We start from the raw sequence: 121,896 nt of genomic DNA, 5'->3' as shown, positions 1-121,896 counted from the left end.
ACATATCTTGCACTGCTCATCTCATATGTATATACTGCATTCTATTCTATAATATTCTACTGTATCTTAGTCCATGCCGCTCTGTCATTGCTTGTCCATATATGTATATTTTCTTAAAATCCATTCCTTACTAGTTTTGTGTGTATTAGGTATATGTTGTGAAATTGTTAGATATTACTGCACTGTCGGAGCTAGAAGCACAAGCATTTCGCTACACCCGCTATAACATCTGCTAAACACGTGTATGTGACAAATACAATTTGATTTGATTTATAAGGAAATCAGTCAATTTAAAGAAATGCATTAGGCCCTAATCTAGGGATTTCACATGACTAGGCAGGGGTGCAGCCATGGGTGGGCCTGGGACGGCATAGTCCCACCCACTTGAGAGGCAGGCCCACCCACTGGGGAGCCAGGCCCAGCCAATCAGAATTAATTTTTCCCCACAAAAGGGTATTATTACAGACAGAAAAGGTGAAGAAGCCCAATGTGGAGGTCCTGGGCTGGCGTGGTTACACGTGGCCTGCGGTTGTGAGGCCGGTTGGACGTACTGCCACATTCTCTAAAACGACGTTGGAGGCGGCTTATGGTAGAGAAATTAACATTCAATTCTCTGTTAACAGCTCTGGTGGACATTCCTGCTGTCAGCATGTCAATTGAATGCTCCCTCAAAACTTGACACATCTGTGGCATTGTGTTGTGTGACAAAACTGCACGTTTTAGAGTGGCCTTTTATTGTCTCCAGCACAAGGTGCACCTGTGTATTGATCATGCTGTTTAATCAGATTCTTGATATGCCACACCTGTCAGGTGGATCGATTATCTTGACAAAGGAAAAATGCTCACTAACAGGGATGTAAACAAATTTGTGCACAAAATTTTAGAGAAATAAGCTTTTTGTGCGTATGGAACATTTCTGGGATCTTTTATGTCAGCTCATGAAACATGGGATCAACACTTTACATGTTGCGTTTATATTTTTGTTCAGTATATGACAGATTAATCATATATCCTTGATAATCCCTGTATACTTCAACATGTTGATGATATTTTGACATGGCATTTTGACCATCCACATAGCTGTTGTAGCTTGTGTTTTTCAAAACAGCTTGAAGCCTTGAATTATGTTATGTTGAGCAGTAATCGAAGGCAAGCAACAGGGGGCAACATTTGATCAGGGTTCATCATCTTTCCTTTTGGTAGTCATAAAGGTTAAATTGCTGAAATGTGCGACGTATAAGTGTCATGTCTCTTGAAAATACTGTAAATGTTGTGGTATCGTATGCAAAGGATTTCAAATACCAGCTTTAATTTTTTCTATAGTGTTCATATAAAGTGGAAGAACTACATTCATTTTACTTCATTACAGTAATAGCCTATTGTACTAATATATTCTCACTGAGAATGGATCCAGTGACATTTACTTTGGTTTGTTTATTGATAAAATGAGCTGGTTATGTATGCCCTTTCAACTGACATTTAAAGAGGTTAGACAACCAACACAACCCAAATTCCCAAGGATATGTGCAGCATAACATTTAACTTAATCAAATTAAAAGAAAAAGTGTGGGTGGTCGAAATGCTTAAGATTTTAGAAACTCAAAAATTAAGCCATGAGGACACAGCATTTATGCATATGGAACATTCTCCAGCTGCTAGAAACATTGAAATACATATTTGAACTCTCCAATACACTACAATTACTACGACACCTCCCACCCACTGACCAATGCCAACTCCACTGACCAATGCCAACTCATCCAGTCCAGTGACCTCTGACGTAGATCATTTAGTCTTCATCACCTTCCACTTAGTCAAAGTCTCTAAACATTAGAGTCTTGTGGTTGTTTTGATCGAAAATAGTTAGTTTAGGGGCCTGAGTGTAGGGTGGAGTCTATGGCATTTCAACAGCATGGCTTTGGATCTAGGGATTTGGTCTGCTTCAGACACTGCAATGGGTATCTTTTTGGTAAAGCATAACCTACATTAAAACTCTAAAAAGGTTTTTCATGCACAGTGTAGTTGGTTGAATTTAAGTGTCAACCTGATTGCCACTTTCTCTCATGAAGGTTTTCAGTCACTAATGAGCGTTTTGAGATTAATTTTGGTTGAAACTGTGCAGGGGACAAATATTTTAACTACTGTTACATTTTCCATACACATTGGGGTAGTAAAGGTAAATGTGTGCTTGTTCTATATCTAACCATTTATGTAACAACAAAAAACAATCTAGAGTTAGACAAGTTAAAATAGGCCACTACTGAATATAGTAGCCTTCACAGATATTCTCAATCAAACATGTCATAAAGTGAGGCTATATAAATAATAATATGCCATTTAGCAGACGCTTTTTTCCAGAGACTTACAGTCATGCGTGCATAATTATTTTTTTTTGTGTATGGGTGGTCCCGCGGATCGAACCCACTACTCTGGCGTTACAAGCGCCGTGCTCTACCAGCTGAGCTACAGAGCACCACCATATACGTGTGAGTGTATCTTTCAACCAATAAATCAATCAATGAAGACCTGTGTGTGTGTGTCAGTCTCTCTGTCTGTCTAATGGATGAATTTAAAGGTTATCCCGCTCATTTCACAAAGTCTGGACTCGGGAGTGACAGCAGCAACATGTGGAGCGTTCGATGAGACGTCACAGGCTCCCCGGGTATAAAGACCTGCGAGAGCGACACTTTCACTTGTGGACCACTGGCGAAGTCTCCCTCTAGTGACGATACGGAGAATTTCTATTTCTACAATAAATCATTTTGTCCCAAGTTTTACTCCGGAGAGGGACAGTTTTTACTGTACTGGTCTCTTGGAATTGAAAAGGTAAGCTTTTCTCTTCAGATCTTTTTCCTCCTGAACTTATTAATGGCTATTCCCAAAACGACTTTGATTGCTTTACTTTATTAGTAATTAACTGTAATGTTATGAACTATGTTCTTGATTTATTATTATAATTTGTAATTGAGTTGGAGTATTGATATTTTGAAGCCTGCCACTACTTGCGTAGACAGTGCAGATACCAGGGAATTGTCAATTGCTTGGAACCCCATTTCAGCCAATCAGATTGCAGATTTCTCCGAACCCATTTTATAGATCTCTATATTTGCGTTTTCAGATAATCTAACTGATGTAAAGATAGGCTACATGCTTTTGATGAATTTGGTGATGGGAATGTAGCCTAATATTTCACAGGCACATTTTCATTTTGTTTCATGTCTTATCTGATGCAAGGTGCATGCGGCCTATGATGTATCATCTGACTCAGGTGACAGGTTGAATTGCAATGGTAGGCTACTGTTGTAGTAGGCTATCTGAGTAGCTGATGACTGGAGCTACACTACCAGTCAAAAGTTTGGACACACTTACTCATTCAAGGGTTTTTCTTTATTTTTACTATTTTCTACATTATACAATAGTAGTGAAGACATCAAAACCATGAAATAACACATATGGAAGCATGTAGTATCCAAAAAAGTGTTAAACAAATCAAAATGTACTTTATATTTGAGTTTCTTCAAAGTAGCCACCTTTGCCTTGATGACAGCTTTGCACACTCTTGGCATTCTCTCAACCAGCTTCATGAGGTAGTCACCTGGAATGCATTTCAATTAACAGGTGTGCCTTCTTAAAAGTTAATTTGTGGAATTTTGTTCCTTCTTAATGCGTTTGAGCCAATCAGTTGTGTTGTGACAAGGTAGGGGTGGTATACAGAAGATAGCCCTATTTGGTGAAAGACCAAGTCCATATTATGGCAAGAACAGCTCAAATAAGCAAAGAGAAATGACAGTCCATCATTACTTTAAGACATGAAGGTCAGTCAATATGGAACATTTCAAGAACTTTGAAAGTTTCTTAAAGTGCAGTTGCAAAAACCGTGAAGCGCTGTTATGAAACTGGCACTCATGAGGACCGCCACAGGAAAGGAAGACCCAGAGTTACCTCTGCTGCAGAGGATAAGTTCATTAGAGTTACCAGCCTCAGAAATTGCAGCCCAAATAAATGCATCTCAACATCAAGAGTTCAGAATGGAGTGCGTGAATCAGTTCTTCATGGTCGAATTGCTGCAAAGAAACCACTAATAAAGGACACCAATAAGAATAAGAGAATTTCTTGGGCTAAGAAACACGAGCAATGGACATTAGACTAGTGGAAATGTGTCCTTTGGTCTGGAGTCCAAATTTGAGATTTTTGGTTCCAACCGCCGTGTCTTTGTGAGACGCAGTGTGGGTGAACGGATGATCTCCGCATGTGTAGTTCCCACCGTGAAGCATGGAGGAGGAGGTGTTATGGTGTGGGGGTGCTTTGCTGGTGAAACTGTCTGTGATTTATTTAGAATTCAAGCACACTTAACCAGTATGGCTACCACAGCACTCTGCAGCGATACGCCATCCCATCTGGTTTGGGCTTAGTGGGACTATCATTTGTTTTTCAACAGGACAATGACCCAACACACCTCCAGGCTGTGTAAGGGCTATTTGACCAAGAAGGAGAGTGATGGAGTGCTGCATCAGATGACCTGGCCTCCACAATCACCTGACCTCAACCCAATTGAGATGGTATGGGATGAGTTGGACCGCAGAGTGAAGGAAAAGCAGCCAACAAGTGCTCAGCATATGTGGGAACTCCTTCAAGACAGTTGGAAAAGCATTCCAGGTGAAGCTGGTTGAGATAATGCCAAGAGTGTGCAAAGCTGTCATCAAGGCAAAGGGTGGCTACTTTGAAGAATCTCAAATATAAAATATATTTTGATTTGTTTAACACATTTTTGGTTACTACATGATTCCATGTGTGTTATTTCATAGTTTTGATGTCTTCACTATTATTCTACAATGTAGAAAATAGTAAAAATAAAGAAAAACCCTTGAATGAGAAGGTGTGTCCAAACATTTGACTGGTACTGTCTTTTTCTTTATATTATTCCTATTCTGGAGCAATTATAGTCAGTGCATAGGCTATATTTAACGGGGAAAACAATGAAGTATGTAATCCCCTGTTGGGTGCTGGAAATTATAGGCTATGTAACAATAGCCTATTTTTGACTTTGAGTTAGCCTGATACTGACTAGCTTGCTACTCAGTATTACATGATGGCTTGCTTTAAGGTTATTGGTGGCTCCTCACTGAGCGGGAAACCTATGCTTGCCCAATGGCAATGGCAGTGATGACCTGACCTCATACTGTGTAGCTCAGTTGGTAGAGCATGGCGCTTGCAACGCCAGGGTTGTGGGTTTGATTCCCACGGGGGGCCAGTATGAAAAAAATAAATAATAATGTATGCACTCACTAACTGTAAATCGCTCTGAATAAGAGCGTCTGCTAAATGACTAATAAAATAAAAATAATAAATAAAAATGGGAGACACCTGAGACAGTTAAAGAACATAAAAGTTACGTTTTCTTGTGTATTGCTCATCACGTACAGTACTTTGACCTTCATGGTAATCTCTCGTGGACAGATTCTGTAGCTGACCAAATTACGTGAGCTTTTACTTCTGGTTTAACTGAGATTACCCTCATGGTAATGGTATTATGTTGTCCTTAAAGTGGGCCTTTCTGAATAAGCATGTCTTGTACCCCCAGAATCTGTATGCTGCAACTGTTGGTGAGGCAGAAAATAAATGTTACAAATTCAACTGTTGCTGAGCAGAAAATGGCAGACATGCTACAAATATAAATGCCATATATCTGATTATGCCTGTGTGGCCGTGCATCCAAGCTGGTTTTGTTAAGAAGCACATTACACATTGGTAAGAAAAATAAACAGTAGTATGCCTTTCTACAACCATGGCCAATGTGTCTTGCAGCTGAAATTATTACATATCCAAAATCTAAAGAATGCTGTTCTGTAAACTGAATAAGCAACATTTTCTGGCAGTGTAGGGACTAAATTTGACCTTAGGAGTCGAGTGGATACAGATGGAGAAATATAGGACCTAAAATGCAAGATATCCCTGCATGATATTTCAGGGACCAAGTGAACATGGTTCACTGATGGATTTGTTCTTCAAAAGTTGACAGCAAAACCTACTTGATTTCATAAAGTGTATTGTCATTCCTAGTGAATTCACTCAACAACATGAAGAGTGCCTCACGAGAATATGTATGAAGTCATGGGGAAAATCGGTTTGAATTATAAGCACTGCATTGTCGGTTTATCTGTGTTTTCAATGTAGGTCCTCCATGTAGCCCATTGTACTGTGCCAAGTCCCAGAGGAATTGCAGCAATCTGCAATCAATTTAGGACTAAAAGCCAGCTCTCCCCTAGAACACTACTGTTCAATTGACAATGGGTTTTGCTGCATCAATTCCCAGAGATCTCTTTATGCTCTCAGTCACTCTCACTCACTCACTCACTCACTCACACACACACACACACACACACACACACACACACACACACACACACACACACACACACACACACACACATACACACACACACACACACACACACACACACACACACACACACACACACACACACAGCATTAATGTTGTTCATTACATCCTTGATAGAATCAATTAGCGTTCACGTATTCACAACAGTGCCCCAGTGCGGTTTAGCTACCTTCATGTTTATCCATCCACATTGAGTTGAGTGAAAGGAGAATGCTGAATAAAGACATGTGTTAATAAGATGATGTGATTGATTGTAATTGGAGTGGTTGCACTGACCGCACCAGTGATTCCCAAATGTTCCGTGAGGCTCCAAGGAATTCAGGTTCAAGGCTTGCCGCCATGCCATGCATGTGTAAATCATCTGTGTAATGACTGATGCGTTTCACTAGGAGAGGCCCTTGGGGAATTTATAGCTCCTGATTTTGTTGTGCCTGCCTGGATGGACACAGCAAGGAAAGAAAAATAGTCTGCTCTATGCTTAGACCTGTCTCAGAGGGAAGTTTCTTATGCATAGCATTATGAACATGCTTTTAATGTATTATGAAAAAGGTATTCATAGGAGATGTTACAGTTAGTTCTCATTGAATGGGGAGCATCTCAATGGGAGTATCTCAGCTTCTTCTCCTCATCTCCTCTCAATATTATGGGTGCCTACAAGGAATGCAATTTCACCAGTTCAGGCCTTTCACATCAGTGTAAATGAAGGGAAGAAGACAAGAAGAGTTTGACTGGTTACAACATCACTCAAACACAACATTATTTCTTAAGCCATAATGGAGGCCCATGCATAACTGTGACCATCTTGAGGCCATCTTGCCACATTCAACCAATGTTATGGAGCCTGAACAAAATGCATATTTGTTCATAACAGATGAATGCTGAGATGTTAACGCTTTTACCATTGACCTGTCTAGCTTTCTTTTATTGATGGCTTTTGGCACAAGATGTGTAAGCTCAGAGAAAACAGGAAACCTCAGTCGATGGACACATTTTTACATTTCTATGTGTGATGAGGAATTTCCACAAGCTATGGTAGGGAACATGTGGATTTGGTACATAGGAAAACACACAGATGGCCATCGGTTGAAAAGCACCATTATACCACAACCACTACACATCTGGAGGGAAATCTCAGTGTTCCCCACTATTTAGCCAGCCAACTATCCAACACCCTCACACTCACTGGAGAAACCTATCAGCTGCTCCCACCATTGGAACCGGATGGCTATTTGGAGCGTATTACATCATGCAATGCAAGCAAACAGACGCATGTGGCTGTGGAGAGAGAGGTGGCATGGCGGTATGTCATGTATACTGTGCCAGTGAAGTGAGGATTGATCAACAGTGAGTGTGCATAATCACTAGCATTGTTCATTGTCCTTGCAAAACAGGACTAAGGTGGAAAGTTTTATAATCAAGTGCAAAGATTAGGATGTCAGTTAGAAGACAATTGGTTAAGACAGGAGATGCATCTACAAAGGAAATTTGCGATCAGAATTTTAACACCCACAGTGTTAAATGTAACACTTACTTCTAAATTAAACTAACACTTACTGTTAAACTAACACTTTTCAAAGTGCTGATAAACTGACATCCCCAGAGTGCTGGGTCCCTAACACCGTGGGCGTTGCAAATTCCAACTTAAATTAACACTTTATTAGAGCTGATGCTGTTACACTTTCTCAGTGTTAGGGAATAACACATGTAGTGTTACAGTATATATATATTTTTGTGTGTGTGTGTGTGTGGGGGAGGGGTTGCTTTAACACTGTAGGGTGTAAAGCCTTATTTGCATATTTCCCAGGGTGTCTTTCGAGTGAACATTAGAGTTACCCACCCATTACTGTGTTTGTTAGTTACAGAGACATTGGTTGTTGTATACATTAATTTTCAGCCCTGAAGCCTTCACCAAGTGACAGCCTAAGCGTCTGCTAAATGGCATATTAAAAGTCGGATGTTTACATACACCTTAGCCAAATACATTTAAACTCAGTTTTTCACAATTCCTGACATTTAATCCTAGTAAAAATTCCCTGTCTTAGGTCAGTTAGGATCACCACTTTATTTTAAGAATGTGAAACGTCAGAATAATAGTAGACATAATTATTTATTTCAGCTTTTATTTATTTCATCACATTCCCAGTGGGTCAGAAGTTTACATACACTCAATTAGTATTTGGTACCATTGCCTTTCAATTGTTTAACTTGGGTCAAACGTTTTGGGTAGCCTTCCACAAGCTTCCCACAATAAGTTGGCCCATTCCTGACTGAGCTGGTGTAACTGAGTCAGGTTTGTAGGCCTCCTTGCTCGCACACGCTTTTTCAGTTCTGCCCACACATTTTCTATAGGATTGAGGTCAGGGCTTTGTGATGGCCACTCCAATACCTTGACTTTGTTGTCCTTAAGCCATTTTGCCACAACTTTGGAAGTATGCTTGGGGTCATTGTCCATTTGGAAGACCAATTTGCGACCAAGCTTTAACTACTGGACTGTCTGGCTGAGGAATGAAAATGAGTACAAGGCTCTCACTGACCCTGGTGTCCCCCTCTCCCTGATAGAGAAGCCCCAGAAGGTGGGAGTGTTTGCTGACTGATGTTGCTTCAATATATCCACATAATTTTTCTTCCTCATGAGGTCTTCAATTTTGTGAAGTGCACCAGTCCCTTCTGCAGCAAAGCACCCCCACAGCATGATGCTGCCTCCCCCGTGCTTCACAGTTGGGATGGTGTTCTTTTCGGCTTGCAAGCGCCCCCCTTTTCTCTCCAAACATAACGATTTACATTATGGCCAAACAGTTCTATTTTTGTTTCATCAGACCAGAGGACATTTCTCCAAAAAGTACGATCTTTGTCCCCATGTGCAGTTGCAAACCGTAGTCTGGCTTTTTTATGGCGGTTTTGGAGCAGAGGCTTCTTTTTTGCTGAGCGAACTTTCAGGTTATGTCGATATAGGACTCGTTTTACTGTGGATATAGATACTTTTGTACCTGTTTCCTCCCTACCTGGGATTGATTTGCACCAAAGTACGTTCATCTCTAGGAGACAGAACGCGTCTCCTTCCTGAGCGGTATGACGGCTGTGTGGTCCCATTGTGATGAAAGGAGTCAGGTGCAGGAGGGTAATCATCGAATACAGAGTTTATTCCTTCATTGACACACAAATGCGCTCAACGAAACAGGCACAGGGGAAAATCTACTCTCGAAACAAAATGTACGAGTAGCTCCACCAAGCTATACTACTCTCGCAACTAACAATCACCCACAAGGACAAGGGGGCAGAGGGAACACTTATACACGGACTAATGAGGAGATTAGAACCAGGTGTGTGTGATTGACAAGACAAAACAAATGTGATGATGATTGGGGCGGCAGTGCTTAGTAAGCCAGTGACGACGAACGCCGAAGCCTGCCTGAACAAGGAGTGGAGGCAGCCTCGGCCGAAGTCGTGACAGTACCCCCCCCCCCCCCCCCCCTTGACGCACAGCTCCAGCAGCGCGCCGACCCCGGCCTTGGGGATGGCCAGGAGGATGTGGAGCAGGGCACGCCGGATGGCGACGGTGGAAATCCCGCAACAGGGAGGGATCGAGGATATCCCTCACCTGGACCCAGCACCATTCCTCCGGACCATACCCCTCCCACTCCACGAGGTACTGAAGGCCCCCCACCCGACGTCTCGAATCCAGGATGGAGCGGACAGAGTACGCCGGGTCCCCTCGATGTCCAGAGGAGGTGGAGGAACCTCCCGTACCTCAGACTCCTGGAGCGGACCAACCACCACCGGCCTGAGGAGAGACACATGAAACGAGGGGTTAATACGGTAATCAGGGGGAAGTAATAACTTATACGTGACCTCGTTGATTCTCCTCAGGACTTTGAACCGCCCCACAAACCGCGGGCTCAGCTTCCGGCAGGGCAGGCGGAGGGGCAGATTCCGGGTCGAGAGCCAGACCTGATTCCCCGGTACGAAGACCGGGGCCTCACTGCGGTGACGGTCAGCGTTGGCCTTCTGATGATGCACGGCGTGCTGGAGGTGAACGTGGGCAGCGTCCCACGTCTCCTCCGTGCGCCAAAACCTGTCATCCACCGCAGGAGCCTCTGTCTGGCTCTGGTGCCACGTGCCAGAACCAGTTAGTAACCTAAAACACATTGGAATGGTGTTAGGTTAGTAGAGGAGTGGCGGAGAGAGTTCTGGGCATATTCTGCCCATGGCAAGAACACCAACCACTCCCCCGGCCGGTGCTGGCAGTAGGACCGCAGGAACCTAACCACATCCTGATTTACCCGTTCCACCTGTCCATTTGACTCGGGGTGGAACCCAGAGGTCAGGCTGACCGAGACCCCCAGACGTTCCGTGAATGCCTTCCAAACCTTGGACGTGAACTGGGGACCTCGGTCGGACACTATATCCTCTGGCACCCCGTAGTGCCGGAAGACGTGAGTAAACAGGGCCTCCGCAGTCTGCAGGGCCGTGGGGAGACCGGGCAGAGGAAGGAGGCGGCAGGACTTGGAGAAGTGGTCCACAATGAACAGGATGGTGGTGTGACCTTGGGAGAGGGGAAGATCAGTCAAAAAATCAATACTAAGGTGAGACCATGGTCATTGTGGAACTGGTAAAGGTTGTAGCTTACCCGCTGGGAGGTGCCTAGGTGCCTTAGTCTGGGCACACACCGAGCAGGAGGAGACGTACACCCTCACGTCCTTAGCCAAGGTAGGCCACCAGTACTTTCCAATCAAGCAGCACACTGTACGACCGATACCTGGGTGACCAGAGGAGAGTGATGTGTGCCCAGAAGATCAGACGATCACGGATAAGAGCAGGCACGTACTGCAGCCCAGCTGGACACTGCGGTGGAGATGGATCTGTGCGTAATGCCTACTCTATATCCGCGTCCATCACCCATACTACCGGCGCCACAATGCAGGAGGCCGGGAGTATGGGGGTGTTGTCTCTGGGCCTCTCCTGTGTCATACAGCCGGGACAGTGCGTCTGCCTTCACGTTCTTCGTACCCGGAATGTATGACAGTGTAAAATCAAACCGGGTGAAGAATAGGGCCCACCTGGCCTGGCGAGGATTCAGCCTCCTCGCTGCCCTGATGTACTCCAGGTTACGGTGGTCCGTCCAGACGAGGAAAGGGTGTTTTGCCCCTTCAAGCCAATGCCTCCACACGGTCAAAGCTCGGACAACAGCCAACAGCTCCCGATCACCAACGTCGTAGTTCTGCTCCGCCGGGCTGAGCTTCTTAGAGAAGAAGGCACAGGGGCGGAGCTTGGGTGGCGTGCCCGAGCGTTGGGACAGGACAGCGCCTATCCCTGCCTCGGACGCATCCACCTCCACTACGAACGGTAGTGATGGATCGGGGTGGGCCAGTACCGGATCTGAGGTGAACAGACCCCGCAGTCTCCTGAAGGCCAGGTCAGCCCCAGCAGACCAGCGGAGCCGGGACGGCCCACCCTTCAACAGGGATGTAATGGGAGCTGCAACCTTGCCAAAGCCCCGGATAAACCTCCGATAGTAGTTGGCAAAGCCAAGGAAGCGCTGCATCTCCTTAACCGTGGTTGGAGTCGGCCAATTACTCACGGCTGAAATGCGATCTCCCTCCATCTCCACACCTGAGGTGGTAATGCGGTATCCGAGGAAGGAGACAGACTGCTGGAAAAACATACACTTCTCTACCCTGGCAACAAAATGTACGAGTAGCTCCACCGAGCTATACTACTCTCACAACTAACAATCACCCACAAGGACAAGGGGGCAGAGGGAACACTTATACACAGACTAATGAGGGGATTAGAACCAGGTGTGTGTGATTGACAAGACAAGACAAATGTGATGATGATTGGGGCGGCAGTGGTTAGTAAGCCGGTGATGACGAACGCCGAAGCCTGCCCGAACAAGGAGGGGAGGCAGCCTCAGCCGAAGTCGTGACACCCATGGTGTTTATACTTGCGTACTATTGTTTGTACAGATGAACGTGGTACCTTCAGGCGTTTGGAAATTGCTCCCAAGAATGAACCAGACTTGTGGAGGTCTACAATTATTTTTCTAAAGTCTTGGCTGATTTCTTTTGATTTTCCCATGATGTCAAGCAAAGAGGCACTGGGTTTGAAGGTAGGCCTTGAAATATATCCACAGGTACACCTCCAATTGACTCAAATTATGTCAATTATGAAAAATGTATGCACTCACTAAACTGTAAGTCGCTCTGGATAAGAGAGTCTGCTAAATGACTAAAATGTAAATGTAAATGTATTTAGCCCAGCAGAAGCTTCTAAAGCCATGACATCATTTTCTGGAATTTTCCAAGCTGTTTAAAGGCACAGTCAACTTAGTGTATGTAAACTTCTGACCCACTGGAATTGTGATACAGTGAATTATAAGTGAAATAATCTGTCTGTAAACAATTGTTGGAAAAATTACTTGTGTCATGCACAAAGTAGATGTCCTAACTGACTTGCCAAAATGATAGTTTGTTAACAAGAAATTTGTGGAGTGCTTGAAAAACGAGTTTTAATGACTCCAATCTTTAGTTATGGCCTAGTACCCCACCACCACCACCACCACCACCACCACCACCATTGTGGCCTGAGAATTTATATCAGACCTGCAAATCACAATATGCTGGTATTCATATTAGAATCCAGCCATAGGGAGGATATTCCACAAGTATAACTTTTATCACCCACAATTTGCATTCAGAATGACTGCTATGGTGATGAGCTTAGCATAAAAGACTACCTAAACCATCTAAATTGGAACAACCATCTCAGTAACGGGAGCAATAATTCCAACCACTTATAGATTGTATTAGTTTAGAAAAGTTATTTATCTTAGATCAATGAATCAATCAATGTGCATACAGAAACATATATATATTAAAACAAACTGTTCTAAAAATCTACCTACAACAAAGCATGGTGGGAAATATGATAAGGAGGCCCCTCCCACGTCTTTTTCATTCCAAGAGGATTCATGTAAATTAACTCAACACAGTTGAGTAACAACAACACTTCATTTTTTCACTGCAGGTGTCGTCAATTTCAGTCCCACTGGTGTTAACCCCACTAGAATCAACACTCAGATATAACACTCACAACACTTTTTACCTCAACACCGAGATTTTAACACCCACAAATTTGCTGTGTAGGACATAAAGCCAGGGAGATTATTAAGTATTCTTGGTGATGGATGTGACGTCGCTTCTCAGTGATTCATTCATAAACAGGCCACAATGTATTGATATGTTTTGTTTTTATGCCTGATTTACAGTTATGGTGCTCTGTTTATCACTGATGGATGATTTGCAGGTTTAGTGGAACCATCACTGTAGAAAATGGAGGGAAACACTGCACACAGATGATTTACGAGGGAATTCTGTTCCCATGTCCCTGGGAATGTCCTGAGTGCCCTCTCCTAGGACCTGCAGTTACAGCCAGGCTGTAACATTTTACTACCTGTACTACCATTTTACAAGAACGCTTGGAGAAGCAGTGAATGGAGGCCAGCATTGGACACATTTGCCTCTTTCCTCCTCTACTCAGCTTTACCCCTGTGCCTGATACTTGAACTCAGGCCAATCCTTCACCTCAAAATAACTTACCGTCTTGACAGCCTGAGAGCTACATATCGCTGTGACTCAGAACCCCCATGTTAACAAACATGTTATTTTACTTGGTCTCAAGGCTGTTTGCTGAAATACATGGCTCAATACTATGACTTGAAGCAGAACAACTCAATGCTTGTTTGATCAGACTTAAAAAAGAAGAGAATGTCTATTGACATTCAAATGACATCGTAGTGGAGAGGGATTTGAAGTGGAGGGAGGGAGGAAGCATTCTGGCCACGACTGACATCCGCCGCATAGAGAGACGTGTGTCTGTATGCCGTCCCGCCCCTGTCCTCAAACCGCCTGCCAACACACTGCAGCATGCCATGTTTATTTTCGTGTTGTGTTCTCTAGCGTTCTGCCTACATTGTTATTGTCTTTGGCCGAGGCCTGTGGTAGGTGGGGCAATGTTTTTAGGCTAAATGAAAGTGTGCTGGCCCCCACAAAAAAACAGACCACACGTCTTATGGCATAATGCAAAATGTCTCCCTTACCAATAACATTTTTTAAGGGTCGGGGAAGAAAAAAACAGAGATTTTAGGGGGAGAGGGAGAGATGTTCTTGTTTTCAGCCCATGGGCGTACAAGTACAATTTCCTGACGCATGCTGTTTTACTCATGTCCTTTTTATGTACATTATTTAGAGTTTGCCTGGTTGCTCATCTGACGCATGTGTCCCACACATTGCATGAAACAAAACGGAGCTGAGAAGCATAACATGCTCTCTTGTAAAAAGAGACAGCACTCTCTTGGTAGAACAGGCATATGAATGAGTGGGTGTACCGCAGGCTCATTCGAGACAGTAATGGTGTTAGGCATTTCAGTGACAGTCCAATTAAATTCATAGGCTACTATACGTTGTGAATGCTGTTTTATGTTTTGACAGCATATAGTGGGTTTTTACATACACTGTATGATTACCGTTGGAAAATGTGACATATTCAGGTCTGAAATGAGAGAGAGTTGACATGAAATCTCAAAACAGCTTCAACACCTGCATATATAAAACTGCTGTTCGTTCTTGACGTTTCACATCCCCCTGACATTCTCTGATCCGAAATCCAATCTTTTAATTGACATACTATAAATGATAAACATGCATTTCTTAACTGTGAAAGTATTCATTTCAGACTGTGTAGACTGGACTGGGACACCTCTTAAAGAACAATGGTGTGGACGTTAAGGTCACTGACTATGCTGCTGTTCCTGGCATATCTACAGGCAATAGAGGAGGAGGATATCCGAGCTGGTATGTACAGTATGTCTACATATGGTATGGTATGTCTGTTCTGTTCCCACGGGGGGCCAGTATGGAAAATAAATAAATAAATAAAAAATAAAAAAATACAACAAAAAAATGAATAATGTATGAACTCACTGTACTGTACTAACTGTAAGTCGCTCTGGATAAGAGTGTCTGCTAAATGACTAAAATGTAATGTAAATGTAAATGTAGAAAACATGCAGGTTAAACCTTACATCTCAAATTACAAAGGACATGTTTGGAGCTAAATATGGAAAGCCTTGACATTGTACATGATCATATCTTCTTTTTGAGGTGTGTGTGTGTGTGTGTGCACATACATGCATGTATCTATGACTGTGTGTGTGTGTGTGTGTGTATGTGTGTGTACACCTGTGACCACCCCTCCCAGGCATCACCAGCGGCTTTGACATCAGCTCCCACTACTCACAGGTCAGACTTATAACCAATATGGGTAACACTGCACCTTAAGTTGCCCCAGTACAGTGTTACCGTAATATGTCACCGAAAGTGACATACAGTGGGGAAAAAAAGTATTTAGTCAGCCACCAATTGTGCAAGTTCTCCCACTTAAAAAGATGAGAGAGGCCTGTAATTTTCATCATAGGTACACGTCAATGTTTGAGGTTGTGGACAGGTGTCTTTTATACTGATAACAAGTTCAAACAGGTGCCATTAATACAGGTAACGAGTGGAGGACAGAGGAGCCTCTTAAAGAAGAAGTTACAGGTCTGTGAGAGCCAGAAATCTTGCTTGTTTGTAGGTGACCAAATACTTATTTTCCACCATAATTTGCAAATAAATTCATTAAAAATCCTACAATGTGATTTTCTGGATTTTTTTTATTCTCAATTTGTCTGTCACATTCCAAACTCCACTATGGCCAAGACCAAAGAGCTGTCAAAGGACACCAGAAACAAAATTGTAGACCTGCACCAGGCTGGGAAGACTGAATCTGCAATAGGTAAGCAGCTTGGTTTGAAGAAATCAACTGTGGGAGCAATTATTAGGAAATCGAAGACATACAAGACCACTGATAATCTCCCTCGATCTGGGGCTCTCACCCCGTGGGGTCAAAATGATCACAAGAACGGTGAGCAAAAATCCCAGAACCACACGGGGGGACCTAGTGAATGACCTGCAGAGAGCTGGGACCAAAGTAACAAAGCCTACCATCAGTAACACACTATGCCGCCAGGGACTCAAATCCTGCAGTGCCAGATGTGTCCCCCTGCTTAAGCCAGTACATGTCCAGGCCCGTCTGAAGTTTGCTAGAGTGCATTTGGATGATCCAGAAGAGGTTTGGGAGAATGTCATATGGTCAGATGAAACCAAAATATAACTTTTTGGTAAAAACTCAACTCGTCGTGTTTGGAGGACAAAGAATGCTGAGTTGCATCCAAAGAACACCATACCTACTGTGAAGCATGGGGGTGGAAACATCATGCTTTGGGGCTGTTTTTCTGCAAAGGGACCAGGACGACTGATCCGTGTAAAGGAAAGAATGAATGGGGCCATGTATCGTGAGATTTTGAGTGAAAACCTCCTTCCATCAGCAAGGGCATTGAAGATGAAACGTGGCTGGGTCTTTCAGCATGACAATGATCCCAAACACACCGCCCGGGCAACGAAGGAGTGGCTTCGTAAGAAGCATTTCAAGGTCCTGGAGTGGCCTAGCCAGTCTCCAGATCTCAACCCCATAGAAAATCTTTGGAGGGAGTTGAAAGTTCCTCCATGCAGAGGAGATCTGCATGGAGGAATGGGCCAAAATACCAGCAACAGTGTGTGAAAACCTTGTGAAGACTTACAGAAAACGTTTGACCTGTGTCATTGCCAACAAAGGGTATATAACAAAGTATTGAGAAACTTTTGTTATTGACCAAATACTTATTTTCCACCATAATTTGCAAATAAATTCATAAAAAATCCTACAATGTGATTTTCTGGATTTTCTTTCCTCATTTTGTCTGTCATAGTTGACGTGTACCTATGATGAAAATTACAGGCCTCTCTCATCTTTTTAAGTGGGAGAACTTGCACAATTGGTGGCTGACTAAATACTTTTTTCCCCCACTGTACATGCCAGCATAGTTGACATATAACTACAATGGTTAAATGGAACTGTTGCGACATATTCTATAATATGGTTATTATTATTATATTCTAATGAGACCATGTTGAACTAGGTTGCTGTGGTGCAGTACAGCGACACCCCTCGTCTGGAGATCCCCCTGGGGAAGCACCACAGTGGCCCGGACCTCATCCAGGCCATCGAGGGCATCAGCTATCTGGGCGGGAACACCCAGACGGGCCGAGCCATCAAGTTCGCAGTGGATCACGTGTTCCCGTCCTCGCAGCGCGCCAGCACTGTCAAGAACCGCATTGCGGTGGTTGTGACGGACGGGAAGTCCCAGGACGACGTGGTGGACGCTAGCGTGGAGGCGCAGGCGCAAGGCGTCATTGTGTTTGCCGTGGGAGTGGGCACCGAGATCACCACCTCAGAGCTGGTTTCCATTGCCAACAAGCCGGCGGGGACCTACGTGCTGTATGCCGAGGACTACGCCAACATAGACCGAATCCGAGACTCCATGGAGCAGAGGCTGTGTGAGGGTGAGTGAGTGTAAGGCAGGAGGTGTACTGCTACCTGGAGGTGTGCTAGGATAGAGTTCCCCAGTGGGTTTAGGACCCATGGGTGGGTCACTGCTATTCCTTTTCCTTGATTTCATTCACTTTTTCTTTCACCTTGACTTCGTTCACGTTTTGGATTGGAAGAGTACAGAAAGCATTAATTGGGTCACAGCTCAAAGAGAACATTTGGGGTACCACTGAGCTAACGCGGTGCCCCCATCTCCTATGCCTATTTATGAGGCAGGAGGGTTGCCCTGAAAGCAGGCCGCACTCCGCTCACGCCCTATGAAGGGGGAAGCCGCAGGCACTGGAGCCAAACCAGGGACATGTGGCAGTGGCAAGAAAGGGCTTTAAGAAAATAGTGACAGGAAACAGATGTGATATGCTGACTATTGCCAACCACACTGCAGCTGGAGGCATTGTTTGACCATAAATTGCAGGGAAATTTGTCAACAACAGTTATGAAGCCATAGGAGCCCATTCACTACGTGCAAAGAAAAGCTAGTCAAAATGTGTTAATTATAATGTTTGGTATGCATGTTCAAATACGACAATAAAGATCAATTCAATCTAGATAGTATCTACGGTAGATATGCCACAACACACTGAAATGTATGTGATGTCATTTCTTGTCCAAAGAGTCAGTGTGTCCTACGCGTATCCCGGTGGCTTCCAGGGATGAGAAGGGCTTTGAGTTGATGCTGGGCATGAAGATCCACCAGAAGGCCAAGAAGATCCAAGGATCTCTGGTGTCTGAGGCAGCCTTCTCCCTGACCACCTCAACAGACATCACAGAGAACACAAGGTGGGTCTCCCCTTCAACCTCCACACCAACCATGGTCCTCAATTCCTTTGCTGAGCTATTGTGAACTCATACTTATCTCATATTATTGTTATCGATCAATAATGACAAACCTCCTGGCATTGACAACTTAGATGGAAAACTACTGAGGATGGTACATGGCTCTTTTGCCACTTCTACAGTTGAAGTCAGAAGTTTACATACACTTAGGTTGGAGTCATTAAAACTCATTTTTCAACCACTCCACAAATATCTTGTTAACAAACTATCCTTTTGGCAAGTCGGTTAGGACATCTACTTTGTGCATGACACAAGTAATTTTTCCAACAATTGTTTACAGACAGATTATTTAACTTATAATTCACGATATCACAATTCCAGTGGGTCAGAAGTTTACATACACTAAGTTGACTGTGCCTTTAAACAGCTTGGAAAATTCCAGAAAATGATGTCACGGCTTTAGAAGCTTCTGATAGGCTAATTGACATCATTTGAGTCAATTGGAGGTGTACCTTTACATTTACAAGAGCGACTTACAGGAGCAATTAGGGTTAAGTGCCTTGCTCAAGGGCACATTTACGTCATTTAGCAGACGCTCTTATCCAGAGCGACTCACAAATTGGTGCATTCACCCTATAGCCAGTGGGATAACCACTTTACAATTTTTTTTTTTTGGGGGGGGGGGGGGGGGGGGGGTAGAAGGATTACTTTATCCTATCCCAGGTATTCCTTAAAGAGGTGGGGTTTCAAATGTCTCCGGAAGGTGGTGAGTGACTCCGCTGTCCTGGCGTCGTGAGGGAGCTTGTTCCACCATTGGGGTGCCAGAGCAGCGAACAGTTTTGACTGGGCTGAGCGGGAACTATGCTTCCGCAGAGGAAGGGGAGCCAGCAGGCCAGAGGTGGATGAACGCAATGCCCTCGTTTGGGTGTAGGGACTGATCAGAGCCCGAAGGTACAGAGGTGCCGTTCCCCTCACTGCTCCATAGGCAAGCACCATGGTCTTGTAACGGATGCGAGCTTCAACTGGAAGCCAGTGGAGTGTGCGGAGGAGGGGGGTGACGTGAGAGAACTTGGGAAGGTTGAACACCAGACGGGCTGCGGCGTTCTGGATGAGTTGTAGGGGTTTAATGGCACAGGCAGGGAGGCCAGCCAACAGCGAGTTGCAGTAATCCAGACGGGAGATGACAAGTGCCTGGATTAGGACCTGTGCCGCTTCCTGTGTAAGGCAGGGTCGTACTCTCCGAATGTTGTAGAGCATGAACCTGCAGGAGCGGGTCACCGCCTTGATGTTAGCGGAGAACGACAGGGTGTTGTCCAGGGTCACGCCAAGGCTCTTCGCACTCTGGGAGGAGGACACAACGGAGTTGTCAACCGTGATGGCGAGATCATGGAACGGGCAGTCCTTCCCCGGGAGGAAGAGCAGCTCCATCTTGCCAGGGTTCAGCTTGAGGTGGTGATCCGTCATCCATACTGATATGTCTGCCAGACATGCAGAGATGCGATTCGCCACCTGGTTATCAGAAGGGGGAAAGGAGAAGATTAGTTGTGTATCGTCAGCGTAGCAATGATAGGAGAGGCCATGTGAGGATATGACAGAGCCAAGTGACTTGGTGTATAGGGAGAAAAGGAGAGGGCCTAGAACTGAGCCCTGGGGGACACCAGTGGTGAGAGCACGTGGTGCGGAGACAGCTTCTCGCCACGCCACTTGGTAGGAGCGACCGGTCAGGTAGGACGCAATCCAGGAGTGAGCCGCGCCGGAGATGCCCAGCTCGGAGAGGGTGGAGAGGAGGATCTGATGGTTCACAGTATCAAAGGCAGCAGACAGGTCTAGAAGGACAAGAGCAGAGGAGAGAGAGTTAGCTTTAGCAGTGCGGAGAGCCTCCGTGACACAGAGAAGAGCAGTCTCAGTTGAATGACCAGTCCTGAAACCTGACTGGTTTGGATCAAGAAGGTCATTCTGAGAGAGATAGCAAGAGAGTTGGCTAAAGACGGCACGCTCAATAGTTTTGGAAAGAAAAGAAAGAAGGGATACTGGTCTGTAGTTGTTGACATCAGTGGGATCGAGTGTTGGTTTTTTGAGAAGGGGAGCAACTCTCGCTCTCTTGAAGACGGAAGGGACATGGCCAGCGGTCAAGGATGAGTTGATCAGCGAGGTGAGGTAGGGGAGAAGGTCACCGGAGATGGTCTGGAGAAGAGAGGAGGGGATGGGGTCAAGCGGGCAGGTTGTTGGGCGGCCTGCAGTCACAAGTCGCAGGATTTTATCTGGAGAGAGAGGGGAGAAAGAAGTCAAAGCATAGGGTAGGGCAGTGTGAGTAGGACCAGCAGTGTCATTAGACTTAACAAACGAGGATCGGATGTCGTCAACCTTCTTTTCAAAGTGGTTGACAAAGTCATCCACAGAGAGAGAGGGGGGGGGGGGGGGGGATTCAGGAGGGAGGAAAATGTGGCAAAGAGCTTCCTAGGGTTAGAGGCAGATGCTTGGAATTTAGAGTGGTAGAAAGTGGCCTTAGCAGCAGAAACAGATGAAGAAAATGTAAAGAGGAGGGAGTGAAAAGATGGATGTACCTGTGGATGTATTTCAAGGACTTCCTTCAAACTCAGTGTCTCTTTGCTTGATATCATGGGAACATCAAAAGAAATCAGCCAAGACCTCAGAAAAAAAACGTGTAGACCTCCACAAGTCTGGTTCATCCTTGGGAGCAATTTCCAAATGCCTGAAGGTACCACGTTCATCTGTACATACAATAGTACGCAAGTATAAACACCATGGGATCATGCAGCCATCATACCACTCAGGAAGGAGACGTGTTCCGTCTCCTAGAGATGAACGTACTTTGGTGCAAAAAGTGCAAATCAATCCCAGAACAACAGCAAAGACCTTGTGAAGATGCTGGAAGAAACAGGTACAAAAGTATCTATATCCACAGTAAAATGAGTCCTATTTCAACATAACCTGAAAGGCCGCTCAACAAGGAAGAAGCCACTGCTCCAAAACTGCCATAAAAAAGCCAGACTACGGTTTGCAACTGCACATGGGGACAAAGATTGTACTTTTTGGAGAAATGTCCTCTGGTCTGATGAAACAAAAATAGAACTGTTTGGCCATAATGACCATCGTTATGTTTGGAGGAAAAAGGGGGATGCTTGCAAGCCGAGAACACCATCCCAACTGTGAAGCATGGGGGTGGCAGCATCATGCTGTGGGGGTGCTTTGCTGCAGGAGGGACTGGTGCACTTCACAAAATAGATGGCATCATGAGGAAGGAAAATTATGTGGATATATTGAAGTAACATCTCAAGACATCAGTCAGGAAGTTAAAGCTTGGTTGCAAATCGGTCTTCCAAATTGACAATGACCCCAAGCATACTTCCAAAGTTGTGGCAAAATGGCTTAAGGACAACAAAGTCAAGGTATTGGAGTGGCCATCACAAAGCCCTAACCTCAATCCTATAGAAAATGTGTGGGCAGAACTGAAAAGGCGTGTGCGAGCAAGGAGGCCTACAAACCTGACTCAGTTACACCAGCTCTGTCAGGAGGAATGGGCCAAAATTCACCCAACTTATTGTGGGAAGCTTGTGGTCAAGGTATTGGAGTGGCCATCACAAAGCCCTGACCTCAATCCTATAGAAAATGTGTGGGCAGAACTGAAAAGGCGTGTGCGAGCAAGGAGGCCTACAAACCTGACTCAGTTACACCAGCTCTGTCAGGAGGAATGGGCCAAAATTCACCCAACTTATTGTGGGAAGCTTGTGGAAGGCTACCCAAAACAGTTGACCCAAGTTAAACAATTTAAAGGCAACGCTACCAAATACTAATTGAGTGTATGTAAACTTCTGACCCACTGGGAATGTGATGAATGAAATAAAAGCTGAAATAAATCATTCTCTCTACTATTATTGTGACATTTCACATTCTTAAAATAAAGTGGTGATCCTAACTGACCTAAGACAGGGAATTCTTACTAGGATTAAATGTCAGGAATTGTGAAAAACTGAGTTTAAGTGTATTTGGCTAAGGTGTATGTAAACTTACGACTTCAACTGTATATGCCATATCTTTAATCTGAGCCTAGAGCAAAGTGTTTGTCCTCAGGCCTGGTGGGAAGCCAAAGTCATTCCGCTACCCAAGAATGGTAAAGTGGCCTTTACTGGTTCTAACAGCGGACCTATCAGCTAGCTGCGAGCTCTTAGCAAAAATGGCTTTTCTTTCGAAAACAAGGACATTTCTATGTGACCCCAAACTTTTGAATGGTAGTGTACATTCAGTAATCTTGCTCTGATTTGTCATCCTAAGGGTCCCAGAGATAAAATGTAGCATAGTTTTGTTTGATAAAATCAACTGGATTCTACAGTCTGAACCCCTGCTGTCTCTGTCTCCACACCCACCCCGCCCGGCCTTCTAGATGTGAGAAAGTTAGTGTATAAGCTAATGATCCATCATGAATGACATTCCTGGGAGTGTGTAAACTGACATTTTGTTTTACTATATCATTTTTGTATGTTCTCTATACTTATGTACTTGAAAATTTATCGATTGACCAATTCGGCACATTTGGGCAGACTTGATACAAAGTAGTCCAGCAATGCAACGCTTCACTGGATCAATCTGAAACTTTTCACATACGCTGCTGCCATCTAGTGGCCAAAATCTAAATTGCGCCTAAACTGCAATATTATATTATGGCCTTTCTCTTGCATTTCAAAGATGATGGAACAAATAGAAAACGCATGTTTTTTTGTTTGTATTATCTTTTACCAGATCTAATGTGTTATATTATCCTATATCAATTAAACTTTTTCACAAACTTCATAGTGTTTCCTTTCAAATGGTATCAAGAATATGCATATCCTTGCTTCAGGTCCTGAGCTACAGGCAGTTAGATTTGGGTATGTCATTGTAGGCGAAAATGGAAAAAAAGGGTCCGATCCTTAAGAGGTTAAGCTGCAGCTGGCCCAGAACAGAGTGGCACGTCTTGCTCGCCATTTTAATCAGAGGGCCAATATCAATAATATGCATGCTAAGAGTTAAGGAAAGACTGACTGCATCGCTTCTTGTTTTAAAAGAAACATTAAATGTCTTGGAAATTCCAAATTGTTTGCGTAGTCAATTTACACACAGCACTGACACACACACTTAACCCACCAGACATGCCACCAAGGGTCTTTTCATAGTCCCCAGCTCAATAACAAATTAAAGGAAATGTACAGTATTATACAGAGCCATGATTGTATGGAACTCCCTTCCATCTCATATAACGCAAGTGAACAGCAAACCTGGTTTCAAAAAACAAATAAACACCACACGGCACAACGCCTCTCCCCCATGTGACCTACTTGTTGTGTGTATGTACTGACATGTATGTGTAACTGATAGATGCAAACACACACACACTACATGTTAATGTTTTTAAATGTATGATAATTGTAAAGTATTTTGTTTGTAATGTCTTTTTCGTAAATTCGGACCCCAGTAAGACTAGCTGTTGCTATTGGCTAATGGGGGATCCGAATAAAATCAACAAAGAATTATAGTAATAATAATAATATCGACTCAGTTATGAGGTATTGTTATTTCTGCCAAAGAGGCAACTGACTGTGACAAGTGAAAGGTATTCACAAGCTTGAATTCGAAATCTGGTTAACGTCTACACCTGGGTGAGTCACTTCGACTACCTTCAGCCTCAGACACTAGAAGCAAGGGAGAGTTTGAAAACATTCCAATTATTTTTTCAGCCAGTGGCACTTCAAACCTATTTGACACATGTTTGTGGGTCGTAAAAAGCACACAACATCATCGCCAATAGTGGAATATTCTAAATATTTTCTTGGCAGCCTGAAGGAAAACAGTGAAAGGTGAACAAGCATTCATAGCACCTAAAATAAACCTTAAATTGTAGGTGTTTTATGTGTGAGCAATTATATTCTGGTAGCTATATATTTTTTATAATGTCAACAGTGAAGTACCACATCTTAGAAAACATTTGCTAAACATCTTAATGTATTTGTTTTTGCTTATTACTCATAACTAGGGCCAATAATGTTTCTTGACCATATGAACTGACCAGGAAAATCTCTGGACCCATAGTTTTTCCTAGACTTGTCACATGATAATACAACTTTCTGTACTCATCATACCTTGCAGGCTTATGATTTCCTCTCATCTTTAAAAGGTTACTTACAAGTTACCATAGAGACGTTTACAAGTACTGTATTCATGATTCAGTTATCTATTCGTTATTTGACTCTTTTCTCAGGGAGATCTTCCCTGAGGGTCTGCCTCCGTCCTATGTGTTTGTGGCCACGGTCCGTCTCAAGGGTTCAGCCAAAAGGGACAAGTTTGACCTGTTGAGGATCCTTTCTAAAGATGGCGTCACACAGGCAGCAGTGACACTGAACGGAGTGGACAAGAGTGTCACCTTCACAACCACCAGCACCACCAACGAGGAGCAGCTGGTCACCTTTAATGTGCAGGGTATTGGGGTTGGTATCTTTGTGTACTTGTGTAAATTTTTGTTTACTTGTATACTTATTTGCACATGAACAATGTAGACCTCTACCACTGTCATGAAATATGTTTTTTAAAGAGCATGCTATATACCACACACAGGAGGTTGGTGGCACCTTAATTAGGGAGGACAGGCTCGTGGTAATGACTGGAGCGGAATCATTGGAGTGGTATCAAATACATCAAACACATACAGTTGAAGTCGGAATTTTACATACACTTAGGTTGGAGTCATTAAAACTCGTTTTTCAACCACTCCACAAATGTCTTGTTAACAAACTATAGTTTTGGCAAGTCGGTTAGGACATCTACTTTGTGCATGACACAAGTAATTTTTCCAACAATTGTTTACAGAGAGATTATTTAACTTAGAATTCACTGTATCACAATTCCAGTGGGTCAGAAGTTTACATACACTAAGTTGACTGTGCCTTTAAACAGCTTGGAAAATTCCTGAAAATGATGTAATGGCTTTAGAAGCTTCTGATAGGATAATTGACATCATTTGAGTCAATTGGAGGTGTACCTGTGGATGTATTTCAAGGCCTACCTTCAAACTCAGTGCCTCTTTGCTTGACATCATGGGAAAATCAAAAGAAATCATCCAAGACCTCAGAAAAAAAACTGTAGACCTCCACAAGTCTGGTTCATCCTTGGGAGCAATTTCCAAACGCCTGAAGGTACCACGTTCATCTGTACAAACAATAGTACACAAGTATAAACACCATGGGACCACACAGCCGTCATACCGCTCAGGAAGGAGATGCATTCTGTCTCCTAGAGATGAATGTACTTTGGTGCGAAAAGTGCAAATCAATCCCAGAACAACAGCAAAGGACCTTGTGAAGATGCTGGAAGAAACAGGTACAAAAGTATCTATATCCACAGTAAAACAAGTCCTATATCGACATAACCTGAAAGGCCGCTCAGCAAGGAAGAAGCCACTGCTCCAAAACCGCCATAAAAAAGCCAGACTACGGTTTGCAACTGCACATGGGGACAAAGATGGTACTTTTTGGAGAAATGTCCCCTGTTCTGATGAAACAAAAATAGAACTGTTTGGCCATAATGACCATCGTTATGTTTGGAGAAAAAAGGGGGATGCTTGCAAGTCAAAGAACACCATCCCATCCGTGAAGCACGGGGGTGGCAGCATCATGCTGTGGGGGTGCTTTGCTGCAGGAGGGACTGGTGCACTTCACAAAATAGATGGCATCATGAGGAAGGAAAATTATGTGGATATATTGAAGCAACATTGAAGACATCAGTCAGGAAGTTAAAGCTTGGTCGCAAATGGGTCTTCCAAATGGACAATGACCCCAAGCATACTTCCAAAGTTGTGGCAAAATGGCTTAAGGACAACAAAGTCAAGGTATTGGAGTGGCCATCACAAAGCCCTGACCTCAATCATATAGAAAATTTGTGGGCAGAACTGAAAAAGCGTGTGCGAGCAAGGAGGCCTACAAACCTGACTCAGTTACACCAGCTCTGTCAGGAGGAATGGGCCAAAATTCACCCAACTTATTGTGGGAAGCTTGTGGAAGGCTACCCGAAACATTTGACCCAAGTTAAACAATTTAAAGGCAATGCTACCAAATACTAATTGAGTGTATGTAAAATTCTGACCCACTGGGAATGTGATGAAAGAAATAAAAGCTGAAAGAAATAATTCTCTCCACTACTATTCTGACATTTCACATTCTTAATATAAAGTGGTAATCCTAATTGACCTAAGACAGGGAATTTCTACTAGGATTAAATTGTGAAAAACTGAGTTTTTAAATGTATTTGGCTAAGGCATATGTAAACTTCCAACTTCAACTGTAGTTTCCAGGTGTTTGATGCCCTTCCATTTGCTCCGTTCCGGCCTTTATTATGAGCCGTTCTCCTCTCAGCGGCCTCCACTGATACCACAGTATACTGAAAACACAATATCAGACTTTTCAAAGCCAGGACTTATTCCTGGTCAGGTGACATTATCAGGAAACACACCTGATCCTAACTGTGATCTTGTACGTTGTGATGGTAGGCATACATTCTGCTGGTGTTGGAATGTAGTCTGGCAATGATCATGAACATCACCCTCCCATTTCTGATACTTTCAGTGGACTGGATTGCAGTTTAGACTCCAACGCGTTCTCCATTCAGAACAACATGCAACCTCACAACGTTAATTCATGTGGACGCCATGGCTAAAGGCCACGGAACAGTTGATTTTCTGTTTTCCTTTTGGCAGCTTTGTGTTCAAAGAGAGTGTGCAGCGGAAAAGCGGGATGGTGCCATAAGTACCTCCATGGCACTGCTCACCACTCTGATTGGTAGCATTGGCAACCTGTCTAGAAGCCTGGGTGCCACAAGTACTCCCACTCCTAGATTTAGCTGAATGGTCATTATAACTAAGAGTACACTTTGACATTTACACTGGCATTGTGGACACAGATAGGTATGGATGCAACCGCAAGTGAATTAGAGCCCTATGGTATTATGGACGTCACATCCACTCAGTGTCCCTACCGTTCTGATTGACCCTTTTGGGCCACCATCCGTTACAGAGCCTCTTTGATGAAGGCTGGCACCAGCTGAAGCTGCTCGTGTGGCCCCGGCAAGTCACCGGTTTCCTGGACGACGAGCAGATCCAGGAAGTGGCGCTACTGGAACCGGTGGAGCCAATCTACATCAACGGCAAGACGCAGGTCGCCAAGAAGTTCGGGGCGGAGACCACAGTCCCTGTGAGTAGAAGGAACAGTGTTTGTTCTAGGGCAAATTGGCAAGGGATGTGACTATAGGCTTACTACTGATCCAGTATAATTACTTAGGTTGGCACTGTATATTTACTGGGGCCTTACGTGGGGCGTGTATGGCTCTCACAAAGCATTTGACGAAAGCATTTAGCAGATGTGGTTTTCTATGTTGGACTAAAGTGAAATAGGACCATTGCATTTGGATGAACAATGGGTGAAATTGTTGGATGTAGTCTCTTTCATGATTTCTGTGTTTTCCTTTCTTTTTTAAACCCTTTTTTTAGGTGGAGATACAGAAACTGCGCCTTTATTGTGACCCTCATCAAAGCGAGAGAGAGACAGCCTGTGAAATATACTCTGTGGTGAGGCACACATTCCATTGTGGGGAAAATCGGTTAACTTCCCCAACCCCTCTCAACCCCTTACACATTTAATGTTATTATGACAAATGGAGAAAATGTGATAGCATCTTGACAAAGAAGTTGTAAAGTGTAGTTTGAAGTGCAGTTTACATAAACTGTGTATATGGGTATAGTGGAATATATATTTTTCTCTCTTTTTTCTTTCACAGGATGATGAGAGGGTAAGTGAGAGCTTGTTTTCTCTGCTCTTTTTAACCATTTATTGTCTGCATCAGAGTGTCACTGACTTCAGTGTGTATCTGTCCCAGTGTCCCCTGGACCGTGAGCCCACAGTGGAGGAAGTGGAGTGTGACTGTGCTAATGGCAGCTCAGGACCACCTGGACTTCCTGGACCTATGGTACAGTACAGCATCACCCACTCTGGTGTTACCCTCTCCCACACACATACAGTATCCCAAAACCCACACTCTCTCTGCCCCTCTCTCCATCTCATTCTGTCTGTCTCGGTCTGCTTCCTGGGCTTCGTTGTAAAAGAAATGGACATCTGATAGATTGGTTAGTCTCCTCCCCTCAGGTAGCTTTGACACCGGAGCTTAAAACGTTTCAGTGACAGGCCCTGCAACCACATCCTGTGTGATTTATTACATTGAGTCCATTTTAGAAGTGTGTGTCGGCAGGAATCACTGTAGATCATCAATCATTAGATAGACCATCCGTTATTAATGCAGTATTTATTTGGACAATCTTTCATTCAAAACAATACAAGTTAAAAAAGAAAGGGAGCAATCACTCCAACAATGTTTTTTTTCCTGATTCTCCTGAGTATATGCCACTTGTGTAACATGATCAATCACACATTCACATTTGTTGAAAAGCCCGTAACATATTTTAATGCCTTTGTGACTGGCTGTACAGGGTCTCCAAGGTGAGATAGGAAGAGCAGGGCCACCCGGCCCTGACGGTAAGCCTGTGAGTACACATCAATGTCTCATATCATCGTCATATTGCATGATAACAACAGTATCCATCTCCCATCACACCTACCTCCTACAGATGTTGGGAGAAGTTTTGGGGGACTTTTTAACATATAATTTGACATAACGGAAGAGAGAATCACAGATAGCCTTCCCACTTAGGCAACACATAGACTACATTATACTGACCCTATGATTGCTTGTTTTCCTCCATGCTTGCCTTTTGTTTTTGACTATGGAAACCAGGGTGAGCCTGGTAGGTCTGGAGAACCTGGGTTTCCTGGCGAGAGGGTGAGCTTTCTAGACAGTCTAACACTCTGTTTACTGTAACACTTTTAACACTCAGGAATAATGTATTATTAAATATGAATAGTACCATTTTTAAAGCAAACTGTTATGGTTGTTAAGCTAACAGTTAGCATATCCATTCAGTTTAATGTGGACTGTGCAGGAATCAAACCCACCACAATAGTAGCCAGTATTACCAACACCATGGCAGCAACCACTGCTCTGACGAAGGCCAAGAGGCCACCACCTAAACTTAAATAAAATAAATTATACTAGCAAGAGCAGTGTGCGGCTGTCTCTTTTTTTTAGCAACCACTGCAGTGCCATTAATATATGTTTAATAGCATGATACATCTATTAAATCTGAGAGACATACAATAGAAGTGTTTGTTTCTTCTTTCTTCCTGACCCACACAGGGTGAATTGGGCCCACTAGGACCCAGCGGGGCTCCGGGTCTGACGGGTGGTAAAGTAAGCTCCCCTCCTTTGTGTGGATGTGCATGGTTTGGATTGATATATTAGGGTTTGAGTTTTGCATAACACTCTAACATGCTCCAACTCTGTGTCCATGAAGGGCGAGAGAGGGGATCCAGGACTGCCGGGGAAACCGGGCCCGCCAGGACCAAAGGTGAGACTCCCAACCCGACTTCCACCAACTGTGCCAGGGGACGAGAGGAGCCAACCAGCCCACACCACCAACACCACAGCCCTGTCTGAAGCACCACAATGGTGCTCTGTATACCAGTCATGTTCTGTCTGTTCTGGACTAGTGTTTTAAGAGGGTTTAAACATATGGTCAGGTTCAATGGAAACAACACAGTCTAACTGCGTTGAAGTGCAGGCCCTTTGAGACCAGATGGGGAGGAAATGGAGGGATTTATTTTCACATGTAGCATATCAAAACCTTCAGAAAATGGACAGAGAAAAAAAGAGTCAACACTGTAAAGCACTACAGAGGCCAAGAGTAGTTAGATTTTTCATCAATGCCTCTCTGTGCGTTGTTAAAATATTGTATTTTGTATTCTAGGGTCCTGCCACCTCACAATTAAACCTTGGCTCTGTTGGAATGCCAGGGAAAATGGTAAGGGTTTGGGCCTTGGTTTCCAGACCTTTTCCTGACAATAGAGCTCTAATATTTGATGAAGTGAAACTGTGCCTGTAACAACATGTCTTCGCCATTGTCCATATAGGGACTTCCAGGTGAGAGGGGAGAAGCCGGACCTCCGGGAGAGATTGGACCAATGGTACGATCTGGTTTTGGTTCTTTGTTTATCTATGATCATCATCTGACCAATATGGTCGTTTGTCATATTCTTTGGCAGTCTGTCAGTTTCGGAACCTGGCTTCTTAGTTTGATCTTGTTAAAAGCTCCCATGTCTACGTAGCTGCTGATAAAATAGTATGTGTTGCCAGCTTCTACACCCTAGATGACTACAATGATTCTAATTTAAGTCCTTCACAAAAAACTGCAAACCTTCAACTCAATGCCCATTACTAACAGGTGAGGGCTTCCAGTGTACGTCTCATCTCATAAGATGCTCAAACTGACAGAACTAATAACTACCAGGCACTGCATGTAGTTCAGTTGGTAGAGCATGGCGCTTGCAACGCCAGGGTTGTGGGTTCGATTCCCACGGGGGGCCAGTATGAAAAATGTGTGCACTCACTAACTGTAAGTCGCTCTGGATAAGAGCGTCTGCTAAATGACTAAAATGTAAAATGTAGATACAAGTTTAAGTGGGCTAGCAAACTGTCATCCAAGTCTCAGTAATTCTAATTATCTCACTGCAGTGATTATGATATATAACTGACTGCATAACCCACAACAGGTCTTTGACTTGAATCCTCATTTGGGCTTTCATTTAGCCTGGGAATCCAAACTAAATCCACACTACATTTGTGAAACAGTTTAGATTCCCAGGTTAGCCATTATTACCTTCATAGTGGAGACATCACAGTTATTTGGTAATTCTCTAAGATTAGGAGAAAGTGTAGGCTACAGCGGAGTGGGTTTGCTGCTTCCTCAGTCCTCTCTGTATGTCTATACACCAGACAGCCTGTTTGAAGTCGGAGTGGAGGGGCTAATTTCTGTAATTGTGTTTGATTTGGGACGTGAAGAGGGGGAATTTGGCATTGACCTGTTCTACTCCATTTTGTTCTAAAGAGGTCTTTATTTTCCTTACAGGGGGGACCGGGAGTGCAGGGCAGAGCTGGACCGATCGGGCCGGTGGGACCAAAGGTGAGTCCTTTCCTAAACTTCCTGCTCCATTAACAATGAGAGGATCGTAACTTGATTTTTGTTTATAGAGGCATAGGCAGTAATGAAAGGAAGCTAGACTCATTCTGTTTCTAATTAGTTAACAGTGTAGTTACTGTGTAATTACATGAAACAACATGCTATCCAAGCAACTACATTGACGACATTGTGCTTTATCTATGATGTACAGTGTGAAAATATGAGGTACAGTAGGATAATATAGGAACATAATGTACTCTGCACCAGCTGCCAAATGAATCATATTCTAATGCCTTCTTTGGCCTTAGATGGATGGCTGGGCATGCTGCTACTTTGATTGAAGTTCAATCCCATCAATCCTCTCTTGGCATCTTTTGATTCAATTAAGCGAAGGACACAGGATTGACCACATCTGAAGCACGTCAAGTTGTGAAATAAGTTAAATATAACACTGTGAATTTGCAAACAAGAAAGCATGAAGGCTAGCTGTGCAGATTCGCTTTCGACCCTTCTAGGAAATTAAGTTATGTGCATGTTATACCAATTGAATTCCAGCCACAAAGCAATTTGGCAGTTTTCCTGTTATTATAATGCATTTGCGACCCAAGAAGCACTTGAACTGTAATTGCAACAGGCCCATCGGTCTCTGTGTGTGGGTTGAGCACTGCCTCAGTAATAACAAGAGGTTGTGTTCACACTTTGAGTTTCTAATGTGAACCACATGCACAGTGCTACTGCACAGTTCCATTGACACAAAACAGAATTGCAGTCCAGTCATGTAGTTAAACACGTCCTATTAGACCAAAACGAGGCCTTTCATCAGAACTACAGGACCAAAACACAGTGGTTAAAGACCATGTCAGGGATGCGTTTCATCCTGAAAAGCACCTTGAAAAGAAGTGTCTGATAGGGTCATGTCACCTGAATCGGCTTCATCTGTTCAAGCGCTCATCATACTGTTTAGGGATTCATTGGATTCATTATACTGTACATTCATCTATCTGGACTGGTACATGTGGGGACCAGTTGTAAACCATGTAAACCACAACATGATCCTGTATCCATCATCTCTGATCTGCTTACTTAGTACAGTCAAGTGGTGAAGAATTTATAACCAACAAGCTAGAAGCCTGTGATTGCACTGGTCCTGGGACCAAGCGAACGTTCACGTGTGGTACTTTCTCAGATACCGCAAGGAAAATAAATAAAGTGCATTTCCCTTGATACTGTTGCAGGAAGCATTGCACAGCCTAATGATTTACAGGAATCAACCTATCTGTATACACAGACGGACAGACAGGGCTATTCTCATACAGTTGACTTAAACATGGAAATTCAACTCTGTTTATTGGATTAGTGAGTCCTGACAAAGATTGTGTTTGGATGGAATAGTCAGAAAGAGTGTTTTCCCCTCTACCTTTCAGCCTGATTGTAATAGTTGGGAAATTAATGAATCACAAGACAGTGCAGATTCAGTGAGACAAATCTATTTAATGTTAGTTGTGCTACCGTATCTTATATAGTCAGCTTTTCTAATGAAAGAGAGAGCCATTGTTGAACTGGGTTGTACAGATTGATTAATTCACTTGTTGAACAGATTCAACCCATCTGGACACGATCAGTGCACAATCTTGACTTGCAGTAAGTCATCACATTGAAATGATAATTTTGTGATCATGGAAGTCAGTGTAATTATTTATGTATAACAGTGTGTGTAATTTGTTGTGACACATGGTGGAAAACTATTGTAACAAACCAAATGCGTGATTCAAGCACTTAGTGTTGCTTTACACTGAGATCCACTGGTGAATTTGAAACACTGATGGTGCATATAGAATAGCGTGTGTGCGTGTCTTTCCAGTCTCAGGCAGTTTGAATGAAACATGCACTCACCCCCGTTGACAGTTCAGGTGGCTGGGTCCTGGGTCCTGTCTTGGGGGTGTTTCACATTACTGGCAGAGGGCCACCCCCCACTCAGCGCCCGGTCCATGCCAAGCTATAGGCCTGTACCTATACTCACAACCTCCTGTTAACAACATGTCTAACTGCGGCACTGTAACATACTGCATGCCTGTGAGGTCATGGCTTCACCATTAGCCTGGCTTTTATCCAAAGACCTGCTCGCTCACTGACAGAGAGCACGCATACCTTCTAAATGAATGTATAAAGTCAATATCGATGTATATACAATAAGTATAAATACAACCATTATTAGACATTTATTAGAGAGGTTATGTTTTTAAGAACCTCCATGGGTTATTCATTTGACTATTAGCCCAAATCTATATTTTCTGATGATATTAGGGATTTGACTGAAATTGGACTGAAATTATACCCAATCCTGAAATTGTACTACAATTATACCCACAAGAGGGAAGTGAAATCAATCACCACAAAAATGGAATGAATAGGATATATCCACGAAAACATACACTTTCAGATGAGGAGTCTGCTTGGGTTGCATTATGTGATATGTCTCATGATGGCTGGCTCGTTCTCAAGGTTTTTCCTCGAGTGAGAATGTTATGAATCATGCAGGACAAGGTGACATTTTTTCACTCCAACCATTTTTCCAGTAGACGCACAAACCTAGCAAAAATATTAGTTCTGGTAGCACACATTGGGAGTGTGTTTGCTGTGTGTTACACTGTGTTGTGTTCTTTTGGTAAAGAGCAAGACTTTTTCTCAAACTTTGACAAGGCCATTTTCTTCTCTGCAGTCAAAATATACCAAGGTGGGTGAGTTAGCTATACAGTATCCTGGAGGCAGGGTGTGTATTGATTTAGGTTATGGTGTGATTATCATTGAGGTAAGAGACAGAAGAGACACTAGCAGGGCCAGGTGAGATCAAGGGACACTGGTGCCACAGCATTGGAGCATCACGCAAACTGACTTGACTGGACAACATTTATATTTTACATTTTAGTCATTTAGCAGACGCTCTTATCCAGAGCGACTTACAGTTAGTGAATACATTTTTTTTTTTTATACTGGCCCCCCGTGGGAATCGAACCCACAACCCTGGCGTTGCAAACGCCATGCTCTATCAACTGAGCTACATCCCTGCCGGCCATTCCCTCCCCTACCCTGGACAACGCTGGGCCAATTGTGCGCCGCCCATGAGTCTCCCGGTCGCGGCCGGCTGCGACAGAGCCTGGATTCGAACCAGGATCTCTAGTGGCACAGTTAGCACTGCGATGCAGTGCCTTAGACCACTGCGCCACTCAGGAGCCAACCTGTCGTTATGCCTAATTCCATAACACATCTTTGTTGAAGGGTACCTAGGCGTTGGCAAAGGATGTGTTAGTCTTCACCTGATAGCAAAACTAAATGTATGCCAATGTGACAACTTGGTTTTGAACCTGGGTTGTCTTTGTGCTTTAACAGCGTGTTAACCCTCTGAGCGAAAGCCTCTGCATCCCATCTGGGAGTTAAAACAAGACCTCAGGCAAGGTTACTAATCGAACAATCATGGTTCACTGAACTACCGCTGCTACACCAACATACCTCAGGAGGACTACAGTAGAAGACATTCATGCTATTAGCTTAGTTTTTACTATCTTCTCCTTTTTATTGGAGGTTTTCGCTAGACCAATGTTTACAGAGGGCACCTCTAAACCTAGCTTCAGCGGACAGTCATACAACTTCCCCTTATCGACCAGGATGGCAGATTTACTCCCTCTTTTGTCCCATCCCTTCTCAATTGAGAGTCTGAATTCCAGCAAACAGTTTACCCTGCTGCATTGAAGTGCCCTAGCCTGGGCACCAGTATGTTTAGCTAACATTCCATTCCTTGAACACCATGTCACAGGGGTGTAATGCACCTAAAAAATCTGTGGGGGAACAAAGTACGTGAGGATGGCTTGGGGGTGGAGATTTTTGCATTTTTTAAACACCTGAAACAGCTTTTTCCTACAATGTAGAGACATAATCATTATGAAAACAAATATGTTTATTTTTCTGCATATCTAAGGATACCTCTTGAGCTGCCTGTATCCTCCTGACTGGTGGTTATAAAAAAATGAACTTAATATGCATCTCTGCTAAAATCTGGGTAAAAGATTGAAATGAATGAGTCTTATTCACTACACTTAGTAATTGCTTGCTTCTCTACCAACCTTGCCAGCAGGCATGCCAGCTAAGATAGTTAGACAAGCTAGCTACTCTAACAAGCTTGGCACACCTGTATTTGGGGAGTTTCTCCCATTCTTCTCTGCAGATGCTCTCAAGCTCTGTCAGGTTGGATGGGGACTGTCGCTGCACAGATATTTTCAGGTCTCTCCAGAGATGTTCGATCGGGTTCAAGTCCAGGCTCTGGCTGGGACACTCAAGGACATTCAGAGACTTGTCCTGAAGCCACTCCTGTGTTGTCTTGGCTGTGTGGTTAGGGTCGTTGTCCTGTTGGAAGATGAACCTTCGCCCCAGTCTGAGGTCCTGAGCACTCTGGAGCAGGTTTTCATCAAGGATCTCTCTGTACTTTGCTCCGTTCATCTTTCCCTTGATCCTGACTAGTCTCCCAGTCCATGCCGTTGAAAAACATCCCCACAGCGTGATGCTGCCACCACCATGTTTCACCGTAGGGATGGTGCCAGGTTTCCTCCAGATGTGACGCTTGGCATTCAGGCCAAATTGTTCAATCTTAATCAAATCAGATAACTTGTTTCTCATGGTCTGAGAGTCCTTTAGGTGCCTTTTGGCAATCTCCAAGCAGGCTGTCATGTGCCTTTTATTGAGGAGTGGCTTCCGTCTGGCCACTCTACCATAAAGGCCTGATTGGTGGAGTGCTGCAGAGATGGTTGTCCCTCTGGAAAGTTCTCCCATCTCCACAGAGGAACTCTGGAGCTCTGTCAGAGTGAACATCGGGTTCATGGTCACCTCCCTGACCAAGGCCCTTCTCCCCCTGTTGCTCAGTTTGGCCGGGCAATCCTGTCTCGGAGCTTTATGGACAATTCCTTCGACCTCATGGCTTGGTTTTTGTTCTGACATGCACTGTCAACTGTGGGACCTTATATAGACAGGTGTGTTCCTTTCCAAATCATGTCTAATCAATTGAATTTACCACAGGTGGACTCCAATCAAGTTGTAGAAACATCTCAAGGATGATCAATGGAAACAGGATGAACTTGAGCTCAATTTCGAGTCTCATAGCAAAGGGTCTGAATACTTATGTAAATAAGGTATTTCTGTTTTGTATTTTTTTTTTTATCTGCAAAAAAAACGAAAAACCTGTTTTCGCTTTGTCGTTATGGTATTGTGTGTAAATTGATGAGGGATAAAAAAAAAATCAATTTTAGAATAAGGCTGTAACGTAACAAAATGTGGAAAATATCAAGGGGTCTGAATACTTTCCGAATACACTCTATTTACATCTATCTCTCCATCTGGTCACAGCAGAAAGGGACTCCTCTCTCTCACTCCCCTCTTTATCTTCTTCCATCTCATTCAAAACATTTTGGCAGTGTATCACAAATATACCTCAAATCCCTGAGAAAGATGACCTTGCATGCCTATAGGGATTAGAGGACAGTAAAAATATCACAATGCCACAGAAGCAGTAAAACATAGATTCCAGGCCAAATCCTTCGGCCAATTTCTTTCATCCAACTGGCTCATTAGATAAGGGTGTGTGATTAGCTGTTGTGACGTGGCCTGTCAGTTTTATTTGTGAGGTTTTTGCCCTAGGAAAACGCATGCACACACACACACACGCACATACGCATGCACACACAATTAGACAAGCAAATTTAAAACTTGACACTATCCACACTTTCACAGACATATAAAACTCAAATTTGCTATAAAGATCGTTGATATACACTGAGTTGTCCTTTAAACAATACTGAAACCCGGGCTGCCTTTTCCAATTAATGTCAATGAGGCCTATACCGTAGACATATAAGACTTTACAGAAGTATAGACCGGGGCAATTCCTCCCACAAAAACAATTTCATAGTTGGGGATAAAATATACAATTACACTATCCCTGGTCTAATTCCAACAGTGTCTTATTGAGGCCCTCATGTCGAAGCCATTGAGCATGTTTTTTTGTACTTATATGTATGCATGCTCAATGCCTAAAGGCAGACTTGAGTACTTCATGAAGGATTGTCTGTCTGTGTGCACGTATTGGATGAATCTGTTAGGGTCCTTAAAGGGATACTTCAGGATTTTGGCAATTAAGCCCTTTTATCTACTTAACCAGAGTCGGATGAACTCGTGGTTACCATTTTTATGTCTCTGCGTGCAGTATGAAGGAAGTTGCTAACTAGCTTTAGCGCAATTGCTAATTAGTGTTAGCACAATGACTGGAAGTCTATGGTAACTGCTACCATGCTAGTTAGCATTGGCTCACAAAACTACAGTACCTCTAACTTCCTTCATACTGGATGCAGAGACATAAAAATAGTATCCATGAGTTCATCTCACTCTGGGGAAGTAGATAAAGGGCTTCATAATCCAAAATTCTGAAGTATCCCTTTAACCAGGGGATGAATCTGTTACGGTCTTTAACCAGGGGATGAATCTGTTAGGGTCTTTAACCAGAGGATGTGTAGTGTAGTAGATGGGTAATACATGTGTGTATGTCTACTCTCAGCACCACACACACACACACACACACACACACACACACCATCACTGGCTCAAGATTCCTTCCTCCGCTGCTTCAGTAACCCACACGTACAATAACAAGACCCTGGATTTGACCCTTGAATTAAACCAGTTAGCAGAATGTAAGCCAAACTGTAGCCCACTCTGTTTTAGGCTAAGCCTCCCTACAGGACTAGTGCAAATTAGATTAGCCCTCGAGGAAGCTCAGTAGCACTACAATGGGATTCTGACGTCATTCAGGGAAAAGGTGCCTCTCAAATGAAATTCTATTGTTCATTGTTGATAACTGAAGGAGGACATTCTATGATCATTGCTTTGAATGCATTTACAGATGTTTATGTATCTATGAGTTTGTTATGTGGAACCATGAGCTCTTACTAATGCTCTTGGCAGGCAATGGAGGGCATTATAACTATACATGGATGGCCTATATACAGTGAGGGAAAAAAGTATTTGATCCCCTGCTGATTTTGTATGTTTGCCCACTGACAAAGAAATAATCAGTCTATAATTTTAATGGTAGGTTTATTTGAACAGTGAGAGACAGAATAACAACAAAAAAATCCAGAGAAGCGCATGTCAAAAATGTTATAAATTGATTTGCATTTTAATGAGGGAAATAAGTATTTGACCCCCTCTCAATCAGAAATATTTCTGGCTCCCAGGTGTCTTTTTATACAGGTAACGAGCTGAGATTAGGAGCACACTCTTAAAGGGAGTGCTCCTAATCTCAGTTTGTTACCTGTATAAAAGACACCTGTCCACAGAAGCAATCAATCAATCAGATTCCAAACTCTCCACCATGGCCAAGACCAAAGAGCTCTCCAAGGATGTCAGGGACAAGATTGTAGACCTACACAAGGCTGGAATGGGCTACAAGACCATCGCCAAGCAGCTTGGTGAGAAGGTGACAACAGTTGGTGCGATTATTCGCAAATGGAAGAAACACAAAAGAACTGTCAAACTCCCTCGGCCTGGGGCTCCATGCAAGATCTCACCTCGTGGAGTTGCAATGATCATGAGAACGGTGAGGAATCAGCCCAGAACTACATGGGAGGGTCTTGTCATTGATCTCAAGGCAGCTGGGACTATAGTCACCAAGAATACAATTGGTAACACACTACGCCGTGAAGGACTGAAATCCTGCAAGGTCACCCTGCTCAAGAAAGCACATATACAGGCCCGTCTGAAGTTTGCCAATGAACATCTGAATGATTCAGAGGAGAACTGGGTGAAAGTTTTGTGGTCAGATGAGACCAAAATCAAGCTCTTTGGCATCAACTCAACTCGCTGTGTTTGGAGGAGGAGGAATGCTGCCTATGACCCCAAGAACACCATCCCCACCGTCAAACATGGAGGTGGAAAAATTATGCTTTGGGGGTGTTTTTCTGCTAAGGGGACAGGACAACTTCACCGCATCAAAGGGACGATGGACGGGGCCATGTACCGTCAAATCTTGGGTGAGATCCTCCTTCCCTCAGCCAGGGCATTGAAAATGGGTCGTGGATGGGTATTCCAGCATGACAATGACCCAAAACACACGGCCAAGGCAACAAAGGAGTGGCTCAAGAATAAGCACATTAAGGTCCTGGAGTGGCCTAGTCAGTCTCCAGACCTTAATCCCATAGAAAATATTTGGAGGAAGCTGAAGGTTCGAGTTGCCAAACGTCAGCCTCGAAACCTTAATGACTTGGAGAAGATCTGCAAAGAGGAGTGGGACAAAATCCCTCCTGAGATGTGTGCAAACCTGGTGGCCAACTACAAGAAACATCTGACCTCTGTGATTGCCAACAAGGGTTTTGCCACCAAGTACTAAGTCATGTTTTGCAGAGGGGTCAAATACTTATTTCCCTCATTAAAATGCAAATCAATTCATAACATTTTTTACATGCGTTTTTCTGGATTTATTTGTTGTTATTCTGTCTCTCACTGTTCAAATAAACCTACCATTAAAATGATAGACTTATCATGTCTTTGTCAGTGGGCAAACGTACAAAATCAGCAGGGGATCAAATACTTTTTTCCCTCTCTGTACTGTGGCTTGCGAAAGTATTCACCCCCTTGGCATTTTTCCTATTTTATGCCTTACAACCTGGAATTAAAATTGATTTTTGGGGGGTTTGTATCATTTGATTTACACAACATGCCTACCACTCTGAAGATGCAAAATATTTTTTATTGTGAAACAAACAAGATATAAGACAAAGAAACAGAAAACTTGAGCGTGCATAACTATTCACCCCCCCAAAGTCAATACTTTGTAGAGCCACCTTTTGCAGCAATTACAGCTGCAAGTCTCTTGGGGTATGTCTCTATAAGCTTGGCACATCTAGCCACTGGGATTTTTGCCCATTCTTCATGGCAAAACTGCTCCAGCCCCTTCAATTTGGATGGGTTCCGCTGGTGTACAGCAATCTTTAAGTCATACCACAGATTCTCAATTGGATTGAGGTCTGGCCTTTGACTAGGCCATTCCAAGACATTTAAATGTTTCCCCTTAAACCACTCGAGAGTTGCTTTAGCAGTATGCTTAGGGTCATTGTCCTGCTGGAAGGTGAACCTCCGTCCCTGTCTCAAATCTCTGGAAGACTGAGGTTTCCCTCAAGAAGTTCCCTGTATTTAGTGCCATCCATCATTCCTTCAATTCTGACCACTTTCCCAGTCCCTGCCGATGAAAAACATCCCTGCAGCATGATGCTGCCACCACCATGCTTCACTGTGGGGATGGTGTTCTTGGGGTGATGAGAGGTGTTGGGTTTGCGCCAGACATAATGTTTTCCTTGATGGCCAAAAAGCTCAATTTTAGTCTCATCTGACCAGAGTACCTTCTTCCATATGTTTGGGGAGTCTCCCACATGCCTTTTGGCGAACACCAAACGTGTTTGCTTATTTTATTCTTTAAGCAATGGCTTTTTTCTGGCCAGTCTTCCGTAAAGCCCAGCTCTGTGGAGTGTACGGCTTAAAGTGGTCCAATGGACAGATACTCCAATCTCCGCTGTGGAGCTTTGCAGCTTCTTCAGGGTTGTCTTTGGTCTCTTTGTTGCCTCTCTGATTAATGCCCTCATTGCCTGGTCCGTGAGTTTTGGTGGGCGGCCCTCTCTTTGCAGGTTTGTTGGGGTGCCATATTCTTTCAATTTTTTAATAATGGATTTAATGGTGCTCCGTGGGATGTTCAAAGTTTCAGATATTTTTTTATAACCCAACCCTGATCTGTACTTCTCCACAACTTTGTCCCTGACCTGTTTGGAGAGCTCCTTGGTCTTCATGGTGCCGCTTGCTTGGTGGTGCCCTTTGCTTAGTGGTGTTGCAGACTCTGGGGCCTTTCAGAACAGGTGTATATAGACTGAGATCATGTGACACTTAGATTGCACACAGGTGGACTTTATTTAACTAATTATGTGACTTCTGAAGGTAATTGGTTGCACCAGATCTTATTTAGGGGCTTCATAGCAAAGGGGGTGAATACATATGCACGCACCACTTTTCCGTTATTTATTTTTGAAACAAGTAAATTTTTTCATGTCACTTCACCAATTTGGACTATTTTGTGTATGTCCATTACATGAAATACAAATAAAAATCAATTTAAATTACAGGTTGTAATGCACCAAAATAGGAAAAACGCCAAGGGGGATGAATACTTTTGCAAGGCACTGTATAATGGCTTAGGTGGTTGTCTAACCTAGCTACCTTCAGATGACTGCACTAACTGTATGTTGCTCTGGATAAGTGTCTGCTAAATTATTAAAATGTAAATGTTATAAAAAGTGTTACCGCATGATACCTCAAAAAAACTGAGGGTGTTAATTATTTTGGCAATATGATACATAGTCTCTAAAAACAGGCTTGTAATTTGGTAACTCCCTATTTAAGTCCTATGTTGAGATTCCAGTTGCAGATCACAATACATATCTGCTGAATGTAATTTAGATTTTTATTTATAGGGTATTATCCCTAAGCACGATCTCTTTACATGATTTTGATGATTTGCTAGTGTTATTGGTTATAGGATCGTTGTGGTTGTTGCCCTATTCACATAGAAGACTTGTGGAAGAGGTTCTGGAAGAAAGGAAATGCTGTTTTTAAATCAGGAAATGTTTGTCTAATAACTATTGGCATACATACACAGCACTTTTCTAAAATGGAATACTCATCTCCCATTCTTGTTATCCACCTGCTTACTCAAAACTGTTTACCAACTAGCCTCAGTTTCCTGACCCTCAGCAATTAGGAAAAAGTCCTGTCATGTGTGTAGCCACGTGCTCCGGGGAGTGGTGCTGTCACTCCTAGTCCCAGCTTTGGTTGGTTTGTGTTGAGTGAAGTCGTCACACACCTACACTGGGATATAAAGCACTTTTTGTGTTGTTGCTCGGCGGTTGAGGGTCGAGACAACACATGCAGTTTTAGCTCTTACGATGTCTGTCCAGTCTCCTTACCGCACATTCAGGCGACAGTAGGAGGCAGACATTTTGGACAAATTTCCCATATAAACCACGTTCCAGGTCCAGTGCGTCAAAAACCCCATGAAGAGGCTATCTAGTCGCTACACAGAGAGCCCTTTCTAATGCCTTGTTTTGTAATGCCACCCTAATACGATTGTGATTAAGCATTTAGCTGCCAAAATCAATGTTTGAGCCCTCAATTAAAAGGCACTGACAAGCAGAAGCCTAATAATGGGAAACTGGCTTCCCGCCGTAGCCACCAATGAACACACTGCGCAGTCAAACAGTGTAGCTGCTTGGGATTAGGTAAACAAACAGCAGGCTTAACGAGATAGACTTTCTGTAGGAACTTCTGGAATAATACCTTCCATCAATAATTGCAGTGCAAAACAGTGTTTTCCATCAGGGTGCTCAGTGAAAACACAAACACAACTAGCAAATACGAACCCAAATTTCATCCTGATTTCATTGTAAATCAAGGCCCTCTGTGGGTTTGATTTTCCAGCTTAGCCATTTAAGTGCTGTGCTGTTTGAATGGGGAGGGTATTCAAGGTTATCACTTCAAAGCTTCTCACCCTTGCTTATGAATGCAACTTTTTAATGAGTACAGTCATTCTGGTTCCCTCCATTACTTTGGAGAGGATGCAGAACAAGTCTATGCAGTTTTCGCTGAAAGGAAAAAACGACTTCCATTGAAAAGTACATATCACTTACATTTACAGCGCTATATTTAGGCTTACTTTCTATGGAACTCACTTTCCCAATTCATATTTTCCCATTTCCAGTGACTACTGTATATTTTTCAACCAATTTTGACCTTTTTTTCTGTTCTCTCGCTTCCAATTCTTTGATATTTTTATGCCCTCTGCCTATGGTAAGTTTAGAATAGACTACATACAGTGTACTACTGTATGTTTGACAGATTTCTGTGTAATTTGTGTCACATTGCATTTTTCCCAAGTGGCGCTTGTTGACAAATTGCTGGTTTGAAATGTTCTCTGATATTTTAGATCTGGTTGCTATCAGATACTATTCAGAAAACAACAATAACAAGTACAATTGGCCTCCAAGAAGGATCCAACAATGGATCCAACAAACCTATTCCAGATGCCTATTGTGCCATAACAGAAGGTTGCGTTCATTTTCAATTGTTTCATTTGTAAAACAGGGAGCACAGTAAGCTTAGTTGTTCAGATCAACTGTATCCTCATTTGAACTGAATGTCAGTAAAACATTAGTTCTTTACAATTCTCAATTCACAAAACCTAGCCACTATTTATGTCCCCCTTTGTCAAAACATGTCTGGTCACTAGAGGTCTACATGGGGTCCTCCTAGTCTTTTGAACCAGAAACTCTGCACTTGTCTATTTTCTAACAGTTATAGCATACAAATATATATGTCTCTAACCCCGTTTATTGGTACATCAGGGCGTCTTCTTGTTGTAATTACAGGGTTTGGTGGCATGTATGTTTTTATGTGCGCAGCGTGGCAGGACACTTCAAAAGAAAACAAATTACAGAGGCAAAGCTTATTCACCACTTTCCTCACCCTCACCACCCTACCAGTATTGTTTAAATACATGTTCCATCAGCCTGTATGCTTAGTGCACAGTCATATTTATGATAGACATTGTATGCCTACAATACTTCTGTAACAATGTACACACCAGTATTTCTATAACCAAACACCTGGCTAGCTCTCTATTTGAGCGAAAGATAAATATAGGACCACAAGGACTGCTCTTCCACTTAGACGACAGTAAGGGCTCTTCTCTTTCTTTCCAGATAAAATAAACACAGGTAAGATAGAAGCATGAGCTGTGGTCAGCCCACCGGCTGTCTGGGACATGCACTTCGGATGCCCACTGCCTTTGTACAGTGGAACCATATTGAGACTGAACAAGGGAACAAGAATAGAAGGTCCCCACCACAACTGCTAACATTTGTAACTTACCAAGAGGGGATTCAAGGTTCATGTATTTCAGTCTCACCTTACCACCTACAGTCTAAACCAGATCCACCTCAGGCTCAGAAATAAGAAATAATAAGGAAGGACTACTTATATTATTCTTTATATATATTTACATAAAGAAACCTTTTTTTTTTTTTTAAAGGTTTTGAGTTTTTACTGAGATAGGACAGTGAAGAGGAGACAGGAAAGGTAGAAGAGTTTACGAGTCAGAAGGGCGTGGGTATGACTCAGAGTAGCCTAGGCTGTACATGTGTGCCCAGGTCTGTGGCTTTAACTGCCGGACAACAGAGGCCACAGGAATACTGATATTATTCTAATGATTGACCTCACCTCCCACTGATTTAGTCAATGCGACTCACTAACTCCCATTCCGTTTGAGCTGCATGTGGGATCCAAATGAATTGGCAACATGTCACTATTTTACACTGACGTTTGCGTGCTGTAACTGTATAAGCATTCTGATTACTAGGTGTGCATGTGAGCTGTATACAAAGGTGCCGAACAATGAAGGTGATAGAACGCTGTTTCAATCTTTCTTTCAATCTCTCTCTTCCTTTCTTTCACAGGGAGACAAAGGAGATATTGGAGTGTCTGGTGCTGATGGACAACAGGGGGTACCGGTGAGTCAGTCAGTCCTTTAGTAGCTGTAGTGTGTGTGTGTGTGTGTGTGCGCTGCACTGTAACCTCCTCGCTGCAGGAGACCAAAGAGATCAGGGGCTGTGCCTTTGCTGCTTACAGATGCACTTCTCTAACTCTCACAGAGTAGAAGTCCCTACATTATTCATTACATCTGCTGGACACTACTTTCATCAATTCATTAAAAAAAAACTTTTTTGGGCAGAATTTGTAATGCACACATTACCATTTGGTGATTCATAATGTTGAATGCACATATACAGTAGATACTATAACTATTGGCTATTAGCAAAGTTTTAGGCACATACAGTATAGATACAGGTAACTGCCAAAAATAAAGAAAGAAACACCAACATAAAGTGTCTTAATAGGGCGTTGAGCCACCACGAGCCAGAACAGCTTCAATACACCTTGGTAAGTGACTGGAATTATTTTGGAAGGATGAGACACCATTCTTCCACAAGAAGTTCCATCATTTGGTGTTTTGTTGATGGTGGTGGAAAACGCTGTCTCAGGCGCCACTCCAGAATCTCCAATAAGTGTTCAATTGGGTTGAGATCTGGTGACTGAGACGGCCATGGTATTTTTATACATAACCCTAAGCATGATGGAATGTTAATCGCTTTACTCAGGAACCACACCTGTGTGGATGCACCTGCTTTCAATATACTTTGTATTCCTCATGTACTCAAGTGTTTCCATTATTTTACCTGTATATCCATTGGCTATGTCTCATGTACTGTATAATACACACATGTATTATAGTTATAACCAATGGCAATGGTGGTTGTCACCCAAACTGAATGTAGCAGCAAATGTAGTGCCTGCAAACAAACACATTTCCCGTCAACTCAGCAGAAAAACCTATAATCAGCAGCTGCTTTACAAGTGACTTCGTAAAGATTCATGAAAAAAGGAAATTAGGAAATAGGCACGCAACCTCATATTGGTGCCACACCAAGCGCTTGGCCATAATTTACTAACCTCAGTGCATGCAATATAGCTCCGCCCACCACACCACAGAGTTCTCCAACTTGTGTACCTCTTGAGAGGAGTTGCCATAACAACACAGTAGAATATAACAGCCTAACAGGCTTCCCTTTTGCATGTAATGAGTCTTGTTGATGCTGGGGCTGGATTGCAGCATCAAAATCATCCTGGGGGATACACTGCAGTCTTACCACTGGTGCTCAGACTTGTTTTATCACTGCTTCCAAGAAAGAAAATCAACAACATTGTAGTGTTTATGCTTTCTGAGCACACAATTGAATCCTTTGTCAAGTACCGCAAATCGAAAAAACAGGTCAAAATAAAAATGGATAATATAGAATGAAATTAGGCTACTCGCGACTGCGTTCCGGGAGTTTCACTCTGTGAGCTAAATTGTCATGAATCAGTGATTTCAATTGTAGGCCTATTCGTACATTTTTGACGAGCTGATCATAGCGAAGAAGAAATACCTACTGTGTAAACACATTGATTCTCATTTCAAAAAGGCTCAAAATAACTCATTATACATTTGGATAGCTGATATGGAGATCCAAAATGATTAGTCTTAAACCTTGGTCAGAAATCAGGACTAGGCTAATAAATCCAATGCAACTGCCTGTATTACAAATGGTACGACATTGATTAGGCCAAAGGCCGGCAGATGCCGATATTGAGTAATTTAATCTTACCGTCCAAACGCATTGTATGCAGCCAGCAATACACTCGTATCCTCCGTGGACCGGTTCGTACCTAAAACATTCTCTATTCAGGCTGCAAAGGCATTGATTTCCTCCCTAACTAAATTTAAGGGTGAGAAGGCGTAATTTTTTTTTAGAAAATATGCGTACTTTCCTTATGAAACACCATTTTCCACCACCATGCTACTAGAGTGGCTAATGCCTAGGAATGCTAGTCCCGGATGTTGCGTATCGCATTCAGCCAATCAGGTTGCAGCAGTCTGTTGTTTACCCCTGGCTGAAAGCAGGGCATAACATCAGGAAGTAGCATTAGCCACTCTAGCATGGTGGTGGAAAATTGTGTTTCATAAAGAAAGTATGCATATTTTCCCGCCTTCTCACCACTAAATCTAGTTAAGGAGGAAATGTATGCCTATGCAACCTGAATGGAGAATGTTTTAAGAACGAACCGGTCCATGGGGGATACGAGTGTATTGCCAGCTTAGCGTTTGGACACTAAGATGAAATGACTCAATATCACCATCTGCCAGCCTACACTATTCTAGTTTTGCGGGGATAGGAGAAGGCCTGTATGCTACCCTAAAATGTTAAGTCACACTGCTGCTGTGGTCTCCATTTATTTGGTGCTAACGCTTCCAGCTATAGGCCTACATTCAATAAACCAGGATAAAAGTGTCAGAGTCTGGTTTGGTCATCATTGTCACCCACACACTTTATGGACTGTACACTCTTAGAAAAAAAAGGTGCTATCTAGATCCTAAAATAGTTATTCGGCTGTCCCCATAGGAGAACCCTTTGGATAACCAAAGTTGGTTCCAGGTAGAACTCTTTTGGGTCCCATGTAGAATCCTTTCACAGAGGGTTCTAGATGGAACCCACAAGGGTTCTACCTGGAACCAAACAGGGTTTTAACTGGAACCAAAAATGGGGACAGCCGAAGAACCCTTTTGGAACCCTTTTTTCTAAGAGTGTAGTATGTTCTGCTTGTCTGACAAAATTAGCTTGCTAGCTCCCCAGACTCGCTAAAACATACAGCAGTAGGTCTAGATTGCCGTTTTGGAAGGGAGATTGGCAGGGGCCCCATTGCCTTTAAATCCGTCAAAGCATACGCCCTCGCATGCCGAGGCGTTCTCCGCACCTCGAAAACAAAGTAGTCAGCTCGTCCCAAGCTTTTCTCATCAAGCTTTCTCTTTGCATGCCAGGGCATAAAAATAAAAAAACGGAAGCACTTTTTCAACCATCATAAAAGTCCTCCGCTGCTGGTTTTGAGCCGAGCGAGCCTGCTCAACAATCCTCGCTTCAGATCCAAAGTGACACCTCATAGAGAATGAATGGCCTTTTCCACTGGCATCAATGTGGGCCTCTTCTGATCAAATTTGTCATTAACGCCAAACAGCATGCAGCAGTGGGGGATGTCATGTTCCTGTTTCCTCTCTTTTCCTCTTCTCCTTTCTTCTCCCTCTCTTATCCCTCTCTCCTCCTCTCCGCCACCTTTTCCTAAGAGTGTGGGCATCCTCCCGCAGATAAAGCCAACCCCTTGATGATCTGGATGCATTCCACTGTGGGTGGAAGTGGTTGTGCTCTAGCAGGTTAATTACAATGGAGATAGACAGAAGACACTAGGGGCAGGGAGAAGTCCAGCAGTATCAGATAGTGTTTTTTTCAAACACCATTCACTGGGATTTTATTTACTGTGCTGCGGAAGCAGGTTCTTTAAACTTTGGAGGCTGTGTGTTGTGTGCGCTCACGCAGGTGTTGTGCTGAGAGATTGCAGAGTGATAGAACCGCTCAATGCAGGACCCGCTTCAAAATACAAAAACACACCTTCAGTTGGGACGGGGCCATATCTTATAGGTGTTTTCTTAGGGTTGTTTTGGGAAAGGTTTGATATCATAACAGATGCTGGTTTCCTTTCAGAATTATATTGCTCATATTTACCCAGGTATGTTTTCATTAATGCAAACAACGGCTACACCCCTCTGTTTATTGTGTTTGCTATGAAAGCTTTTAAAACTCTGCAAACTATCGATTTTACCTGCTTGAGTACTTTAGAAAGTGGTCAGAGATCAGCTTTTTATCTTTCCATGTGGTATAATTGTAAAGTCCTGCAGGGAAAATGGAGAATGTGGTCAGAGCTCAGCTTATTATCTTTCCACGTGGTATAATTTGAAAGTTCTAGCCTCAGCCCCTCTACATTGTTTATCACTTTTGCGCTGTGACTTTGCAGTACTAAGAACATTATTTATTTCAATGGGTGAAAGTATAATTAATGTATTCCCCAGAATGGGACCTACCAAAAAATGTTATGGGTGTAAGCATAGAATTACATATAGATTCCCTATTCATTCAGTAGGATCTCTGTGGACCTAGTCGTAAAGATTTCTTCTTTAACTTTTGAAATATATTACCTTTTATTATGGCATAAACACAACCAGTCATGATGTTTTCATCTGATTGTCAAACAATCACTTCAAAGGGCTCCTTTACTAGGTTACCTGCGCATGTTTGTCCACTCACAACATACACTGAGTATACCAAACATTAGGAACACCTTCCTAATATTGAGTTGCACCTTCCCCCCCTTTTTCCATTCATCGGGGCATGGACTCTACAAGATGTCGAAAGCGTTCCACAGGGATGCTGGCCCGTGTTGACTCCAGTGCTTCCCACAGTTGTGTCAAGTTGGCTGGCTGTCTTTTGGGTGGTGGACCATTCTTGATATACACGGGAAACTGTTGAGCGTGAAAAACCCAGCAGCGTTGCAGTTGTTGACACAAACTGGTGCGCCTGCCACCTATTACCATACCCCATTCAAAAGAACTTAAATATTTTGTCTTGCCCATTTATCGTCTGAATCCATGTCTCAAGGCTTAAACATCCTTCTTTAACCTGTCTCCTCCCCATCATCTACACTGATTGAAGTGGATTTAACAGGTGACATCAATTAGGGATCATAGCTTTCACCTGGTCAGTCTATGTCATGGAAAGAGCAGGTGTTCTTAATGTTTTGTATACTCAGGGTATTTCCAGCCTCCAAACAGTGGTGAAAGGAAAGAGACATCTGTTACACAAAACACCAAAAAGTGTAATGACGATTGTCTATAGGCCAGAAAGTATGCGTCCACTGCTGTCCGCATGCGTCTCAGTGTCGGCCACTCATCTCTGCCTTGGCAAGATTTCTGTGTTCTCGTTGAACCACATCGCATTTTGGAGTGTAGGCTATACCACCCATTTTCAAGTCCATTCGCTCATTTTTCATGCCTCTACGGTAATGATAAAAAGTGGTGTAATAGCCAACATTTTTCTTGACATTTTGTTGTAATTATTTTGATAGGCTCATGTTTTACCGGTACGGCGTACCCCCACTATTGCTTTTGCCGGGACACCGTGCCGAACCGCCTTACTTTCACCCCTGCTTATTTATTTTAGCAGTATTAGAATAGAGTTTAACACCATATGACTATTTAAACAGGTGAAAATACAGTCTACCACCTCTACTACCGCAGTGGTTAGGTTGATTCCATCTAAGCCAGGGGGTGGCGAGGGCATGTCTTTACAATGGCCCTCTCTGAAATTCTAAGCACGTGGTATATTGGCACTCTGTTCTCCTCTCCTGTGTGTAATTACTTAGCAAAGTGCAGGAAGGCCCTGCTGGCTGTAAATGAGGTGAATACAGCGTATCAGACCCCCAGCGGAAACCAGGGGGAAGGGACATGGGATCTATTAAACCAATTTAGAATGCAAGGAAAACAATCATCACAGCGCATCTGGGCATGTGTTCCAAAGTTCTCCCAATGCCCTCGACTGTGGCTCATCATGGCCTCCTTGGAATGGATGACTGGCATGTACTGTATGCAAGCCAAGCACTCCACACTGCAACAAGTGGATTGCCATGTCAGATCGTTTTATTCATCCTCTCCACTGTGCCATTGTAGAAATGCCTTAATGGCAGTACTGTAACTAGAGGAGGAGGAAATTATGAATTGACTACTATGCAATTAAACTGGGGCCCATTATCAGTTCTGTGGTAGATGGGAGCCCTACTGCGGCCACTTTTCTTGTCACTCACTGTGCCACTGCTGTGTCAGCTGACCTGCTGTTTGTGTCATCTCCAGGGGATCCGGGGGTTTCCTGGAGAGGCGGGGCCAACAGGATCTCAGGTAAGACTTTCCTATTTGCATGCGAGTAAATAGGAAAGTATTTAAAGGCAGCCAGGCACTGTCACTTTGTTTGGTAAGCTGATGGATGGGGCTGGAGAAATGTAAACACTTAAATTCATAGACAGAGCTATGGATACAAGGACAGTCTTTAAGCTACATGTAAGAACATAATAAACAATTACTCTGCTACTAATATCCAGTCAATAACTGTATTAACAGGAGATCAGAGATTAGTGTAAGACAAGTCCCCGGTCTCAAGTCAATACAAGGAGGTTTTCGGAGGCACAGAAGTTATTAGATTGACTACCTTGCAGTGGGAGGCAGTGCATTCATCTCTTCTCATCCAACAGGGAGAGAGAGGAGCACTCGGGCAGAAGGGATCAACAGGTCCAAAAGGTCCACAGGTGGGTGTCAACATCTCCACAATGACAAGCAACCCCAGTTCAATGATTTAACTGATTGCACACATACTAGGGCGGCAGGTAGCCTAGTGGTTAAGAGCGTTGGGCCAGTAGCCGAAAGGTCTCCGCTTCGAATCCCTGAGCTGACAAGGTGAAGAATCTGACGCTGTGCCCATGTCTGCTAAATGACTCAAATGTAAATGTAGTAATGAACGAGTATCAAGCCATGTTTATGACTTTATTCCAATTGCTGTCATCTTCTCCACTGGAGGAATTACAATACACATCACGTACTGTAGCAGGTCTATTTAATTGTCTCTGAAATGTCATTCTCTCATAATGAATTATCCATTATGCATTAAGAGAGCTCTGACAGTGTTCCATAAAGGGACTATGATTAGACGAGGTGATTGGGCACCCTCCACTGGTGTGTAAGTGACAGCTAGTGCCTATTCAGGCAGAGCCATCGAGCTATGCATCATATGGTGTTCCATTGCTGCCCTCTTCTGGTTCAGTGAAGCTGCATAACTAAGCTTGTTACTAAGTTAGAGCAATCATCTACATTTGAATTGAAGCTTTTCTTCCCTCAAATTTGAGTGAATTGTACTGTTTAGTAAATACATGGTATATACACTGAGCAAAAATATAATTGCAACATGCAACAATTTTAAACATTTACTGAGTTACAGTTCATATAAGGAAATCAGTCAATTGAAATAAATGAATTAAGCCTTAATCTATGGATTTCACATGACTGGGAAACATCAGCAAACCGCTCGCCCACACGATGCCTTACATGCTGTCTGCCATCTGCCTGGTACGGTTGAAACCGGGATGAATCTGTGAAGTGCACACTTCTCCAACGTGCCAGTGGCCATCGAAGGTGAGCATTTGCCCACTGATGTCGGTTACGACGCCGAACTGCAGTCAGGTCAAGACCCTGGTGAGGGCGACGAGCACGCAGATGAGCTTCCCTGAGACGGTTTCTGACAGTTTGTGTAGAAATTCTTCAGTTGTGCAAACAGACAGTATTAGCAGCTGTCTGGGTGGCTGGTCTCAGACCATCCCGCAGGTGAAGAAGCTGGATGTGGAGGTCCTGGGCTGGCATGGTTGCACGTGGTGTGTGGTTGTGAGGCCAGTTGAACGTACTGCCAAATTCTCTAAAACAACGTTTGGAGGGTGCTTATGGTAGAGAAATGAACATTCAATTATCTGGCAACAGCTCTGGTGAACATTCCTGCAGTCAGCATGCTAATTACACACTCCCTCAAAACTTGAGACATATGTGGCATTGTGTTTTGTGACAAAACTGCACATTTTAGAGTGGCCTTTTATTGTCCCCAGCACAAGGTGCACCTGTGTAATGATCATGCTGTTTAATCAGCTTCTTGATATGCCACAACTGTCAGGTGGATGGATTATCTTGGCAAAGGAGAAATGCTCACTAACAGGGATGTAAACAAATTTGTGCACAACATTTGCGAGAACATTTCGGGGATCTTTTATTTCAGCTCATGAAACAGGGGACCAACACTTTACATGTCGCGTTTATATTTTTGTTCAGTGTCGTTTTTAACTTCTGATGAATCTCCCTTGTACAATTACTCACACACACTTGTGGTCTGGGATATTGTTTTGAACACATTACAGTACTGTATATCAGTGATTAACATCCAAATAGACTAGTTGCAGTGATTAATAACAGTAGTCATCCTAACATGAACAAACAGGAACAGTAGCTAAGTGTATTTTCAGATGGGTAGGGTTAAAGCCTCATTGCATATCCTCTTTTCTAAAATGAACCAGAATGGGGCATCTGCCATCTAATTCCCTCTCAGTGGTTGGTGACTAAGCTGTCACGCATCCTGTCACACTGCCTGCAGGCCAACTGTCTGTGTTTTTCTATGCCCAGGGGATTCAAGGCCCCCAGGGAGACCCCGGAGCCAGTGGACACGATGGCCCAAAGGTTTGTCCATCACCCATTTTAATTAGCGATTATGCTAATGCTGCAGCTTTTCATCCCCACTGTGTGGGCTCTTCTCCACTCTCCGAATGGCCTACTGATAATACTAGAATTATCTCTCCCAATGTGATATATTCTTTACCAAAGTGCATTTGGGGTGTAAAAGTAATTATAGTCTTTCATTGTTGAGTAAATGGACTATTGTCTTGAATTTAAAATAGCCTTCTGTTTTACAAAGGAAGCTTCATCAGCTCTGTGTTTGTTGGTAATGCTGTGTGTGTACTTGCCTGCATGCACATGTTTGTGCATGTGTGTTTGAGTGCGTGCATGTGTTTGTGTGTGTGTGTGTGAATGTGTGCGTGCGAACGTGTGTGTCAGTTTTTTGCATGCTAATTCCTATGTGTCTATATTCAGGGCAGCGAGGGGGAGCGAGGTGCCGATGGCTCTCCAGGAATGCCAGGCCAAAAGGTGAGAAAGGCACCGGGTACACACTCCATGATCGATTAGACTATGGACAGACAACATACATCCCTGGTTCAGTAAAAAATGGAGGGATGGGGCTGGAGAAATATAACCACTCTCAAATTAATTGACAGAGCTATGGATGCAAGGACTGACCAGCCATGATATCAAAATTATAGTTTTAACCTTGTTTTGACGCTATATAGTGTTTGTTTACATTTACATTGTTTACAAACATTTGAGTAAAACAAGCTTATATTTTGGGTTCTGATGGGGTATGACTGTTGAACTAAGCTCATAAGGCATTTATAAGTTGTATTCTTCAAGAATCAATAGGTACATATCATTTAGTTATAAGTACAAAAATGTATGTAGCAACTGCAGATTGCACCTTTAACGGTTAAAGTTAGTATTGGGGCAGGGTAAGCTGACCCTAGCTCTCTGCCTACAGACTACTTACACACAGAGCCTGCATTAAGAAGACTTAGCCCAGCTATTTATCATGATATTTTCACTCTTTAGGGCACACCAGGAGAGGCAGGATTCCTTGGGTCCCCGGGCACTAATGGCCTACCTGGGTTCAAAGGTCACAAGGTAAGGACATCAGCATGCACCACCATAGACTTTAGGTCTCAATTAATCTTTCCTTGATTCCTTGCATCCTCTTTCCTTGTTTCTTTCTCAGAAAGCATTAGACAAGAAGGTCTGAGGGGAGGGGCCTTTGACCTTCTCCAATACAGTTGAGAAGGAGACAAGGAGATAGAATGCAAAGAATCACGGAAAGACGAATTGAGACAGAGCCCAAATCTCAGATAACATAACTGTGTTATTGCCTGTAGGGGGGGCCTTTTGGCTTAATGAGGCAGCGTGCGGCTCTAAAGACATGATTTATGAATGATTTATGGTTCTCGGTATCAGGGAGCTTGTTCATTTGCCTGTTTTGTAGTAAGCGTTGATGTCTTTTTGCATAATGCATATTTCATTCCTCTTACGTGTTGTCATTCACACGCACTGAGAGCTTGTCCTTCAGAATGTATGCAGGCACGCCCAGACACCTGCTCGTTGGTTATTACAGCCATTCGCTATACACTGTTTTACAGGGTGAAACTGGAGAGGCGGGTCCCCGAGGAAGTCAGGTATTGTCATATTCTGTCTCGTCTGTCTCAGAAACAGGGGGATGGTTCAGTTCATTGTCATTTATTCTTGTCATAGTGACATTTAGTTATTGGGTTGGTGGATGGTTGTTTGCAGTGACCTGTAGAGCTCGCATGCCACAGCACATAAAACAAGGACTAGTGAATGGCTTATTATCCAAACAATCAAGTTCATACTTAGAACCCTGTACTCTACTGTACTTAGAACCCTGTACTGTACTTAGAACCCGATACTGCACTTAGAACACCCCTTAGTGGCCTTGTGGTTAGACTGTCCGCCCTGAGATTGGAAGGTTGGGAGTTCAATCCCCGGCCGAGTCATACCAAAGACAAAAATGTCTCTGCTTGGCACTCCACATTAAGGAGATAAAGTAGATTGGGGGTAAGGCCCTGCGATAGACTAGCGTCCTGTCCAGGTGGTCTACTACATCAAGCTGCCTCACGCTACAGAAACAGGAGAAAGGCTCCTGCCCTATGAGCTTTTAGGCAAGGCTAATTTATTTACCCTGTAGGCTCCTTAGAACCCTATACTGCACGTACAGTCCTACACTATATTTAGAACACTGCACTGTACATACTCATATCTCTCCAGGACACTGACAAGAAAACAATGAGTGTTAGTCATGTCTTAATCACGAGGAACAAAGCTTTTCTCGCACCGCAGTCAGTCCTCCCTTAAGGACCCTGTGCTGTGACTACAGAGTGTCGTTTCTTTGGCTCTGTGCTTTGATTTGTGCTTCCTATAGCCTTACGATCACAGCGGGGCGACCGTGATAGAGGCAGACAGCAGAGCAGAGGGAAGAGAGGGGAGGTAGGGGAAACTCAGGTGATGTGTTTTTTAAAGGTCAATGAGACCCTTGCGTCTCTCCTTGGCTGTGAATGCTAATGATGACCTTTTAGTAGCGAGTGCTCTCCTATACCCTCCTCTGATGCCTCCTATCTTCCTCCCCACTCCCATCATCCATCCCCCCATCCCTGTATCTTGTTCCAGGGCGAACGAGGCACCGATGGAGCCCCTGGGAACCCCGGCATACCGGTGAGTGCAGTTACATAACCAGGCCACTGGGTGGCAGTGGATATCATATCTACTTCAACCACAATACGTTTTTATGCCTTGGTCTTCACAGAGCCCCCCAAAGAAAAAGATGGCGCCTCGGCCAATATCAGGCACACTGGATTAGCCTGTCACTTTTACATAACACTATTTATGGGTAAACAATTTGAAGTCATAACTTTCCCTGTGGCCATTGCACTGGCTGTGACTCGTATTTGATATACAACAGCATTAGGCCGACAGTATGTCGATTTTATTAATTTTTTTACCTCTGCATCAACTGTAGTAAGTAAGACTTCAGCAAGGAAAAAATATTTATACTTTTATCAGAGCAGAGTGAATGAAGAGCTTCTGAAAGAGAGCATTTCTTTGATATTCAAGCAGAACTTTTTTAACAGGCTCTTTCCCTCATTTTCCTCCTTCTCTGCCAGGGTGAAGCTGGGCTCAGGGGAGGCAAAGGACAGGTTTGTAGAATTACACTGCTGCGTTAGATATAATCCATTCTGCCTCATTCTACACCAGAGACCAGATCCTCTCATGCCATCTGAGCTGAGGAATACTACTGAACATGCCATACGATGAAGCCTCCGACATCACACCCGCAGGGTCTAGATAAATAGACATGACAGTACACCTACTGTGAAATCCATATCACATAAGGCCCATGAACACGAAGTTCAACATTCACATTTTAAAAGATACATGTCGGCATATTTCCACTATGATTTCTTTGCACACCTATTCTGGAACGGTTCTTCATTTTCTACTCTCAGGGCAAATATATTGTAGGCTATGACAGACATTTTAAATGCAACCGAGCTCTGTATGCAAAGGTCCTATACTCTGTTTAGTTCTATAGAGTTTGTGACCATATTTCTCCTCACGATCATCAGAAAGGCATCACGGGGGACATCGGTGTCAGAGGCACCGATGGGAAGAAAGGGGACATGGGACACGTGGGGGCCGCCGGCCCACGGGGATCTCCCGGCGAGGACGGGTTGCCTGGGCAACCGGGAATGACGGGCTACCCTGGGAAGCCTGTGAGTTTTCCTGAATCCTGACCTTTCTCTAAAAGCGCCCTGTCCGTTTCTCCATACCTTCGCCATCGAGACGCCAACCGTCTTACCCATTTGGCCTTATCTGTGTCTTACAGGGGAAGCCTCCCTCCGATGACCACTTGATGAAGCTCTGCGGCGATGTGTTGCGGAGTAAGTACCTGTCACTGCCCGCCCAGCGGTAGCTCTGCAGTGTCAATAACTAAAGTGCAAATTGAAGTAAGCTGGAAAGCGTGCGGCTCGTTGTTGACTCAGCAGCTTAAGACTGTAGGGATTAAACAATACACATATTGAAATGTAAAATGAGTGTAGCGATCCTACTACGCCTTAAATTCATGTTCAATATGAATATGTATTGGTTAGGGCAGGAAGGTAAAACGGTAACATCCTTACAGCATCATATTACAGTTAATAGCAATATGTTTATCTGGTAACAGAATTCGGTGCTATTAATATTTTTGCCCCAGTAATATGTGGGCTATTTTTCCAAGTGTACTCAAATAAAGAAGTTTAAATCATGAGACATATTAATGACTGTAAACAATGGTTCCCTTAGTAACTTGATTGATTGACTGATTAATTTTGATTTGATTAACCAAATTGTGTTTGGGCCCTCCCAGATCAGCTCCCCCAGCTGCTGCAGACACTAGCCCCTCTCAGCAGATGTGAGCCGTGTGAGACGGTGAAGGGACCCCCGGGACAGCCTGGAGCACCAGGACTCAAAGGTTCCTCAGGAACCCCGGGCTATCCCGGTAGAATCGGCTCACCAGGATACACAGGACCCCCCGGCATGCAGGGGCCCCAGGGAGTCAAAGGTAACACCCGCACAGAAACCCCAAAGACTCTACTGAGTGTTTGGTAGCGCATTACGCTACAGGTTAGGATAAAGTAATTATAACATGGTAACACATATGGAAGTAAAACATGACTCCCCTATAATTCACCTATGAACCACGTATGTGTACGGAATTATAGAGATGACTGCATTTATATAATTGGTTATAAGGAGCCATTAGCTGAACACTATAGCTAGTCTTGTAAAGCACTTTGCTGGTAATACAATACACAACTGTAAATACATTGCAGTTCAACAGGGGCTTCATAGAAAGTGTTATCCACTTGAAGTAACAGTGGAGTATGTTATGTTAACAGGTGAGCTAGAGCCATGTTGGTTCGATACACAGTATAATGATTATAAATCATCCTTAGGTGACACTGGACCAAGAGGACTCAAAGGCACCAAAGGAGAGGGTCGTCTAGGGTCGCCAGGGCCTACTGGACAGTCAGGTAAGCTAACACAACGGTGAATCAACCGTTGGGCGCTAACTACATGTTAGCTGTTGATTAGCCATACATCATGCACTAGCACTTAAGGATTCAGACCTTGAACAGGCTAAAACCCCTTCTATCAGGGATTGGAGCCTTTTAAATAGGTATCCTCCAGAGAGCATAAAATGCTAGCTAGCCTGCTATACTGACACAAATGTTATTCTAGAGCCTCATATCCCATAGCTCCATACGAAACCATCACCATTGATTCTTCTGAAACATGAAAACACACTGCTCGTTCTGTGGAGTCATATCCCCTTACCGTATTTCTCCTTAATGGCGGGCAGGAGTTCAGGGGCCTCGCGGATCGGATGGCATCGGACGCCCGGGCCCTCAGGGGATGCCAGGAAGTCCCGGAATGCCAGGGAAACAAGGGTCATCAGGACTACCAGGAGTGTGTGACATGTCTTCTTGCTACCAGGCCTACAACCTCAGGAACGACCCCTACAGCAAAGGGCCCAATTTCTGAGAGGAAGGGGCCCCTAGAAGGGAGGACAGGCTTCAATGTGGGGGTCAAGATGCATCGTCATACTTTTAAGACAGGGATGTCCAATCTTATCGGCAAAGGGCAGTGTTTAGCTGCAGGCTAACACACCTGAATATGGAATAAAGGTCTGCACCCACACTTGCTCTTTGCAGATATGATTGGACACACATGCTTTAAGGCCTTCTCCACGGGGACCAGCAGACGTTCCACATATTTGTTCTAGCCCTGAACTGGCACACCTGATTCCATTAGTCAAGGACTAACTGAATCAGGTGTGCCAATTTAGGGCTACAACAAATATCTGAAAAGTCTGGTGGTCCCTGAGGAGAGGGTTGGGAAACCCTGTTTTAAGGCATATGGGAGTCCACCCTGCTGTTCAGTGGAAATATTTGTCCTGATTAACTGAAGCTAGGTCTATATTGAGACATGCGTGGCTTCATATACTGTATGTTTGTAGGTTTCAGAATAAATGATAGAAACCATATGTTTTGGACTTTTAATGGTGATTATCCAATGAGAATCATCAGAGTCTTACTGTTGATAAAGAGCAAATGTTATCTCCTGTACACATTGCACTGCCTTGGTACTGTAATGCTACCTCCTTGCTGGACACGAGGCATTACAGTACACCAGTGAAACATGTTTTGTAAAACCAGGGTGTGAAACATATTTAAAAAATGTCATACCATAAGTTGTTGTTGTCAAGCCCTCCATATGTAAATATTTTACAGCATACCAAAATGTAAATATGTTGTGGGCTGAGGTAAACACAGAGTAAATGCTAATTAGTACAATAACAGGCTAGCTGGATTCAACCACGGAATATGCTAATACAGTAAGTGCCTTATGCATTTTCCCGTCTTACAAGACAACATTGTGAGTATTTCAGCTTAAAATGTATCCCAACTATGAAAACTGTACTGTAGATAATATATTAATTCACCGTGTGCCTTTATAAACCCATACCATAAATGAAATTAAACCTCAGGAACAACTCAAATGTGTTTTGCAAATCTTTGTTAAAACATGTTATTTGTTTGATACAGCCAAACGATTCATATTGCATTGTCCATACTTTATGTACCATAACATACTATACCTCCTGATTTAACTACAGGGGCTACATGATGTGTTATACCTCCTGATTTAACTACATGATGTGTTATACCTCCTGATTTAACTACAGGGGCTACATTATGTGTTATACCTCCTGATTTAACTACAAGGGCTACATGATGTGTTATACCTCCTGATTTAACTACAGGGGCTACATTATGTGTTATACCTCCTGATTTAACTACAGGGGCTACATTATGTGTTATACCTCCTGATTTAACTACAGGGGCTACATGATGTGTTATACCTCCTAATTTAACTACAGGGGCTACATTATGTGTTATACCTCCTGATTTAACTACAGGGGCTACATTATGTGTTATACCTCCTAATTTAACTACAGGGGCTACATGATGTGTTATACCTCCTGATTTAACTACAGGGGCTACATTATGTGTTATACCTCCTGATTTAACTACAGGGGCTACATGATGTGTTATACCTCCTGATTTAACTACAGGGGCTACATTATGTGCTATACCTCCTGATTTAACTACAAGGGCTACATGATGTGCTATACCTCCTGATTTAACTACAGGGGCTACATAATGTGCTATACCTCCTGATTTAACTACAGGGGCTACATGATGTGCCATGGGATATGACAGACGCTGACATGTGTATGAATGGTTATGCTGTTTTGGTGTTGTTGTTTTTTTACATTTAAGATATTGTAATATATTTTCATATGCTTTTATGTATTTTATGATATCCAAGTTTCCATCTTTTACATCAACTGTTATGTGGTTATATGGTTGTACTGTACTGTATATGGGTGATTCTGCATGAGTGGTGCAAAAAACAGTTAAGTATCCAAACTAAGGACATTTATTTACTTCCTGATATGCTCTCATTCAATCCAAGGTAATAACAAACATATAGTTAAATTAATATAGTACAAAGTCACTGTTTATACAGCTATTTCTATCGAGAAGTGGCTGTCCCAAACCCTGACTCCTAAACTTCATGTTTGAAAATAAAGCAAAAAAATTTTAACACTTATTTCAATAGAACATCTTGAGTTGTTCTATTATTACATTCAAATATACTGATCTAATTAGTAGTTGTGTTTATTTTTAAATGTCTTTCAAAAAAGAAATGCTGTCCCACCTTTTGATGTCACTACTGAAACACTCACATTAAAAGACTGTAGAATGAATGTGCTTTAAGCCAGGGTTTCCCAAACTCGGTCCTAGGGCCCCCCCTGGGTGCACATTTAGTTTTTTGCCCTAGCACTACACAGCTGATTCAAATAATCAAAGCTTGATGATGAGTTGGTTATTTGAATCAGCTGTGTAGTGCTAGGGAAAAAAACTATACTTGCACCCAGGGGGTGCCCCAGGACCGAGTTTGGGAAACACTGCCTTAAGCCACAACCCTATAAATATCACCAGGTGATGGGATTGCACCCTTCTCCAGCATGGCCACATGGTGAGTAGTCTGTCTGCAAACATTTTGGAGAAAATTAGTGAGCAAGTTGGTAAATCTTCATGTATAGAGATTATAATGATCTAAATTCAATTAAAAGGTACAGTTTTTGTTAATTTGGTAAGCAACTTACAATTCTAAAATTAATTAATTAAAAGAAGGTTAATCAATCATCACTACTGTGAATGGTTCTCCCTTTATTGCAACTTTTTTCATTATGTTTCGGTAGTGAAAGATTTAGTGGGGTGGTAAGGAATTCAGGTAAATACAGTTACACTTTTCTTAAATCATTCCCAATTTCTTCTAAAATAAATTGAAATTGAGAAGTTTGTCTCCACACCATGTTATTGGATTTTCAACATTGCAGAACCAAATGTATTTTTGTAAACTTAAGTTTACTATTTTAATTTAGAAAAAAAAGACAAATGACATGGAAAATATTTTTTGGCCACCCTAGAACTAGTACTTGGTTCCAGAGCCTTTGGCCAAGATAACTGCTGACAAATGCTTTGTGTAGCATTAATGAGCTTTCTGCACCTTTCTACTGGCAATTTGACCCACTCTTCAGCAGCAAGCTCTTTGAGGGGTAGATGTGAGTCAGATCTGGACTCTTCTTTGGCCACTCCAGAACAGTCCAGCGTTTCTTCTTAAACCATTCCTGGGTGCTTTTTGATTTGTGTTTGGGGTCGTTTTCTTGCTGGAAGACACACAACCTTCAATGGAGACCAGTGGAGGCTGTTGAGGGGGGAACGGCTCATAATGGCCAGAATGGAGCAAATGGAATGGCATCAAACACCTGGAAACCATGTATTTGTATTTGATACCATTCCACTGATTCCGCTCCAGTCATTACCACGAGCCGTTCTCCCAAATTAAGGTGCCACCAACCTCCTGTGATGGAGACCCAGTTTTTGGACACTAGGTTGAACATAGACTTCAAAACACCTTGATAATCCGCTGATTTCATTGTGTTCCACATGTTCAAGTACCAGAGGCAGCTAAAGAAACCCCACAGCATTACAAACCTCCCCATGTTAGATTGTAGGGTGTTCTTTTCATTGAATGCTTAGTTTGGTCATCGGTAATGCTGTGGGGTTGCTTTGCTGTCTCTGGTACTGGGGGCTTTGAACGTGTGCAAGACATCATGAAATCAGCAGATTATCAAGGGTTTTTGGAATGCAATGTTCAACCCAGGGTCCAAAAACTGCGTCTCTGTTGAAGGTTGTTGGTCTTCCAGCAGGACAACAACCCCAAACACACATCAGAAGCACCCCGGAATGGTTCAAGAAGAAGCACTGGACTGTTCTGGAGTGACCAGTGAAGAGCCCGGATCTGAATCACATCCAAAACCTATGGCGAGAACTGACAACAGCAGTTGGAGGGCACCCCTCAAACATTGAATAATTAGAGCAGTTTGCTGCTGAAAAGTGGGCAAATTACTATCTAGAAAGGTGCAGCAATTGGAGTTATCTTGGCCAAAGGGTGGCAATGATTTTGTCCATGCCATTTGTCTTTTATTTTCAAAATAAAAATTGGGAACTTAAGTTGACAAAAATAACATTGGTTCTGCAATGTTAAATTCAATGAAATGGTGTGGAAACCAAAGGTTTTCTTCAATTTTAACTTATAGGCAATACAAACAAAGTGTTTTAGTAGTGTATATATCTACCTGACATATGTTGGAAGACGTGTGCTGAAAGTAGGATACATAAGACACATACCATGTGATTTTTTTTTCAACCCCCAATTTGCACCCCTTCTGTAGAATGACCCATTATGATCATGTGGGTTGCTCTACCAGCGTTTGATTACTGTAAAACGTTGCCGTTTGGAAATAAACACTACTCCTGACTCAAATATGCAGGGTGTGTAGCTAACTTCCTCCTTCCATTCATGCCTACATGTTTGAAAAATGGAGAGTGCATACCATTTCACTAATTATATAAGCCAGTTAACAGACGCTTTTATCCCAAGCGATTTAGTCATGTGTGCATACATTTTTTACAAATGGGTCGTCCCGGGAACTGAACTCACCATCTTGGCATTGCAAGCGTCTTGCTCTAACAACTGAGCTGAAGAGAACCTCTACACTGTAGGTTGCATTCATCTGATGCTACAGTTAGTTTCAACCTTTTGGGGAGATTGTGAAATGATTGATAGAAGGTAAAAATTAGGACAGAATAGAAACTCTAAAGGCTAGATGACAAAGGTCTGATTCAGATGATATGCATCACACACACACCTCCCCTGTGTATTTCCTAACCTAGGCTGAGTCCCACTCAAAGACAAAGTAACTTTTCCCTTTACTTGCCGCAAGTAAACACTCCAGCCAAAGTCAGCTAAAATTGATATTTTCCTCAGTCAATTTCTGCTGATTTAAATAAGTTGTTTAGTGTAAGAGCTGACAATGTTTTAAGTAAACACACCAAGCAATGGAAATGAACTCCTCTTTTGGGGAGACAACAGCGGGCTACCCGGACTACAGCTCGGAGACGGATGCACGTTCTGCAACAGAGAAACTAACCACGACATTGGGGTCAAACTCTCCACCTTCTACCTGCTGATCTTCACACTGAGCGTGGTGGGAAACAGCTTGGTCCTCTACATCCTCTGCAAGTTGTCAGGCTACGTCGAAGGAGCTACGCCCTCGTCCGCCGCCGTATGGGGCATCAGTCTCATGGCGTGCATCAAGCCGTTTCTACTCTACAACCAGGCCGAGCATTACTCCCAGGGGTTGGTGTGTGAAGAGGTTGGTACCTCAGAATCGATTGACTGAGGTATTGAAACTGTCGGGGCGATACCTCCAGTTAGGTTTGTTTTTCCTATTTCCTCTCATTGTTGTTTTTTACTGCTACATTAGGATCTGCCTGACCGTCATCGCCTCCAGGATGACCAACAAGTACAGGACGGTGAGACTCATATTTGTCATAGTACTGCTGTTCTTTGCATGCTGGACTCCTTATAATGTGGTTGTGATGCTTCAAGCGGATGAAGTCGACTGTGTGAAAGACTGTAAACTTGACTATGCGCTGCAAGTTAATCGTATGGTCACATATCTGTACTTCTGTATCAATCCTGCCTTCTACACCTTTGTGGGTAGAAAATTCCAGAACCACTTCTGGATTCTGCTGCAGAAACATATGCCGTGTCTAAAGAACCATGTCTCAATCAATGGTAGCCGGACACTGTCACATATTAGAAACCTTCAAGTGGGTATGACTAGTCAAACAGATGTACAGGTATGATATAGGAGCCCTGTGGCGCAGGAATGTACATGAATGAATGTCTAGAAGTCTCATATTGGTTAATGAATCTTGAAAAATGTGTGTGGCTATTCACCACTGTGCCTCTGCATTGCTTGCTCTTTGGGGTTTTAGGCTGGATATCTGCAAAGCACTTTGTGACAACTGCTGATGTAAAAAGGGCTTCATAAAAGTTGTGACAGTACAACAAATTAAGACCTAACTTAATGCGTCATAACAATGGGCACTCATTATTTTTTACATTTAGCCTCTGGCTAACATTAGCTAGCAATGGGACCAAACGTTGCATGCTTTGAAAATGCCTATTCCATGAATGCCAAAGCAACATACAGTATGTTCATAATAATGTAATGTAGGCTACACCCGCACTGTATCTGTGCAGGTGCAAGACCAGAGTGGACACATTCGCCAAAAGAATTCTGACAACCATCAGTAGAGCTGAAAATGCGATGGAAACCCATTTGACTTTTTTGTTGTTTTTTGGTACATGGAAATATAAAGGTTATTTTTATTTTACATTTTAGTCATTTAGCAGACGCTCTTATCCAGAGCGACTTACAGTTAGTGAGTGCATACATTTAAAAAAAATATTTTTTCCATACTGGCCTCCTGTGGGAATCGAACCCACAACCCTGGCGTTGCAAACGCCATGCTCTACCAACTGAGCTACATCCCTGCCGGCCATTCCCTCCCCTACCCTGGATGACGCTGGACCAATTATGGGTCTCCCGGTCACGGCCGGCTACGACAGAGCCTGGATTCGAACCAGGATCTCTAGTGGCACAGCTAGTACTGCGATGCAGTGCCTTAGACCACTGCGCCACTCGGGACTACATCATCACGCACCGCCTTCTAACCGCAACAAGTCATATTGATGGAAACACATCTCTGGTGGGAAAATGCACATCTTGTTTTTATGCACACTTTAGAATATTCACATGATCTGTCACCATTTGGATGGAAACCTAGCTATAGAGAGTCTTCAATCCACCATATAAAGAACCCTCAACCTACAGAACCAAATCCCTCTACAACCAGGGAGGGAGTTGAGCAAAGAGGAAGCTAGAGAATAATTATTATTTGTAAACTGTGCATTGTTGCAAGCATTTCACAGTAAAGTCAAAAAAAATAAAAACTTATTTGATGTACATAAAGTGCAATATTGGGATGCAAACTCAAAATGGAATACATTTCAACTCTATATCTGACATGGTAAAGTTGTCATAACCATGTGTGTGAGGTGTATACTTATGTTTCAAAGTAGATTTCTTTAAGACTACCAAGAAACACCCTGTGTGACCCTGATTCAGCCCACTGCATAAATACCATTTATTTGGTCAACATTTTAGTCGAAGGAACCTTTTTTTAAGACATTACTTCTGGCAGGCGTAGTTCATATAGTCAGAGATCATATTCTATATAATAACAGAGAGCATTTTCAGTGAGGAGATAATGCTGTCTGTTGTGGTTCTTCAGTGGAAAGACAACTCATGTGCATGAGGCGTGTGTCAACATTTAATGGCGCCGGAGAAGATGGCTGCCGTTTTACAGCCCTCTAACCAATTGTACTATTATGTGTGTTTTTCCGCGTTATTTGGAATTTATTTTGTACATAATGTTTCTGCCATCGTCTCTTATAACCAAAAAGAGCTTCTGGATATCAGGACAGCGATTACTCACCTTGTATTGGACTAATAATTTTTCTTCAACGAGGCGGCCGCAAAGGATATCCTACAGACACCCGACAAGGCCCAAATCCCCGTCATTCGCATGAGGAAGAGACAGAGATATCGTGGACGTAGGTCGGGGTGCCTTGTAAGGATCCGACGGCGAGCGAGTAAACTGCCTCTTCCATCAATCCTATTAGCCAATCTTCAATCATTGGAAAATAAATTGGATGACCTAAGATTACGGTTATCCTACCAACGGGACATTAAAAACTGTAATATCTTATGTTTCACCGAGTCGTGGCTGAACGACGACATGGATAACATACAGCTAGCGGGCTATACGCTACATCGGCAGGATAGAACGGCTGACTCCGGTAAGACAAGGGGGGCGGTCTGTGTATATTTGTAAACAACAGCTGGTGCACAAAATCAAATACTAAGGAAGTCTCGAGGTTTTGCTCGCCTGAGGTAGAGTATCTTATGATAAGCTGTAGACCACACTATTTACCAAGAGAGTTTTCATCTATATTTTTCATAGCTGTCTATTTACCACCACAAACCAATGCTGGCATTAAGATTGCACTGAATGAGCTGTATAAGGCCATAAGTCAACAGGAAAACGCTCACCGAGGCAGCGCTCCTAGTGGCCGGGGACTTTAATGCAGGGAAACTTAAATCCGTTCTACCTAATTTCTACCAGCATGTTAAATGTGCAACCAGAGGAAAAAAAACTCTAGACCACCTTTACTCCACACACAGAGACGCGTACAAAGCTCTCCCTCGCCCTCCATTTGGCAAATCTGACCATAACTCTATCCTCCTGATTCCTGCTTATAAGCAAAAACTAAAGCAGGAAGCACCAGTGACTCGGTTAATAAAAAAGTGGTCAGATGACGCAGATGCTAAGCTACAGGACTGTTTTGCTAGCACAGACTGGAACATGTTCCGGGATTCTTCAGATAGCATTGAGGAGTACACCACATCAGTCACTGGCTTCATCAATAAGTGCATCGATGATGTCGTCCCCACAGTGACCGTACGTACATACCCCAACCAGAAGCCATTGATTACAGGAAACATCCGCACTGAGCTAAAGGGTAGAGCTGCCACTTTCAAGGAGCGGGACTCTAACCCGGACGCTTATAAGAAATCCTGCTATGCCCTCCGACGAACCATCAAACAGGCAAAGAGTCAATACAGGACTAAGATTGAATCGTACTACACCGGCTCTGACGCTCGTCGGATGTGGCAGGGCTTGAAAACTGTTACAGACTACAAAGGGAAGCACAGCCGCGAGCTTCCCAGTGACATAAGCCTACCAGACGAGCTAAACCACTTCTATGCTCGCTTCGAGGCAAGCAACACTGAAGCATGCATGAGAGCACCAGCTGTTCCGGATGACTATGTGATCACGCTCTCCGTAGCCGATGTGAGTAAGACTTTTAAGCAGGTCAACATTCACAAGGCCGCAGGGCCAGACGGATTACCAGGACGTGTGCTCCAAGCATGTGCTGACCAACTGGCAAGTGTCTTCACTGACATTTTCAACATGTCCCTGACTGAGTCTGTAATACCAACATGTTTCAAGCAGACCACCATAGTCCCCGTGCCCAAGGACACTAAGATAACCTGCCTAAATGACTACCGACCCGTAGCACTGACGTCTGTAGCCATGAAGTGCTTTGAAAGGCTTGTCATGGCTCACATCAACACCATTATCCCAGAAACCCTAGACCCACTCCAATTTGCATACCGCCCCAACAGATCCACAGATGATGCAATCTCTATTGCACTCCACACTGCCCTTTCCCACCTGGACAAGAGGAACACCTACGTGAGAATGCTATTCATTGACTACAGCTCAGCATTCAACACCATAGTGCCCTCAAAGCTCATCACTAAGCTAAGGATCCTGGGACTAAACACCTTCCTCTGCAACTGGATCCTGGACTTCCTGACGGGCCACCCCCAGGTGGTAAGGGTAGGTAACAACACATCTGCCACACTGATCCTCAACACGGGGGCCCCTCAGGGGTGCGTGCTCAGTCCCCTCCTGTACTCCCTGTTCACCCATGACTGCATGGCCAGGCACGACTCCAACACCATCATTAAGTTTGCCGACGACACAACAGTGGTAGGCCTGATCACCGACAACGATGAGACAGCCTATAGGGAGGAGGTCAGAGACCTGGCCGTGTGGTGCCAGGATAACAACCTCTCCCTCAACGTGACCAAGACAAAGGAGATGATTGTGGACTACAGGAAAAAAAAGAGGACTGAGCACGCCCCCATTCTCATCTCCGGGGCTGTAGTGGAACAGGTTGAGAGCTTCAAGTTCCTTGGTGTCCACATCACCAACGAACTATCATGGTCCAAACACACCAAGACAGTCGTGAAGAGGGCACGACAAAGCCTATTCCCCCTCAGGAGACTGAAAAGATTCGGCATGGGTCCTCAGATCCTCAAAAAATTATACAGCTGCACCATCGAGAGCATGCTGACTGGTTGCATCACCGCCTGGTATGGCAACTGCTTGGCCTCCGACCGCAAGGCACTACAGAGGGTAGTGCGTACGTACGTGCTTCCTGCCATCCAGGACCTCTATACCAGGCGGTGTCAGAGGAAGGCCCTCAAAATTGTCAAAGACTCCAGCCACCCTAGTCATAGACTATTCTCTCTGCTACCGCACGGCAAGCGGTACCGGAGTGCCAAGTCTAGGTCCAAAAGACTTCTCAACAGCTTCTACCCCCAAGCCATAAGACTCCTGAACAGCTAATCATGGCTACCCGGACTATTTGCACTGCCCCCCCCACCCCATCTTTTTACGCTGCTGCTACTCTGTTAATTATTTATGCATAGTCACTTTAACTCTACCCACATGTACATATTACTTCAACTACCTCAACTAGCCGGTGCCCCCGCACATTGACTCTGCACCGGTACCCCCCTGTATATATAGCCTCCCTACTGTTATTTTATTTTACTTCTGCTTTTTTGCTCAACACTTTTTTGTTGTTTTATTTAAATTTTTCATTAAAAATAAATGCACTGTTGGTTAAGGGCTGTAAGTAAGCATTTCACTGTAATGTCTGCACCTGTTGTATTCGGCGCATAATACAAAATGATTTGATTTTACATAGCTTTGTAATGTCTCAGGTCTACATTGCTGCAGTCTGTATGCAGTCTTCAGTCTGGGAGGAAGAGGACATCTAGTGGTGAAGTTTTAACATGAAAGGGCCTTGAAATGATGACAATTAGAACTTAAATGTTACAAATGTAAAATATTCTATCTACAATAGAGGTAGAGGACATGATTTCTGAATACTAAAGCAACCCCTAGCCCCTAATACAGACACTTCATGTAGGCCTAGATCTGAAAACATTACATTAGAATTGGGTATGCCAAAGTAGCAATAGCCTCATACTTCCCTCTGATAGGCTGGATGGATTTCTCTGACATATTGGATGAACCTGTCTAATCCTTTCAAATCTTCAGAGGTGCATAAGGGAGGAGCTAGAGATTGATTTGAAATTCATCCTATGTACAATACACCAATGTGCAATGATTGTTAGAAGGTGAAAATTAGGACAGAATAGAAAGAAACTCTAAAGGCTAGATGACAAAGGTCTGATTCAGAGGATATGCATCACACACACACACACACCCCTCCCCTGTGTATTTCCTAACCTAGGCTGAGTCTCACTCGAAGACAAATAAACGTTTCCCTTTACTTGCCCCAAGCAAGTAAACACTCCAGCCAAAAGTTTTGGGTAAGCCAGCTAAAATTGATATTTTCCTCACTCAATTTCTGCTGATTTAAATAAGTTGTTCACTGTAAGAGCTGACAATGTTTTGACAGGTTTTGAGTAAACACACCAAGCAATGGAAATGGAAATGAACTCCTCTTTTGGAGAGACAACAGCGGGCTACCCGGACTACAGCTCAGAGACGGACGCTCCGTTTTGCAACAGAGAAACTAACCACGACTTTGGGGTCAAACTCTCCACCTTCTACCTGCTGATATTCACACTGAGCGTGGTGGGAAACAGCTTGGTCCTCTACATCCTCTGCAAGTTCGAGAAACTCAACACGGTGGGGAACATCTTCCTCCTCAACCTGGTGGTGTCGGACCTGGTCTTCATGTCCGGTCTGCCCTTCTGGGCCGTATACCACCACAAGTCCAGCTGGGTCTTCGGCCGGGCCTGGTGTAAGATCGTGGGCAGCGCCTACTTCCTTGGTTTCTACAGCTCGATCCTGTTCCTCACCCTCATGACATTTGACCGGTACCTGGCGGTGGTCTACGCCGTGCCATCCACCAGGCTACGTCGGAGGAGCTACGCCCTCGCCTCGTCTGCCGCTGTGTGGGGCATCAGCCTCCTGGCGTGCATCAAGCCGTTTCTACTCTATGACCAGGCCGAGCATTACTCCCAGGGGTTGGTGTGTGAGGAGGTTGGTACCTCAGAATCGATTGACTTTGAGGTATTGAAACTGTCGGGGCGATACCTCCAGCTAGGTTTGTTTTTCCTATTTCCTCTCATTGTTGTTTTTTACTGCTACATTAGGATCTGCCTGACCGTCATCGCCTCCAGGATGACCAACAAGTACAGGACGGTGAGACTCATATTTGTCATAGTACTGCTGTTCTTTGCATGCTGGACTCCTTATAATGTGGTTGTGATGCTTCAAGCGGATGAAGTCGACTGTGTGAAAGTCCGTAAACTTGACTATGCGCTGCAAGTTACTCGTATGGTCACATATCTGTACTTCTGTATCAATCCTGCCTTCTACACCTTTGTGGGTAGAAAATTCCAGAACCACTTCTGGATTCTGCTGCAGAAACATATGCCGTGTCTAAAGAACCATGTCTCAATCAATGGTAGCCGGACACTGTCACATATTAGAAACCTTCAAGTGGGTATGACTAGTCAAACAGATGTACAGGTATGATATAGGAGCCCTGTGGCGCAGGAATGTACATGAATGAATGTCTAGAAGTCTCATATTGGTTAATGAATCTTGAAAAATGTGTGTGGCTATTCACCACTGTGCCTCTGCATTGCTTGCTCTTTGGGGTTTTAGGCTGGATATCTGCAAAGCACTTTGTGACAACTGCTGATGTAAAAAGGGCTTTATAAAAGTTGTGACAGTACAACAAATTAAGACCTAACTTAATGCGTCATAACAATGGGCACTCATTCTTTTTCTACATTTAGTTTCAGTAACATGTTTACATTTTGCCTCTGGCTAACATTAGCTAGCAATGGGACCAAACGTTGCATGCTTTGAAAATGCCTATTCCATGAATGCCAAAGCAACATACAGTATGTTGTTGGTTGTGTTGTCACCCTGTCACTTTTTAACCCCCAAAATAATTGCCCCTTGGATGATAATAAAGTGTATTGACTTGAATTGAACAGTTTGTTTCAAATTGTATGTCCTCCATTGTGATTGCTTTAGAATTCTATGGTAAGGTAGAATTATTTAACAAGATATTAATATTTTCTAAGGGAATGTTGTGTAATTCTGATTATCTAGCTAGCAATTGCTAGTTAACTACTTTGCTCTATTCTGATTGGTCAGATATTGGTTAATAGTTGGGAGAGAACAGGAAGTAGTTGAGTTGATGCATGGCTGTAGATGTGATCAGTTCGTCATTAAATCTGCAAAACAGTAATTGGTCTCCATCCAGTGTTTGTCTACACAAACCACGTTTCCATCCAACCGAGTAAAGTACATGTCGGATAAAAAATGTCACGACAGGCCTGATGAAAACAGCCAATTTGTCGGTAACTTTTCCAAATGTCTACAAAATAAAATACGCTAGACAAGGTGGGATCTTTTTGTTTTCTGCTAAATCAATTATGTGAGAAATGGCAGCGGAAACTTTTTCTGGGGGTCTTATTCTGGTGACATGATGATCAATGCTTGGCTGCCGTTTGACAAATAAAAATAATCTTGATTTTTTGTCCATAATAATCTCATGTAGGCTACACCCGCACTGTATCTGTGCCAAGACCAGAGTGGACACATTCGCCAAAATAATTCTGACAACCATCAGTACAGTTGAAAATGAGATGGAAACCAATGTAAAAAAAAAAATTATTGGTACATGGAAATATAAAGGTTATTTTTATGTGCACTACATCATCACGCACCGCCTTCTAACCGCAACAAGTCATATTGATGGAAACATATCTCTGGTGGAAAAATGCACATCTTGTTTTTATACACACTTTAGAATATTCACATGATCCGTCACCATTTGGATGGAAACCTAGCTATAGAGAGTCTTCAATCCACCATATAAAGAACACTCAAACTACAGAACCAAATCCCTCTACAACCAGGGAGGAAGTTGAGCAAATAGGAAGCTAGAGAATAATTATTATTTGTAAACTGTGCATTGTTGCAAGCATTTCACAGTAAAGTCTACACCAGTTGTAATTGGTGCATGTGACAAATAAAATTGTATTTGATTTGAGATAGCTGTCCACTAGGCACATAAGTCAACTCAACATACACTACCAGTCAAAAGTTTGGACACACCTACACATTCAAGGGTTTTTCTTTATTTCTACATTGTAGAATAATAGTGAAGACAACAAAACTATGAAATAACACATGGAATCATGTAGTAACCAAAAAAGTGTTGAACAAATCAAAATGTATTTTATATTTGAGATTCTTCAAATAGCCACCCTTTGCCTTGATGACAGCTTTGCACACTCTTGGCATTTTCTCAACCAGCTTCATGAGGTAGTCACCTGGAATTCATTTCAATTAACAGGTGTGCCTTCTTAAAAGTTAATTTGTGAAATTTCTTTCCTTCTTAGGAGGGGGTATATCGAAGATTGCCCTACTTGGTAAAAGACCAAGTCCATATTATGGCAAGAACATCTCAAATAAATCGCCACAGGAAAGGAAGACCCAGAGTTACCTCTGCTGCAGAGGATAAGTTAATTAGAGTTACCAGCCTCAGAAATTGCAGCCCAAATAAATGCTTCACACAGTTCAAGTAACAGACACATCTCAACATCAACTGTTCAGAGGGGACTGTGAATCAGGCCTTCATGGGCGAATTACTGCAAAGAAACCACTACTAAAGGACACCAATAATAAGAAGAGACCTGCTTGGGACAAGAAACACAAGAAATTGACATTAGACCGGTGGAAATTTGTCCTTTGGTCTGGAGTCCAAATTGGAGATTTTTGGTTCAAACCACCGTGTCTTTGTGAGACGCCATCCCATCTGGTTTGGGCATATTGGGACTATCATTTGTTTTTCAACAGGACAATGACACAACACAACTCCAGGCTGTGTAAGGGCTATTTTACCAAGAAAGAGAGTGATGGAGGGCTGCATCAGATGACTTGGCCGCCACAATCCCCCGACCTCAACGCAATTGAGATGGTTTGGGATGAGTCGGACGGCAGAGTGAAGAAAAAAGCAGCCAACAAGTGCTCAGCATATGTGGGAACTCCTTCAAGACTGTTAGAAAATAATTCAAGGTGAAGCTGGTTGAGAGAATGCCAAGAGTGTGCAAAGCTGTCATCAAGGCAAAGGGTGGCTATTTGAAGAATCTCAGATATAAAATATATTTTGATTTGTTTAACACTTTTTTTGGTTACTACATGATTCCATATGTGTTATTTCATAGTTTTGATGTCTTTACTATTATTCTACAATGTAAAAAATTGTAAAAATTAAGAAAAACCCTTGAATGAGTAGGTGTGTCCAAACTTTTGACTGGTACTGTATATTCCACGTTGGTTCAACATAATTTCATTGAAATGACGTGGAAACAACGTTGATTCAACCAGTGGGTGGAGACAAGTCAGAGCAGAATATAGACTAATCATTTGTCATGAGAATTGTACAAGTTAAAAGAGCATTCCTGCACATTCTATATTTTTAGGTAGTCCTTTCCTGCAGTCAACTGACCAAATCGCCCTTTAGTGTCCTCATGGGTGGAATGTTATTAATACTGCATGTGTTATAATTTCATAATTCATAAACATTAGTTCTGTGAAACTTTTTTTTTTATATTTCATCATGTGACGTACATAAAGTGCAATATTGGGATGCAAACTCAAAATGGAATACATTTCAAATTATATCTGATATGGTGCAGTTGTTTTCTTTTTTTAAGGCTTAGATTATTGCATCAATTTAACCAGAAATACAGATAAAAGGAAGTAGAACCAACCTTTTATTGCAGCGGGCAAAATCAGGGTCACAGATTGTTTCATGGTAGTCTTAAACAAATCTACTTTGAAGCAAAAGTATACACCTCACACACATGGTTAAAGCAACACACCATTATGGTTAAATAAAGGTGAATAAAAAAATAATGCTTTCTTTCCTTATTGTGCTGTGAATAAAGGCCATATACTTTAGTTCCTCATGAGAATACTCCCATACACAAGTTTACTGTAGATACCATTTATTTGGTCAACGTTTTACATTTACATTTTAGTCATTTAGCAGACGCTCTTATCCAGAGCGACTTACAGTTAGTGAGTGCATACATCATTTTTTTTTTATACTGGCCCCCCATGGGAATCGAACCCACAACCCTGGCGTTGCAAACGCCATGCTCTACCAACTGAGCTACATCCCTGCCAACCATTCCCTCCCTTACCCTGGACGACGCTGGGCCAATTGTGCGCCGCCCCATGCGTCTCCCGGTCACGGTCGGCTACGACAGAGCCTGGATTCGAACCAGGATCTCTAGTGGCACAGCTAGCACTGCGACGCAGTGCCTTAGACCACTGCGCCACTCGGGAGAGTGACCACTGCGCCACTTTTAGTCGAAGGAACCTTTTTTTAAGACATTACTTCTGGCAGGCGTAGTTCATATAGTCAGAGATCATATTCTATATAATAACAGAGAGCATTTTCAGTGAGGAGATAATGCTGTCTGTTGTGGTTCTTCAGTGGAAAGACAACTCATGCGTATGTGCATGAGGCGTGTGTCAACATTTAATGGCGCCGGAGAAGATGGCTGCCGTTTTACAGCCCTCTAACCAATTGTACTATTATGTGTGTTTTTCCGCGTTATTTGGAATTTATTTTGTACATAATGTTTCTGCCATCGTCTCTTATAACCAAAAAGAGCTTCTGGATATCAGGACAGCGATTACTCACCTTGTATTGGACTAATACTTTTTCTTCAACGAGGCGGCCGCAAAGGATATCCTACAGACACCCGACAAGGCCCAAATCCCCGTCATTCGCATGAGGAAGAGACAGAGATATCGTGGACGTAGGTCGGGGTGCCTTGTAAGGATCCGACGGCGAGCGAGTAAACTGCCTCTTCCATCAATCCTATTAGCCAATCTTCAATCATTGGAAAATAAATTGGATGACCTAAGATTACGGTTATCCTACCAACGGGACATTAAAAACTGTAATATCTTATGTTTCACCGAGTCGTGGCTGAACGACGACATGGATAACATACAGCTAGCGGGCTATACGCTACATCGGCAGGATAGAACGGCTGACTCCGGTAAGACAAGGGGGGCGGTCTGTGTATATTTGTAAACAACAGCTGGTGCACAAAATCAAATACTAAGGAAGTCTCGAGGTTTTGCTCGCCTGAGGTAGAGTATCTTATGATAAGCTGTAGACCACACTATTTACCAAGAGAGTTTTCATCTATATTTTTCATAGCTGTCTATTTACCACCACAAACCAATGCTGGCATTAAGATTGCACTGAATGAGCTGTATAAGGCCATAAGTCAACAGGAAAACGCTCACCGAGGCAGCGCTCCTAGTGGCCGGGGACTTTAATGCAGGGAAACTTAAATCCGTTCTACCTAATTTCTACCAGCATGTTAAATGTGCAACCAGAGGAAAAAAAACTCTAGACCACCTTTACTCCACACACAGAGACGCGTACAAAGCTCTCCCTCGCCCTCCATTTGGCAAATCTGACCATAACTCTATCCTCCTGATTCCTGCTTATAAGCAAAAACTAAAGCAGGAAGCACCAGTGACTCGGTTAATAAAAAAGTGGTCAGATGACGCAGATGCTAAGCTACAGGACTGTTTTGCTAGCACAGACTGGAACATGTTCCGGGATTCTTCAGATAGCATTGAGGAGTACACCACATCAGTCACTGGCTTCATCAATAAGTGCATCGATGATGTCGTCCCCACAGTGACCGTACGTACATACCCCAACCAGAAGCCATTGATTACAGGAAACATCCGCACTGAGCTAAAGGGTAGAGCTGCCACTTTCAAGGAGCGGGACTCTAACCCGGACGCTTATAAGAAATCCTGCTATGCCCTCCGACGAACCATCAAACAGGCAAAGAGTCAATACAGGACTAAGATTGAATCGTACTACACCGGCTCTGACGCTCGTCGGATGTGGCAGGGCTTGAAAACTGTTACAGACTACAAAGGGAAGCACAGCCGCGAGCTTCCCAGTGACATAAGCCTACCAGACGAGCTAAACCACTTCTATGCTCGCTTCGAGGCAAGCAACACTGAAGCATGCATGAGAGCACCAGCTGTTCCGGATGACTATGTGATCACGCTCTCCGTAGCCGATGTGAGTAAGACTTTTAAGCAGGTCAACATTCACAAGGCCGCAGGGCCAGACGGATTACCAGGACGTGTGCTCCAAGCATGTGCTGACCAACTGGCAAGTGTCTTCACTGACATTTTCAACATGTCCCTGACTGAGTCTGTAATACCAACATGTTTCAAGCAGACCACCATAGTCCCCGTGCCCAAGGACACTAAGATAACCTGCCTAAATGACTACCGACCCGTAGCACTGACGTCTGTAGCCATGAAGTGCTTTGAAAGGCTTGTCATGGCTCACATCAACACCATTATCCCAGAAACCCTAGACCCACTCCAATTTGCATACCGCCCCAACAGATCCACAGATGATGCAATCTCTATTGCACTCCACACTGCCCTTTCCCACCTGGACAAGAGGAACACCTACGTGAGAATGCTATTCATTGACTACAGCTCAGCATTCAACACCATAGTGCCCTCAAAGCTCATCACTAAGCTAAGGATCCTGGGACTAAACACCTTCCTCTGCAACTGGATCCTGGACTTCCTGACGGGCCACCCCCAGGTGGTAAGGGTAGGTAACAACACATCTGCCACACTGATCCTCAACACGGGGGCCCCTCAGGGGTGCGTGCTCAGTCCCCTCCTGTACTCCCTGTTCACCCATGACTGCATGGCCAGGCACGACTCCAACACCATCATTAAGTTTGCCGACGACACAACAGTGGTAGGCCTGATCACCGACAACGATGAGACAGCCTATAGGGAGGAGGTCAGAGACCTGGCCGTGTGGTGCCAGGATAACAACCTCTCCCTCAACGTGACCAAGACAAAGGAGATGATTGTGGACTACAGGAAAAAAAAGAGGACTGAGCACGCCCCCATTCTCATCTCCGGGGCTGTAGTGGAACAGGTTGAGAGCTTCAAGTTCCTTGGTGTCCACATCACCAACGAACTATCATGGTCCAAACACACCAAGACAGTCGTGAAGAGGGCACGACAAAGCCTATTCCCCCTCAGGAGACTGAAAAGATTCGGCATGGGTCCTCAGATCCTCAAAAAATTATACAGCTGCACCATCGAGAGCATGCTGACTGGTTGCATCACCGCCTGGTATGGCAACTGCTTGGCCTCCGACCGCAAGGCACTACAGAGGGTAGTGCGTACGTACGTGCTTCCTGCCATCCAGGACCTCTATACCAGGCGGTGTCAGAGGAAGGCCCTCAAAATTGTCAAAGACTCCAGCCACCCTAGTCATAGACTATTCTCTCTGCTACCGCACGGCAAGCGGTACCGGAGTGCCAAGTCTAGGTCCAAAAGACTTCTCAACAGCTTCTACCCCCAAGCCATAAGACTCCTGAACAGCTAATCATGGCTACCCGGACTATTTGCACTGCCCCCCCCACCCCATCTTTTTACGCTGCTGCTACTCTGTTAATTATTTATGCATAGTCACTTTAACTCTACCCACATGTACATATTACTTCAACTACCTCAACTAGCCGGTGCCCCCGCACATTGACTCTGCACCGGTACCCCCCTGTATATATAGCCTCCCTACTGTTATTTTATTTTACTTCTGCTTTTTTGCTCAACACTTTTTTGTTGTTTTATTTAAATTTTTCATTAAAAATAAATGCACTGTTGGTTAAGGGCTGTAAGTAAGCATTTCACTGTAATGTCTGCACCTGTTGTATTCGGCGCATAATACAAAATGATTTGATTTTACATAGCTTTGTAATGTCTCAGGTCTACATTGCTGCAGTCTGTATGCAGTCTTCAGTCTGGGAGGAAGAGGACATCTAGTGGTGAAGTTTTAACATGAAAGGGCCTTGAAATGATGACAATTAGAACTTAAATGTTACAAATGTAAAATATTCTATCTACAATAGAGGTAGAGGACATGATTTCTGAATACTAAAGCAACCCCTAGCCCCTAATACAGACACTTCATGTAGGCCTAGATCTGAAAACATTACATTAGAATTGGGTATGCCAAAGTAGCAATAGCCTCATACTTCCCTCTGATAGGCTGGATGGATTTCTCTGACATATTGGATGAACCTGTCTAATCCTTTCAAATCTTCAGAGGTGCATAAGGGAGGAGCTAGAGATTGATTTGAAATTCATCCTATGTACAATACACCAATGTGCAATGATTGTTAGAAGGTGAAAATTAGGACAGAATAGAAAGAAACTCTAAAGGCTAGATGACAAAGGTCTGATTCAGAGGATATGCATCACACACACACACACACCCCTCCCCTGTGTATTTCCTAACCTAGGCTGAGTCTCACTCGAAGACAAATAAACGTTTCCCTTTACTTGCCCCAAGCAAGTAAACACTCCAGCCAAAAGTTTTGGGTAAGCCAGCTAAAATTGATATTTTCCTCACTCAATTTCTGCTGATTTAAATAAGTTGTTCACTGTAAGAGCTGACAATGTTTTGACAGGTTTTGAGTAAACACACCAAGCAATGGAAATGGAAATGAACTCCTCTTTTGGAGAGACAACAGCGGGCTACCCGGACTACAGCTCAGAGACGGACGCTCCGTTTTGCAACAGAGAAACTAACCACGACTTTGGGGTCAAACTCTCCACCTTCTACCTGCTGATATTCACACTGAGCGTGGTGGGAAACAGCTTGGTCCTCTACATCCTCTGCAAGTTCGAGAAACTCAACACGGTGGGGAACATCTTCCTCCTCAACCTGGTGGTGTCGGACCTGGTCTTCATGTCCGGTCTGCCCTTCTGGGCCGTATACCACCACAAGTCCAGCTGGGTCTTCGGCCGGGCCTGGTGTAAGATCGTGGGCAGCGCCTACTTCCTTGGTTTCTACAGCTCGATCCTGTTCCTCACCCTCATGACATTTGACCGGTACCTGGCGGTGGTCTACGCCGTGCCATCCACCAGGCTACGTCGGAGGAGCTACGCCCTCGCCTCGTCTGCCGCTGTGTGGGGCATCAGCCTCCTGGCGTGCATCAAGCCGTTTCTACTCTATGACCAGGCCGAGCATTACTCCCAGGGGTTGGTGTGTGAGGAGGTTGGTACCTCAGAATCGATTGACTTTGAGGTATTGAAACTGTCGGGGCGATACCTCCAGTTAGGTTTGTTTTTCCTATTTCCTCTCATTGTTGTTTTTTACTGCTACATTAGGATCTGCCTGACCGCCATCGCCTCCAGGATGACCAACAAGTACAGGACGGTGAGACTCATATTTGTCATAGTACTGCTGTTCTTTGCATGCTGGACTCCTTATAATGTGGTTGTGATGCTTCAAGCGGATGAAGTCGACTGTGTGAAAGTCCGTAAACTTGACTATGCGCTGCAAGTTACTCGTATGGTCACATATCTGTACTTCTGTATCAATCCTGCCTTCTACACCTTTGTGGGTAGAAAATTCCAGAACCACTTCTGGATTCTGCTGCAGAAACATATGCCGTGTCTAAAGAACCATGTCTCAATCAATGGTAGCCGGACACTGTCACATATTAGAAACCTTCAAGTGGGTATGACTAGTCAAACAGATGTACAGGTATGATATAGGAGCCCTGTGGCGCAGGAATGTACATGAATGAATGTCTAGAAGTCTCATATTGGTTAATGAATCTTGAAAAATGTGTGTGGCTATTCACCACTGTGCCTCTGCATTGCTTGCTCTTTGGGGTTTTAGGCTGGATATCTGCAAAGCACTTTGTGACAACTGCTGATGTAAAAAGGGCTTCATAAAAGTTGTGACAGTACAACAAATTAAGACCTAACTTAATGCGTCATAACAATGGGCACTCATTCTATGTTTACATTTTGCCTCTGGCTAACATTAGCTAGCAATGGGACCAAACGTTGCATGTTTTGAAAATGCCTATTCCATGAATGCCAAAGCAACATACAGTATGTTGTTGGTTGTGTTGTCACCCTGTCACTTTTTAACCCCCAAAAGAATTGCCCCTTGGATGATAATAAAGTGTATTGACTTGAATTGAACAGTTTGTTTCAAATTGTATGTCCTCCATTGTGATTGCTTTAGAATTCTATGGTAAGGTAGAATTATTTAACAAGATATTAATAATTTCTAAGGGAATGTTGTGTAATTCTGATTATCTAGCTAGCAATTGCTAGTTAACTACTTTGCTCTATTCTGATTGGTCAGATGTTGGTTAATAGTTGGGAGAGAACAGGAAGTAGTTGAGTTGATGCATGGCTGTAGATGTGATCAGTTCGTCATTAAATCTGCAAAACAGTAATTGGTCTCCATCCAGTGTTTGTCTACACAAACCAAGTTTCCATCCAACTGAGTAAAGTACATGTCGGATAAAAAATGTCACGACAGGCCTGATGAAAACAGCCAATTTGTCGGTAACTTTTCCAAATGTCTACAAAATAAAATACGCTAGACAAGGTGGGATCTTTTTGTTTTCTGCTAAATCAATTATGCGAGAAATGGCAGCGGAAACTTTTTCTGGGGGTCTTATTCTGGTGACATGATGATCAATGCTTGGCTGCCGTTTGACAAATAAAAATAATCTTGCTTTTTTGTCCATATTAATCTCATGTAGGCTACACCCGCACTGTATCTGTGCCAAGACCAGAGTGGACACATTCGCCAAAATAATTCTGACAACCATCAGTACAGTTGAAAATGAGATGGAAACCCATGTAAAAAAAATGTTTTATTGGTACATGGAAATATAAAGGTTATTTTTATGTGCACTACATCATCACGCACCGCCTTCTAACCGCAACAAGTCATATTGATGGAAACATATCTCTGGTGGAAAAATGCACATCTTGTTTTTATACACACTTTAGAATATTCACATGATCCGTCACCGTTTGGATGGAAACCTATCTATAGAGAGTCTTCAATCCACCATATAAAGAACACTCAAACTACAGAACCAAATCCCTCTACAACCAGGGAGGAAGTTGAGCAAATAGGAAGCTAGAGAATAATTATTATTTGTAAACTGTGCATTGTTGCAAGCATTTCACAGTAAAGTCTACACCAGTTGTAATTGGTGCATGTGACAAATAAAATTGTATTTGATTTGAGATAGCTGTCCACTAGGCACATAAGTCAACTCAACATACACTACCAGTCAAAAGTTTGGACACACCTACACATTCAAGGGTTTTTCTTTATTTCTACATTGTAGAATAATAGTGAAGACAACAAAACTATGAAATAACACATGGAATCATGTAGTAACCAAAAAAGTGTTGAACAAATCAAAATGTATTTTATATTTGAGATTCTTCAAATAGCCACCCTTTGCCTTGATGACAGCTTTGCACACTCTTGGCATTTTCTCAACCAGCTTCATGAGGTAGTCACCTGGAATTCATTTCAATTAACAGGTGTGCCTTCTTAAAAGTTAATTTGTGAAATTTCTTTCCTTCTTAGGAGGGGGTATATCGAAGATTGCCCTACTTGGTAAAAGACCAAGTCCATATTATGGCAAGAACAGCTCAAATAAGTCGCCACAGGAAAGGAAGACCCAGAGTTACCTCTGCTGCAGAGGATAAGTTCATTAGAGTTACCAGCCTCAGAAATTGCAGCCCAAATAAATGCTTCACAGAGTTCAAGTAACAGACACATCTCAACATCAACTGTTCAGAGGGGACTGTGAATCAGGCCTTCATGGGCGAATTACTGCAAAGAAACCACTACTAAAGGACACCAATAATAAGAAGAGACCTGCTTGGGACAAGAAACACAAGAAATGGACATTAGACCGGTGGAAATTTGTCCTTTGGTCTGGAGTCCAAATTGGAGATTTTTGGTTCAAACCACCGTGTCTTTGTGAGACGCCATCCCATCTGGTTTGGGCATATTGGGACTATCATTTGTTTTTCAACAGGACAATGACACAACACACCTCCAGGCTGTGTAAGGGCTATTTTACCAAGAAAGAGAGTGATGGAGGGCTGCATCAGATGACCTGGCCGCCACAATCCCCCGACCTCAACGCAATTGAGATGGTTTGGGATGAGTCGGACGGCAGAGTGAAGAAAAAAGCAGCCAACAAGTGCTCAGCATATGTGGGAACTCCTTCAAGACTGTTGGAAAATCATTCCAGGTGAAGCTGGTTGAGAGAATGCCAAGAGTGTGCAAAGCTGTCATCAAGGCAAAGGGTGGCTATTTGAAGAATCTCAGATATAAAATATATTTTGATTTGTTTAACACTTTTTTTGGTTACTACATGATTCCATATGTGTTATTTCATAGTTTTGATGTCTTTACTATTATTCTACAATGTAAAAAATTGTAGAAATTAAGAAAAACCCTTGAATGAGTAGGTGTGTCCAAACTTTTGACTGGTACTGTATATTCCACGTTGGTTCAACATAATTTCATTGAAATGACGTGGAAACAACGTTGATTCAACCAGTGGGTGGAGACAAGTCAGAGCAGAATATAGACTAATCATTTGTCATGAGAATTGTACAAGTTAAGAAAGCATTCCTGCACATTCTAAATTTTTAGGTAGTCCTTTCCTGCAGTCAACTGACCAAATCGCCCTTTAGTGTCCTCATGGGTGGAATGTTATTAATACTGCATGTGTTATAATTTCATAATTCATAAACATTAGTTCTGTGAAACTTTTTTTTTTATATTTCATCATGTGACGTACATAAAGTGCAATATTGGGATGCAAACTCAAAATGGAATACATTTCAAATTATATCTGATATGGTGCAGTTGTTTTCTTTTTTTAAGGCTTAGATTATTGCATCAATTTAACCAGAAATACAGATAAAAGGAAGTAGAACCAACCTTTTATTGCAGCGGGCAAAATCAGGGTCACAGATTGTTTCATGGTAGTCTTAAACAAATCTACTTTGAAGCAAAAGTATACACCTCACACACATGGTTATAACAACACACCATTATGGTTAAATAAAGGTGAATAAAAAAATAATGCTTTCTTTCCTTATTGTGCTGTGAATAAAGGCCATATACTTTAGTTCCTCATGAGAATACTCCCATACACAAGTTTACTGTAGATACCATTTATTTGGTCAACGTTTTACATTTACATTTTAGTCATTTAGCAGACGCTCTTATCCAGAGCGACTTACAGTTAGTGAGTGCATACATCATTTTTTAAAAATACTGGCCCCCCATGGGAATCGAACCCACAACCCTGGCGTTGCAAACGCCATGCTCTACCAACTGAGCTACATCCCTGCCAACCATTCCCTCCCTTACCCTGGACGACGCTGGGCCAATTGTGCGCCGCCCCATGCGTCTCCCGGTCGCGGTCGGCTACGACAGAGCCTGGATTCGAACCAGGATCTCTAGTGGCACAGCTAGCACTGCGACGCAGTGCCTTAGACCACTGCGCCACTCGGGAGAGTGACCACTGCGCCACTTTTAGTCGAAGGAACCTTTTTTTAAGACATTACTTCTGGCAGGCGTAGTTCATATAGGCAGAGATCATATTCTATATAATAACAGAGATCATATTCTATATAATAACAGAGATCATATTCTATATAATAACAGAGAGCATTTTCAGTGAGGAGAAAATGCTGTCTGTTGTGGTTCTTCAGTGGAAAGACAACTCATGCGTATGTGCATGAGGTGTGTGCATGACATGGCTTAGTAATATCTCAGGTCTACATTGCTGCAGTCTATGCAGTCTTCAGTCTGGGAGGAAGAGGACATCTAGTGGTGAAGTTTTAACATGAAAGGGCCTTTTAATGATGACAATTAGAACTTATGCCATGTTCCTCAATTGCTGCTGCCTGCCAGCCTACTTGCTTCTATGAGCTTTATGTCTTGTGTTTTGTTTGCCGCGAGTGCTATGCTATCTAGCCATTGTAGTCTGCTTTAGCTTTGGTCTGCTAATGCAACATGATAGCAGCCTCCACCATTCATATTGCCATCTCGTTGCTAAATCTATGCATTGCTTTGTTCATTGCTTACAGTTACAGTGTCTGTTGTCTGTTAGAGAAGGATGGCAATAGGGATATTTACACTCTGACCTCAGCGTCCATCACTCTGCATTGTTGTTAATATACATTTCGGAACAGAACTACCGTTCAACCACACTTCCCACAGAATATAAGTAAACAAGTGGAGGTGTAAGCAACAACAGATGCAAACACAAGGCCCATCCATCGAGTTTGATTAAAACCCATTCCTCTTGCCCATGAATATAACATTTTCCTACAAGGTCATAACTTTTCTCACCGGTGAAAACGCAGAAGATCTCGATTCACGTTCATGTGGTATTTCATCCTGACTTTTTAATAGAACTGTCAAGCGTCTCTCTCGTTTGCTACACTTGCGGGGAATGTGACTTAATTATGGGGTTAGGGGTCCGTGTACAATGCCCTGACATATGATACCCTGGGGGTCTGTAATACCAATCTTTTAGACAGTGTATATGAAGGTTGGCTGCAGATTTTGTGTCTCTCCTCTAAGCTGTTTGGGGTCTGAGGCTTTAGATTGGGCTTGGCTTTTTAAGCAAGGCGACTGAGAAATAAGCATGCACCTAAGGGGTGTTAAAGCAATTTTCTAACTACTACCTCTCACTGACGGAGCAGTATAGTATGGTGACTTTGCTTTGCCACTGTTTAGTCCCCCGACCAAATTCAAACTACACCATCACTGGATGATGCATCAGACTGCACCAGAACAAGCCCAAAACTCCAAAGGAAAACCATGCAAACCCATTTTCCCTTGGGCATAATAAGCTTTTCTACTACGACAACCACGTCGACTGGTGCCATGGTTTACTTTTCTGCTCCAGTAATATGGCAGACAGCAAAATCAAAGCAAATGTTTTTTTCATAAGATGTGCTGCATTGCTGCATATTAATGAGTGTTTATATTTCCTTGTGTTTACGGTGTGTGGGGGGTTTGCACAGTCTGGAATACTTGTCTTTGTTCTTTCCTATTCGGAAATATTTTCCACTGTATGTAGTATGTACAGTGCATTTGGAAGTATTCAGATCCCTTGACTTTTTCCACATTTTGTTACATTACAGCCGTATTCTAAAATTGATTAAATAACCCCCCCCCCCCCCCATCTATCTACACGCAATACCCCTTAATGACAAAGTGAAAACAGATTTTTAGAAATGTTTGCAAATTTGTTTAAAGTTAAAAACTGACAAACCTTATTTACATAACTATTCAGACCCTTTGCTATGAAACTCGAAATTGAGCTCAGGTGCATCCTGTTTCCATTTATCATCCTTGAGATGTTCTGCAACTTGATTGGAGTCCACCTATGGTAATTCAATTGATTGGAAATTATTTGGAAAGGCACACACCTGGTCAAGGCCTGGAGAAAGGCCTTGGTCAGGGAGGTGATCAAGAACCCGATGGAAGCCACTCCTCAGTAAAAGGCACATGACAGCCTGCTTGGAGTTTGCCAAAAGGCACCTAAACAAGATTCTCTGGTCTGATGAAACCAAGATTGAACTCTTTGGCCTGAATACCAAGCGTCATGTCTGGAGGAAACCTGGCACCATCCCTACGGTGAAGCATGGTGGTGGCAGCATTATGCTGTGGGGATGTTTTTCAGCAGCAGGGAATGGGAGACTAGCCGGAATCGAGGGAAAGATGTACGGAGCAAAGTACAGAGAGATCCTTGATGAAAACCTACTCCACTGCGCTCAGGACCTCAGACTGGGGAGAAGGTTCACCTTCCAACAGGACAGCGACTCTAAGCACACAGCCAAGACAACAAAGGAGTGGCTTTGGGACAAGTCTCTGAATATCCTTGAGTGGCCCAGCCAGAGCCCAGACTTTAACCCGATAGAACATCTCTGGAGAGACCTGGAAATAACTGTGCAGAGACGCTCCCCTCCAACCTGACAGAGCTTGAGAGGATCTGCAGAGAAGAATGGGAGAACCTCCCCAAATACAGGTGTGCGAAGCTTGTAGCATCATACCCAAGAAGACTCGAGGCTGTAATCGCTGCCAAAGGTGCATCAACAAAGTACTGAGTAAAGGGTCTGAATACTTGTGTAAATGTGATATTAAAGTTGTTTATTTTTAATACATTTGCATAAGCTTTGTCGTTATGGGGTATTGTGTGTAATAATAATAATAATAATAATATGCCATTTAGCAGACGCTTTTTTCCAAAGCGACTTACAGTCATGTGTGCATACATTTTTACGTATGGGTGGTCCCGGGGATCGAACCCACTACCCTGGCGTTACAAGCGCCATGCTCTACCAATTGAGCTACAGAGGACCATAGATTGTGTAGATTGATGAAGGAAAAAAACTATTCAATCAATTTTAGAGTAAGGCTGTAACGTAACAAAATGTGGAAAAAGTCAAGGGGTCTGAATACTTTCTGAATGCACTGTATGTACACATCCACATTCAAGTGAATTTACACAGACAGACAGACAGACAGACAGACAGACAGACAGACAGTCTCCCTCCTTCTCTCTCTCTCTTTCTCCACATCCTCATGAAACCATGATGTCTACATCTTTACCTTCATCCTCTTTGTATTGGGCATCAAATGTCTACTGCTGTCATTACAGCCTCTCCCTTTGATCTGGTCTCAGGACCCCATTCACCCAGCATACAAATACAGAGGTCCTCTATCCCTCCAGAGTATAGTATAATGGTATTACCATTCGCAGCATATCTCTGTGCATGGCATCATATTGATGGTGCCTGCTATAATACAAAGGCACAGAGAACAAGACATACACTCCCAACCAGCCCCCTCTGTGCACTCTACACAATACACAGACACATGGGGCTTCACATTATTCTGTATGTTCATGCTTTACATGAAGATGCTCTAAGAGTTTTGAAGCTTTGGAAAGTGCATTACCTCACCTGTTTGATTACTACCATGTTGACTGCTATTCCTTTAGTTTGTCAAGCAGCCTCTTCCCTCCCTAACCAAATGAAGACTGCAGGCAGCCAATGCTAGGTACCACTGGGAGGTAGGAGACGCGCCGGCTCCTCAGGCATAGTAATTATCTGGCTGTTTTATTGTTGAATGTGCTGCTGACTGGGGCCTAAGGGAGTGGAACATCTTTTTTTCAAAAAGGTTCTTGGAAATGTCTTGCCAGCTGTTCTGACTTTGTCCCGAATCACCTCTGCTAAAGGGGATGAGAAGATATTCTGAGACTGACAAGTGAATTGAAGTTAATGATCATTTTGTTTGGCCTTTCGTTGTGGATTTGCTGATCATAGAACTGAATTGTTAGACAGATCATTTAGCTCGTATTCATTGTAGACTATGCAAAGAATTAATTCACTGCGTGAAACCTGCACTGTGGAAAAAACACATAGTAAAGCAAATTGAAGTTATGTGCATAGCCAGTGTTTACTGTGTGAAACAAGACATTGATGAATAGATGCATTTTGCAGCCCAGGGGTTATATAGGCCAATTTCTCTCCAGCGCAGAATGCTTTTCTGACTGAATCTGGGCCTGAGATGTGACATGTTGAGTGTCCCACAGTAAATATTCCCTTGTTCATTTAGACTTTGCTGGAATACAGATGGCACTTGCTCTAATTTTGGCTTTTGCTCTGGTGACAGTCTGGGCTGATAGTGCAAAGACGTTGTTTGCAGCCACCCTCCACCACCCCCAGCCCTACCACAGTCAAAGCTCACTGAGCATAGTGCCGTACCACAGGAGGCTGCTGAGCGGAAGACGGCTCATAATAATGGCTGGAATGGAGTAAATGGAGTAAATGTAATTCCGTTCCAGCCATTACTATGAGCCTGTCCTTCCCAATTAAGGTGCCACCAGCCGCCTGTGTGCCATACAGTGGGGAAAAAAAGTATTTAGTCAGCCACCAATTGTGCAAGTTCTCCCACTTAAAAAGATGAGAGAGGCCTGTAATTTTCATCATAGGTACACGTCAACTATGACAGACAAATTGAGAATAAAAAATCCAGTAGGATTTTTAATGAATTTATTTGCAAATTATGGTGGAAAATAAGTATTTGGTCACCTACAAACAAGCAAGATTTCTGGCTCTCACAGACCTGTAACTTCTTCTTTATGAGGCTCCTCTGTCCTCCACTCATTACCTGTATTAATGGCACCTGTTTGAACTTGTTATCAGTATAAAACACACCTGTCCACAACCTCAAACAGTCACACTCCAAACTCCACAATGGCCAAGACCAAAGAGCTGTCAAAGGACACCAGAAACAAAATTGTAGACCTGCACCAGGCTGGGAAGACTGAATCTGCAATAGGTAAGCAGCTTGGTTTGAAGAAATCAACTGTGGGAGCAATTATTAGGAAATGGAAGACATACAAGACCACTGATAATCTCCCTCGATCTGGGGCTCCACGCAAGATCTCACCCTGTGGGGTCAAAATGATCACAAGAACGGTTAGCAAAAATCCCAGAACCACACGGGGGGACCTAGTGAATGACCTGCAGGGAACTGGGACCAAAGTAACAAAGCCTACCATCAGTAACACACTACGCCGCCAGGGACTCAAATCCTGCACTGCCAGACGTGTCCCCCTGCTTAAGCCAGTACATGTCCAGGCCCGTCTGAAGTTTGCTAGAGTGCATTTGGATGATCCAGAAGAGGATTGGGAGAATGTCATATGGTCAGATGAAACCAAAATAGAACTTTTTGGTAAAAACTCAACTCGTCGTGTTTGGAGGACAAAGAATGCTGAGTTGCATCCAAAGAACACCATACCTACTGTGAAGCATGGGGGTGGAAACATCATGCTTTGGGGCTGTTTTTCTGCAAAGGGACCAGGACGACTGATCCGTGTAAAGGAAATAATGAATGGGGCCATGTATCGTGAGATTTTGAGTAAAAACCTCCTTCCATCAGCAAGGGCATTGAAGATGAAACGTGGCTGGGTCTTTCAGCATGACAATGATCCCAAACACACCGCCCGGGCAACTAAGGAGTGGCTTCGTAAGAAGCATTTCAAGGTCCTGGAGTGGCCTAGCCAGTCTCCAGATCTCAACCCCATAGAAAATCTTTGGAGGGAGTTGAAAGTCCATGTTGCCCAGCGACAGCCCCAAAACATCACTGCTCTAGAGGAGATCTAGAAAAAAAAAAAAAAAAAAAAGAGATCTGCATGGAGGAATGGGCCAAAATACCAGCAACAGTGTGTGAAAACCTTGTGAAGACTTACAGAAAACGTTTGACCTGTGTCATTGCCAACAAAGGGTATATAACAAAGTATTGAGAAACTTTTGTTATTGACCAAATACTTATTTTCCACCATAATTTGCAAATAAATTCATTACAAATCCTACAATGTGATTTTCGGATATTTTTTTTCTAATTTTGTCCGTCATAATTGACGTGTACCTATGATGAAAATTACAGGCCTCTCTCATCTTTTTAAGTGGGAAAACTTGCACAATTGGTGGCTGACTAAATACTTTTTTCCCCCACTGTACATAGGGTAGTATTAGTGCCTGGCCCCACTTACTATAAAACTCTGTCCTCAGCAATTTACTAGAGGGCCAGAGCGAGAACCCACATTTTTCTCAGCTCCTCTCTTCATTTCCTTTTGAATGACTCTTGCACAATAGGGTGTTGCCTAAACCAACGAGCTGATTCATGACTTTGCAACTTCCAGGCAAACATTATCATATTATTTCAGATATGGACTATCGGATATTACATTATGTTACATGTTTTCTCAGATGTTACGAGTGAAAACCTTTGGATGATAAAATTTAACTTTTTCACCTTGCAAGCAAATTGATAACATATACAATTCCCTTCCATTCATTATTCCCTTTTATTCTGTGCTGAAGGGTCATCACTACTTGGGAAAGACGAGGACAAAGAAGATGAGATTGAAATGGAGGAAGTTGGAGTCACCACGTGATGCTGCTGCCCCTCAGCTTTTTGACTGGAAGGTAACTGTCAATGATGTATTGTTCTTGTGTACTATTAGGCCTATTTATAAATTAGGTCTATGTTTTATTTCTCTCTCTCTCTCTCTCTCTCTCTCTCTCTCTCTCTCTCTCTCTCTCTCTCTCTCTCTCTCTCTCTCTCTCTCTCTCTCTCTCTCTCTCTCTCTCTCTCTCTCTCTCTGTGTCTTTCTGTCTGCCTGTAGGACACTGGTGGACTGTCAGCTCTCAGACCTTTGTGAAGAGGACGACATTATAGACATGTCACCTGTGCACCAGGCAGTCAATAGCGGCCCCCACGGTGACAAGGGTAGGCAGATGCTGGAGAGACTGGACATGCTGCTGAGGCTGCAAACAGGGCTGAGGGACAATCACACCCTCAACCTCACAGGACACATACATATACACTCACCGGCCAGTTTATTAATGGATTGCTCCTACATACAGTATAAAGCAGGCTGACAGGCATTGAGGCATTCGGTTACTCTTTCGAGTGAACGTAGAATGGGAAAAACAAGTGACCTAAGTGACTTTGAGCATGGTATGATCGTTGGTGCCAGGCGTGCCGGTTCCAGTATCTCAGAAACGGCCGCCCTCCTGGGCTTTTCACGCACGACAGTGTCTAGGGTTTACCAAGAATGGTGCGACAAATAAAAAACATCCATTCAGTGGCAGTCATGTGGGCGAAAACAGCTCATTGATGAGAGAGGTCAAAGGAGAATAGCAAGAATCATGCAAGCTAACAGGCGGGCCACAAACAGACAAATAACGGCGCAGTATAACAGTAGTGTGCAGAACGGCATCTCGGAACGCACAACTTGTCGATCCTTGTCACGGATGGGCTATTGCAGCAGACGACCACACCGGGTTCCACATTAAAAACAAGAAGAAGCGGCTTCATTGGGGACGTGATCAGCAACACTGGATAATTGAGGAGTGGAAAAACATTGCCTGGTCTGACGAATCCCAGTTCCTGTTGCATCATGGACCCATTCTGCCTGGTGTCAATGGTACAGGCTGGTGGCGGTGGTGTACCGCCATCCAATCTGCAGCAACTGCGTGATGCCATCACGTCAGCATGGACCAACATCCCCGTGGAATGTTTCCGACTTGTAGAATCCAACCCCAAAGAATTCAGGCTGTTCTGAAGGCAAAAGGGGTCCGACGAGCTAAACAAAATACTCTAACATTTGTAAAACATTTATGACAAATAAAACACTAATATATCTTGATTACACAAGTATTCAACCCCCTGAGTTAATACATGTTAGAATCACCTTTGGCAACGATTACAGCTGTGAGTCTTTCTGGGTAAGTCTCTAAGAGCTTTGCACAACTGGATTGTACAATTTTGGTCCATTATTCTTAAAACATTTACTCAAGCTCTTTCAAGTTGGTTGTTGAACATTGCTAGACAGCCATTTTCAAGTCTTGCCATAGATTTCCAAGCCGATTTAGGTCAAAACTGTAAATAGGCCACTCAGGAACATTCAATGTCATCTTGGTAAGCAACTCCAGTGTATATTTAGCCTTGTGTTTTAGGTTATTGTCCTGCTGAAAGGTGAATTTGTCTCCCAGTGTCTGTTGTAAAGCAGACTGAACCAGATTTTCTTTTAGGATTTTGACTGTGTCCTTGCCGATGACAAGCATACACATAACATGATGCAGCCACCATCATGCTTGAAAATATGAACAGTGGTACTCAGGGATGTGTTGTGTTGGATTTGCCCCAAACATAACGCTTTGTATTCAGGACATGAAGTTAATTTTTTTGCGGTTTTACTTTAGTGCCTTATTGTAAACAGAATTAATGTTTTGGAAAATGTGTTAATCTGTACAGTCTTCCTTCTTTTCACTCTGTTATTTAGGTTAGTATTGTGGAGTAACTACAATGTTGTTGGTCCATCCTAGGTTTTCTCCTATCACAGCCATTAAACTCTGTAACTGTTTTAACTGTTAGGAAGCAACTGAGTTAGGAAGGACGCCTGTATCTTTGTAGTGACTGGATGTATTGATACACCATCCAAAGTGTAATTAATAACTTCACCATGCTAAAAGGGATATTCAATGTCTGCTTTTTTATTTTTACCCATCTACCAATAGGTGCCCTACTTTGCGAGGCATTGGAAAACCTCCCTGGTCTTTGTGGTTGAATCTGTGTTTGAATTTCACTGCTCGACTGAGGGACCTTAAATATAATTGTATATGTGGGGTGCAGAGATGAGGTAGTCATTCAAAAATCATGTTAAACACTATTGTTGCACATGCATCTTATTATGTGACTTGTTAAGCACATTTTTACTCCTGAACTTATTTAGGCTTGCCATAACAAAGGTGTTCAATACTTATTGACTCCAGACATTTCATCTTTTCAATTTTAATTAATTTGTAAAAAATGAAATACAATAAAGAAATCCATTTGGACATTATGGGGTATTGTGTGCAGGCCAGTGACACAAAATCTAAATTTAATCCATTTCAAATTCAGACTGTAACACAACACAATTTGAAAAAAGTAAAGGGGTGTGAATACATAGGTACTATGTATGAATGTTGTATATGTTGTATATAATGTTATGATTATGATAGAATAATGTAACTTGCACTTTGTTTTCAGGTTTGAATGAGACAACATATTCTCTTATCCTTGTCCTTTCAATAAAGTTCTCGTTTTATTAATATTATATTACTTGTTTATGTCTTTCCTTATCAAATGTAAGACTAAATGCCATTTGTAATATGTTTTGGTGCATATATATGTTTAATATACTATCAGATAAGAAAGTGTCTGATCACAGAACATTCCATAAATTCTAGAAAAATACCACCGGTAACTAAAATGTCTTTAAATCATTCACAGTAAAAGGTATTACCATACTGATTTCAGATGATCTTTCCTTACAAATAAGGAAGACTCAATATGCTCTAAGTGTTTCTCTTTCTTCACTAGGAAGTTGTGTTAATGGCAGTTGTTTGGGACAAAAATGTATAAGACATTTATTTTCACAGGTGTTATTTCTTGACTGATTTGATTGATGTGGTGCTATTGCATGTCATATCATTGGAAAGGGCTATTTCTCAACTTTCAAAATACGTATAATGTTTTCATATATGGTTTGATACCAGCAAAGCATACTCATATATGTACGCAGAGGTCATGGTCTCAGTAAATTCAGGAATTCCAAAACTCTCCTACCGATTGATGCAACAATGCCGATGTACAGTTACAGTTAGCTGGTGTTCTAAAGCCTAGTGTTTCCATTCCCCTTTTAATCAATCAACTAGTGATGGGGGGGAAACCATCACCCACCTCTGTACAAAATGGCACGAGTTGATGGGAATTAAGCTTCCACAACAGATGCCTCATGTGGTGCAGCACACGATGTGTGAGCCGCCGAGTGATACGCACCCGGAATTCATCAGTAAATGTCATTAAACACGAGTCATTACCGCCCATGTCTATATAACCCCCTTATGAAATAATTGTGTCATTAAACATCGGTCTTAACAAGAAGTGGCAACTCGGGCTTGATTGCATTTGAGGAAGTCAGGGCTTGACAGATTCGACTGTAGTCAGTGGGAGACACTAAATGATGGATCAATATAATAGTGTTGTGTATGGATAGGACACAGCAGGGGGACTGTGAGCGTATAGTTATGTATGAAAATGTGTCGGCCCCAAAATAAAATCTCTGCACAGATGAGAAAAGAAAATATATATAAATTAGATACATTTCCTTTTGTTTGTTTAACCAAAGGCACGAACGAAACACCATATTAGTTGATCTGTTGCATAACTTCCTGTATTTTTGTTGTTGTCATGGCCTCATGATTAAGATGCCCATATAACGCTCCCTAAGACTAGCAAAGTATAACACCCACCATTAGATACAACAATGGTGTGTTGACAACTAGCTCACTACATCACCTGTAACACCTCACAGCCTTACATCAATTCCTTATTCTCCCAAATCCAAACACTATAACATGGTTGGGGGCTGGTCCAGGATCTGGACTATTATATAACGTGATACAGTGGCTTGCGAAAGTATTCACCCCTCTTGGCATTTTTCCTATTTTGTTGCCTTACAACCTGGAATTAAAATAGATTTTTGGGGGGTTTGTATCATTTGATTTACACAACATGCCTACCACTTTGAAGATATGTTTTATTGTGAAACAAACAAGAAAGTTCAATAAAACTTGAGCGTGCATAACTATTCACCCCCCCAAAGTCAATACTTTGTAGAGCCACCTTTTGCAGCAATTACAGCTGCAAGTCTCTTGGGGTATGTCTCTATAAGCTTGGCACATCTAGCCACTGGGATTTTTGCCCATTCTTCAAGGCAAAACTGCTCCAGCTCCTTCAAGTTGCATGGGTTCCGCTGGTGTATATTAATCTTTAAGCCATACCACAGATTCTCAATTGGATTGAGGTCTGGGCTTTGACTAGGCCATTCCAAGACATTTAAATGTTTCCCCTTAAACCACTCGAGTGTTGCTTTAGCAGTATGCTTAGGGTGATTGTCCTGCTGGAAGGTGAACCTCCGTCCCAGTCTCAAATCTCTGGAAGACTGAAACAGGTTTCCCTCAAGAATTTCCCTGTATTTAGCGCCATCCATCATTCCTTCAATTCTGACCAGTTTCCCAGTCCTTGCTGATGAAAAACATCCCCACAGCATGATGCTGCCACCACCATGTTTCACTGTGGGGATGGTGTTCTTGGGGTGATGAGAGGTGTTGGGTTTGCGCCAGACATAGGTGTTTTCCTTGATGGCCAAAAAGCTCAGCGGAGATTGGAGTATCTGTCCATAGGACAACTTTAAGCCATACACTCCACAGAGCTGGGCTTTACGGAAAAGTGGCCAGAAAAAAGCCATTGCTTAAAGAAAAAAATGAGCAAACACGTTTGGTGTTCGCCAAAAGGCATGTGGGAGACTCCCCATATGTTTGGTGTAGCACTTGTGGGAACATTTTGTAACTTATTGTGAAATAACAAAACAGTTTGTCTCTTAGAAAACATAAATCGTCAAAGGTTTCTTAAAATACCAATACAATTCAGCGTTCTTGCACTCACAGAAATTGAAAGCCATTGTGTCCAATTAACATTCTGGAAATGTATTTCAAATTCTGCAATTAGTCTCTACAGCTCCAGGCAGCGTCCCTCTGTCATTCTCACTACGTCAATAACTGAATGGCTAAACATGTTGAGTAAGAAATCTATGCAAACTGCTACAGTGAAAAATAAACAGTGAAACTACTCCCTTTTCTCCCCGGATGTTTAATGACATATTGATTTAGCAGTATGTCTGGGTAAAATTTACCCTGATGTCGTACTGGATTTCTTATTGTTCGCCATTAGCTTTTGTGGGTTAGGTTGGTGTTTTGTCTCATTGCACATTTGTTAATTAAATTCCGACAGTGTCATTGCTTTAATGACGTGACAACTGTTGTGCAGTTGGATTCATGGAGGTCAAAGGTCAATCACCAGCACTTTTTTAAATGAGCTCTGTGATTTAATGTGTGGCTTTTTCCTGACCATTCATCACTCCAGCATACTGTAAGTTCATGCTAATAACCATTGGTAAACCGTAGAAAAACATATCTGCTGATGAAAAGTCTTTGCTGATATTTAGCACTTTCGCTATTAGGAAGGTCATTTCTGACCAAGAACATGACACATTAAATACTGTATTAAAAGTTTGATCTGTTTTAAGTGTGCAGAGACTTCTTTCTACAGTTTGTATACAGTATAAGCCTCATCATTCTCTTGCACCTTAGGAACGTTGTTGTGTGTGCAGCAGATGCAGCTGGCTGTGTTCTAGTCTACCTGTCTTTCATTGTCTCATCCGCTACCTGTCATGAATTACCTCACCACTATGGCAACTCTTCATTGTAGAGGCTATATGGTGCTTTCAAGACAACTGGAAACTCGGAGAAAAAAAGACAAGGTAAATTCGTACCGTCAGTGATCTTCAGGTCAGATGGATGATGCCGGAGTTTCCGACTTGGAATTCAGAGTTGGATGAGCTTGTTTTTTCAGAGTTACCTGATGTCTTGAACGCACTGAAGTCAGATGTCTGAGATTTCCAAGTTCCCAGTTATCTTGAACGTGGCAATAGTCCTGTCAACTGCTTTGGTAGATACCTTAGACAAGCATTACATCTGTGTACAAAAATAGAAGCCAATCCAACAGAAATACATATAAATCAGGTGGAGTGTTTAAAGTGCTAACTTCTCAAGGTCAGTTAAGAGCAGTTCAGCAGTGCACCGTGGGGCTGTGGGGAGCACATTTCCCTACTACCCCTTTCCTCTGCCAGACAGCACCTTTCTGATGGATAGATCAGTCACGCTGCAATGCGCTATACTGCACCCTCCTGCTGGCACCATACCTCCCTCCCAGACCCCCCCCACCCCCCCCCCCCACACACACACACACACACTCTGTAGCCAGTCCAACTCCCAGAGAAAGGGAGGATGGTGAGGGACTCAGAGGAGAGGTGCAGAATCTGTCACAGGAAGACATGTAGAGCCCAAAGCTTTATGATGCACTACCAATTACACTGCCCCCTTGTTACTTTTATGACCGAAGACATCAGTTGCCTCTGTTTTCACGCCCTGATTAGTAGTATGATTCAAGGAAATGGATGTATCGCAGTGTCCATAAGGGTGCTAGATGTAGCCGCGTAGTAATTCCTCATAAGTCACACATTATGATGCTAGCCCATCCCTCTCTAACAGGAGGGAGTGCATTTATCTTGGCTGTGACATATTCGTTCTCAGCAAGTACAGAGACATCACTCACGCTTCTCCTATACAGCCCTCTCTCTGCCTATCTGTGAGGCTGTGACAGACATGTTTGATGGGCCATGTATATATATGCATTCGTGAAATGGTAGGTGCTTTGTGTTTGTTTTGCATGGCCACTGATGTGATTGATTTGCGGTATAATTACTTCGGTGTAGAAGGTGGCGAGATGATATGTCCTTTTTACAAATTGACGGCTGGTTTCACACGTAGATATTGTCATCCATTGTACATTTGTACATATTGCAAAACTTTTTTTGCTACTGTAACCATGTGTTCAGACTTGCTTCGAACTTTGCCTGCTTTGATAGAGTCATAAAAGCAAAAATTAACCACCATAACTCAGTACCGAAACAGGAAGTACTTTAAAGGCTTATTGCTAGAGGTTGATGAAAACCCACACGTGAAGGATGCATTGACTGTGACTGTGAACCCCATTTCTTACTCAGTAAAGAAGGTACAGTAAAAACTTTTATGCTTATCTGAACTGAATTACATTTAGCTTTTTGCAATTCAGTTTTTATGAGCACTTGCATTGCACCGCTGTGATCATTCCAATGAAAATGAAGGGTAATTGAATGAATAAATCAAGTGTGAGCACATTGAAGCAGTTTGCACTCAGCGTTCATGACACAGGCAAACCCACAAACACAGACATACAGACACACACACACACTGTGTGTGTGTGTGTGTGTGTGTGTGTGTGTGTGAGTGAGCTGGTTTAGGAGCTGGGCAAGCATCCTGACATTGATTTATTAATTTGCTTCTTGCAGTAACTGAGGATATTGTTAATGGCCCCACCCATAAATCTAAGTTATTACACCAAATTCATAGAGGGAGTGCAGCACTGGGGGAAATTGACATCGTGATGCACGATCTTGACTTTTCCATCGGCGACCTGAGCTGAAGCGAGTGTTGTGGAAGACTCTTTGCTTTGTGAAACTGCCGTAACCAAGTAAGCCGAGATCAGTCTATCTCCTCACGCTCGCAAGTGTACCGAGCAGAAAATCTAATAGAGCCTAGTAAGCCCTGTCTCTTCGGCAACATACATCCCGTCGATGAAAAATGTAAATGATACTTTGCGGCAAGTTCCACTTTCCAAAAGGTTACTGCTGAATCTCAGTTAATTTAAATGCAAACTGAAATCAAATAAAAATATATAATAGTATTTGTCACATGAGCCAGTTACAACTGGTGTAGACTTTACAGTGAAATGCTTGCTTACGAGCCCTTCCCAACGATGCAGAGTTTAAAAATAGTAACACAAGAGAAATAAAATAAAATACACAAGAATGGAGCTATATACAGGGAGTACCAGTACCAGATCGATGTGCGGAGGTACGAGGTATTTGAGGTGGATATGTATATGAAGACAGGGTAAAGTGACTAGGCAGAGACTGGGGCAGAGACTTAAGCACAGAAGGGAAAACAAAACAAAACAGTAATGAAATGAAATGAAACCAACAATTTTCGGCAGTTCCCTTGTATTTCATGTATAAGACATCTTATCCCCACATTACCCAATACTACAAATCAAGGTCACCATTAGTGTGCTAACAAAGGCTAAGAACCATTGCTAGAATCACCCAATCGATCATCTTTTTACTTTTGCTTGGCTTAGCGATCACCTATCGCCGTCCCCTTTAGCTGAAATTCTGCCTGGCCGCTCTCTCTGTCACCATGATGAAGTACACAGCTTTGAATTAAAGTTGAGATTGATCTCCTTCAGGTACTGTTTCTATCCCTAGGTAATGTATCACACGTGTGACACTCCTCTTTGTCTTGTCTTTCGGGGTAACTGGGCCGTGCTTTGCTTCCCTGCTGCGTTTCCGGATGCTTATCTATAGCGGCAGCTCTACAGTCATTGTTGTTTGCTCATTCCATCCAGTGTGAGTGGCATACGGGGAAATGGGTCCAGAGAGCATCAAATGCTCTCAAGTCCTCCTGAAATGACAGCATTTGTTTTTCCAGCATCTTAAAGTGCTCTTGAATAGGCCCTTTGTGAACATTGTTCAAGAACATTGTTGTTTAAATTGTGCGTTAGTGCTTTTTGAAGTCATGAATGGACGACTGTTGTCTACCCTTTAGCTGAGTTCCGTCTAGGCCAGTGGTCCCCAAACTATTTCACTCAGGCCCCTCTTCCAGCATTTTTTTATTTTTTTATTTTTTTTATTTTATTTCACCTTTATTTAACCAGGTAAGCCAGTTGAGAACAGGTTCTCATTTACAACTGCGACCTGGCCAAGATAAAGCAAAGTAGTGCAATAAAAACAACACAGAGTTACATATGGGGTAAAAAAAAAAACATAAAGTCAGAAATACAACAGAAAATATATACAGTGGGGAAAAAAAGTATTTAGTCAGCCACCAATTGTGCAAGTTCTCCCACTTAAAAAGATGAGAGAGGCCTGTAATTTTCATCATAGGTACACGTCAACTATGACAGACAAAATGAGGAAAAAAATTCCAGAAAATCACATTGTAGGATTTTTAATGAATTTATTTGCAAATTATGGTGGAAAATAAGTATTTGGTCAATAACAAAAGTTTCTCAATACTTTGTTATATACCCTTTGTTGGCAATGACACAGGTCAAACGTTTTCTGTAAGTCTTCACAAGGTTTTCACACACTGTTGCTGGTATTTTGGCCCATTCCTCCATGCAGATCTCCTCTAGAGCAGTGATGTTTTGGGGCTGTCGCTGGGCAACACGGACTTTCAACTCCCTCCAAAGATTTTCTATGGGGTTGAGATCTGGAGACTGGCTAGGCCACTCCAGGACCTTGAAATGCTTCTTACGAAGCCACTCCTTCGTTGCCCGGGCGGTGTGTTTGGGATCATTGTCATGCTGAAAGACCCAGCCACGTTTCATCTTCAATGCCCTTGCTGATGGAAGGAGGTTTTCACTCAAAATCTCACGATACATGGCCCCATTCATTTTTTCCTGTACACGGATCAGTCGTCCTGGTCCCTTTGCAGAAAAACAGCCCCAAAGCATGATGTTTCCACCCCCATGCTTCACAGTAGGTATGGTGTTCTTTGGATGCAACTCAGCATTCTTTGTCCTCCAAACACGAGTTGAGTTTTTACCAAAAAGTTCTATTTTGGTTTCATCTGACCATATGCCATTCTCCCAATCCTCTTCTGGATCATCCAAAAGCAAACTTCAGACGGGCCTGGACATGTACTGGCTTAAGCAGGGGGACACGTCTGGCACTGCAGGATTTGTGTCCCTGGCGGCGTAGTGTGTTACTGATGGTACGCTTTGTTACTTTGGTCCCAGCTCTCTGCAGGTTATTCACTAGGTCCCCCCGTGTGGTTCTGGGATTTTTGCTCACCGTTCTTGTGATCATTTTGACCCCACGGGGTGAGATCTTGCGTGGAGCCCCAGATCGAGGGAGATTATCAGTGGTCTTGTATGTCTTCCATTTCCTAATAATTGCTCCCACAGTTGATTTCTTCAAACCAAGCTGCTTACCTATTGCAGATTCAGTCTTCCCAGCCTGGTGCAGGTCTACAATTTTGTTTCTGGTGTCCTTTGACAGCTCTTTGGTCTTGGCCATAGTGGAGTTTGGAGTGTGACTGTTTGAGGTTGTGGACAGGTGTCTTTTATACTGATAACAAGTTCAAACAGGTGCCATTAATACAGGTAACGAGTGGAGGACAGAGGAGCCTCTTAAAGAAGAAGTTACAGGTCTGTGAGAGACAGAAATCTTGCTTGTTTGTAGGTGACCAAATACTTATTTTCCACCATAATTTGCAAATAAATTCATTAAAAATCCTACAATGTGATTTTCTGGAATTTTTTTTCTCAATTTGTCTGTCATAGTTGACGTGTACCTATGATGAAAATTACAGGCCTCTCTCATCTTTTTAAGTGGGAGAACTTGCACAATTGGTGGCTGACTAAATACTTTTTTCCCCACTGTATACAGTGTGTGCAAATGTAGCAAGTTATGGAGGTAAGGCAATACATAGGCTATAGTGCAGAATAATTACAATAGTATTAACACTGGAATGCTAGATGTGCAAGAGATTATGTGCAAATAAAGCACTTGGTTACGGCAGTTTCACAAAGCAAAGAGTCTTCCACAACACTCGCTTCAGCTCAGGTCGCCGATGGAAAAGTCAAGATCGTGCATCACGATGTCAATTTCCCCCAGCATTGGGGAACATCCCGCGCCCCCCCTGCTTGCGTTCACGTGCGCCACGTCTAAGCACTGTTCATGACACAAACTGTTCACACCCCTCTTGTTGGTGGAGAGAAAATGTTGCAGTTCTTGCAATGTTGCATGTTCTTGCAATTCTATACTTTTTGCCATGTGTAATGTGTTTTCATGTGATATTTGAGTGACTCAAAAAAAACCTAGCTAAAAAACGTTAGCTGACATGGGCTAGTTGATCTGGACATTTCTGACAAGTTATAAATATCTCTAAGGTACACAATGAATAACATGACAAGAGGAAAACTGATGATGCACTACCCAATTTCGAAATTGCACCTTGTGCATTCTAGTCGGACTGAGTTCCTTAAAAAAATAATTAAAAAAATAACAGTTTGGGAACCACTGGTCTAGACCCTTAATTTTTTTATTTTTTATTTTATTTCACCTTTATTTAACCAGGTAAGCCAGTTGAGAACAGGTTCTCATTTACAACTGCGACCTGGCCAAGATAAAGCAAAGTAGTGCAATAAAAACAACACAGAGTTACATATGGGGTAAAGAAAAAAAACATAAAGTCAGAAAATACAACAGAAAATATATATACAGTGTGTGCAAATGTAGCAAGTTATGGAGGTAAGGCAATAAATGGGCTATAGTGCAGAATAATTACAATAGTATTAACACTGGAATGCTAGATGTGCAAGAGATTATGTGCAAATAGAGATACTGGGGTGCAAAAGAGCAAATTAAATAACAATATAGGGATGAGGTAGTTGGGTGGGCTAATTTCAGATGGGCTGTGTACAGGTGCAGTGATCGGTAAGGTGCTCTGACAACTGATGCTTAAAGTTATTGAGGGAGATAAGAGTCTCCAGCTTCAGAGATTTTTGCAATTCGTTCCAGTCATTGGCAGCAGAGAACTGGAAGGAATGGCGGCCAAAGGAGGTGTTGGCTTTGGGAATGACCAGTGAGATATACCTGCTGGAGCGCAGACTACGGGTGGGTGCTGCTATGGTGACCAATGAGCTAAGATAGGGCGGGGATTTGCCTAGCAGTGATTTATAGATGGCCTGGAGCCAGTGGGTTTGACGACGAACATGTAGTGAGGACCAGCCAACAAGAGCGTACAGGTCACAGTGGTGGGTAGTGTATGGGGCTTTGGAGACAAAACGGATGGCACTGTGATAGACTACATCCAATTTGCTGAGTAGAGTGTTGGAGGCTATTTTGTAAATGACATCGCCGAAGTCAAGGATCGGTAGGATAGTCAGTTTTACGAGGGCATGTTTGGCAGCATGAGTGAAGGAGGCTTTGTTGCGAAATAGGAAGCCGATTCTAGATTTAACTTTGGATTGGAGATTCTTTATGTGAGTCTGGAAGTTGAGTTTACAGTCTAACCAGACACCTAGATATTTGTAGTTGTCCACATACTCTAGGTCAGACCCGTCGAGAGTGGTGATTCTAGTCGGGTGGGCGGGTGCTAGCAGCGTTCGATTGAAAAGCATGCATTTAGTTTTACTAGTGTTTAAGAGCAGTTGAAGGCTACTGAAGGATTGTTGTATGGCATTGAAGCTCGTTTGGAGGTTTGTTAACACAGTGTCCAATGAAGGGCCAGATGTATACAAAATGGTGTCGTCTGCGTAGAGGTGGATCTGAGAGTCACCAGCAGCAAGAGCGACATCATTGATATACACGGAGAAAAGTGTCGGCCCAAGAATTGAACCCTGTGGCACCCCCATAGAGACTGCCATAGGTCCAGACAACAGGCCCTCCGATTTGACACACTGAACTCTATCTGAGAAGTAGTTGGTGAACCAGGCGAGGCAGTCATTTGAGAAACCAAGGCTATTTAGTCTGCCAATAAGAATGCGGTGGTTGACAGAGTCGAAAGCCTTGGCCAGGTCGATGAAGACGGCTGCACAGTACTGTCTATTATCAATCGCGGTTATAATATCGTTTAGGACCTTGAGCGTGGCTGAAGTGCACCCGTGACCAGCTCGGAAACCGGATTGCATAGCGGAGAAGGTACGGTGGTATTCGAAATGGTCGATGATCTGTTTGTTAACTTGGCTTTCGAATACTTTCGAAAGGCAGGGCAGGATGGATATAGGTCTGTAGCAGTTTGGATCTAGAGTGTCACCCCCTTTGAAGAGGGGGATGACCGCGGCAGCTTTCCAATCTCTGGGGATCTCAGACGTTATGAAAGAGAGGTTGAACAGACTAGTAATAGGGGTTGCGACAATTTCGGCGGCTAGTTTTAGGAAGAAAGGGTCCAGATTGTCTAGCCCAGCTGATTTGTAGGGGTCCAGATTTTGCAGCGCTTTCAAAACATCAACTGTCTGAATTTGTGTGAAGGAGAAGCGGGGGGGGCATGGGCAAGTTGCAGCAGAGGGTGCAGAGTTGGTGGCCGGGTTAGTGGTAGCCAGATGGAAAGCATGGCCAGCTGTAGCAAAATGCTTGTTGAAATTCTCGATTATTGTAGATTTATCGGTGGTGATAGTGTTTCCTAGCCTCAGTGCAGTGGGCAGCTGGGAGGAAGTGCTCTTATTCTCCATGGACTTTACAGTGTCCCAAAACTTTTTGGAGTTAGTGCTACAGGATGCAAATTTCTGTTTGAAAAAGTTAGCCTTTGCTTTCCTGACTGCTTGTGTATATTGGTTCCTAACTTCCCTGAAAAGTTGCATATCGCGGGGGCTATTTGATGCTAATGCTGTACGCCACAGGATGTTTTTGTGCTGGTCAAGGGCAGTCAAGTCTGAGGAGAACCAGGGGCTATATCGGTTCTTAGTTCTGTATTTTTTGAATGGGGCATGTTTATTTAAGATTGAGAGGAAATTACTTTTAAGGAACAACCAGGCATCCTCTACTGACGGAATGAGATCTATATCCATCCAGGATACCTGGGCCAGGTCAATTAGGAAGGCCTCCTCGCTAAAGTGTTTTAGGGAGCGTTTGACAGTGATGAGGGGTGGTCGTTTGACCGCGGACCCGTTACGGACGCAGGCAATAAGGCAGTGATCGCTGAGATCCTGGTTGAAGACAGCTGAGGTGTATTTAGAGGGTATATTAGTCAGGATGATATCTATGAGGGTACCCATGTTTAAGGATTTAGGGTTGTACCTGGTAGGTTCGTTGATAATTTGCGTGAGGTTGAGGGCATCTAGCTTGGATTGTAGGATGGCTGGGGTATTAAGCATATCCCAATTTAGGTCACCAAGCAGTACAAACTCAGAGGATAAATGGGGGGCAATCAATTCACATATGGTGTCCAGGGCACAGCTGGGGGCTGAGGGGGGTCTGTAGCAAGCGGCAACAGTGAGAGACTTATTTCTGGAAAGGTGGATTTTTAGAAGTAGAAGCTCAAACTGTTTGGGCACAGACCTGGATAGTATGATAGAGCTCTGCAGGCTATCTCTACAGTAGATTGCAACTCCACCCCCTTTGGCAGTTCTATCTAGACGGAAAATGTTATAGTTGGGGATGGAAATTTCAGAATTTTTGGTGGCCTTCCTGAGCCAGGATTCAGACACTGCTAGAACATCAGGGTTGGCAGAGTGTGCTAACGCAGTGAATAACTCAAACTTAGGAAGTAGACTTCTGATATTTATGTGCAAGAAACCCAGACTTTTGCGATTACAGAAGTCAACAAATGATAGCTCCTGGGGAGTAGGAGTGATACTGGGGGCTACAGGGCCTGGGTTTGCCTCTACATCACCAGAGGAACAGAGGAGGACTAGAATAAGGATACGGCTAAAGGCTTTAAGAACTGGTCTTCTAGTGCGTTGGGTACATAGAATAAAGGGGGCAGATTTCCGGGTGTTATAGAAAAGATTCAGGGCATTATGAACAGACAAGGATATGGAAGGATATGAGTAAAGTGGAGGTAAACCTAAGCGTTGGGTAACAATGAAAGAGATAGTATCTCTAGAGGCATAAATTGATTCGGTCTCTGAGTGTATGGGTGGAGGGACAAAGGGGCTAACCAAGGCAGGTTCAGCTAGGCTGGGGGGTCTACAGTGATATAGTACAATTAGAAATAACCGAAACAACAATAAACTAACCATGTTTGGGCTGAGGCTAAACATAAACAGGATGTAGTACCGTAAAAAGGAACAGTCCAGCAGATATCAGCTGTATAGCTGAGTTATCACAAGGTCCGGTGGTGAAGCGCCAGTGAGCAAGAGGCCACGGCTAGCGTGTGCTACGTCCGTTTTGTTGTAGCCAGCTGGTAGCGACGGAAAAACTGATATGTTCTGGGTCGACAACGCGCAGTGCTGACTGTCCGAATATCCGGCGATCAATGTCCAGTGATTAAAACCAATCCCGCGGAAAAAAAAAAATCAAATGTTCTGGGTGAAACACCGCCAGCTGTGGCCAATAGCAAGTAGCTAGTTCAGTAGCTAGTTCAGTTTAGTGAGTAAGCGTGTGCTAACGGGCCAGGGCTAGCAGATGGATGGAATCTTCGTGGTTACGTCGTAACCACATCAGACGATTTCGTCGGCAGACCAGTCGTGTAGGATCGGCGGGGCTCCGCGTCAATCCTAGGTGGTCCCGTCCAGTTGATAGAGAGGTAGATAGCCGGGAGATGGGCCTAGCTCAGGTTGATTAGCCAGACCACAGCGTCCGTTTTGTTGTAGCCAGCTGGAAGCGATGAATCCGGAGTTAAAGTTCCAGTGAATCAGTGATTCCGCGGAAAAACTGATATGTTCTGGGTCGATAACGCGCTGTGCAGACTGGCCGAATATCCGGTGATCAATGTCCAGTGATTAAAATTAATCCTGCGGAAAAAAATCCTATGTTCTGGGTGAAACACCGCTAGCCGTGGCTAATAGCAAGTAGCTAGTTAGCTGGCTAGCTAGTTTCAACTGGAGATTCTAGATTCTGGATAAAAGGTAAGTCAATAATAGAATCCGTTCCACATTGAGTGAGGCAGGTTGCAGGAAAGTATATTTTGTAGAAGGATGAAAAGTCTGATAGGGAAATATGTACGAAAAATACAAAAAACTGGGTATTTACAGGCTATTTACAGACACACGACAGAAACAAGACTGCACTACTTCGCCATCTTGGAACTTAAAGGCCTAATATGTAATTTCAGCAGCCCAAACTTGGTTTGTTAAGCTAAGGACTGGGGTTGGTGAGTGTATATCATTAAAGACCACCGAACAGCAGGAAATCGTACCGATTTGGCCTGGGCATTGCCACTACGTGAATAATTGCATCAATAACCCTTAACAACTGTTAACCTTGATTAACAATGGTTTAGTCGTGGACAGCCAAGCAGTAACCTTGGCATACATTAGTGACTCAACACACAGCGCAGTCACCACTCCACAATGATTCAAACAGAATTTCTCTGAAAAACCCCAAAAGACAGATGGTAAGCGTGGAACAAAACCCTTCACCAACCAGGGTTCAAAATCTCTGCCTGAGGGCCATAGGTACCGGCCAGTCTGCCCAATATCATTACCGGATTTGAGGGGAAGCATTTCCAAATCGCAGGCCATGATGTATTCAATACTGCAGGGCACAGCAGAGGGATAGAAAAACTGAATCAAGAAAGCCTGGGGTTGTTTGTTCAGTTTCAGCATTGTATACAACTTTTGTCATTCCAGGAATGATTGAGACTATGATTAGAGAAATGCTATTTTCAAAGTTAGAGTAAGAGAGCAAGGCATGGGGTTGTGTTGCTTGGATTTCCAATGATCTATGATCGTTTTGAACATTGTCAAGAACTCAAGGATAAATCACTACATTGCTAATGATGCCAACACAACTCCCTCACTGCTCAAATCGTTATCTCGCATAACACAATGAGAATGCTCCCAATGCATCATCGGAGGGTGGAATCAGCAAGCAACTCTAGATCACACAATGTTTTCAATTGGCCTCATTAAGCTCGACACCCAAATTCACAAAGTTGTTTTCTACTACATTGTACTTCCTGCACACGATTTGGAGAGAACATTTTGAAAGGAGCCAGAGTCAAGCAATGAACATCTAGCCTGAAATCAATTTAACAATGATATCCTAGAGGTAAGAAGGCAATGAGCAGTGTAAGCAATGATTCAGGAGCATTAAAATGAGTTAAGTGCATAGCAAACCTCAGATTCATGTTCCGTAATTCATAATGCAATTACAGTATTAGTTCCACTTTAAAAACTTTGTCACGCTACCCAGATTGTGCCGCAACATTATCTTACGCTAAAGGCGACCTGCAACTGCTCAAATATTATCTGTCCAGAGGGTTTATAGGGTTATCAACTTCAAAATTATGATCATTCTCTCAATGTCTGAGTAGAACATAGAGTACTTCTTCAGGGTGATCTTTTGATGTCAGTTCCTTCCTCACATAACCAGGTTTTTATGGTAAAGTGGTATATTCTCAGTAACTGACATACTGTACAGTACCTGGCTTAATGAATATTACATACGATACAAGTCTGGCCTCACCTCAAAGAGGTGGGTTATATAAATTACTCAGTTTAATATTATTTATTATAGAGTCTACTGCAAATACTGTATATCATTGAGTTTAGAGGCATACATTAAACCACTGGTGATTACTCATTACTTGCATTATTAGTAAAAGTGTTGGTGATGGTGGTGGTGAAGGCAGTCCAAATACTATTATTTAGGGAAACAACACAAATACATGTTGAATAAGCTTTCAGATCTTGGCTCTCATTTGGAGTTATTGACATCAGCCTGGGAGGGAAAGGAACAGGGCACATTGAGTTACTGATCTATTGGCAGAGCAAAGTGCTTATCTGTTCAGCTATAATTGAAGATACAAGCTGCACATTCCCCAAAAGACGGAAAAGGCGAATCCAATACCCAAAAAGTGGATTAAAGGGTGTAACCTTTCGAAACCCTTGAGCTAGAAGCCTCCAGGACCACAGCTATAATCGTTTGAGATTAAAGCTGCTCTGAGATAAATAGATACAAGAACGGACAAACGCATACTTGTCAGTGGTTTGGCGAAAACTTCAAAATGTCACTGGAAAAATACAAAGACAACACATCACTGGAAAAATACAAAGACAACACAGGTATGTAGGTATTTATTTTTTCAATCTCTCTGAGTAAAACCACTTGAAGGACACTTCGCCCTTGGTTAACCTAGAGAGGTGGAGTTGAAGATGAATGTGGGTTGAAACCCGTCCTGTTCTTTCAGACACAACAGAGACATGTAGGCATTTATTTTTCTATATCTCTCTGAGTAAAGCCACTTGAGGGACACGTAGGCATTGGCTAACCCCCACCATTGTAAAACATGTTTTATTTTGGAAGCTATAGAAAATGCATTTATTAATGTCTACATTTGTTTTTGTCACGTTTATTCTATTACAGGCACCTTAATTAATAATTTTGAAGTATATGTGAGGTAAAAAAAAAAAAAAAAAGAACAAATATATGAAATGTTTTAATATATTTTTTCATTTTTTATTTTTATGTTTAAAGTATAGTTTTTTGAAAGTACTAATGGTATTGTCCCCACTACAACAAGAAATACTTAAATAACTGTAATTTTGTGCCAATATCTCCGACCGGTGGCTTCAAAGCCTCTCATTGGCCAATACATAGTATCAGCAATCCAGGGTTTAAATATATCATTGGCCGAAACCCGTCCTGTTCTTTCAGGTTCTGGGCTGTTGTTAAAAACCTAATAACAAAAGTTTTTGTAAGGATTCAAATGACAAAACCTGGCTTTTATCATTTCCCCCTCAAAAGCTTTTTGCTGTCAGACCTGGCCTTGTTTTTCACATAAAAAATGCCTTTAACTTTTGTGGCACTTTAGAAAAGATGGATTCACAAAGGACCATGGATAGTGCAAGGTAAAAGCTGCTGCAGTGGGCCACTGCTGCGATGGTAATGTATTTACTCAGTCCTGCCGTGGCGCCATTTCCCTAATGTGCAAGGTAGAGCCCAAAATGTCAAAGTAAACCTTTGGGCTTAAGTGAATGTTGGCGAAAGGGGCTCCTACTCTGCGGGAAACACCATTAGAGCCAGTGATGCATAGGAGGAGCTGGAGAATGTCTTAGGGAAACCACTCAACAAATACTAAGAGTGCATGGTGCTACTTCCTGTATGCCACATCTACACACCAGTACAGGAGTATTGGGTTCAGAAAAGGTGAAAGAGGTGTACTGAAAACAGTGTGGATGTCTTGTGAGTAAATGAAGCAGACCAGATACATTGGCTTGAGCCTGATTATCATCTTGAGGTACAATACAAACATGGGGATGATGGGGTTATGAATATGATAAAAATGTACTGAAAATACCCACCCTTGTGCATATGGAGCAGCATTGAAAGAACAGACAGAGAAAGCTTGTCATGGCCTCTGTTCTCTTAGCTCTGATACAACTTTAATTACATTGAAACTGACCCTTTGCCTCTGTGTAATGAACTGGAGCGTAGCTCGAAGCGCCCAATTAACCATGATCAATACATAATTAATGTTGGAACATGATAAAATATGGGGTATTTGCTAAGTTAGAGGCTGGGTTTGTGTGGCATCCACATCCATTTGAAGGCTGTAGTATACTTCAGATAATGCTGATGGGAGAAATATTCTCTGACACCTCTGTGTCTGAGGCAGTCCTTATGCTAGAACACACTGTGTATATGAGTTCATTAAAATTGGCGATGCTATCCCTGATGCCAGGCAAAAGGTTTAATTAATCCCAGCAGTGAGAGACCTGGAGTTGTCAAGAAGCATATCTGAAGATCTGGAGTTCAATTTTTCGACCCTTCTCATAAATACAGTTATACGTGTCCCATCTATGCTACAAGAGACCCTTGTACAATTTGATAGTAAATAAAAGGCCACATTTGGGTGTCATATATAGCAATCCTTTTCATATGCCCTCTTCAATTCTAGTCATGTGAGTGCTTACTCAGATAAGGTAGTACAACTCATTTAAACAATGCACATAAGGCTTGATGGTGCCATTTTTCCCTTTGCGTCAGGGGAAAAAAGAGATGAAATTCATGTCTTTCAGTAGGCCTTGTGTGTCGGCTCCACTGGGCTTTTATCCCACAGCGATAGACATGATGAAACATCGGGATCAGGTCTGAACTGTGGCATGAAGCTGTAATTATTAGTGATCCATCATCAGTGGATATATACTCTGCATTTGGGAAGGTGTTAGGCAAAGCAAACATTAGAAAAAAGACTTCCGACAGCCATGATAGGGAGTATAGAGAGAATATTAGATTCTGTTTTAGTTGCGCACCAGGAGGGGAGTGTCATTAGCATTTATACGCTGCCCCTGATGAAGCAGTGCATCAATGCGTTTCCAAGTCCAGGCTTCTACATAGAAGTGAAGGGAGACCCAAACTTCATAAGCTCTGCTATGACTAGCGCCAGCATGCGCTGTCAGTCAATGGTAGAACCCATTGATTAGCTTTAAATCATTGAATACATACACTACCGTTCAAAAGTTTGGGGTCACTTAGAAATGTCCTTGTTTTCGAAAGAAATGCAATTTTTCTATCCATTAAAATAACATCAAATTGATCAGAAATAGAGTGTAGACATTGTTAATGTTGTAAATGGCTATTGTAGCTGGAAACTGCAGATTCTTTATGGAATATCTACATAGGCGTACAGAGGCCCATTATCAGCAACCATCAATCCTGTGTTCCAATGGCACGTTGTGTTTGCTAATCCAAGTTTATCATTTTAAAAGGCTAATTGATCATTAGAAAACCCTTTTGCAATTATGTTAGCACAGCTGAAAACTGTTGTGCTGATTAATGAAGCAATAAAACTGGCCTTCTTTCACATAAAAAGTGCCTTTAACTTTTGTGGCACTTTAGAAAAGATGGATTCACAAAGGACCATGGATAGTGCAAGGTAAAAGCTGCTGCAGTGGGCCACTGCTGCGATGGTAATGTATTTTCGAAAGAAATGCAATTTTTCTATCCATTAAAATAACATCAAATTGATCAGAAATACAGTGTAGACATTGTTATTGTTGTAAATGGCTATTGTAGCTGGAAACTGCAGATTCTTTATGAAATATCTACATAGGCGTACAGAGGCCCATTATCACCAACCATAATGAAGCAATAAAACTGGCCTTCTTGAGACTATTTGAGTATCTGGAGCATCAGCAATTGTGGGTTCGATTACAGGCTCAAAATGGCCAGAAACAAATAACTTTCTTCTGAAACTCGTCAGTCTATTCTTGTTCTGAGAAATGAAGGATATTCCATGCGAGAAATTGCCAAGAAACTGAAGATCTCGTACAACGCTGTGTACTACTCCCTTCACAGAACAGCGCAAACTGGCTCTAACCAGAATAGAAAAAGGAGTGGGAGGCCCCGGTGCACAACTGAGCAAGAGGACAAATACTTTAGAGTGTCTAGTTTGAGAAACAGGCGCCTCACAGGTCCTCAACTGGCAGCTTCATTAAATAGTACCCGCAAAACACCAGTCTCAACGTCAACAGTGAAGAGGCGACTCTGGGATGCTGACCTTCTAGGCAGAGTTGCAAAGAAAAAGCCATATCTCAGACTGCCCATCTTAATCTTTTCTTTTTATTGGCCAGTATGAGATATGTCTTTTTTTGCAACTCTGCCTAGAAGGTCAGCATTGACCTGTTGATGCTCCAGATACTCAACTAGTCTCAAGAAGGCCAGTTTTATTGCTTCTTTAATCAGCACAACAGTTTTCAGCTGTGCTAACATAATTGCAAAAGGGTTTTATAATGATCAATTAGCCTTTTAAAATGATAAACTTGGATTAGCAAACACAACGTGCCATTGGAACACAGGACTGATGGTTGCTGATAATGGGCCTCTGTACGCCTATATAGATATTCCATAAAAAATCTGCAGTTTCCAGCTACAATAGCCATTTACAACATTAACAATGTCTACACTGTATTTCTGATAAATGTGATGTTATTTTAATGGATAAAAAATTGAATTTCTTTCGAAAACAAGGACATTTCAAAGTGACCCCAAACTTTTGAATGGGTGTGTATATAATAGTCCAGTCGGTGCACATGACACTTGAGGACACATGTTCCTCTGTTGATAAAGCATCAGTTTCGGTATTTCTTCAGGCGTCCATTGTGGTGAGGGGAATCACAGAGAAAAGGGGAAGAAGGCTAACCAGGTGGGAAGATTAAATCATACACTGTATGTTGGTGGTCACATTTTGATGAGGGCTGCAACCCCTGCAGAAAAAGCGAACACAGGTTACAAATAACATGAATAGACATTGCCGTAGATAACATTGACTAATAACACGTGCTGCCGGAGGGGGATGAACTACCGCGCTGTATGGTCAAACATTTATCTTTTCTCTCTCACCGGGGAATAAGCCGCTTCTCTTGCTCGCCCATTACTCCAAAACACAGACCTTGGGCTTACCGCCGTGGCATATTTCAACAGACCTGATCATATTTTACTACTTAATGCTGTAGCCCGATTTCCATAGCATAATTGCCTCAGTAGGTAACCTCATCAGTCGCTCGTTCTGCCCCTGTGAGCCCCAGCAGCATGGAATGGATCATTCCTGCCAGAGTGAGCACCGGGCCCTGCATCAGTATGCGCCACACGTCGTCCCGTGCAGGCCTTTTAAGGTGACAGTCTTAGCGTATTTCCTGGATTCTTCTCTTCCTCACTTCCATAATTTATGCTCTGCTCTGGCGTTTGCTCAGCAGGAGTCTCAATATGTCCTTTTACCGCTCAGAGTAAACACAGGAAAATGGATGCGTTTTTCCTTGTGCACACATTATCTAACCCTCCTCATGAATGAATTGTAAATGCCCAGGCTAAACTAGAGAGAGAAATGTAATAAGAAACAAGGTGTGAATCACAAAAAAGGCATGGCCCAGAGATATTAATCAATTGCAGCATGATGTATTCTGGCACATATCATCATATTTGGAATGTTGCAAGAGCATAAATCCCACTGTAACATGGAAGAAATGTATGCTGCTTATCCCCTGATAACCGCACCATCATTCCATGCCTCGCTGCAGATATGATCTTAAAACAACTACATATACAGCTTACCTGTCAGCGCTCCCTCCCTCAACTTGACTTCAGCTTGAATTATTATAGCTCCGGAGCCATTTGAGGCTCAGAGGAATACATTTGATCAAATGGTCTGAACTCAGACCCTGATTAATAGACGTAATCTGGAATGAAAGAGTACAGGGTTGGTTGAGTTGAACATATCTCACAATGGATGCTACATAAAATAGTTTAAAGACACAAAAATACACTAACACTTTTGGAACTATTGATGTAAGGATAAGTGTGGTGGAACTGTACCTTGAATTCTGGTCAAAGGACTTCAAAATGCAGACTTTACCAAAGCCTATATCTGTGATGCTATTGTAGTCATGTGTATGCAATGTCACAATTGGACAAAAGCAGCCTTCAAGTAGTTCATACAAATGCCATAAAATACTTGTATTTTGTCCTTACATGGAAGCCATGGAGAGCCACTGTGATTCATTTATAAATGCTCAAGGCTTTGACAAGATATAATACAGTGAGGACATTTCAAAAGTGTGGGTCAATCATTTCAGCAGTTTGTAATTGCCAATATTGAATTTGCCTGTATCTGTACATTTTATTGAGGCAAAGGTAGACTCGGCTCAATCAAGGGGATTAATTCATGATTGCAACTGAGTTTTTTTGGGCATTTATGCATGTTTTTATGTATTTATTTTTAAACTTTTGCTATTGACATTTGATATCTTATTAGAATGTAATCTTAGGGCCAGCAGCTACAGTGGCTTGCGAAAGTATTCACCCCCCTTGGCATTTTTTCTATTTTGTTGCCTTACAACCTGGAATTAAATTTGATTTTTTGGGGGTTTGTATCATTTGATTTACACAACATGCCTACCACTTTGAAAAATGCAAAATATTTTTTCTTGTGAAACAAACAAGAAATAAGACAAAAAAACAGAAAACTTCAGCGTGCATAACTATTCACCCCCCAAAGTAAATACTTTGTAGAGCCACCTTTTGCAGCAATTACAGCTGCAAATCTCTTGGGGTATGTCTCTATAAGCTTGGCACATCTAGCCACTGGGATTTTTGCCCATTCTTCAAGGCAAAACTGCTCCAGCTCCTTCAAGTTGGATGGGTTCCGCTGGTGTACAGCAATCTTTAAGTCATACCACAGATTCTCAATTGGATTGAGGTCTGGGCTTTGACTAGGCCATTGACTAGGCCATTCCAAGACATTTAAATGTTTCCACTTAAACCAATCAAGTGTTGCTTTAGCAGTATGCTTAGGGTCATTGGGTCCGTCCCAGTCTCAAATCTCTGGAAGACTGAAACAGGTTTCCCTCAAGAATATCCCTGTATTTAGCACCATCCATCATTCCTTCTATTCTGACCAGTTTCCCAGTCCCTGCCGATGAAAAACATCCCCACAGCATGATGCTGCCACCACCATGCTTCACTGTGGGGATGGTGTTCTTGGGGTGATGCGAGGTGTTGAGTTTGAGCCAGACATAGCATTTTCCTTGATGGCCAAAAAGCTCAATCTGACCAGAGTACCTTCTTCCACATGTTTGGGGACTCTCCCACATCACTTTTGGCGAACACCAAACGTGTTTGCCTATTTTTTTATTTAAGCAATGGCTTTTTTCTGGCCTCTCTTCCGTAAAGCCCAGCTCTGTGGAGTGTACGGCTTAAAGTGGTCCTATGGACAGATACTCCAATCTCCGCTGTGGAGCTTTGCAGCTCCTTCAGGGTTATCTTTGGCCTCTTTGTTGCCTCTCTGATTAATGGCCTCCTTGCCTGGTCCGTGAGTTTTGGTGGGTGGCCCTCTCTTGGCAGGTTTGTTGTGGTGCCATATTCTTTCAATTTTTTTATAATGGATTTAATGGTGCTCCGTGGGATGTTCAAAGTTTCTGATATTTTTTTATAACCCAACCCTGATCTGTACTTCTCCACAACTTTGTCCCTGACCTGTTTGGAGAGCTCCTTGGTCTTCATGGTGCCGCTTGCTTTGTGGTGCCCCTTGCTTAGTGGTGTTGCAGACTCTGGGGCCTTTCAGAACAGGTGTATATTTACTGAGATCATGTCACGCTTTGATTGCACACAGGTAGACTTTATTTTACTAATTATGTGACTTCTGAAGGTAATTGGTTGCACCAGATCTTATTTACATATGCACGCACCGTTTTCCGTTATTGATATTTTATAATTTTTTGAAACAAGTAATTTTTTTGACTATTTTGTGTATGCCCATTACATGAAATCCAAATAAAAATCCATTTAAATTACAGGTTGTAATGCAACAAAATAGGAAAACCCCAAGGGGGATGAATACTTTTGCAAGGCACTGTATGTCTGGTCAGGTCTAAGATAGCCCTAAGATCTACTACATTAAGTCTACATTAATGGTCAAGTTTTCCTGTTCCTTCTACAAGTCAGTATGTTTCACATCTATTTGGGTTTAGCATTAGATGCACGGTCACTCATTAGCAGAAGTCTTCTGGATGTTAAGAGGATGGATTTCATGACTTCATAAGGTTGATGAATTCCCTCGTAACCGATAAGTATGGAGACCAGACAACCCCCCACTCTTTCTTCTGTCTTTCATGTATAGGATCAAATACTTTCAATTTTAGAGGGTAAAAAGTTATGCATCTATAAAACTTCCGCTTTGATGAGCTTAATTTATCTCAGAGAGGAGGACATTAAAAGAGTTTGGATGTCTTATAATACTTTGCCCTTCCACTTGACAATCTAGACCTATCTGGACATTTCTCCTGCATTTTGGGCATTAACTGATAGTGAAATTACCCTGTTTTTGCTCCTCACCAAGTGCCTTAAATCACAAATTATTCTCCGATAACTGAAATTCCATTAAAGTTTGATCTTTATTGCTGTATTATTTAATGCGGCGAGCGCATTCACCTTCAATGTAGCACCCCTTTGATGTCCTATGTTCAATATCCCCCCGGATCTAACGTATATTTTCAAGGATCTTCCTATGAATTGTGCAATCATTATCATCATAATTCTATGCCTTTGACATAAACGTGTCTGGTGAACATCCCTAAATAAAAGTGACGGGCTAGCTAAACATTTTAGTTGAATATTTGATACCTCTTTGTGAAGTTACGGCTCTAAGGGGACCACATCTACTGTAAGTAAGTAATCCCTAGTAACACACTGTAATAGTAATATGTATGGTAATCCTCGTACTTGTGTGTGGCCTAAGACAGTGGTTTTCAAACCTCTCCTTGGGGACTCCCAGACGTTCCATGTATTTGATCTATTTAGAGCTAGCACACCTGATTCAACTTGTCAACTAATTATCAAGCTCTTGACTAGGTGAATCAGGTTAATTAGCTCAGGACTACAACAACAATTGTGAAACGTCTGTGGGTCCTGAGGAGAGGTTTGAAAACAACTGGCCTAAGATATCTACTGTACTGTAGCGGGTGTCTACAAAATTGTACTGTACATGGTCAGCTCTAACAGTCTCTTATTATCATGGGCTACTGGTGAAGAGCAAAGCATTGCTCCTCAGAGGACCTCGTCATAGCTTCGTCATAATGGAATCCTATTATTGGGCACTTGAATGGAGGAGAATGAAGTTGCCCCTAGAGGAGGATGAAGTTGCCCCTGTACGCCCCCTTTGTATTTGGAGCCTGTAAGCTGATCCTAGATCTGTTCTGTGCCTAAAGGCGGCAAATCCTACCCGGACCTGCTTGGATGAACTTAGGCAGAAGGTGTAGGGGGAGTACTGGTGTCTATTCAAAAGACAGGCAGGTTAGTGTATCTGGCATACTGTCTGACCTTTATGGCTCTCTCTTTGGCATTCATGACAGAGCTGTAAAGGTTATCCACCCTGCCAGCGTTCCACAGACAACAAGCAAGAGGTTTCCCGGGACCCGAGCAAGAAGGAGGTTTCCAAGAAAGACCAGAACTACCATACCATTTATCTAGGATTCAAAGAATGAGAATAAGAGATAGGGAAGGATAGGTGATTATTGATAATAGATCAGTTATAGACTGTCATTGTCTGTGTTCTGAGAAGCAGAGAGCAAAACACCACAAGTTAATTATTAGCACTTTCTGTGCTGTAACATAGCATTATACTCCTGTAAGTCATGCTTGTAATAATCTCTCGTGGACAGATTCACGTGTAAACAGAGACTTTGCGAGACTTTAATTCTCACAATCAGTGTTTACATAATCAAAATGCAGAGGATTAAAAAATGTGTAACAGTTCCATATGTGCCAATGTGATGAAGACACATGCATAGGCATGTCTTGACTGTGAGGTCAGTGACAGGCATTAATCAATAAAGCACTGATGATAGTATGTCGCGTGGGACCTGTTGTGCCCTTTAATCACTGTCACATGAATCCTTTATTTACTGCACAATATCACTTTTATCCTTTTATCCTATACTTGATATTTTCAGAAGAAGTAAGAACTCTGCGCCTTCAAATTGAGTATACACAGAGCAACTCAAAGAACGGAAAAACAAGCAGACAGATCTATAGTGTCGACGAGGGTTCATCAGATTGGTGCTGGCTGGAGAAAAATAAAAACACCCTTCTCGCGCTAGAGAGGCACCAATCCTGGCCTTATCTTGCCTTTGGCACTGCGAGATGAAATGTCCCAAAATGCTTTCATCATAGGGGGGGGTTAGGAAGGGACCTCTTGCTATTAAAACGTAGGAGGGTATTTTTGGTTCTGGCTGCAGAGAAAGTGCAGTGAACCTCTGTAGCATCAGAGAGAGGATGTCTTTGTAGTAAGCTATCAGGCAAGCTGAATAATGACGGGTCAGGCTTTTCTGTGGAGGGATGTCAGGCCTTTCTGTGGAGGGATAAAGGGAGCTCCCTGACCAGCAGACTGCTCATCCTGAACTGGGGAAGAACTAGAGAAGGCCTCTAAAAGGCCTGACAACTGAATCATACTATGGGAACTCACACAGAAAATACAGCATTCATTGACAGTACATGGATGAGTAGCTACAGTTGAAGTCAGAAGTTTACATACACCTTAGCCAAGTACATTTAAACTCAGTTTTTCACAATTCCTGACATTTAATCCCACAATAAGTTTGGTGAATTTTGGCCCATTCCTCCTGACAAAGCTGGTGTAACTGAATCAGGTTTGTAGGCCTCCTTGCTCGCACACGCTTATTCAGTTCTGCCCACACATTTTCTATAGGATTGAGGTCAGGGCTTTGTGATGGCCACCCCAATACATTTTTACATTTTACATTTTAGTCAATTAGCAGACGCTCTTATCCAGAGCGACTTACAGTTAGTGAGTGCATACATTTCCATAACTTGACTTTGTTGTCCTTAAGCCATTTTGCCACAACTTTTAAAGTATGCTTGGGGTCATTGTCCATTTGGAAGACCCATTTGCGACCAAGCTTTAACTTCCTGACTGATGTCTTGAGATGCTGCTTCAATATATCCACATAATTTTCCTTCCTCATTATGCCATCTATTTAGTGAAGTGCACCAGTCCCTCCTGCAGCAAAGCACCCCCACAGCATGATGCTGCCACCCCTGTGCTTCACTGTTGGGATGGTGTTCTTCGGCTTGCAAGCATCCACCTTTTTCCTCCAAACATAACGATGGTCATTAGGGCCAAACAGTTCTATTTTTGTTTCATCAGACTAGAGGACATTTCTCCAAAAAGTACAATATTTGTCCCAATGTGCAGTTGCAAACCATAGTCTGTCTTTATTTATGGCGGTTTTGGAGCTGTGGCTTCTTCCTTGCTGAGCGGCCTTTCAGGTTATGTCGATATAGGACTCGTTTTACTGTGGATATAGATACTTTTGTACCTGTTTCTTCCAGCATCTTAACGTCCTTTGCTGTTGTTCTGGGATTGATTTGCACTTTTCGCACCAAAGTACGTTAATCTCTAGGAGACAGAACGCGTCTCCTTCCTGAGCAATATGACAGCTGCGTAGTCCCATGGTGTTTATACTTGCGTACTATTGTTTGTACAGATGAACGTGGTACCGTCAGGCATTTGGAAATTGCTCCCAAGGATGAACCAGACTTGTGGAGGTCTACAATTTCTTTTCTGAGGTCTTGGCTGATTTCTTTTGATTTTCCCATGATGTCAAGCAAAGAGGCACTGAGTTTGAAGGTAGGCCTTGAAATACATCCACAGGTACACCTCCAATTGACTCAAATGATGTCAATTAGCCTATCAGAAGCTTCTAAAGCCATGACATAATTTTATGGAATTTTCCAAGCTGTTTAAAGGCACAGCCAACTTAGTGTATGTAAACTTCTGACCCACTGGAATTGTGATACAGTGAATTATAAGTGAAATAATCTGTCTGTAAACAATTGTTGGAAAAATTACTTGTGTCATGCACAAAGTAGATGTCCTAACCGACTTGCCAAAACGATAGTTTGTTAACAAGAAATTAGTGGAGTGGTTGAAAAAATAGTTTTAAAGGCTCCAACCTAAGTGTATGTAAACTTCCGACTTCAACTGTATGTGCAATTGTTTTTGACCGTATGGCTAGGACATAAATTAAGATGCTTGCTACTGTAGACATACTGCGGTTTACCGAGCCAGTTATGCTAAAACAGGGAAAATATATCATGTTAAAATGCTTGACTCGTGTTGAAGATGACCAAGACAGTTTTGCTAACATGATATGGAAAAACATTCATATTCATTTTACTTGAATGAACTGAAGACCATGTTTTATCGAAATGTTCTGTATTTATTTTACCGTAATAGGAAATAGAAGGTGCAATGTCTGAAAAGCTGTTATCACTGGGTGAAATGGCCTAGGCTGAAGTTTAGCAGAGACAGAGTTGAGTGAATATTGATAGCTGGTAGGCAGAGAGCTGAGGGCAGCATGCATAATAATTTATCCTCCAGTGCCACTGCACATACTTTTAAGCATAAGCAATACAAATGTCACGCCCTGGCTCTGGGGACTCTTAAATGTTGAGCCAGGGTGTGTAGTTTCTGTGTTGTGTTTATTTCTATGGTGAATATCTATTATGTGTAGATCTATGTTGGCCGGTTTGGTTCCCAATCAGAGGCAGCTGTAGCTCGTTGTCTCTGATTGGGGACCATACTTAGGCAGCCTTTTGGCACCAGTCAGTTGTGGGATCTTTTCCGTGTGAGGTATGTTATTTGTCTACCTTGGACGTCACGTTCGTTTGTTGTTTTGGTTGTGCGTTTATTCGTGAAATAAATGTGAATGCATATCACGCTGCGCCTTGGTCCTTCTCGTTCGTCAACGATCGTGACAGAAGATCCCACCAATCCTGGACCAAGCAGTGTGCCGAGGAGAGAGGATGGACTTGGGAGGAGATGAGCGAGAGGCTGATCACGGTGGAGAGACAATCCCCCAAAAAATTTAGGGGGGGGGGGGGGGCTCACGCCGTGGACGACGAGGCAGCAGGAGGCCGCGATAGAGCGGTTCCGCTGTTTAGCAGAGGAGGCCACCAGATTAGGGGGGTCATTGGTTCAGAGGGAGCAGAAGGAAAGTGTAGAGGCACGGCGAGAGGAGCTGGTTAGGCAGCAGAAGGATTAATGAAGGAACCCAGTCCCGCTCCTCGCATCAATCAAGTGGTGCGTGTCGCCAGTCCGGTCCGGCCCGTTCCTGCTTCCCGCACTAAGCCAGTGGTGTGTGTTCCCAGTACGGTTCGGTCCGTTCCTGCTCCTCGCATCAAGCCAGTGGTGCGCGTCGCCAGCCCGGTCCGTCCTGTTCCTGTCCCTCGCACCAAGTCAGTGGTGCACGTCACCAGCCCGGCCCGGCCCGTTCCTGCCCCTCGCACCAAGCCAGTGGTGCACGTCACCAGCCCGGCCCGGCCTGTTCCTG

General features: G+C 42.9%; 3 protein-coding genes and 1 pseudogene across 4 annotated transcripts; all 4 read left to right on the top strand.

Annotated features, from left to right (window-relative positions):
* Positions 1-15,170: 15,170 nt before the first annotated feature.
* LOC311138437 (uncharacterized protein) lies at positions 15,171-59,196 on the top strand (the record flags this gene model as incomplete). Its single annotated transcript, XM_084173118.1, has 30 exons — positions 15,171-15,252; positions 15,659-15,699; positions 17,454-17,877; positions 18,535-18,700; positions 24,951-25,176; positions 27,754-27,930; positions 28,227-28,304; positions 28,514-28,525; positions 28,613-28,702; positions 29,220-29,273; positions 29,525-29,569; positions 29,984-30,037; positions 30,141-30,194; positions 30,594-30,647; positions 30,757-30,810; positions 31,752-31,805; positions 45,392-45,445; positions 51,265-51,309; positions 51,660-51,713; positions 53,623-53,676; positions 54,088-54,141; positions 54,658-54,729; positions 55,236-55,271; positions 56,281-56,325; positions 56,775-56,807; positions 57,237-57,383; positions 57,497-57,551; positions 58,019-58,213; positions 58,608-58,685; positions 59,015-59,196. The coding sequence occupies 30 exons, from the start codon at positions 15,171-15,173 to the stop codon at positions 59,194-59,196; spliced, it is 2,769 nt and encodes a 922-aa protein (XP_084029244.1).
* Positions 59,197-61,750: 2,554 nt separating this feature from the next.
* On the top strand, positions 61,751-65,003 carry LOC311138427 (C-X-C chemokine receptor type 3-like; annotated as a pseudogene). Its single transcript has 2 exons — positions 61,751-61,761; positions 64,225-65,003. The product of its transcript is annotated as a C-X-C chemokine receptor type 3-like (transcript).
* Positions 65,004-70,435: 5,432 nt separating this feature from the next.
* LOC311137604 (C-C chemokine receptor type 3-like) lies at positions 70,436-71,639 on the top strand (the record flags this gene model as incomplete). Its single annotated transcript, XM_084172109.1, has 2 exons — positions 70,436-70,462; positions 70,552-71,639. The coding sequence occupies exon 2, from the start codon at positions 70,575-70,577 to the stop codon at positions 71,637-71,639; it is 1,065 nt and encodes a 354-aa protein (XP_084028235.1). The 5' UTR covers positions 70,436-70,462; positions 70,552-70,574.
* Positions 71,640-79,574: 7,935 nt separating this feature from the next.
* LOC311148414 (C-C chemokine receptor type 3-like) lies at positions 79,575-80,778 on the top strand (the record flags this gene model as incomplete). Its single annotated transcript, XM_084185380.1, has 2 exons — positions 79,575-79,601; positions 79,691-80,778. The coding sequence occupies exon 2, from the start codon at positions 79,714-79,716 to the stop codon at positions 80,776-80,778; it is 1,065 nt and encodes a 354-aa protein (XP_084041506.1). The 5' UTR covers positions 79,575-79,601; positions 79,691-79,713.
* Between the last annotated feature and the right edge of the window lie 41,118 nt (positions 80,779-121,896).

The sequence above is a fragment of the Coregonus lavaretus genome (assembly GCF_964263955.1).
Source record: "Coregonus lavaretus genome assembly, chromosome: 2".
Taxonomy (NCBI): Eukaryota; Metazoa; Chordata; class Actinopteri; order Salmoniformes; family Salmonidae; genus Coregonus; species Coregonus lavaretus.
Note: the sequence above shows the minus strand (reverse complement) of the source record. Positions and strands in the feature narration are given on the sequence as shown.